The sequence below is a fragment of the Blennius ocellaris genome, assembly GCF_963422515.1.
Source record: "Blennius ocellaris genome assembly, chromosome: 21".
NCBI lineage: Eukaryota > Metazoa > Chordata > Actinopteri > Blenniiformes > Blenniidae > Blennius > Blennius ocellaris.
Window position 1 is genome coordinate 14,627,797 of NC_137670.1, and position 106,320 is coordinate 14,734,116.

Here is a 106,320-nt window from a genome sequence, read left to right on the forward strand (position 1 = left end):
TGTTGTCTCCAAAGACAAATTGGAAGAGCCAGGACCATGTCTAGCATTACATTATAGTTTCAATTATTCCCCTTCTTGTTGGAGGCAGAATCAGAAAATGGAAAATCACATTCAGCCGGGCAATTTTCACTGTCAGTGGTTGTAAGCTGACAGAACAATTAATCAATACGGGCATGTTGTGAAAGGATATTCTCATCAGGAAGTCATCAGTCGCCATCAGCGCTTCCATGCCAATGCATCAAACAACACAGGTATAACAGCAGATTTGTTTATTTTCTCTGCCTCCTTGCTTTCCTTTTTGTCAAGCTGTTGTGCAAAGGTTTGGTGCCATCTTGAGGCGAGACCAGTAAACATATAGTGCACTTGACTCAAAGGAAGGACCTTTGAATGATGCTGATTATCATACTTTTGTCAGTTTAAGGGTGAATTAGTACCAAGTAGATACTTAAGGGGAAAAACGGATCTGTTTTTAGTCCAGTTCTTTCAAGATTTCTGTCAGAGTTTTGGTAATTTGTAATTTTTAGTGCTCTCATGTCTGTTCGGTTTACAATTCATCCATCATTTTTCTTATGGAACTGAAAGTAGATGCTAAATTTAGGAAAAATGGACATGCTGGTTAGCTCATTAACTTTAGTACACATGAATAAAGTGCATCTCAAAAACATTCACTGACTGATGATAGCACAATTATTTTTCTTCTTCTAATAAATAAATAAATAAATACATGTCATTGTAACGTAACCCTGCACAAAATGCACAAGAAACAAACTGCTTTTAGTAGCATCACTCACCAAAAATGAGAAACAATGAATTATTTCTCTTCATTTAGCTTTATGGCATTCATTCATTCATTCATTCATTCATTCATTCATTCATTCATGCATGCATGAATTCATTCATTCAATCATTCATGCATTCATTCCAATAAAGGAATCTGTTAATTAAACTTCTTGTGTGACCGCTTCTGTCCACTGGGTGGCAGCACTCAAGTTTTCCTGACCCTTCTCGCCAACCAGTTTCTCTTTTTAACTCTTGTTGACCGTGGAACTGTGGGGCGTTCAAGGACCCTGCTTGACTTCCGTATGTCTACTACTCGTTACAGTGATTTTCGTTGTTACGATATCAGCCCCCGTAAATAAGACGTATTTATAAAACATTATAAACACTTTAAGAGTTATTGCACGTTATTTTTCACGTTTTCCAAAAGTCCCAAACGCTTATCAACATATTTTCCACAGGGACCATGAAGGCAGCGACGCTGAGGCTCACATTGCAATACATTGCGGCATGTCGCTCGCTGCTAGCAGCTCCACAACAGTGACAGCATGCTGGTTTCACGCAAAGCCTAGCAAGGTCGAATGGAGACAAAATATTAGTTAACAACCTCATATTGTTGTTTGTTTAGACGAAGGTGTCAAAATGGTGAAGGAGCAGTTCCGAGAGACGGATGTGGCGAAGAAAATGTGAGTAATGCAGAATGCTAGCTGGTTAGCTCGTGAGCTCGCTGCAGCCAATCAGCACTGGGAAGTTTGAGTGTGTTTGAAAGGAGCGTGTGGAGCTTTCCTGGGCTTAGATAACACATGCTATTCTCATTTGTGTATATTTCAACATCTCTATGTGTTGTCCTTTGAGTCCTAATAATGTAGCTCGTGTCATTTCGGCGCATTCGCTCCAGAATAAGTTGAATCAGGTCGATCGCTTTAAAATAGCAGGACATTCTTCACACAGCAAGAGTGCACTTGCCTTGGAAATGAGATGTTCTCTGGTTGTCCGTGTGTTTGCAGAAGCCACATCTGCTTTGGGATGAAATCTGCAGAGCAGATGCGTCAGCAGGCTCACATCCAGGTGGTCAGTAAGAATCTGTACAGCCAAGACACCAAACACTCCCCTCTGCCCTACGGAGTGTTGGACCACCGCATGGTACGACCTGGAGACCAAAGAGGCTCTTTTCACACACAATACAAAGCATGACAACATGGTCTGACCACATTTTCTCTTATTTACAACCATTGTGGATTGGCATCAGCTGTGTAGCAACTAATGGTAAAAAAAAATGGTCATATGTAAATTACCTTAACTTTCACGTTAAGGTAATAATTTACATGCAAGTTATTTGAACAGCATTTGGAGAAACTTGGAGTGAAATGTCCGTACGTAAAGGCTTTTTCTTTCCATTGCGCCCCCCCCCCTTTTTTTAATGAGTTAGAATAATCAATCCATCATTTATACCACTTTGGGCAAGGCAACTTTATTTGTGTTGCTCATTTCGGCAACAATACAGTATAGCTGCCGCAAACGAAAAGCTTAGTACAGATAAAAACAAGACTATATAACAAAATAAGCATATTTGAATAAAACTGAAAACATTTGATTTGAAAATGAGAAATCTTACAAGAGCTAAAAAGTACAGCAGTTAAATATACATTGCAACATAAGACGTACTTTATCCAAGAAAGTCTTCGTATCAGGGCGACATTGAAATTCACACGGCGAAACGCTGTCACATTCACACCAACAGGCAATTCAGCAGCACCGATTACCTCAAAGTTTTTGGACCGTGGATGCAAACTTCTACCGAGAGAAAAGATACGCACTCACAAGGATACCCTGCGAACTCGCTGTGATGCGAGAGTGCTAAACCACCACACCAACCTGTAAAGATATATGGATAAAGCAGCATGTTGCACCACCACCTGTGAGGCAGCGCTTATATTGTGCATTTAAAATGTAACAAACAGCCAATTCCAAGACAAAACAAAAGGGTATCGAGCATAAAAGAACAGCTTTTTAGAGTTCGGTCAATATGAGACGTACAGAAGCGTAATATGACTGTGAGCAATGAGTGTTTATTACATGAAAATCTCTTTAGTCAGCCACTGCTTTTTGTCTAATATTGATAATGATGGGAAACAGATTAGATCTTTTAAGTGCTATTACATACATTGACAAAGCTTTTCTATCAACAGTAATTATGAATATGACATTAAGTGACATGGTGAACTAAGTGCCTGTTAATTTTAGTCATAAAAACAGAGCAAGACATTGATATTTTGTTAATCTCGTAACATAATGAGCAGAATCATGAGCTGCCACAGTTGTAGCTTTGTATATGAATGACCAATCTATTGTTTCATGAAATAATTCTGTTAACACTTTACAATGTTTTATCCTTTTTTTAGTTTTAATGGAATAAACTGCCATGTCTTGAATTTGAGATGATCATAGTTGGTTGATTTCATGTTCTCTGCAGGGCACCAGTGAGAAAGACAGACCGTGTTTGACATGTGGGAAGAACCTGGCCGATTGCTTAGGACATTATGGATATCTGGATCTGGAGCTGCCGTGTTTCCATGTTGGCTACTTTAAAGCCATCATAGGCATCCTACAGGTAAGTTCACGGTGCCATTGTTAGGACTGTTTGCACACCATGTATTAGCATAAATGGAAAGGTGTATATATTTTTAAATAGGTTTAGAGTCAGATCTGCTCTGCAGCACATTGCTCATATCAAAATCAAAATCCTCTCATTGATGAAAGATTATTTTGTGAGGCTCGCACCATCTGGAAGCAGAACTATAACTATTCCTCTAGATGTCAGTAGAGTGTTGCAGTTCAAACAAGTAGACTGAAGCATAATCTTTGCATTATACCATAAAATGATAATGTGAAGTGAGTTTCTTCATTTTTACATCTTTGCTTCAGAAACAGTATTTCCATTTCCTACTGTAATGTGGTATTTTGTCCTGTTCACAGATGGTTTGTAAGACCTGCTCAAACATCATGCTGACCAAAGAAGAGAGACTGCAGTTCATGGATCACTTGAAACGTCCAAACCTGGCCTATCTCCAGAAACGCGGTCTGAAGAAGAAGATCTCTGATAAATGCCGCAAAAGGACAATCTGTCTAAACTGCGGCGCCTTTAATGGTGACAAGAGACATTTAAATGATAGATTTTTTAAATATATATATATATATATTTTGTCTTCAACTCTCACATTACGGTGTAATAAATTCTTCTTATTATTTTTTTTTAATTCCTAAATCATGTGTTGTTTTTACTCTGTAGGACCAGTGAAGAAATGCGGCCTTCTTAAGATCATTCATGAGAAGTATAAAACCACCAAGAAAGTGGTGGACCCCTTCGTGTCGGAGTTCATGCAGTCCTTCGATATCGCCATCGAACACAACAAACTTGTGGAGCCTCTGCTCACAAGAGCTCAGGTGATTTACCTTCAGTGTTTCACTCTGGTCCTGAATTTCACTTTGTAATTATTCAGTCTGACCATTGGTAATGAAATTAAAAGTTTTGCCTTGTCACGTTTCTCCTTGATCCCCCTTTCCTCTGCAGGAGAACCTGAACCCCCTGGTGGTGCTGAACCTTTTCAAGAGGATTCCTCTGGAGGACGTCCCCCTGCTGCTGATGAACCCCGAGGCGGGGAAACCCGCCGACCTCATCATCGCTCGTCTCCTCGTGCCCCCTCTGTGCATTCGACCCTCTGTCGTCAGCGACCTTAAATCAGGCACCAACGAGGACGACCTCACCATGAAGCTGACGGAGATCATCTTCCTCAACGACGTCATCAAAAAGGTTGGACCTGGGAAAGCACCCTGTGTTGCGAGAAGGGAAATCAGCTTTTAGCAAAATTTAACCGCAACTGCATCGAATCAGATTTGACTCGCACTTGTTTTCACAGTATTAGAGGATATCACTGTTCCAGACACTGTTAAAAACTTTAAACCTACTCCTGCGCATCCAGAAGACCCTTCGGAAAGCTTTCCATCAATTTAGACTAAACATCGATCATGAATTTTGTTCGGACCTTCACCCGATCATATGACGACACGAAGCCTTCAATGCAGGTATCAAATTCTTTATTTTACACACAGACTGAGTGAATCTTTGTGTTATTCAGCATCGAATGACTGGCGCCAAGACGCAGATGATCATGGAGGACTGGGACTTCCTCCAGCTGCAGTGTGCCCTTTATATCAACAGCGAACTGTCCGGCATCCCCCTCAACATGGCACCTAAGAAATGGACCAGAGGCTTTGTGCAGAGACTTAAGGGAAAGCAAGGTATCTAAAGAAATATGGAATATTCACTTTGAAATATTGAAAAGTATTACTTTTTGTTCATTTTTGCATTGAGGTATTCCCAGGGGGGGCTATTTGGATATTTAATCGGTTCAAATGTATATTGATGGTGATTTATATGATGCAATTGTGAAAAAAAAACACTTTTTTAGTCACTGCATAGCAACATTATAACACATTAATTAGACGGTGGATCTCAAAAATATAAAAATATGCAGTTCTTGTTATACAAAGTCTAAAATAAATGCATCCCAGTTAGGAAGAACTCACTTTTTAAATGATAAAATACGTATCATTTTGGTCAGTTTCGCTCCCTCCAACGGATTCCACTGTAGGTTGATGCCTTATAATCTTTCAACTGATTCTAAATAGATGCACAAGTTAAGTATAGCTCAGTATTAAATATATTTTGGTGGTAAAATACACTCTAGTGTTTCAATGACTTGTCCCAAAAAGTGTGAAGTGATTGTTCTGAATGTTTTCTTTGATCAGGTCGGTTCAGAGGAAACCTCTCTGGGAAAAGAGTGGACTTCTCTGGCAGAACTGTCATTTCTCCAGACCCAAACCTGAGAATCGACGAGGTGGCCGTCCCGGTGCATGTTGCCAAGATCCTCACATACCCCGAGAGGGCAAGTTCCACTTTATGACTGAAGCCAATTCGCTTTGAGCCTCTTACTGGAGTTGCGCTGTGCTGAATTTGCTGCTGCCTGCAGGTAAACAAAGCCAATCTGGAGCTCATGAGAAAACTCGTGCGCAACGGCCCAGATGTTCACCCCGGAGCCAATTTCATCCAGAACCGCTCCACACAGATCAAAAGGTTCGGCTGGAATGGAAAGCAGTGCTCAAAGTGACAGAGAAAAGCAATAATCAATCCACTTTTTTCTGCCCGTCAGGTTTTTGAAATACGGAAACCGTGAAAAGATCGCTCAGGAGCTGAGGTTCGGCGACTTGGTGGAAAGGCACCTGATAGACGGGGACATTGTCCTCTTCAATCGACAGCCGTCTTTGCACAAACTCAGCATCATGGCTCACATTGTAAGGTTCTACCAAAACCATTATTTGTTCAAGTTTGATAGCGACATTGACTTCAGCAGCTCAGTGATTATTTTAATACAATGGCAATTCTGTCAAGATAATGTCATTATCAACTTTAATGAACCCATTGCAGCTGCAGGTTTCTGTTTTTCTTCAGCTTCTTCAGCATTTATTCAATCGTGTGTATTTATCTCAACCCGCCAGGCCCAAGTCAAACCTCACAGGACGTTTCGATTCAACGAGTGTGTGTGCACGCCATACAATGCTGACTTTGATGGGGACGAAATGAATCTTCATCTACCACAAACTGAAGAAGCCAAAGCTGAAGCTTTGGTCCTGATGGGGGTACGTGTCCTCAGAGACACACACACACACACACACACACACACACACACACACACACACACACACACACACACACACACACACACACACACACACACACACACACACACACACACACCTGCCAGTCACTGTTGACATTCAAGAGCGGCTGTTTCTTGGAGCTTCACTGCTGTGAAATTGCGGTTTGACACAATTGATAATCTTTTCCTTCCTTCCAGACGAAAGCAAATCTCGTCACCCCGAGAAACGGCGAACCTTTGATTGCCGCTATTCAGGACTTTTTGACAGGTCAGTGCGGTGACGTGCGGCACAAATATCTCAGTTCTCAGTTTTTATGTCATACGATGTTCCTGGATTACAGGCCTCTGCCTGTTAAATCTGTGATGTATGACTACTGAGATGACGCCGATATTTCAGCATGAAAATGTGTCTCAAAATGTGAATAATTTGTCAAAGAGATTTAAAATAGTCGTTTTCAAGGTGTTGGGCGAGGCTCCTCTGTGGACTGCAGTGAGCTGGTGGTTCAAACTGTAATTATTTTTATTAAAATACATATTTTTAGAGCTGATTTTAGTGGGAAGGAGGTGAATTGAAATGATGGCGCAACTCCAGCAATAATATGGAATGTGAGAAACAACCTAAGAATTAGTATTTGGCTCATCCTGTCATTTATTTAAAACTGAATGATAAAACTACGTGACGCGTAGGTATTTGCCTGAACCGAGTGCACTAGATCAATATTTGAAATGCAGCAACATTTAAGTTGCACTGACTTGCATGCCTATATCTGCCACCCAGGTGCCTACCTCTTGACCTTGAAGGACACCTTCTTTGACCGATCGAAAGCCTGTCAGATTGTGGCGTCGATCCTTGTGGGCAAAGATGAAAAGGTCCGGATCGATCTGCCTCACCCGGCTATTGTGAAGGTACGCCACTAAAATGAACTTGTCATATGAAATGTGCCTGCGACCAATGATTAACAGTGTAATTTGTATCCACCAGCCCATGGCTCTGTGGACAGGTAAACAGATCTTCAGCATGATCCTCAAGCCCAGTAAGGAGTGTCCAGTCAACGCAAACCTGCGGACCAAAGGCAAACAGTACTGTGGGAAAGGAGAAGATCTCTGTTACAATGACTCATGTGAGTGTCTTTAATGTCGACGTTGACCAAGCAAACCTCTGTTCTGGTTGTCATTTGTTATAAAATTAACAAATGACCTCCTCATGGCCGCTGACTTCTCACCATCGTCATCCTGTTGGGCCAGAGTGCTGCCTTGGACACCATCTCACACATCCTCCCCCATAGGCTCTCCTTTATTGGCATCACCCTTCAAATCATCACATTCAAAGCGGCCATAGAGATGTGCTTTAAATCAAATCTCTCAGGGCGCAACAATTCATCGAAACCCACTCCCTTAAGTCCCAGCCAGCCCCCGTCACTTCAGGTGTTCCACAAGGTTCTGTACTGGGTCCTCTCCTCTTCACAATCTACTTTCGCCCTCCTCGGCAGTATCTTTACGAAATATAACATCCAGTTGGATGACACCGATGCTCCACCTCGCCACGACACCCTCCTCCAGCCTCCTCCCATTTCCCTCCGTGAATGCTCGCAGGAAATAAATACCTGGCTCTCACATTTCACTCAAATGAAACTGTGGCCCTCCTCATCCGTATTAAATCCAATCTTTCAAAAAACAATGGCCTCAACCATCAAAATTGAAAGCTCCGTCATCTCTCCCACCTCCAGGTTAAGAGACTGGGCGTCATCCTCGACAGCTACTTATCATTTCAGTCTCACTTCAGTGACATCACCCGCTCAGCTGTCTTCCACGCGTGACACACCCACCGCCTCTGTCTGTCGCTCACAGCCGACAGCAGCGCCATCCTGGGGTCATCGCCACTCGATTTTCCTGTGGCCTTCCACTAAAAACCCTCCATAAACTCCAACTCAACCAAAACCCGGCTGCCCAGATCCTCCTCCATCTCTCAAACTTCCTCCCAGTTCACCAATGCATAGGTTTCAAGATTCTGGTCCTCGTATTCAAGATAATCCACAACCTGTTCCCCCGTATCTCGATCTCCTGTACATTGACCCCCCCATCTGTCCACCTCTTTGTACCGCCAGGCAATCTATCCACTACGGGGGGTAAAGCCTTCAGTAGCTTTGCCCCCCCGACCTTTGGAGCTCCCCAAATAAGAAGTGTGTTCTTATTTATTATGACTTGCGTCAATGTCATGGATGTTTGGGGGGCGGACTTGCAGATTTTTGGAGACCGCCACATGTTCTCCAAATTCTCTAATTAGCCCCTTGATATGTTCTGAAAAGTATCAGTGCATGTTTTTTTTCCGCTCCAGCTTGTTTTCATTTCTATTCATGACCTAATGATTGTCTTTTTCTCTTGGCACTCTTCAGTCGTGGTGATTCACAACAGCGAGCTTATGTGTGGCAGCTTGGATAAAGGTACCTTGGGATCTGGCTCCAAGAACAACATTTTCTACATCCTGCTGAGAGACTGGGGACAGCTTGAGGCTGCCAACGCCATGTCTCGCTTGGCAAGACTTGCTCCAGTGTATCTATGTAGGTGACAGACATTTTTCCCAAAGTGTCTGATAATACTCTAGTAGTTTGATATGAATTTATCACACAATGATTATTATGTTATTCTGAATTGATGTTGTTTGAACTTTCAGCCAACAGAGGTTTCTCTATTGGAATTGGTGACGTGACACCTGGCCAGGGTCTGCTCAAGGCCAAACACGACCTGCTGGATGACGGTTACAAAAAATGTGACGAATACATTGAGGCTCTGGCGACGGGCAAGTTACAGCAGCAGCCGGGCTGCACGGCCGAGGAGACTCTGGAGGTACAGCGCATCTCGTTCCTCCACTTTCTTTTTCGTTGTGCCCTGTGAAAGCAACACCTTGCTACCAAAGTGACTCATCCTTCGAAAGACTGATTTTTCTAGGAACGCTCCCCAGACAAAACACTGATGCTGTTATTAGTACTAGAAGCGATTCTGCCACTGTATTTAGTGATACAGACACAGTCTGTGCAGCTTGGAGGAAGAAACTAGGACAGTGTTGGAGCTTTACAAGGAGAAAAAAAATGCTAACTAAAGCACAAAGAACATTTGTTTTGTCATTGATAAAAAATGTATTGACATCTGCAATTGCTCTACAGTCCATCACTGGTATGATTCTAAATCCATTGTCCACATGGCTCCTGAGCTTCATCTCTAAACATCTCATCTGTCACTCTGGTCAGGCAAAAGTTCTTATTCCAGCTGATATGTGGACAAAAGTAAACCTACCATAATTTTTCTAATAATTATATATTGGAAGCAAACCTGGCAAGCAATTGACTTTAGCAGTTTCTAATAAATCTCTTAAATCTCTGCCTCAAATATATTTTCATTTCAATTCATCTTCCTGTCCTGTCTGACCGTCTGTATTCTGTGAGGAAAAGCTTCAGAGTGATCGTGCTTATATATTTCATTCGTTTGATGTTTTTATGAAATGTTCGGACGAACACTAATAAGTGAGTCACAGCAACTAGAATCCGATCAAAGTCTTCGTCACGAGTACTTTCAGACGGCCGACATAAAACCAAATACCACTATTTGGTTTGTCAAAGGAGCTATTGGCCGCAGTTGTATTTCCATTCTGTCGTCTCAGTGAAAGTGCTTTCAATTCTACTGCCACAACACATAAAACATTCACCTTGAAAAAACAAAATCAAAGAGAATTGTGTCTGCATTAGTTTGTACTTCTTAGTCTTTGCCTCATTTCCATTTGTTATGAGTGGATTGTATTGTGATGGGAAACCTTGTGCAGGGAGGTAGATGACATTCATGTCTTTCAGGTACTAATGTTTTCTGTCGGATGCGTTTGTCAATAGGCCCTCATCTTGAAAGAGCTGTCCGTCATCAGAGACCGAGCTGGGAGCGCTTGCCTCAGAGAGCTTGACAAGAGCAACAGCCCTCTAATTATGGCGCTTTGTGGCTCCAAAGGTAAGCTCCATGGAAATAACGTGGAACTGTTCAAGAAATCTCAATTAGCGGCTCAGCTTTAACTTTTCTTGAATACAAGGCTCATGAATAATAGTAGACAAAGAAAGGCAGTTGATATGGGTTGTGTAAATTGATTTATGGGATGTGACGTCTGTAAAGTGACCTTGCTGTAACATAAGCAGGCATTTGCTTTTATACACAGTCTGATCCAGAAATAAACAACAATGACTGAAAGCATTACAGAAGTAGGTGTCTAGTTTTTATTGAATTAAAGTAAAATGTGTTTGTGAGAGAAGATTACTCTCTGTTGTCAACCAATGTTTACAAATCAACACCTCAATGAAGAGTTAATTATAAATAGTCAATTTGAATGACGCAAAATGTAACACTCAGTACATGCTGACTAATAAAACTGCAATTTACTTTTGATATTTGCTGATATGTCCTTTGGTAATCAAAGCAGTAATTACAGATTGGATATTTTGTTGCACAGCAAGGAAACTACTAGTTTACTCAAGTGTGATTCAACCAAAGAGAGCAGCGTGTTTGAATTTACTGTAGGGAGAATTTATATGCGCATCGATCAGATGAGCCGGGGCGCTTGTGTTTATATAGTGTTTATATTGTATATCTCAAGAAGATCAGGTCAGCTTTTGTGATCGAACCACTTCCAGATGGGGAGTTCTTTTTTTTTTTTTTTCTATTTCCATTTTAAATTTTGTACACAATTTCTCATCTGTATCTTGTCTGTGTACATACAGGATCGTTCATTAATATCTCTCAGATGATTGCCTGTGTGGGCCAGCAGGCTATAAGTGGCTCTCGAGTACCTGATGGATTTGAGAATCGCTCTCTGCCTCACTTTGAAAAACACTCAAAAGTAAGCACTGATGTATTTATGCATTGTTTTCATTGTTCTTCCACAAAGGGATAATACACAGTGTAGGGCTGCAACTAACGATTATTTTAATAATCGATTAATCAGTCGATTATTTTTTCGATTAATCAATGAATTGGTTAAAAAAAATCCATTTCAAATTATAGGACCAGTTGATATTAAACGAACCAAACATCAAATATGTTGCGATTATTTAAAAGCACTGAACCGATACAAGATGTGTACAATATAAATACATATATACACATAAGATGTGTACAAGATAATGATTAAATAAGATTTAATGTACTTCAGGGACCACATCCAGCCCAGGTTCATCCTGAGTGACCAGACTGGTAAAATATTGCTATAAATGACCTTTAAATTTACACTTCAAAGTGTTTCTTTGTTGTGGTCACATTGTATGGAATGAAATTGTCTATATTTTTGCGAGATCAAACAGCGGTACGGAGCAGTAAGGTAAAGCAGAGCCAAATCTGGTGCGTTTCCTCCAGAACGTAGGTTAAAAAGTAGGCGGGGCTTAGAGCTCCACAGATGTGACGTTACAACGATAACCTCAGCCGGGGCCTTAAGAATCCTCTGTTGTTGTTTACATCGTCCGCTTTGCACTAGTTCTTGTTTTGTTTTGTCTCCCCGCATCCGAGCGTACTCCAGCGGCTAGCCGGCGAGCTCGACTGCCGCGCCGCAACTTCCGTTTTGTTTCCTGGAGAACGAACGCCGGCCGAGTGACACACAAATCACACAACGAATCGATAATGAAATTCGTTACACTTTGAATAATCACATTTAATCGATTTTCTCGATTCGTTGTTGCAGTCCGAGCACAGTGTTTCCTGATTGCTTATTAGGTCAAAGATAAAGATCTGTAAATGGATGGCGCTTGCTAAATTGTTTTAAATGTCAGCATTCTCATGTTTCTGAGAAAGCAGACATGAAAATCAATGTTTGATTGGAACCGTGATGTGTCACATTCAGTTCTTAACCGGAGCTCTCTTGGCCTTTGAAATGGATTTATTTAGGCATCTGTTTGTGCAGAATCACAACAAACACAACAAACAAAACCCTATGATAGACAGCACTGGGCCTCGATGACATAAAAGTGCATGTGTGTCATGTTTCCAGAGTATCCAGACACTCAATTAATGTCTCAGTGATGTTTTCCCCTCAGCTGCCGGCTGCTAAAGGCTTTGTGGCTGACAGCTTCTATTCCGGTTTGACACCCACCGAGTTCTTTTTCCACACCATGGCTGGTCGAGAGGGTCTGGTGGACACCGCTGTGAAAACTGCAGAGACTGGATACATGCAGGTAATTGTGTGCTGCTGCCTTTATTTTTTTCTTCCCCCTCCGTGTAATGTTGTCATGCCGTTGACAAATGGCAGAATGAGAGCATATGCTTTCCTGCAGAGTCTTTATCGGTCTCTGCTGTTTGTCCAGTGGACTGTTTTGGAAGTTACAGTGTGTTTAAGTGTTAATACATCCCTTACTTGCGTAGATCTATTAATTTTATTTCCATCTTTATCCAGTTCGGGCCTCCCAGCTGAATATTGAAGCCACAGCCGAACACTGTCACATTCAACATTTACTCTAAAATGCATGGTTTTGGACTGAACAAAACCCCAAATCCCACATACGAGGACATGCAAAGTCCACAAAGAGAAGCCCCGAAGCTCTGTCAGAACCCAAATTGTTATTAAAAACAAAATGTAATAAAACCCAAAATGTCCATAATGTAATAAATATGTTGAGCCCGGAATGTTATAAAATGAATCTGGTCAATAATGTAGCAAGATGCCTCGCTCAAAACGTAAAAACGTTTTGCTGTTACACTGTGGGGCATTACCGTATTTTCCGCCCTATAAGGCGCACCTAAATACCTCAAATTTGCTCAAAAGCTGCCAGTGCGCCTTATAGCCCAGTGCGCCTTATATATGGACGATTGTTCTACTCAAGACTGCTATTTGACAGCTGAACAACCAGAAGCTTTTATTTTGACAACTCTAACTTCGCAACCGGATCTTCAGAGCGGACGACACTCCACACAACACCTTAATCACTCATGGTTGCACACCAACATTCTAACAAACCAAAATAAACTAGATGAAATAATTACTCCCTAAACTGGGGAACAAAAACACAACATAAACACAATCAACACCAAGCCCAACAACGAGCCACAATAACCTCCAACAACACAAAACATGAATTTGTCACTGCAAGGCATGATGGGACATCATGCCTTGCAGCGACAAATTCAACCTGAGCTCCTCAGTGCAGCCGATAGAAACTCCCATAATTCATTGCAGCTGTTTGTGGTGTTTTAAATGCAATTATTGGGGGTTATATTTGGTTTGTGGTGTCGGTAATAATTGTGTTGTGTTGTGTTTTTGTTGCTTAGTTCATGTAGTTTAGTTTATTATTATTATTATTATTATTACCGGTAGTTGTAAGTTGTCAACCAGTAGTGAAGAAGGTTTTGTGTGTAGTGTCGTCCTGGCATAGGCTGCAGGTAGACTATTAAAATAAAGTGTGTGCACCTCTCTGGGTGTTAGAATCAGTGGAAAATGTAACCTAATGGCTTTGAGCTATAAATGTTGCCGACCACTGGTCTATTCCATGCGCCTTATAGGGCGGTGCGCCTTATATATGAAGGAAGTTGTAAATTATGTCAATCAATGTAGGTGCGCCTTATAACCCGGTGCGCCTTATAGGGCAGAAAATACGGTACACTATTAGGGGGAAAAAATTACTAGTCAAACGACGAGCACAAACCTGAAAAGTCTACTTGAGTTTGCCACTTTTGATTTTGTGTACTCTTCAGTTTTTAAGTCACCACTACAAAACACTCAACATAAGACTAACAATTACATAGTCATATTTTTCAGAAGGCAATACATGGCCATGAGAAGTATTTTCAAATAGTTGTGCATGGAACAACTGCAAGTAGGATAATATTATGAAAAAACATTCTCCCGTGTAATTGACCATCTTGAATGAATACTTTGCAAACAGCTGTGCGAAAGCAAAATAAAGAATTGTTTGGACATTAGCACCTAAATATTTTTGTGATTGTTATTTTTTATTTATTTTTTCCCTTTTCAGAGGCGTCTGGTGAAGTCTTTGGAGGATTTGTGCTCGCAGTACGACCTGACCGTGCGCAGCTCCACTGGGGACATCATCCAGTTCATCTATGGAGGCGACGGCCTGGATCCTGCTGCGATGGAGGGAAAGGATGAACCGCTGGAATTCAAGAGAGTGCTCGACAACATTCGAGTGAGTCGGATTTAGGACCATGGAACATGGAACGCACACGTTGATTTTGACGATCACTGCAGAGTTCGGTTTTTTGGGGTTTCTTTTATGTGCAATCCTTTAACTTTGCATTTATTTGGGGGGGAAAGTTATGGAATCAAAAGATGCGTTATTGAAAGCAGAAGGCTTCTGTTTTATTTCCAGTAGGAATTCATTTACAATGAAGATGCCCTTTCTTCTGTTTACGGTCTTATCTATCGCTGGAAAGAAAGTTCTTGGAAGTTGGCTCTTATCATGATTCTCCTGTTTATTTATTTTATCCACAACTATGTTGTGTATGAGGCTGTAACTGTTTTCTTTTACGACTCTCAAGGACTTTATTGTCAACTCATTTCCTTATATATAATGAACACACACACACACAACATAGTATATTCATTTGTAGATTTTCCTCTTTAATGTTTCAGACCCTGTTTGGTGTTTCTGAAGATAAACACTACTGACACTAAAAACAAACCACAGTGTAGATACTTTTCCAATGCAAGTATCAGTGGCAGCTCTCTATATAAATATATAACCTGCAACTGAGTGGCCAACATTACTTTGTGATACAGTTTAAGCATTTCAGGATTGTATGTCACTTGAAGGCATTTCAATTTTCTCTGTTGGACAGTTTGCAGTAATTGGTTGGTTTTTTATTTTTGCGATATTAAGGTGTTAAAGTGCATTTACTCAGTTTTAAATGTGATGTCATTATGCACCGTGTGTTTCTCCACAAGCACAAACTGTCACCCAGTTAAAAACACTCAAATTAAAAGTCGCTCGGATCATTCAGGATGGCTTCATATTTGTAAATCCAGGAGCAACGATGTTTAGACAAATGGGAAGTAATTAATCCAGCTTCACATAAGTTGTATTAAAAAAAGACCCATTTTTAATTACAGGCACAGAGACCCTGTATGTGAACAGCACTCTCTCTATAGGGATATTCTCCTCCGGACACAGCGCCGGTTCGGTCCACTGGTGACTCTGATTTGACTCCATTATCATACCAGCATGCAAAGTGAATAGTCGATAATGGAGTACTAAGATGATAAAAAAAAAAAAAGATTCATGTCAGCAATATTCTTCACTTCAGTGGGGTGGTTGTTTGAAAATGAACATGACCTTGAACTACTGGAAAAGAACTGGGATCCGTATGATCATAATTCCACTTCACCTTCAAGTAGATTCAGCTGCAAGTAGGATCGTCCATTGCAAGCTCTTATCTCCTCAAGCTGCCCAGCACTGATGTCCTTCAAAATAAATGCTCAACTTTTTTCTTTTTTTCTCTTTTTGTCCCCTGGCCACAGGCGGTGTACACGTGTCGAGACGAGCCGGCGCTCAGTCAGAACGAGCTCGTCCTCACGGCTGAAGCCATCATGAAGAGAGCCGACTTCTTGTGCTGCAGAGACAGCTTCTTGGAGGTATTCTCCTCGCATCTCGCCTCTGCTTATCAAAATTATACGTACGCGATTCTTCCCCAAAGACTTTTACTTGGTTCAGCACAAGGTCACAGCAAAGAGCAGTTTCAAATACTTTTATTTTTTGTTGTTGTTGAATATTTTATATACAGACTAGAAAATAATGTGAACAGACTAAAAGAAATATTGAAAATAGTTCAGAGCTTTAATCTGTGTAGTGGAATGAAATTCCAAATAATATCTACATAAGCATATTCAAAGATTTAATAGTTGGATTTCAAAGAATTTGAATACATTTCTGGACAATAATTCATCCTGTCAAAGTACAATAAGCTCAATCTTCATCAGTATTTTCTTCCAAGTGCTTTTAGGTATTTTCATAAACCATCTGAACACAAGTCTTAAAAAATAGTCATTGACATGTTTTTTTTCTTTCAAGAAATATGAACTCATTTGTTTTATGTAGTTTAAGGTTATGAGTGCATCACTGTAGGCTCTTGTGTCTAGTACAACCAAAAAAAACCACATTTGGCTACAGTTTTTTTTTTTGTGTCGGTCTATCTTTTTTTCTTTCTTTCAGACGTGTCACTTTCTTGATTACAACGTATTCTCATCCAAGTTGTGAGAAAGCCTCACAACACATTCACACATTGATGCACATTTAACAGTAGACTGCATTTCTTGAAGGAAGTAATTGTCGTCCTGTTTCCAATGTTAACAGTGCAGCACTAAAGCGTCCTTATTAGAGACAGAAAGAGAAAGAACGGACATCCTTTGACTTGCAGTTAGCAGAAAGGTTGTTTCGAATTCTACAGACCAATACCGCCATTGCCTGTTACACTCAGTTGAACGCGCTAGTAAATAATACATGTGAATTTTTTTCCACCCTGATGTAAAGGAATTAACTGACACTGGCTCAGAGAAGTACCTGGAGGTACAGTGACCGAGCATGTGGAGTGACGTTTACTGAAAAGAGAATGCTGTTTATTCTAGACAATTAAAACAAATATGGTCTTGAAAAAAAATCTGTTGACGTTATAATACAATAACTCCAGCCTTGCTGTTGTGCTCACACCGACATTTGACGTGGGATTGTCGATGGCCTTTACAAAGATTAATACATGAGTTTAAATACTTCCTATCTTTAACATTGCAACTCTTTATTGTATCTAACAAAAGATTTAATTGATTTCATATCGGCCACCACAGTTCACCATAGTCATTATTGTTACTATTTAGGTGCAGCCAAGAGGATAGCTTAAACCTGAGCAGGGCGAGTTCTGAACATGTGGAGGAATTTGCTTTAACTTGAACACTTACTAGTTAAAAAATCCTACTGAGAATTGCAATTTGTAGTTTTAATCTGTGACATCAATTTTTAGTAATTTTTGAGGATTGTTTTCTCTTTAGCTTACATACAATACACTAATGCAGTGAAATAATAGTGATATAAGAAGACATTTTTAATATATTTTATATGTGTATATATATATATATTTATGATCATTTTGGCATTTTGCAGCACTCTAACAACAGCATGATGACTTTTTGAACCAAAGTCTCTGGTTTGTGGTTTGAATGAAAACCTGCAATTGACGTCACTTGACACTTTCCCCAATTATAGGAGATAAAGAAATTCATAAAGAGTACGTCGGAGAGGATCAAGAAGACCAGAGATAAATACGGGATCAACGACAACGGCACGAGTGAGGTAGGTAGTCGCCGGACATTCAAAGTTTGGCCCGTTCAGCTTTCGATAGCAACTTTTTCTGTCTTGCAGCCCAAAGTCCTCTATCAGCTGGACCGCATCACGCCCACGCAGCTGGAAAAGTTTCTCGAGACTTGCAGAGACAAATATATGAGGTACCCGGCTCATTATTTTTATTTTGTCGACCGTTCGAGGCAAAACTGCGACTTCTAGATGGAACTATACTTTAGTTGGATTATGCATCTTGAAACCATTTGTAGCCACGAGAGAATTACTACTGCAGTCGAAGAGGAAAAAGATTTAACAATGAGAATGTGCAAAGAAACAAAAAAGGCAAGAAATGAAGTGGGTGCTTGTGATTCAAAAACCTGTAAAGCCGTGGAAGCATTTCTGCAGCATCGGATAAGGTAAAGAAAACTACAGTAACTTTTCATCCAGAAGTCGGCTTGATCCATTTGAAACAGAAATCCCAGAACGCTAGATTTTATTGCAATTCTTAATCGGAGTGTGTTGAAGCTGGAAACAGCCTTCAAAATGTAAGACTTTGGAGCATTTTAGCTTTTCACTTCACTCATAGTTTATTCAACGCTGGTGGAATATATAAACCGTGTCTGACGGCGAGTTTGCTTGTGCAGAGCCCAGATGGAGCCCGGCTCGGCCGTCGGAGCCCTGTGCGCCCAGAGTATCGGCGAGCCGGGGACTCAGATGACACTGAAGACCTTTCACTTTGCCGGCGTGGCGTCCATGAACATCACCTTGGGCGTCCCTCGCATCAAAGAAATAATCAACGCCTCCAAGAACATCAGGTAGGATCCGCCATTCGCGAAGGAGGCTCATGATGTTTCCTAATTGAAAGAAGAGGTTTTATCGTCAAAGGTTTCTGAAAATCCCCCCGAAATTCATTCTGCCAGGCGGTGTGTGAAGTCTTTGATAGCGACTACCTTTTGAAATGAACGGGTGTAATATTTGTGTTGAATATTGTTATTGTTGGAAGCTGTGAAGGGTCAAAGCCGCCGTTCTGATTCCTGGGCTCAGGCAGGGTGGGAGTATTTGACAGATTGAACTCTGCCGTGCCACAGAACTACGGTCTGTGTGTAACACCGACAAATATGCTGCTTTCATTAAAAGTTCTCTGTGTGTCCCTCAGCACTCCCATTATCACGGCCCACTTGGACATAGAAGACGATGCAGACTTTGCCCGGCTGGTGAAAGGAAGGATTGAAAAGACTCTCCTGGGCGAGGTACATCTGCCTTTCTTCTCTAAATGAGAATGTTTGAAGGACGTTGGTCTTTCAACATGGGATTGTGTGATCAACAATTGTACCGAAGTGCAAGACAAAGTTCTTTTTTTTTTCTCCCCCTTCTCCTTTTCAGATTTCCGAGTACATTGAAGAGGTTTTTCTCCCAGATGACTGCTTCATCCTTGTAAAACTGTCACTTGAGAGAATCAGGCTGCTGAGACTCGAGGTTGAAAACAATTTCTTACATTGACTCAGATCCTGTGTTCACATCACGTCTCCACTTTCACTCCAGAATGATTGATTCCATTTGAACGACATTTTCTTTGTTTATAAATTTTGAAGAGCTCGTGTCAATAGCAGATACATTTTCCAAGCTTTTTTCCATCTTGTTTTCAGGATTGATTTTTTTTTCAAACATGTTAATGAAGAGCAAAAAATAATAAAAGGCATCGGACAGAAAAAAGAGGCAGTGAAACCAAAAGAAAACATTATATATTCACTGCATGTCGCAAGAGGAACAGTAAGATGTGCAACTCAATAAATCCCACAACTTTATCAAAGTATTTTCCTCCACGTTTTTATAAATCATAACGATAATATCCAGTCGTCATTCAATGGTTTTAATCTGCCTAGCATTAATACATAAAAGACTCTTCCCTTTATTAACAGCGATGACAGAGGAATCTTTTCCTCTTTCATTTTGGAGGTTTTTTGTTCAAACAAAAAAAAAGAAGACTCTTTACCTTCGTATTGTCTTCAAACTTCCAGGTCAACGCAGAAACGGTGCGTTACTCCATCTGCATGTCCAAACTGCGAGTTAAACCCGGAGACATCGCTGTGCACGGCGAGGCGGTGGTTTGCGTGTCTCCGCGAGAGAACAACAAAAGCTCAATGTACTACGTGCTGCAGTCGTTAAAAGAGGAACTTCCCAAGGTGAGAAATGCACCGCCGCCCAGTGATCTGCTGACTCCTGCAAAAAGTTCAACTTTTAGAATATAGCGCCAATGCCAGACGGGGACTTTCCTCTCATTCCCGAGAAGCTTTGTGTGTCTGCAGCGATAATGTCGGTCGTGTGCAACAAGTTTGTTTCGCTGAATAACAAGTCTGCTGCCTTCTACCTGTAGCATCCTATTTATTTATTTTTTTGGAAACATGAGTTTTATTGTAATTTAATGAGCTTTCAAACTGGAGTCTGCACACAGAAAGTGCTTGTGCCGACTATCAAACACTGCTGAGGCAAGTCTATTCTTAGCAATGGCTGACTATGTCTGATTGAAATGTTCTTCACGGTTAAACGTGGTCGATTTAAAGAAGCGTGGCTAAATTTCGACTTGGACCGCATCGATTCATCGAGCGCTGTATTTAACCGTCAAATCTTCTCAACGCGGCAGGTGGTGGTCCAGGGAATACCCGAGGTCGCCCGAGCCGTCATCCACATTGATGAGCAGAGCGGCAAGAACAAATACAAACTCCTGGTGGAGGGCGACAACCTGAGAGCTGTCATGGCAACGCACGGAGTGAATGGAAGCAGGACCACTTCCAACAATACGTACGAGGTATGAGACATGGGAGATTTGAAGCCACTAAGCCGTGGCGCACCTGTTCTTTTTCGTTCGCAATCTGTTACGTCGAGTGAGAGGGAGGCGAACATAACTTTTATTATGTGGAGTTAAAGCCACTTTTCGTTGTTTTGAAAGCCATTGAAGGTGAAATTAAAAGATCACGTTGCTTTGATCTTATAAAATCAGAACAAGGATTGTTGTCACTGCTGCTGTCCTTGATCTTTTGCCAGTTACCAGGAAATGTGTCTTTATCATATTATAAATGTCCTCCAAAACTTTAATTTCAAACACCAGCATTGTTTTATAACTTGCATCAGGTAGGATGTTAGCTGTTTGTCTGTGGCTGTTTCACAAGTTTCTTTTGATTTGGTTTCTCGGGTAAAATCATTGAAGGTAATGAATTTATGCTGAGTCATTAACCTGCTAATCCACGTAGAGCTGCACAGATTCCTTTATTAATGGGTAGGATTGTAATTGGCAGCTAAATATAGTTTCTTGTTTCTGACATAAATATGAATGTTAAGTTTTTCAGTTCATCCTGATTGATGATCCAATGACATTTTGGTAGTTTTTAATTAGGCATTTTTAGGAAATCATCTTTGGTTTTGGAAAACACTGGTCAACGTTCTTCACTTTTCATTTAAACCACCAGTCAAGACTTTAATAGCGCCATTCAGTGAGTGACTCTCAGATCATTATAGATGGGGGTTTTTGTGACCCAAAACCACTTGACAGCTTCATCCTGTCTGCGTCAAGGCCTTACTGAAAGAGAAGGAAATATCTTCATGGGAAATGGGGCCATCACAAAGTCGATGCTGCTGCAATGATTTTCCAGCCTTCTCTGGAAATGCAGGACTCAAAATACATAAATCTTGGGATCTTGGATCATATTCAGTTCTGTAAAATTAAAATCTAAAATGTTTGAAATAGTCAACATAATTGCTTCGGTCGAATGAAACTGATTTCTGTTACTGCAGAGCCTTTTTCTTCAGGTTCTGATGCTTTTTTGATCCGGCTCTCTGTGTGTTCAGGTAGAGAAGACGCTGGGTATCGAGGCAGCCAGATCGACCATCATCAATGAAATCCAGTACACGATGGTGAACCACGGCATGAGTATCGACCGGCGTCACGTCATGCTTCTCGCTGATCTCATGTCCTATAAGGTACTAAAACATCTCCCGTCTCCATTTGTTGTGAGGTGGACAAGAACCAGATTCCTTCCTTTCTTCATTTTAGTTGATTTGATTTGTCTGCAGTGGACTTATCACACCACTGAACCATAATAAGAAAGATGGCTGGGGCCTCACGTGGTCCTCAGCACTCACTGCAAGACTAACCCCCGTTGTTGCCTGGAGGTTTTTGCGTTTGCACAACAGAATATGTTCCCTGAATCTGTGCCGTCTTGGTTCTTTAAAGGGGGAGATTTTAGGAATCACCAGGTTCGGTTTGGCCAAAATGAAAGAGAGCGTCCTCATGCTGGCCTCCTTCGAGAAAACCGCCGATCATCTCTTTGATGCCGCGTATTTCGGACAGAAGGACTCCGTTTGTGGTAAATGACTCCGTCTTCTACGGGAAAACATTCACTTTACCTCTCCGTGGCTTTGCGGGGTGTGGGGTGTCAATCGTATGTGTTCTTCATTTCAGGGGTGTCTGAATGCATCATTATGGGGATTCCGATGAATATCGGAACAGGTCTGTTTAAGCTCCTCCACAAAGCGGACAGGAATCCGTCTCCTGCCAAAAGGCCTCTTCTCTTCGACAGTACAGACTTCCACATACCGCTGGTCACATAGCATCTGGGAAGCAAACACACAGGCTGTTTTCTCAAGTGTTTTGTTTACAGACATTAGGACCGTCTCCAAAAGTGCCTGCCAGTGTCATTCGATTCCATACTGAAGCATTGATTGCCTTTTTTTTTTCCAACCAAGTTTATTTACACATAAGTTAATGAAATCTCATCTCAAATTGGAGTAAATAATTAAAGTTTTAACATTGGCTCCAGATGTTTGGTTTTTTTTGTTTGTTTTGGCTTTATCCATGTTTCTTTCAAGGTGTGTTGACGCTACATAGTGTGATGAAGAATTCACGAATAATGCTCTCATCGATAAAAACAAAGTGCTGCAGACTCCAGGATGACATCGTGATCATGGAGCAGAATGGAAAACCTCTGCTTCCACTTATATTCACGCTGCAGAACTTATTCTACTTCTGAAGTTTAGTTTGTTTCTCCTGAAAAGTGTGTGGGTTGTGTTTTCATACCAGATATCTTTTATATCAAAGGCGCTTATTGATTTACTTCTAAGGATTTGTATATAATGTCATGAATAAACTATTCAATAAGAACCAAGGAAAGAAAGCAGTGTTTTTTTTTTATATGAGCAATAATTCAAGAATCAAACAATATAATAGAAGCTTCCGCTTTTGCAGAGGCGAAGTCTAGTTGCCTTCTAAGATGCAAATCGGGGATCGAGCTGGAATTTCTTCAGATGTACCTCAGACTTTGATTCCCAGAGTTTACTGTGGCTTCATGTTCATTCCAGGGTGTGAAGGATGTGACACAAATCTGATTCTGAAGGTAAAACTATTATTCGTCCACTCGCAATCAATTAAACGTTCTGGAAATGAAGATATTCATTTGAACAGCGTGTATAACCTGGAGAGAATTTAAGTTACATGGATTATTATTTGATAGGTTTTCACTTGTTTTTTTCTAGAAACCAGCTATGAGTCACTGTTGCCAATCAAGTCGTTCTCCTCATTGTAGAAAAACTCTCACAAGGTAAAGAGTTGGAGACCTGCGGTATGAAGACATGGATCCTTCAAAGTAAAAAGCGTTGCAATGTATTCAGCTTCTTTTCATACCTTCAGCGGAATGCAGTCTCCTTTTATTTGATGCGAAATGAAATAACACCAGGAATGTCAAGAATGTCGACACTGATTCAATCAATAGGCAATACTTGTGTAGCAAGCACCAGAGAATATGAAAACAAAAAACCAACTAAGGACTGTAATTCCACTTGAACTTTAATCAAAATAACATTTATTATTTAGACAGCAACATAACAAAAATATCCCACAGTACCATAATGCAAAGCAGTTTTTATTTTACATTAAAAGCTGTTCATGGTCTGTGTCGAATGTCTGAGATCAATGCGTCCTTCAAAGTTCAGACCTGCAAATGACTTTGGTGCTTATATTCAAGTTCTGAAACTTAGTTTTTCCATTTAGTCATAGTGAGAAAGTGTAAAAATACTTTATTCACATTGTCGTAATTCTATCGAAGTCCCTCGGTTACATTCATGGTTCAACACTGAGTTTACTTTTTAAAAACAGACAAGGTGTGCGTTTATTGTCGTAGACCAGTACTTGTAAGAGGTCACTGATTGTAAAAGTTCAAATGCAAAAGACATCTTAGATGCTTGACAGCAAAATAGATCATGTATTGACTGAATTACCCTGCAATGGTCATTTTTAAATACTTTATATTCACATCTGTGGAAAGTTTCCATCCCTCACTGCTGAAGCGTTGCTATGTAAAGACCTTTTTAACATTTCTCACCCATTCAAATTCTTTAAATAAGCTCGAGCTCCTTTACAGTGACTGAAAGTGCATTTTTTTTTTTTTTTTTTTAAACATCCTGAGGGCCAAAAAAACTGCACAGAGCCTGAATGTCTTGGCAGTAGAGATTTGGGCGACTGTGCTCCCTGTTCTCCTCACTAATAGCAACACCGCGTCTTTATAATGTTTGTGTTTTTGCAGCTGTACACCAGACGAGAAACGCACGCTGTAGTTCTTGACACTGCACAGACAAGCTGCCACACTATTAAAGAGGTTGGAGTGCGTGAATCGCAACTGTGCGACCTGACATCTTCGGGTTCGACGTTTGTCTTCAAGCCTCTCTCTTGACGTGGGACGAGCTGTTTGCGGGGAGCTCCGTCTGGATGGTGAAGATCTTCTCGCCGACCACCTCCAGCGAGCTCTCCCCGTGCGACGAGCTGGAGGAGGCGCCCTTCTCCGGCGACGGCTGCTCCAGGCGGTTCCCCTCGTCGGGCTTCAGGATGTCCTCTCTGCTCTGGGGCTTGACGAACTGCACGCTCAGCCTGGGCGCCGCCATGGCGCCGACCTGCTGGTTGTGTTTCCGGATGCAGTGGGAGAGCGTGGAGACGCAGCTCTTCTTGAAGTTCTCGTTCATGAAGGCGTACACGATGGGGTTGTTGAAGCTGTTGAAGAAGCCGATGGCCTGGACGACGGCCAAGATCATGTTGAGCGTGACGCCGTCGTATTTCTTCTCCAGCTCATCTGGGGAGAGAAACAAGAGCACAGCATCTTCGAAATGAAGCACGACACCGAGACCTCACAATTCCTATTTGTCGTCTTTTAATGCAGTTGGGTTTATTTATTTAGTTTGTTCCTGAAGCAAAACAAATACCCTAAATGTAATTCTCTTACCCTCACATCTGACTGCTGTTACAGAACAGACCCAACATACACAAACGTCTTTAAATGTTCATAATTTAGGTTCACAAACGAGGAAAAATATGCTTCAGTGATATTCACATTCTAGTCGGCTTTTATCTTGTCTAATGATTTAAAGCCCAGCATGACAATCTGTGGTAGCTGATGTTTATCCACCTAAATCATCATCACCCCTGCTCTGTAGGGTATTTTTATCTATGACTATCAGAAAGGCCATTTATACATTTATTACTACTATAAGTGAATTCTTGGCGTAAATCAAAACAAACTTGCACCATCCTACGAAGTAAAAAGAGTATGCGAGGGTTAATTTGTGCTTTAATACACCTGGCAATACTTACAATACTCAAAGAGCATATGGACTGTGTGGAATGGGGCCCAGCAAATGGTAAACAGCAGGACGATGGTCACCATCATTTTAACCGCTCTTTTCTTTTTCCTATGAGAGGAAGAAAAACATCACAAATGTGAACAAAAATATAGATGAAGGTATTTTGTGTCACAGCAAGTAGAAAATATTCATTTCATTCAATTGAATTCTGCCTGCTGTTTCACCTTTTTTTTTTTTTTTTTTGAAGATGCTGAAATAAAACAGCAGTGCAAGACTAATGGGACAAAATGTGGAAAAAATGTACGTTTTCTGGTTTAGTTTCGCTCATTGAGCGTGCAGGAATAACTCCCCTACCGTGTCAGACGGGGCGGGGGAAAAAAATCGTTTCAATTTTTTTGAACAGGTTGGAACGCCGTTCTCATGTTAAAAAGATAGGAGTCATATCTTATTCAAATCTAAGCCCCCATAATCGTGGAAGGTTTTTGTCACGGCATAATTATTGTTTTGTAATATCACATTTTAAAAATAAAAGTTTTATATAAACCCGACAGTGATTACACATAATTTGAGACAATTAATTTGAATTAATACATTTGAAGCTCTGTAAAGTGGCAGGTGGTGTCATTTAAGAAGTTCAACAGCACTTGACAAAACTTTGAAAAGTTAAAAAAAATTAAAATAAATGCCTTGAAAGATTTTCTGAATACAAAAGCAAAGAATATTTTAATGTCGTCAAAAAGTGGACAATTAACGTCAAGATATCGCCTTGAAGTACTTTTCAAGTTGATTGAACTCTGAATCTAATGAATAACAAACAGCTGCTTCATGTCAAGCGTTTTGTTTTGTCTTTTTAAAGAAAAAACTTAAATCTCAACTCATAATAACTCCAATGTGAAAAATGTGAAAGGAATGATGATTTATAATTCTAATAAACCCTATTTTTGTTCACAATGGAACACTGACAAGGGATACATTTTTTAAATCAAGACATTTTTGCAATTAATTAACAAAATAAGCTTTCATGAGTTTCATGACTCAATGATATACAACAGTATAGATGGATTCTTACACATTTCCAAAACTGTTGGCACAAGACTGATTACTTGTGCAGCCAACCATCTTCTTGTTTAGAAAGTCTGTAAATATCTGGCAAAGCAGGGTTTGTTTTTTCTTTGTTTTTTTTTCTACCAATTTTTCTGCCTCGTTTTGTTCGAGTCCTGAGTTTTCTTTCTGGGGTTTCCATTTCCGACGCACCGGAAGCTTTCAGACAGCACACCAGGGAGTTCAGCAGCCAGACTCTCCTTCTCTAACGTCATGCTGTTGTCACGGACAAGAGGTGGTCTGACATGAATGAAATATCCAAGGTCTTCCTTGACAGAGATGCCTGGGTGGTGTGTGCCCTTTACTTTCACAGTCATGCTCCGGATGCGCCACGGTGCAAGAAATGTTCCCTATTGAAGCGTGAGCTGGTTCCAAGCTCGCTCACAAATCAGTTTTCCATTCCACCAAGAACAGTTGGTGCTGTTTCTGAACTGGTGACTTGTCCTGATTGTCTTTAAAAGCCGTCTTTAAAGGCTTTACAATCTTATGTTGAAGAACTTTTTCTTTTCTTATCTTCAATCATCTCATATGTTTCGTATGATCTGGTTAATGAGATTCAAGAATATGTTGGGGTTTTTTTTTCAAACTGTCAAACTGTTTTTTTCTGTTGTTTTTCCTCCTGCATTCCTGTCACCGCCACATCTGCATAACCAACTCTATCCCCTCCGCGATCCTTCCTTATTCGGCAAGATGACCCCGATGTTTCAGTGGAAATCTTCCTCTTTCTCCTCCCTGCCTGTTTTAATCCAGAAGCACCAGCAAAAAGACCCTGGAGGATTCTTCACATTTCACATCTTCACTGACCTTTGTGCTTAATAAAGGACCTTTAGATCAATGGATTGTAATCGCAAAGTCTCTATTGTCAACCTCAGTTAAAGATCTTGTCAATTGATCCGAGTTTAATTTGCTTTACCTGTTGCCTGTAGAAAACCAACAGCCAAGCGGCCAGGCGAAGAGAGTCAACATGCTTCTTCTGCTTCTTCGATCGGGTAAGATTTCATCCAACACAGGTCTTGCAATGACTTCTTTTTTTTTTTTTCTTCCAAAATCGATGTCATTCACCTAGATATGTGAAGACCAATTACCAAAAGAGACGCAAATATACGCCGAGAGAAATTCTAAGTGTTTTATGTTCCCTCAGATCATCATCAGTGACCGGGAGGAATTACGATTCCATTAAGCTCCAGCCGCCCTGGACGTTCAGCGTACCTGGAAATCTTGCTGATCTCCCTGTGGTTCATGGTGTTGAGGACCGAGGCGTCACCCACTCTCTTGCGGATCCACAGCTCGATGCCAATGCGCGTGTAGAGGAACAGCATGGCTGCCAGGGGGAGCACGAACAGAGCCACCATGATGAAGGTGGTGTAGACCTGCCGGTGGGCCTGAGACCGCCAGCTCTCCTGACAGCACACGTGGGAGTGGTCGTACAGGAAATCGTACTTCACCTGAGGAAACACGATGCAGGACAGGCTCAAGTTCCCCGACCAACACTTAAAGTTCCTACGGCAGCAAGTGATGTAGTGCATCTGTATAGAATCTGTAGGTATTCGAGATATAAAAGCACAACATAACAGACACTGAGCACACGTATGCGAGGGGCGTCCACTTAACCTTACCTCCAGTCAAGTACTGCTGTACATGTGCTCCACTGTGAATAGTGATGTCTTTTGTGTTTATGTTTGTATCAAGGTTTCATTCAGCGAGTGCATTCTTTATCTCGGCTGCCAGACAATTGAGCAAACACCTCATTGTATTTTCCGTTATTCAAACGGTCTGTTTCCACTCCCATCAAAATGGGGGTTGCATTTCTTTTGCTTGCGTTACACTGGAGTCGCAACTTGGAAACAGGTTGTCCACAATTGCTCATTTATTAACTCAGGAGGAAGTGCATATCAATATAAGTACACATTCTTCTAAATATGTTGACACTTCCTCTTCGATGTGTTTTTTTTTTTTTTCTCCCAGGATGAAGTCACTCTCACTGTCGGTGTGTTCTGATTGGCTGCTCTGTGTTATCCATTCTAAGTGATGGGATCGACTCGCCCACCCCGCTGTGGATAAATGGAATCGAAGATGTGTTTGATATTTCAGAAAGAGACGTGACGTTTCCGATAGAGTGTTCTTGTTGTTTTACACTCAGCATTTGTTGAATAGTTTAAACGTGTTGAGGAATACGATGTTCAATAGAACAATGTATCTAGAGGTTTGAGAAGCGAACGTGGGAATGGAAGATCCCAGGTTTGATCCCCCGCAGCGCACAGGTCACCACTATGGGTCCCTGAGCCTGACCTTTGACCCCCACTGTAATGTGGCTACTGACTTATTTAATTCTGCAATTTGTTTCGATGATTTGTACCCCCCCCCACGTTTCACTCTTGTTATCCCTGTGACCTCATCATATGAATGCACACTGGTTAACAAGCCATATTATTATTATTGTAAATATTATCAATATTATTGTTATTAATATTATATCAGTACAGCTGACTTGTTACTGCAGGATCTTGACATAATTTTTTCTCTTCATTGGGCTTTTGTATTGCCTCTTATGGTTGACCTGGCGGGTGAATTCAGCAGGCTCTCAAAGTTAAAGGCTGTGCTGTTAATGCATTTCACGCCTTTATTTTGAAGATGGACAAACTGTCTGTTACAGGACACTTTGTAAAGTCCTTACCTCCACCTGCTGCACAAACAGCATCGGTGATCCCACTATCACTGAAGCAATCCACACGAGCCCTGCAGGGTTCAGCAGATAAAACAGAAAGGTTTTTTTTTTTTTTCACAGACGTGTACATTCTGCAGCGTCTCCGTGAGCCAGTAGACACAGTTGTTGCCATAGCGCTTCAAAGACAGCTGCGTTCATGTGCGTATCATCAATCAGCAGACACAGCAGCTGCATAATTAATTATTCTCTTGTGTAATTAACAGGCTTTCAACCCTGTGGAGTTTCAACACGCTCCCGCCATAGTTCATTCTACTTCCACAGTGAAGAAAGCGACGTATGCAGAGTGCATGCTGGAGGATCCAATGTCGACGTCATTAGATATCACTTCTGATTCGGTCATTTTTTTTTGGGTCACTGAAATATCCACATTTTGCGTCTTCATTGCATTCGAAGCACAATTAAAAAAATTTTTTTTCATTTCTTAATTTCTTTCTGTACATTTGATCTTTTTTTTCAGTTGAATTACATTCAATTAGTTTCAATGAAACACATGCCTGGGCTCATCTGGAAGTTGAACATCTCACCTGGAGCAAATATTACATAATACTTTCAGACACTGTCAAGTCAATCCACTGGGAGGAAAACTGCGACCAAAGCACCTCGTGATAAAAACAATGCAAATGGTACATTTAGCTGGGAACAATATAAACAGCTGAATATGTTGAGGCTCTGACAACATGAGGAGTGTAAAGATGCCGAAACTCTAATTAATTTACATTTATGAGTTGTAGAAAGGACAAAAGAATGACAAATGTCATCCTGCAGGCATGACTCATGTATATTTCCATTAATGCAGGATAAGGTTTCATCCACCACTATACATCTCCACACATGAACCGTGTATCTTTACTACACAATACTTGCATTCACTTAATTCTAATCATCCATACTTTATTCCAGTATGTGAATATGGACAAATTCACGAGAGTTAAAATACTGCTTCGGTACATGTTGGACATCAGTGTATTTAATTAATCCTGAACACAGAGGTTTGCACTGTTAAAAGCACAGTGACCTATGCATGTGAACACATATTACCTAGCATTTTATATGCTCTTCTGGACGAGTACTGCCTCCTCATCTTCAGCGGGAAGACAATTCCCTGGTAGCGCTCGATGGCAATGCAGGTCATTGTGAGGATACCCGTCACGATGGCTGTCGTTTGCACAAAGGGAACAGTCTTGCAAACAACAACTCCTGCAAGAAAATGTATTTAAAAAAAACAAAAAATAGAGGAATTTAACAGCAGATCAAATGAGGTACCTGCTGATGTTCCTCATCATGAAATGACATAACAACCAAGAGTGACTACACAATAGCAACCACACATGTTTCACAGATAATCAGGTGCAGACTGGGTACCCACACGTTAAAGTGCCCCTCCCGAGCTAATTGTGAGCTCACTGCAGAGGAGGCAAATGCTTTGAGGCAGAGGAAATCTTGCCATGGAGCAGGCAGTTTGTCTCATTCACTGGTCACACTGCTGAGAGCTGCTGTGGAAACGCCACTCTAACGTTTGTCTAAAATCAGCTGGAGGCTTCAACGGTTAATAGAACATTCACTCAAATCTTGGCGGATTGACGAAATTAACTGTAAAGTGTCGATATGAAGACACACTATTGCATGCTAATTATTCAAACCAAACTATTCCATTAAAATGACACAAATTATTTCATCATTTCCAGTGAAAAATAGAATTGAGCCCCTCTAAAAAGATTACCTAAACATTATTAAATACTTCTGCCCTCCGATACAATGTGTAATTTTCAAAATGACACTACATCTGGAGACTGCATCATGCACACTGATTTACTGTATTAACACTGTAAGAATAAAAAAAAAGGCTTCAAAATCTACATAATTTACTGGTTAAAAAAAATAAAACCCTCCTGTTCTGTGTTTTTTCCCCCCACTGTTGCATAATCATGCATACTTCCATAATCACATTTTGGAAAGAAAGAAATATGACTTGAGCATCACAAACTTGTATGAACTCACAGAGAACAAACAACCTGTGAAAATCCAAAGTGAAAACACGTGAAGAAAGATCTTTTAGTGTCACACATTCTGCTTTCCATCACTTCTGTGTGTGCGTGTGTGTGTGTGTGTGTGTGTGGGGGGGGGGGGGGGCAATTCTTCCGGTAATTCTGCATCAAATAATTGATTTTTCTTCTTCCTCTGTCAGAGACATTATCCATCACTTGCAGGCATCTGCTCCAGCTGTGCTTCCACTTTTCCACTGGAGTCCATGGTTTCTGAAACTAATTGCTCCGCTTGTGCGCTTGCACGTGTAAAATAAGTCAGCTCTATTAACCGCCATGCATCATTGAAGCATGTTGCGTGTTTCATTTTCAATAATAAGTTACTGACTTTTTTTTTTCTTTTCTTTTTTTTTTGCAGGCTGCGCTGCATCATTAACTCTCACGCGAGTGAAATTAATTCACAAGTCAACATATGTGCGTGCTTTTCTTCCATGCACATGGTTTAAAACGTAAAAAAAAAAAAAAAGAGAGAGAGAGAAGGGGGGGGGGGGGGGGGAGTGAGACCCACCTCCGAACCACTCCGAGGAGATGTTCTGCAGCAGGGTGAAGGGGATGCAGAAGAAAGTGATGAGCAGGTCGCTCACCGCCAGCGAGCAGATGAAGATGTCCGTCGCCGTCTGGACCGCGCGCTTCTTCACCACGATGTAGATGACCAGACTGTTGCCGGCCAGGGCCAGCACGAAGATCACCACGTACAGGATCACGAAGGTGGCCTTGGCGCTGTACGGCAACTCGGGGATGTAGACGAGCGGCTTGATGTTGTAGATCTTGACGAACTCCTGGCGGCTCAGGTTGTAGAAGTGGAGCATCTCCTGCAGCTCCTCCGGGGTGATTTTGGAGGCGCCCTGGCCGGAGTGCGTGGAGGCGGCCGCCATCCCGGTCCCAAAGCCCCCGAGAGGTCCACTGTGAGAGGGCTCAGAGCTGGAAGCTGCTGCTCTCCATCCTGCAGGTGCATGTGTGGACAGTGGCACCGCCAGAATTCAATGTCATAGTGAGCACCACCACGCCCCCCCCCCCCCCCCCCGCCCCTTCTCACTCTCTCCGGCTGCAGCTGCATTAAAAAGCGGCGGCTGCTATTACGGCAACTTCTGGGCCAACTTCTTTGCCAAACCAAGGGCTGGAACAGTCCTGGGCTTTTTTGCACTATGTCAGTAAAGGTTGTTTTAATTGCAGATGTTTTAGCTTAAAGCTGCCCATTATTACTATTATTATTGTTGTGATCATCATTATTATTATGAGTAGTAGTAGTCAAGGTAGTTGTAGTAATAATTTAAGCCTGGGGTTTTCAACACTTGATGGTCGCATAAAAAAACACTCTTGAAAACAAATTAAGTGTTAAACCAAAAAAGGAAGAGCAAAACCAAATATCAAATTATTTACACACTGAGGAAGAAAAAATACAGGAAGCGCTTTACAGTTTTTTGTTTTTTTACTTTTTAAATACCACAATTGTTGTTTCAATGCTGCAATGCATTTTTTCCTCACAAATTGGACTTGATTTCACGTTGAATTGCAGCTCATGGGTCAGCACGGGCCAGACAGGTGGCTCCCACGGGCCGCCAGTTGAAGACTCCTGCTCTGTAGGGCTCAGAAGGGGAGAATAAGGTGGCAGAAAATCAGATCCTGCAGTGTATCTGCTCAGGTTGTGTGTCACTCTTTGTCCTGCTTCTTTCATTGTCATTCCATGAATCATCACATTATCAATGACATCCATTCTGAACAGCTACAGTAATGCAGTTTCGCAGCAGGTTTTATAGTGTGCAGTTCATTGGAAAAAGTGTTTTCAGCTTTGACCTGTTGTGTCTTACTGTAATTGAGACCAATGTGTTGGACCAGAGTCCGAATTCTGCCTCCAAGTGTTCACTTTTTGAAAAATGTGTACTCTGATTGAAAGTGTGTTTAAATGAGCAAAATATTTGTCCCATATTTTGCAAAAAGAAAAAAAAAATGCTTTATTTTATTAAGAAAAGGCTGGAATACAGTGATTCACAGTAAATTTGCTGCAATGAAAACAGTCATTATCTGTGAAACCAACGGCTTATAGTAGTTGGAAATCAGCTGGTGGCCCTCGAGGTATGAGGAGTGCGTTTGGCCCGGCTGGACCTTCTGACGCAAGCGTGGAACAGAATTATCCCTGGCTTAAATGAGATTATAGTGAAAGGCACTGCTATCCACTCGAATCACCATCGCTGTGAGCCCATGTGCAGGGCGACCGAACCCAAACATTCAGAAACATTTAGCTTTCTCATCATCACTCGGGTGGTGCCCACTATTCCTTCTTGTCGGAATAGATGCACAAGAAGACAAATTATAGCTTAATATATTGTAAATAAAGGCAGGCTCTCTTTTTCTTTTCTTTCCAACAGAATGAATGTGTCTCTCAATGGATTGTAAGAGTGAATGAAACTGTGTGTGTATGTCCATCAATCAGTGTTGCTCTGTGTTGAAATGGTGACTTGACTCAATCGTTTACTCAGTGCAAACTAAGAGCTGCTCCACCCCCCACTCTTAACTAAAATTTAGACAAATACGTCTTGGAAATACGGCTGTCTTTAAAAACAGTTACTCCACAGAAATCATATTTCTTTTGCACAAAGTTCCCCACCTGGAGAAAAGATTCAATATCAATCAATTTCTCTGGTTTTAGTGTGCGACAGAAGCATTTTCAGTAGGTCCTTGAAGATGAACTGTTAAATGTTCCTTCCACTTATCACTCAACCACAGCAACTTATTCAACAATTCTAAAAGAAATAGAGAACAAAATATTGATCCTCCCTCTTTCGTCCCACTTTCAGCAAACTATAATCTTCAAAGTCCTGTTGTGAACAAATGTGAATGTACAAGTTTTGATGCTATAACATTATAATGTCCCAACGTTTTTGGTATTGGACCTTAATGTCTGTTGAGTTTGCGCTGAACTTTTCTTTCTTTCTGCCTGTTTTCAGGTTCCGAGAGTTTCTAAAAGTTGCGATGAGACGCATAGGTTTCATCAGGCTCCACTCAAGTGGAACCAGTTCCCACTTTCATTACATTGGGCAAACACAGTCTCTATATTAAAAATCTGTATTAAACCTGTCCTGTTTGATAAAGCTTAGAGTTCTGTCTGGTTCAGGTCTTATTTTCCTCTTATCACCAGTTTCTGCTCTCTCTCCTGCCCTCCTCTCTGAACCTGGAATCTGCACCATAACCATCACTTTGCTATCTGCTGTCTGTTGTTCTCTGTGATATCCTTTCTTCTCTCTATATCCTCTAATCACAATCAGTAATCAGAAAGCCACAACCTATGTCGGGATCTGATTGAGGTTTCTTACTGGTGAGAAACAGGTGTCATGAAATTGACATGACATAGCTCTGTTCTATCAGGCACTGATTAAACAAACAATATTGAACTGAAAAATCACATGGAAATCAGAAATTCCTCTGTTGGAATGAGGAAGGAGGAACATTTTTATGTTCTTCATATATGTTGAATCCTCTCAAGATTCTAATTTCCAGTCCAATTTACTTTATCCTTCAGCTATAGTTCTGAATATTAGTCTTTTACTTTTTTTTTTTTAAATAGTTCTAAAAAGTTTTCCCTTTCATAGCGAATGTGGGGAAACATGTTGCATGTAAACGTTCTAAGCCTAAAATCCTGAGGATTTCCAAACTGATATGGAGGAGTTCTAATAAAATACACAGTAAATGTACCCATGTAAAGACTGATGGGGTAAAGGAGATCCTCATGGTTGAAGCATCCTGCTTTGCAATATTTCTTTCTTGGCTCATGTTTTCCAAAAAATGAAAATAAATTAACATTATCACAACTGTAATGAAGTGCAACCTTGCCTTACCTTGCTGCTGAGCTTGACCCTGGGTTTTGGAATATACAAACGTGCATTATTCATTTCAAGTATTATAATGTTGGAAAATGCACCTTACAGCTGTGTGGGAGTTTTCCCATGGTGCAATATTTCTTGGTCATTTCTGATAGAATTAATTATTGAATAATTGTGTTTTGAATAACCTTGTTGCTTGTCTGTGGTTGGTGATAGTCTTTATTCTTTATTATAAACATGTGTTGTTTTTTTATGAAACAGATTTGATGGCTTTTAGCACATCACACTGACTTATTGACTGGAATATTTCTGGACTTACTTGTTTTGGTTGCTATGTATGTATGTATTTGGGGTAAATCTATGTGGTTTTAATTACTCCTTCGTGTCTTTTAGGTTTAAAAGTTATACCTCCATTTGAATTATCTTCAAGATGAAACAAATACTTCCAGATGGGTATCCAGATGCTAGTGTGTCTGCAAAATGACCAATATCTTGCTCAACTATGGTCCAGGACAACAGCAATCTAGTTCTTCTTTAATTATTTTTGTAATTTATTCACCCTGATAAGCCACTTTACATGCAATTTTGTAAAAGTGCATACTTGATCCTTGTTACTAGATGCGTCATCAAAGGGGTTAAAAAGACGGCACTCATATCAGTGATGTGGCAGGAGCTGATGGCAGGCAAGTTTTCCACTGGGAGCAGACTAAAGGCTAAAGGCTGTGATCTGCTCTCAAGGAGGGACGATCACGCAGAAGAAAAAACGTGATGCTGAATGACGTGAGGCGTATGCTGATGCATACAAAGTAAGACCAGATCTACAATTGGTGTATCCAAGAACATGAAGCAGCGAACATCACATAACCCAAACGGACAATCTGATAATAGAGAGAGAAAGAGAGAGAACTTTGACTAAAATGTGAACGTCACACTCAATGCTTTTAAGGCGTTGAATGAATCATCCGGTGGTAATGTCAGCAGGGTATTTTAACAGCTTTGTTATCATTATATACAAAAGAAATAACAAGCTCACAGAAGCATGAATTAAATTTTTTTTCATAATAATCACAGACATTATGTGATGTGATGCACTGACTCAACTTGCTATTTTCTCCTGGCAAAGCTCTCCACTTTCTTCAAAGCTACAGGTCAGTTTATTATGTACCTGTTCTTCCTTTACTTTTAGCCCCCCCCCCCCCCCCCCCTTTTTTTTTTTTAACAAACATAACTTTATCCAGCTGTATTTAAACAGCCAAAACGATTCAGATATTCATCCTTCATGTGGAAGTTGTTACCGGAGGTCAATATCATTCAAAACAAATGACAATTGAGTGTAGCTACAGGACATTTCAGTTGTTGTTGGTTTTTTTTTCTGTGATTCACTTTCTGCGATCACTGAACACATGTTGACCTTTTTCACCAATGGTTAAAAAAAAAAATGCCAGCAATATAATATAGTATTCTGAACAATGTGCTCAGCAGCTCAAGCATCAAAGTTGTTTGAGTGTGTTTGGCCTTGGAGATTGACTCCCAGGCTACACGAGACTAACCTACTTATTGTCTGTGAAGTTGCTTTAAAGCAAGGAAAGTTTCAGTATACTCCCGCTCTAGCTAAAGATGTTCTTTTGAAGCTAATGTAGCTAAATAAATGAATCTTTTATCTGGGAAATAAAAGGAAAAAAGCTATTCTTGCAGCCAACAACTTGTAGAAACTGATGTAATACTGGCAAATAATCACTAATGAGTTTTCATATCTGATACTTGTCATAATGACTAGATGTAAAGTTGACCTGATAAAGCGTTTGTCTTAAATTCATCCTTCTGTCATCATAAAGACGTGTTTTTTATAAACTGTCAACATCACTTTACAGCCAAAGTTGATAAGCTCGCAAGGCTACATAACACACCACTGATGCTAATGTTTGTGTCTACAATTTCAGGTGGACGCATGTCTGGAATCCTACTACTGGTGAAGGTCAGGGAGAAATACCAGCAGACCGCTTTTTAGGATTGTAACTATCAACCCAGACTGTTTTCTTTTTCACAATAACACCAGTTGAAGACAACATACAGCATTTGATGGTCAGGTGTCGGTTGCCTTACTCTCCTTTCACCCACCGACTTATTAAGAGTTCAAATGATTAGGTAATATTAGAGGAACTAACTTCAAGCTGCTTTGTTGAAAGAGAGGGGGGGAAAAAAAAAGAAAAAATGCTGTCCTTCGTGTGCCAGCACACAACATGCCATTGTTTAGATCCTGTTTCTTAGCAACAAAAGCAACACAGAGCATCGAGTACCAAAGGAGTTTAGCTGCAGCCTGTTTTCACAGGTAAGTCTTCATGTTTATTTATTATTCTATATATCTACAATTGTTTTCTCTTTTTTTTTGTACATTTTGTCTCCACCTAGAAAAACAAAAAAAACATCCATTTGTTGAGAAAGTTTCTCTTATGCTTCTTTGTGGCGTGCACTCACAACTTTTACACCCAAACTGTTTAATATTAAGGCTATTTGCGTCACATCACATTATTGGGAGATCATGCTCGACAGGTTTTCGTTACTTCCCCCAGATTGGAGCCGAGCGACCCAGCTGCCGTTCAGATATGTTAACAGCACAGAGCCCAGGCTCCCGGGGTTCCACCGGGGTGAGGAGCCACAGTCACGTTGATCCGGTGCCGCTCACTGCCGACTTCAACAAAATGCTGTCAAAAAGCAGCGCCCGCTTTGGTGCCCTGAGTCACCACTCGTTCTTCTCCCGCCACAACCCTCATCCAAACAGGGTGAGGCACATTCAAGGTACGTCAACCTGGAGGCTCATGCTGATCCAGATACTTCAGTTATTGCTAATATCACTCCAAAATTTAAACCTTTTTTTTTTTTTTGTTGTTCTAATGGCTTTTTCTCTTTATATTTTTATATTTTAGAGATGCTTTTAGCTGCAGCGGTCCTGCGTCACACACACGTACTAGATACTGAACATGTAAAATGCAAAATAATACAGATAAAACAGTAACAAAATGTCAAGTTCTCTTCATAAATATAGGTCTTGGAATATTGTGTTCCCAGAATAACAACAGCTCAAGTGATCTATTCATACATCTAATATCAAGCTTTAACCAGCTCTGTGAGCTTGGAAGAGTCTGACAAAGAAAAAAAACCCAAAATTCAATACGTTTGAAAAAATAAAAGAATGGGAGTTTACTCCTCAGAGACGAAGCACTGCTGCTGCAGGGCTGTTTGCGTTGAGGATCCCTAAAAATACAATGTTCAGCTTCATAATCACGCATTCCAAACAATCACAATATTAAACACTTCATTTGCACAAAATGCTGTGAATTTTAAACTGTTCCATTTTGGTGTAAACATCACCAACAATGATGACAGTAAACGGTTACTTTTGTTTTTGTCATTTTAATTTCCGTCTCATCTTCAGCTGGTTTCCTTCTTAAGTGGATTCTTAATCCACTCTTCTGTTTGTCTGACTGATCACACTTATATTACCTTTTAAATGCTCATATGTCTGTTCTTCTCTTGCGATTTACATTTTATTTTCCTTCCCTTTTGTGTCTTGTTGTCACTAACAACAATCTTAGTGTGAAGTGTGAACAGTCTTGTATAAGTGAAGCGTCACTGATTGATTTATGACCATCACTACATTGATATATGCCTACTGATAGCACGTGTCTCTGCAAAGTACAACGTTCCGAAACTTTGGATGTTTATAAACAGGTTGCAGCGACTGCAAGTGATACAGCGGAGTTGCGTTGGCTTTCACCCCTGTGTCACACGTTTGACACTGGTGCCCTACAGTGCTAGCAATCTCTTCACACGCAATTATCTTTGTCTTTTCCCTGCTACAATCACAAGTCGCCACAGGAGATTATCTGCCACCGTCTCATCCTTTCTCCTACCTCCTCTGTTGCTCAACCAATCTCTGTGTCGTCCCTCGCTACATCCATGAATGTTCTCTGGGGTCTTCCTCATCTCCCAGTCATTTCCTGCCTCTTTCTGATGCTTATTCCACAATTAATTCGCTTACAACCGATTCGTATTATTCTCCTGTACAATTTCCCTTTGAACCAACAAGTTAGCATCACTTGTTAAGTCATACGCGTGTTGGATTTGCTTTATAACTGGACCAACTACTAAAATCTCAAAAATCTGCTTATTTGCTCTAAAGCTTCACACATTTCTTTGTAACACAAGACAAGCTTGTTGATATGCAGCTGGAAATGCAACAGACACATGATGTCAAGTTCCTCCAGAGTTTTGAAACATTGATGAGATATATAGCGTGTCACATGAAAGATATGACTGCATCATTGGGATAAAAGTAGGTTTCATCCCTGAGGTTGTTGCCTTTAGTCTCAGCGGGAACTCTGCCAGCTTTATTTCCTCAGGTACAGCTTTGATTGTCCGACACTTCCGGAACACTCAACCATGCATGTGCGCAGAGTGAATACGGTTTCTTTTCTCTTTCCCACAGGACTAAATGGAAGGCCAATTTGCACGGTGAGAGACGATTGGTTTGTCAGCTCGTCGCTGTTTCCTCATCCATTTCTTAAAAGCCACCTTCTAAGGAAGGCGGCGGAGCCAGCTTTTGCTTTTCCTCACATTCAAACTCTACATGGAGTGAGCGGAAACAAGAACAAATCAGGCATGGTCATGCAAGGCACACAAACGTCTCATTCCTTCGCTAAGCATGTTCAAATAGTCCAATTTGAATTTTAAGCAAAATCTATTGTTCTTTTGTCTTGTTCTCCAGCACTGTTTTCAGAAGCTTGGAGGGATGAACTCAAGGAGCTGGTTGCAAAAGTCAATCTGTCTTCCGAGGCACAAAAAGACAAAAAGGTAAGCATATTTTAGTTTCAACTACATTTTGAATGCTGTGAATGTTAAGTTGGAATAATGGCATACGCCTCATGCTTGAGTACGCTTTTACCTGCAGCTAAATGGAACCTTTGAAGACAAGAATTTGCATATGATAGAAAGCACAGACACCTGAAGTTGAATATAAATGCACTGAATCGAGAATCGTGCCTCATTTCTTGCATTTACTAAATGCAACGAAATGCGTCAATGTTTTTCAGGCAACGCAACAGGATGGACTTGTCCGTCGACAGACACAATATTCGACCGAATCTGGGAGGATTATTCCTCCATCCTCCAGGTCTTACCACCGCAAATCCTACTCGCAGCACCTGAAGTATCCTCAACCTTTCCAGGATCAGGAGCTGACGGTGGTGCACTCTTTCTTCTGTATTCTCACTGTATTCCGTATCATGGCGTTTGTGGAACATCAACACAGAAGTGCTATAGTGTATAAGTTTCCACCTAAGGACGCTCTACTTGTGATTTGTTACTGTGAAAATAATCTCTCTGGAGCACAACTGTGGTTCCCCACTAAAGCTGTGTTGATCTTCTGTTATCTCCTCAGGTTTTGGAGGTACTTTGTCAGATCCTGCAAACAGACTCCCTGTCCACGGTCCAGCAGTGGCTTCTGCTTGCAGGACAGAGAGGTACATTTTTTCCTTTCACATGGACAGTAAACATTTTTATTAATTTAAATTGTCATGCAACTACTTCCTCAGCAGGTGTAGAAAGTGAAAAGTGGATATTGATTACAAAAACAAGCTGTAGTAGCACAAAAAATGCATTTCTTAGCTGTTTGCCACATTCATTTCTTTGAGTTATTCTACAAATCTTTCAAAACATTTCATTGTAGAATATTTTAGGAAAAAGATAAAAACCTTCAGTGTGGAGCTTTTGAGTGTGACACACTCTCAGAAGTGTGACAATGAGAGTGACAATAAAACACTCGTAAAAGTGAAGTGGTATCGCTGAAATTCATTGTGCCTTACAAGAATTTTCTTTTTGGTCTTTTCTGGAAAGTTGAGAGTATTTAGTGCAATTAAGTACTGGCAGAGAGCTGAAATACAATCTCAACTGACAAGGCCAGAAAGTTTTGAGTCATTTTCTTTGCTAATAAAGCAAGTTCAGTATCTATATTCCCAATAGCCTCGAGGAATTATGGATCCACTATATGTAGGTGTCATGAAACTCATTCATCACCTTTTAAATGAGCAATAAAGGAATTAAAAAAAAAAAAAAAAAGTTGTGAAGGTCTTGAATGACTTGAGTTATTTTCAACCACTTGAAGCATTCATTTAATGGGCACAATTTTCTCATTAAAGTGAATCAACTCAATTAACCATTGAGCTGGTATAATTACTGTAACGACTCTATAGCTGAAATTATGTGATGTGACAGAGAAAGATCTGGTGATGGGGATGATCAGACAAGCTCTGGGCGGCGTCGATGTCTCGGGTCGTAACCTGCAGCAGTTCCAGCCTTATCATGCCGGCGCATCTCCGCCGACATGCCGTTCATCCTTTCAGCATCCGTGGAGAAAAACAAGGAAAACAAGGTCAGGATGAACTCATACATATTTAATGTCTTTTTTTGTCTCCTGCTTGGAAATGCTTCAAGCTTAATGTGTGTGTTCACCTTACAGTTCACATAATGTGGACCAACCATTCTGCCATGACAAACCAGGTAAGTTCCTGTTTGTTTTATCAAATCATGTTGCTATTTACCCTTATCAGAAGGTTTATCCCACAATAAATCTGTGCCCTATTATTTGTTTTTTAGAGTTTGTTAATGGAAATGTCTTCTCTTTGCCTTGATAAATTGCCAAACTACCTTCAGCCTTGTCCTTGGTTGAAGTGACACATATTCTGGTTTGTGCCAAAAAAAAACTTTTTCATTTGGTGCAACGTTTGCTGTTGATACAGCTGGGGGCCCTGACAGTTATTGAAATTCTTCATTTACTCTTCTAAATTCATATTTTTACTCCAATGAATTCCTCTTAATGTTTACCCACTTTCTGACATTTCCCCAAAGCTGCAGAATAATAGGCTATTTGCATCATCATCATCTTCATATATTGTGAAGAAAAACTCAAATCCCTTTTTTTTTTAAATGCTATGCACTAATTTCTTAGGTTTCCTGACCATTTCTTGTCTTACTAATGCTGAACAGTTTATGAATGTGTTGGAAGTGATCAAATGGGTTTTGGTTTTATTAAAGAATGAATTGCTTGTTACATATTCATTTTGTTTTAATATATTCGGAAAAGGACAGCTGGGTTAGACGTTGCTCTCTTTTTGTCTGAAGCTGACATGACTGCTCTTTGCAGAGAGGATTGGAGATGCAGAAGTCCTTGAAATCCAAGCAGTGTCTCCGGATCCTCTTCAACACGCTCACGCCGACCATGCATAGAGTCCATGCATTGAAAGTCACCATGGTGATGCTTGTATGACTGTTTGGTCGTTAATGACATACATAATGTGTCTCGTGGAATATCTTATCATTGCTTAGCATATAATTGTTAGAAGAGTTCGTTAGACTAGTTTTCATTTACAGTTTTTACTTAATTAACACAGTGTGACATTCTGTCAAGATAAAGGATTATCACACTTGGATTATTGCCTGTGTGACATATGTTAGTCGAATAAACATGTGTTTGGAAATGCATCCTTTTTAATTTCTAATAAATTGGTGTAGTTGGTGTTGGTGTTTCTCTTATAACCAAGGCAGACTCCCACTGTCACCAAGATACAAAAGCAAGAGCCTTCATTACAAAAGCAATTGACTGCTTCCCGAGTCTGCTCTCGATTCCAGAAATTATCTTATCGGCATTCAGGCGACATAAAAGAATAAAAAAAAGGAAATGCATTTAAAAGTCTAAATATATTCAACACACAAAGCTGCTCCTGGGTGTTATAATAAACTAGTGTTGCAACAAGACCAAGAAATATAGACTTATTTGCTTCACAAACCCTCCCAAAAAACAACATTATTATACAAAATAAATAAAAGTAATAAAGGACATGATTCTTGTGGTTTTGCAGTTTATAGAGCACGGAAAAGGCTAAGAAACAGCAACTGCACCAAACTCATTATTCGTGTGCATGCTTTCGCACTTTTACAATTTCAGTGGGATTTGAGTAAATGTGTGGATTCAACTGCTCTGTTACTATTTCATTAAGCTCTTTTTTACTGGAGGTATTCCTGCAAGTTAACACTGGGTTCACAAATGGTCTTGCCATCAGTATCACTGCTTTGGATTAGTTAAGTAAACAATCTTTCTTCTTTATTAATATTCTCACCAGAATATGGTGACTTGGCTGTAGTATCAAATTCAGCACATGACTAATTGGACTGCACTGCATCCTCGATTCCATCAATCACCATCATTGTTAATGTTTCTTTCTTTCAAGCCCAGTCGTGTATTGAAAATTGGGCCACACTGTCTGCAGCATCGACCGAGGACATGTCTGCCCATCTGAATGCATCCTTCAGCTTTTTCCTGACCCACGTATGACTCCCACAACTAGTCAGCCAGCTTTCTGGGCCAACGCCAGCCACAGAGGAGACTTCAAAAAGAGACTCAAAGCAGGAATTGATAGCAATAGAGGATTTGCACACGGCCGTACATCCTACAGTTCTTCCTCCACACTTCAGCACGCTCCTCTACGACTGAAGAGCTCGTTCACTGGAGTCATGAGAACTACCGAGGTGTCTCTGGGTGACTCTTGGTGTCTCATTAATTCAGGGCAGAACAGATGGAAACTATAGATACGTCACTGCAAACAGCAGTGAATGATCCATTTTATTTTAATTTTAATTTTAAAGTGCCTCTCTCAGTGATCTCTCAAAATCACTATCAAAAACATCTCCAGTGCAGGGAAGCTATAAAAATATAGATATTTTGAATTTGAATTTGAGATATATGAATATATCATTTACAGTGGTTGTTTGAGCAAAGTGGAGTCTATTAAAAAAAAAATGCTGCTTTTAAAATGTCAAAACATTCACACAATGAATGACAAGCTATTTCTTTAAATAAAAATGAAAAAAAAAATTTTTAATTGCTAATTCATGTCACAAGCAAGTATTGAGAGTTTGCATATCAGAGTGAATGACGATGCACCTTTTTATTTTGTTGTTGTTTTGATGACCTCTTTCATCTTGTCTATTTTCTTTTAAATTGCTGAAAATGTTTGTGATTGTGATGTTGAAATGGGATGGAGTGTAGCATGTGTGTCTGACAGTGATAAAGCACCACCAAAATAAAAAAAAAAATAAAAAAAATTCTATGTTGGGAAGATTTTGTTTAAAGAAAGCAAACAGTTCGGGGTTGTCAAACATGTGGCCCGTGGGTCAAATCAAAACCACAAGAGGAAATTAATTAGAAGACCACAGAATCGACCACACCTACAGGAAATTGAGGGTCATCAATTAACCCTGAGCTCATATTTTTGGACTAAAATCTACTCATGCACAGGAAGAACATGCAAACACTACAAACCACTACAACACTGTGCAGAAATCAGTATCAAGGTGTAGCTGCCACAAAATGAAAAAAGAAATATTAGCTATTATGAAATTAATCTATCCATTTGTGGTTTTATTTTCTTGACTTTTCGTCTTTTTTCCCCACGTTTTGTCATAATTAACATTTGAACGGCGGATAATGTTCCACATGTGCACGGTATGATGGTGGATGACACCTCTCACAGCCAAGGAAACGCTTTATTTTCAACAATACAGAGTAATTAGTATTGTTATTATAGAGAATCTATTTTTGCGACCTCTGACGAGCTCATTGTAGACAAAATGCATTCCAATGACAATTTCAAAATAAAGCAGACAAATTGCATGTGATTGCAAATTGCTGAGTGTTTATACAGGCATCAGAGGTCATCCCCGCGGTTCACAGGCGCTGAAGGCTTTTCCCTGATCGTGCGACCACAGCCGGAGGGCCGTCGCCCGGCTCAGCAGGTGAAGTTCAGCATTAACGTCACGAATCCTTCTTCCAAGGACGCCTCTTGCCTCCGAGTGATAAGAGGCAGCTGCTTCCTGCTGCTCTATCAGCCACAGCTCCGTGAGACAGCATTGAGAGGAGGAGAAGGCGCTGGGGCCTAGGCCAAATATTTCACAGACATGACACCCCCCCCCCCCCCCCCCACACACACACACACACACACACACACACACACACACACACACACACACACACACACACGCGCGCACACACACACGCAGGCTTCACTGCTGTAGTCATATCGTACAGAGAGAGACAGAGGGAGCTGTTCCAAAATGAGAATTTTTCCTCACGCAAGACACAATAAGGCTGTTGAATATTGAGATGGTTACATGAAAACATTTTTGTATAAATTGACATGCAGAGTACATTGAAACGTACCTATAATGTATTGTGCTTTACTGTTTCTAAGGTTGCAACTTGTCAGGATTGTGGTAAGAGTGATATTGAGGTGGTTGAGGCAGCCGACAGGGAAGAGGTCCTGAAGTTGACAGCCTGGCGTCAAACTAACAATCTGAACACCTCAAATACCAAAGAGATCACTGTGGGCTTCAGGAAGCAGAGATCTGACATTCACACCTCGATATGTCTCAGCAGAGCAGTAAACAAAAGCAAAAACAACTCACACTCAGGCTTTCATCTGCTTGATCTGTTGCTCTCCGGCAGGTGCAACAGGTACGTCAAAATGAAAATAAACACTTGGAAACAGTTTCTTTGCCAGAGCCGTAACCACCCTAAATTCACACATTCATTGATTTACACATTGCACTATTCTTTATTTTATTGCACAATTGTTTGTTGTATTATATTGCACTACTTTTGTATATTTGTTAATGAAATATGTGTTGCATTATTATTATTATTATTATTATTATTATTATTATTATTATTATTATTATTATTATTATTATTATTATTATTATTATTATTATACCACATTTTTGTTCGTTTGCACTGTGAGAGGAGCAGCTCTCCAATTTTGTTATACATTGCATAATGATTCTATTCTATTCTATTCTATTCTGTTGTTTTTATTATAATTACAGTTGTCGAGTTCTTTTTGAAAGTTTGTCACTGTGGAAACTAAAACTGCTGGGAACAATCAGGCGCGCACATAAATCACAGCACTTTGTTCTCGACTTAAAACATGAGTTTGCACAGAAAATAAATTACTTTTCAAGTACTGTATGAACGACACTTTGTCCTCGGCCAACTTCCTATTGCTTCTTATTTTCCATCATAAATGCTGCAGCCTCTGGGCTTCTATTATCTCACTCTGACATCTAATTTCCATTTTCCGACTCAGTGTGCTCGTGTAGTGAGTGATGCAATTTAATACTGAATCATGTACAGCCCCTAATTACTACAGAGAAGACGATGTTCATGTTATCAATATTGGTCTGTGAAACTACATGAACAATATACAAACTTATTTTGACATACAATGGTATATTATGACTATATATGTTGTGTAGCTGATGATATTGTGGTAAATATTTATTGATAACATTATTATATTATGTAAATATGCTACTAGATCTGTATCATTCTATCTCATTCACTGATCTGCATATGTCCTCAAAATACAACTCTGTTGTCTTTCAGGGTCACATTACTGGGATGGACCCAAACAAACTTCAGTTTTTTGTTTTTTTTTTCTTCCCAATTTCCTCTGATCCCTGACACCTCGCAACCTCTCACACATCCCGTGGCTGTGAGTTCTGCCAAGTTGTGTAAAGGGAAGTGAGGCAGACGCATAATCTCAGAAAGACAACTGCTTTTATTCTATTTTTGGCTTCAGAGAGCCCTTGTCTCATAAAGGAGACGAAAAGTAATTCATGTGCATAATGTACCTTAAACAAACATCTAGAATTAATTATTTTTAAACTGATTTAGATTCATGCATGAAGTTCTGTATTTCGATCATTCGGATTCAAATGAAGTCGAGGACGGACAAATGCAATTAAAATAAATTAATGTAATCATAGTGTACAAAGTCAGCTCTGCAAAATGCAGTTTTCATTGAAAACATTATATCTTTGCTCATATTATTAGGTTTTTAGGTATAATAATTAAAAGTACATGGGGTAACTTTTGTGACAAATTGCCTTCTCTGTGTCGATCCAAGTGAAATATCTCCGATTAAGAGAACAGATTCTCATTTGCATGAATCCTGAAAACATTCTTTGTGTTGGTTGACGTTGGCCAGAAGCCCACCAGTACTGAAGATGTCATTTGTTTGGTTTTTGTTTGGTTTTTTAAACTGCAACATCAAAGAAATATTGTTTTCAATCAATGTCTGATGTCTGTTCAATATCTGTCTCAGGAAAATCTGATAACACATCATTTGCATGCACTTTGTGCTTTGTAGCCGCCATTTTTTTCAGAACAGTGTGAAGCGTCATGCTGTGACTTCACATCATCAGATACAATCTAATCAGATGGAGGTGTTTACAACTGTGTTTAATTAGGGGTCAATTACCCATTTTAAGAACAGCATCCTGCCTTCCTTGTTGCCCAGAGATTGAAAACACAGTCATAAAGTAGGAATTCACTTGCCGATTTACAATGCCAATAAATAAACAAACAAACAAAAACAACACCATACAGTTGCCTCAAAGAAAGTTAATCCAGAATGTTTCTTTTCTAAATGGACTTTGCATTTCTGCACTTTGCCTTCATGGGTGAAGAAGTTGGAGACTCAGCTAATTAAAACTTTCGCAATTTTTCTCAGGCAGTATATTGTCTTAAATCCATATTGATCCAAACGATGATGTTAGCGCTTAAAGAAAGAACATTACTGAGTCGAGTCTGGGTTTCAGACCTTTTGTGGAGTTTGCATGATCTCTCTGGGATTGCTTGGGTGTTCGCCACGTGTTAGACATTCATTGGTGACTTCTTTTTAATACAAAGTCGACAAAAAAAAACTATGTTGACCTTTGCTGCCATGCCAGTAATGATAATTCCTCTCGCGCACAAAATTACATTGAAAGCTTCATATATGATAAATACGAAGAAGACATGAATGAAGATGCTCTTGATAACATCAAGCCGCTTTTGTCCTCATAATTAAATTTCAAAAGAATACCTCGAGCAGCAACATTCAAGCAGCCTGAAAAGTATAATACATAATGTGCAATTGAAATATCACATAATAGGCCTTTTCTATGCATCCCCATGCAATCAATGACAATCTTGTGACATTTAAGTATTTTATTAATCCTGAAATACTAGACTTAATTATTGCATTCTAGCAATCCTTATATCATTATGATTATTATTGATTATCCTCTGGAGTTGTTCAAGGACTCAAATAATTGTTTCAACTGCGCAGGTTAAACGTGGCATGGTAATGCCATGAAAGTGAAACTTCTGAAAATCTACTCTTGATGGTCTGAAATTACACAAATGTGCATCAGAATCAACTTTTACTGCCAGACTTGTCTCTCTGTATCCGATCCTCTGTTTTAGTTAATGAAGCACTTGTCAAGTGTGGCCTTCAGGACCGAACCCGGAGCAGGTGCTATCTTCCTCTCCGGCTCTTATCTCATTGAAGTGTCCTTCAGTGGCCATATAAAGAGCAGAGAATCAGTCCACTCACTTTGCTGTCACTGCCGAAGACAGACGACATGCTGCCTGCTGTTGTAAAGCTCTGCTGTGGAATCTCCTACCCACATCTGAGGAGTATGGCAGGTAAATGTTGGACACGTCTTTTCTTTTGAAATTATTTTTATGCAAATGCTGCCATCTGAATAAGCGACCTTAACAACCTTTTTTTTTCTTTTCTTTTCTTTTTTTTTATTAATTCAACCATGCAGGACTTCAACGCACAGCTGTGGCAGTGATAGGCCAAGAGATCACACACCTGCAGCGATGGGCACGAATCCAACAACATACGAAGCAACAAGCTGACTTAAGTTTTAATGGTAAATTGCAATCCTTTCATTTCTGTTCAATTTTGAAAATGCTATATGTTATAGAAAACCCACCAAAACCACTCTTTTGCAGAGACCAAGGCAGAAAGTATAAAAGCAATTCCAGTGAAAGAAAAGCACCTGTATGTGCAACAAGGTCAGGAAGCTATGAGGAGTGCACGCAGCATCCTGGAAGACAAAGACGGATGGAAGGTGGAGATCACCCAGGTAACGTCTTCTTGATTAAAGTGCCACCCGGTTCCATTACAGCGCCTTCATCAGGTGTGTTCAAGTGCCACACTCTGATAACAAGCTGAGCTTAAAGTGCTGCTTCTTTTCTTTCCTCCAGAGCAACGGCGACATCATTTGGAGCAAAGTCATGCCCGGAGGCAGGAAGGTCTTCAGGCTGGAGGCGGTGCTGGAGGCCAGTGTGGAGAAGCTCTACGATGTCCTGTTTGTCAGAGTCGAAGAGATGCACCAGTGGAACCCGAGCATACAGCAGATTAAAGTGAGCACAACTAATACTCTAATACGAATCATACAAATCATAGTCGTTTTGTAATTACAATAGCGCACAAAAGAAATGTGAGATACACTAGGAATATGTGAGAAAGCGAGTTATAGGTTTAAAGCAGTTCTGGTGGGGTTCGCGTTGGGGAGGGATTGTAATGTGTTCAGGCTCATGTCGCCTCTAATGCTTTTGAGGAAAAGAGAACAGGCTGTTATCAGATGGGATAGGAGCTGACGTTTGCCCCATTTCTCTCGGTTTCTACCCTGAACTCTGTGTATGTGAAGCTTGAAAAGCCAGAAAAGCTTTTGGTTCTGCTAAACTCGAAGAGCTAAATTGTTGTTTGCTGGTTTTGTTGATCAGTTTTCTCCATTTGACCGTAAAACTGAAATTTGCATATTGATGTGTTTCAGTCTGTTTTGAGATGTTTTTCATTGAAAACGAAATCCTGTACTAGAACTGAAAGGTTTGAGATTGTTGTTCCCACTCTGAATAAATTACACTTTGAGTTTTGGTGCTTGTTTCTTGTAATATGAGAGGAAAATACAGTAATTATTGGTGATGGAGGAGAGTCTGTACTGGATGCATTGGGGACATTCTGGAGCCAAAGTTGTTTGACAAGAGATGCAGCTGAACTTCACATATAGTGAGGGTCATTGAGGTGTTCAGTTAGAGATGTTTGGTTTGCAATCTCACAGCAACAACATAACCAGTTAGAGTCTGATTGGGGCTGTGCGGGTTTTCTTACAGTACATACTGGAGTTCCCTCTCACAGTCCAGAAACTCGCATTTCAGTTTAATTGGTGACTCTAAATTGCCTGCCTTCACTCATACTCCACTGGGACTGGATCCAACAGTCCGCAGCCCTGACATGGATAAAGCAGTGTTGGAGATCGATGAACAGTTAAGCAAGTAATGATTCTGGTTCTGGTGGTCGGAGAGGCAAACTCAAAAGGAGTTCAGGTGGCGAGTTGTTTAATGTGGAGTTCAATGAGCTATTGGAGCAAACATTATAGTGTTCGGATGACTCAAAATGAAAATATTTGAATGATCCATTCACTACAAAATCAGGTTGCATTGCATCACACACAAGAAGAGTTTGACCAACATCTCTTCAAGTTACTTTCCAACCACATATTGACTTCCTTTTCTCCGCCTCATCAAGTGCATTTGCTCATTTAAATCAATGAATTCATCTTACAATTATTATTGTGGTATGTTATCTTTGCATTTAGGTCTTACAGGTTCTGTCACTTGTTTCTTTGCTTGTAGGTTTTGAAACATGTCGGACCAGAAACAATTGTAACTCATGAGGTATCGGCAGAGACAACGGGGAATCTGATTGGCCAGAGGGACTTCCTGAGTGTTCGACACAGCTGCAAACAGAAGTCGGACATTTATCTTGGAGGAGCGGCCATTGAATTGGAGTCTTTCCCACCTCAGGCAGGCTTTGTGAGGTACAGGATCCTCTGCAGCACTTTAGAGATCACCATGTTACAGTATATATCCAGTAACCCCACTAACCTCACTTGTATGAGATAGAGCGTTTGAATGAGGCTGATTCCAATCCTTCAGATACTAAGCAGCCAGAATGAAAACAACGACAGTAAAGACTGAAGATTGTTTTGATTTCAGCTGACATTTTAATCTGACCTGACAGCATCCTTTAATGTCAGTGGCCTTAAATGTCTGCTTTCTTATCGCATGTCTGCGAGATAAAAATGGTTTATTAGGCAAATGTCAGAGGGTTTTGAGGAAAATGAAAACACAAGTAATATAGCACAAGATTAAAAGAAATTATATTGACTGACACTGGCCTAGATATTTAATGCTATCAATATCAACCAGTTTCATCATCTGACATATTCACTGTTTATTTTAATGTGTGAGTGAGCTTCGTTGTTCTTTTTAAATCAGCAGGAAACACTCCAAACGACTCAACAAATTACATTTTTAAAATTTTGTCCTCGAGTCACCAAAGTATTTATATTTTATATTGTTGAGTTACGACTCATTGTCTCTCCATTTGTTGACACAATACAAATGGACAAAAAAAAAAGCCGATTTGCACTTCTTGGGCTATTTGGAGCTTTCTTTACCAGCACAAGTCCACCAGGCAAAATTCATATTGAATTAGCTCAATACTAAAGACTAATGAGTTTGTGTGTTGCAGAGCCAAGGATGGACCAACCTGCATCATTTTACAAGCTCTTGATGAAAATGTAACAAAAACACACTTCACATGGCTCCTCAATATGGATGTCAAGGTAAATAAATATTTTTTTTCCAATATATGTTATCTATTTCTCTTCTTTAGAGTTTATTAATGTCATTGTCTTATAATTCAAAACATCTTATTTTTTTCTTCATAATTAATTTTGCTCAAAACGCTCAAAATGATTTTTACTGAACCAACACATCTAATTATGCCTATTCACATTTTTATTATCGTATGCTGTGAATGTTGAACTGGGAAGAACAACATTAAACCAAAATCTTTCATTTGGAATAAATTTGATTGTGGTTGGAGGCTTGCTAAATAAACAATTATTTTTCTAAATCATTTAAGTCCTTCATATATTTGATAGTTTTAGTTTTAGAGCATTATTAGTTGTAACTTTTGCAAAAACCAATAAAACTGTATAAAGACCAAGTGCATCAAGAAGAGATACACAAGATTTTAATGAAAGCTTTTTATTTAAAAGCTAATTAATGAGTAGGCAGACATAAAAAATAAGAAAAGCATTTTTCCAGGGCACTCATTAAGGTAACTGCAATTTGAAAATCCCTGCAATATCCTGTTGTTAAATGACACTTTAGTCAGTATAAATAAACACTATATCTACACCATTTACTGTATATTTCACAGCTTTCCCCCCCACTAGATTATTGTCACCAATTAACCTCACATGTGTGTTTTTGAACTGTGGGAGGAAACCGGAGTATTTGGAGGAAAACCACCAGGAGAACTCAACACAGAAAGGCCCAAGCCAGTATTTAAACTATTTAATTTATTTGGCTTATGTTAAATCATATGATGATTAAAAGTGAGTTGCAGAATTCGCATGTTGTCTCATACAAACATGTGTACCACGGCACATATTGAACCAATGGAGTGGTGCATTCTCACAATAGTATAAATCCCAGAGGTTTTACATAAACAACGGCTGCTCTATTGTTTAGCAGAGCTATTTTGTCATGCATTCAGTTCACCATCATCTTTCCATTATTAACATGGAAGAAAGACAGAAAGAAATGCAGAATCCTCCGTACTACAAACGGTTCGAATGGGTTTGTTTATATGGGGAGTCACATTTGCATATTATGAAACCTACATACAGTATCTCCTGTGCAGCAGCAGACCATATACCAAACTCCCTCTTTTATTTACTGCCGGCAAGGTACAATTCAGTTTTCTGACAAAGATAACTGTTTCTTTTCCCAGGGTTGGCTGCCAAAGTCCATTGTTAATCAGGCTTTACCACGAGCACAGCTGGATTTCACCAGACACCTCCGCAGACATCTGAGCCTGAGCTGACCGAAGCGGCGAGCAGCCCTCAAACTGCCGTAGCGCCCCGTCATCGCTCCCAGAGGAAGAATAGAAGGAGTCTGACAGCGTCAGCATGGCGCCGCCCTGCAAAGGGCTGAAGAAACGCCGGCCGGAAGAGACGCTCTGCTAATAGGTTCCTGCAGACCAGAGCTGGCAGCGACCGGTGCCAGCAGCCTGGCGCTCGCTTGGCAGAAAGAAGCAGCTTTTTCTCTATAGGAATTAACGTCACATTGCGCCACTCAAACCTCATTAAGTCTTCCTGATCAAAAGACATCACGGTGTCTGTTTATATGTGACCCCCTGCACATGCCTGCAAAGAATTTAATAAAGTGTGAGAACGCGGCTTTTTTTTTTTTTGTGTGTCTGGTTTGCTTTTGCTAATCGTCAAACATGTTGAACGACACGAAAAGAAGAGACACTGCAGGTCATCATGAATCAATGTGACTCAGGGAGATTTGAAAAGAGCAAGTACCAGAACACAGACGAACGTTTCATGACATGCTGAATATCTGGTTTGTAAGAGACATGATTTTTAAAAGCCGACCGATCTGTATTACGGAGCACTATCTTACATATGTTCTATGATGGAGTGGGTCTCATATCTCAATCTTGTCTCATGTTGTGAACATACAACCTCGACACTTTCTGTGTTGAGTTTCTCTCCATGTGTGCATGAAATTCCTCTAACAGTCCAAACAAATGCATTGAAGGATGATTGGTGACCTTAAACTGCCATTGCTAAGCCGATCGAAGAAAGGAAATGCAGACCGGCATTTTCGGACTGTTTATAATAACTCTGACACTGATTTCAATCCGAAAAGTGAGCTGAGAAAGAGAAAGGGGCAAGAACTTAAAGCCCAGTTGTCCCAACAGCAGTCGTTTTTCTCACAGTTGAGGACAAAAGCAAAAGCAGCCACAGAAGCATCATTCTGGGTGAGTCACTTAATCGCTAAGAACAAGAAGTCCTTCCAAGACGGAGAGATGGTGAAAGTGGCATTTAGTGAAGCAACTGACTCACTCCGAGACTTTAAAAAACAAAACAGCCATATTATCCGCAAATAAAGCCCTCCAACTGTCAAGATGTACAGATTTGAGAAAAAAAAAAAAACCCTCCAGAACCTCATGTCAGAGCTGGAGATGTAAGGGAAAGCGTGTGTGCTCCACAGAGCACATTGAGAACTGTCGATCAGAATTTGACAAGCTCTTTCAGGACTTTGCTATAGCGGAGCCAGTCTCCTCATTCATACGTATGCGAATGTGTGCGATTTTGTCTGGCCGTAATGTAAAGACAACCTGTGCAGGATGCAGCTTGCATTGACCTTTCATGATTAAAGTGTTATAGAAGATGGATGGAGATTTTACCTGCATCCGTCTGGTATAGACATCCCCAGTGTGCTTTCATCACTCTTGTGAGTGGAATTGTATAATAAATGTCAGTCATCTTCCAATCACAAGGTGGATTTGATTCCCGTCTTGTTTATGTGTTCCTGAGCACGAGATGGAACAATAAAGTCAGTGAGTCTGACACTATCTAAGCGTATTTACCTTTCACAACATGGTCTCTGTGAAGAACCTATACATAGAACATTAGAAGAAAACATCTGTGAAGATTACCTTATGTTACATAAATACACTATGATGATCAACACTGACTGTAGAATCAGAAACAACACCGTGTATGAAAAGGTTTTAGCTTGAAGGGAGATACATCCTGTAAAGCCATAGCTTTATTCTGATGGAAACAAAGAAATCTAAAGCTTATAAAACCTGAAGCTGCAATAGTACAGCACTGATATTGTACAACAGATCAAGTTTACTTATATGGCATATATGCAAAATACAATAAGTAAATGCATTTATTCAGCATCCTGGTGGGGGATCCTGGAAAGAGTGAATGAAGGAATAACACAAACAATCTCTATTCTTTCAAATGTGTTTTACTTTGTTCACCATACCACTTAAAAATTCAATAAATATTAACACTTAAAGCTTTCATTCACATACGTATATACAATAACTATACAATAAACATAATGCTGTTATAAACTGCAATGCATGAACGGTGTAACAGTATGACCAACCACAGTCTGTAGACTTACAGCATTGCATGTTTCGCAACTTTTCATAACTTGAAATTTACACTATATACATTATTATCTGGGGGGAAAATGTATCACTTCCACAAAATGTCATAATAAGTGTTTTTTTTTTTCTTTTCTTTTCTGGGAATCTTTTAGTTTTTGAAGCATCGCAGGACTGGCTCTCACAAAGACAAACAAAAAGGGCACGCTACGGCGGGGTTGGCTTGCAAACAGGTGAGTTTTTTGTTGTTGTTGTTGTTGTTATCAGTGAGGAAGATTACAGGTTTTTTGGATTTGACAACAAAAACAAAGAGCACCGGGAACAGAGAAGCTGGGAAGCTCTCTGCAAGGAGCAACGACTGGAAAGTCAAGAGCGTCCCACTGGGATAATTATACACCTGACAAGTGTTTTATTTTAATGGAGCTGATTAATGTATTTTAACAATGACTATACTGAATACATGGATTAAAGTCAAAACAGTTTATAGATGTTCACTAAATCACTGCTTTTGAAGGGTTTAAATGCATCTGCCCACAAAAGGTAGATCGTCTTTTGGTTCTTGGCAACAATTTCTTACACAGTTGGAAAAATTTTAATTTATTCTTGACTAATGCCAAACATCTTTCCTTTGCTGTTGATTTGTTCGTTGAATTGGATGGCTGGAGTCTGAAGAAAGAAGCTACAGGAGCAGTGTGTGAACAGGCTGTGTTTGTATAATGAACACATTATACCTCGCTTCAGCATCGAATCCTCCAAACACCAAACAGCACTCAATACCAATGAAAAGCTGTTTGCATTGGACAAAAAAAGATATAGCAATTTAAGGGTTCAATCCATAGGCTGCGAGCAGCTACTAAGAATCAGAATTAAAAAATGCCAGATATGATCAAACAACCAATTTGCATCTAAATTACTTTCACCATTAAAAACGATTAGGGTTTGTATATCTTCACACATGGTTTAACGTTTGATTGACTTTCAACAGGTTGATAATTATTCTGGTGGCACACTCAAAAACTAGGGACTTTGAGCTCTCCTCGCATTCACAATACAAGTTCAATAGTAGTTCTAATGCACTTGAGGAAAACAAAAAACAGTCTACGACAACTGTACACAGATAAAAATATGAACGTAGCAATGCAGTCATCACATTTTGAACACGTCTTGTAGTCGTTTTAGTTTACAGCACCTTTTTTTTTTTTTTTTTTTTCCTTCTCCCATTTCATATTTGAAGCACAGAGGGCAGAGCAGCGCTGCACGCAGATCACTCTGGAGTTTTTGATGAGGTAACCATGACTGGTCTGGTCTAAGTTCACTGGTATGAAAAAAAAAAAAATAAAAAAAAACCCCAAAACAAAACAAAACAATAGAGAAATTATCTGCAGCAACTTTTGGATACTACCAAGTGTGAGCTGGCGTTCAACGCTCACTGTTTCTGTGCTGACAGGGTCCTGTGACTCGAGTCCCTCTCAGATCCTACATCGTCCCTTCTTGACCTGGCAGCAACTGGGCCTAAAGTGCTGTTTGGACTGTGCTCTTTAGAGGCACCTCCACTGGAGTCTGCTGTGGGCCGTGGCGGCCCTGGAGGTAGAGGAGGCCCCGCGTCTGAATCCCTCTTCCCAGCAGAGAGGAAGGAGCTGCTGGTGGGACGCCGGGGCAGAGCAGCGTCTGCTGAGGGTGAAGCTTGAGCGGGGACGGCCGTCGTTGGCACCGGGGAAGTGAAGAGGGGCTGCCGACTGACGGCCTTAGTGGTTTGCGGTGGGATCGGAGTCGTGGCGAGAGGAGACGCCTTTGTTGAGGCAGGGTGAGACGCGGTAGAGGTCTCATGGTCAGCTAAAGGCTGCGGTGCGGAGACGTGGATGTCGGGAATGTCCTCGGTGAGACCTTTCTTGTTGCAGGATTCACAACACAGCTTGTAATATCCCGGGATGGAACAATAGCGGGCGAGAACCTCCATTTGACAGAAAATCGATTTGTCCCCAAGACAAGGCTCATCTAGAAATAACAAGAAAGGACGTCACTAGTAGCACAATTGAAAAAAAAACAACACATCTTTTGCAGACATTTTGTTTTCAATCACACCAGTGTGCCTGAAATGACAAATGAACTCACTTGATGAGATTTTCTGCACAGGGTTTTCAGGAACTCTTTGGAACACGGCTTCATCTTTCATTGTAGAATTTTCTGCTGGCTGTCCTGGAGGGCATGACATCAGAGAAAAGACAAGATTATAATGGAGAAATAAAGCACTCAACAGGAGCAACAAGACACGAGAGACACATCTAACAACCTCATTAAATAAAACCAGCAGGGAAGTGTAGCTTTATATTGGCGCATGTGTCACAACCAGGGCTTCGTAGTGATTTTCACGAAAAGATTTTCACAATACTAGACCAGTAACTGCAAGGACAGAGAGAAATGGAAGCGCTGACCACTTTAAAAAAATAGGCAGCATGTGGAAAACCTGCGGGAGATTATTAGTGCAGAGAAATGTTTCGACAGGGACGCTTTCTGCTCAACGACAGAGAGCAGTTCCAACACACTCTGAGAGCCGACACATGCGAGGACGGCTCTTCTTGTAATTGGCACGCAGGGATAATGAAATCTATCTCAGCATTTGATTACAGCATGTTGCACCAATGTGACAAATGAAGACCGTTTAACAATTAACCTGTAGACATCTTGTATCTAAATGCTAAATAGTCTTGTTCTGGTCAGATTCTGCTTGATGTGGCAGCTGATTAAAGCCGACTGCTTCTGAATCTTTTGATGGAGGGTTTTAAATATGCAGGATGCAGCACATTTACCACTCACAATGTTTAGCTTAAAAAAAAAAAAAAAAGTACATTCAGTTCTGAGTAAGTAAGACGAGCAACAAAAAGTGCTAGTGTGTGAACCACTGAGCAGTCGTGTGTTGATCTCACCTGGACAAGGACTTAACTTGCAGATGAGGACCGTCTCGGGCTTCTCGCCCTCGCACTCCCCTATCGTGTTGTCGCTGGCCTTGCAGACCACCTGCCGCTGCTGAATTCCTTCTCCACAAGTCACGGAGCACTGTCACGCACAAACAAATGCGCATCACATCAGCTGCCATTAGACTTTACTTATTAGAATGTGACTGGCTTTTACCTAAAGGTCAAAGTATTCACTTTTTCAACACCTCTTATTCAGGAAAAAAACAAAACAAGTAAGAATTAATCAATATTCACTGACATTTCCATTCCTCAAGAGGTTTTCTTTTTGTGACACTAATAAACTCGTTATGTCACGGTGCACAATGCACAAAGTAAAATTTTAATGCAAAGTCTTTGTATTTGTTGAAAATAAAATGAAATTGCACATTTACTGAATTTAATGTTTGTACAAGTTAAAACAACCACTTTAAAGGTCAGTTCTGTGGTAGACAACAATGTGGTGCAATAGTACATTTCATACCTCAGTCTAAACTCTGGATTCACTAAGTTTGTTTATTAAAAGTTTACCAATGGATCTTATATGTATTTCTTTTTTTTTTTAGTTGGTTCCTGATAGAACCTGCAATACCAGCACACAAAAACCTCTTTTCATTTAGTTGCAAAGAGAGTCGTGAAGGGCTGACTGAGTAGAGCTCTTGAAAAGTGTCAGTAAACAAAAAACAAAGTTACCACCCATTAAGCTCAGAAAGTAGTGAGTAGTTGTACAAATTTCATTATTAGTCACATATAGATCATAGTACAGTGAGTGGATTTCACCATTGAGCAATACGCAGGACTTGTGCAGTACCCTATAAGCATTAAGGGGGATGAAGGCCAACATCTTTCATAATATCTTGCCCCGTACATTAACAGAAGGAAGTTTTTTGCACCTGAGACCACGCTCCTGTCCTCCACTGGGCCGGGCACGACGTGTAGTTGCAGCCCCTTCTCATGTCTGGACGCTCCTCGGTGCAGTGTTTGCTGTGCACCGGCCTGTTGGTGCCGTTGTGGAGCATCTGCATGCACTGCACCACTCTGGTCTGGTAGCCCAGTTTCCCACAAGTCTTGCTGCATGGGGTCCAGTCCTCCACCACCCACCTGTCAGCACAGCAGGCACTTTGAAAAGGTTGTCCTTTAACACGGGTCTAAAATGGTATAATTCACGTCTGGATAGGCATATGGCGGCAAAGTCATTATTTCCACTCTGAGCATGGTCGACAAAGGCATTAATACCTGCTGCTAATGGATATCATTTTCAGTATCACTAAGGCTGTTGGAAGGTCACTCACGTGGGCTGGCTGCACTCCTGGGTGTTGCAGCGTTTGCGGATCGGTTTGGGCTTTTTGCTCATCTCACAAAAATTACGATGCACCAAACGGCTGTCGCTCTTCCTTCGGCATCCATATTTTGTGAATTGTATGCCTGAAAACACAGGGTTATTATCGTTAAGGGACTTAGAGATTGAAAACAACAGAAGCCAAAAGCAATATCTAACAATGTTTCTGCTTAATCATATTTAATTAAGCAGAAACATTGTTAGATATTACTTTGATTCCATTTGTACAGTAGCTTGCAAAAGTATCCCACCCATCTGTGAACAGCACTTTTCAAGTCATGTCAGAGATTTTCAGTTAGACGAAGGTCTGGACATTAACGCATTCATTCTAATACATGAATATAGTTTGATCGAAACCTTTCCATTTTAGCTCAGGCTGTATATTTTGGGTCAACGCTCTGCTGGAAGGTGAACCTCCGACCCCAGTCTCATGTCTTTGGCAGGAGATTTTCCTCCAAGATTGTCCTGTATTTGGCTCCATCCATCATCCCAGAAACTCTGAGCCACCTCCCTGTCCCTCCTGAACAAACACATCTCCACAGCATGATGCTGCCACCACCATGTTTTACAGTGGGGATGGCGTGTTTAGGGCGGTGTGCATTGCTAGTTTTCCTCCACAGAGTATAATATTTTTGCAATGTACTTTCACTTTTTTTTTTTTATTTGTAAAAAAAAAAAGTGAAAACCATGAATATTTTTCTTCCACTTCCACTAAAAAAGACAGTGTTTTGTTAAAAACCTTTCCACCTTGCAGGTGATTCATTACTAATGCTCAGTACTCTGCACACTGGAGCACACTGTATGACATTAGAACAGAGAAATGCGTATCCAAACACAAGTTTTACTGTGTAATATAATACTTGATTTACATGTTTCTTCAAGATAAATTGGGGGATCTATAAATTTATGTGAGATATATAATTTGTAAAATGATGATAATGCAAAGCATTGCAGCTCGCACTTGTCCTAAAAGAGTTGTAGTATCCCAATTTACTTTAATGTTTTTTTCTTTCTTTCTATCATAGGACCTTACTACTCAAAAGTGTATAAGCAATGATTCAGAATTCCAAGTTCACGCTTTTAGTGAAAATGGTGAACTATGTCTGATTTTCCAGTTTATTTTATAATCATGTTGATTTACACTGACTTTAAGTCACAAAAGTAACTTTCTCTTCAAATTTTATTCTTCAACAACACTTCTTTAAAAGACAATTCCCAAATATTCCAGTTTATGGCATGCTGGAAAGACAGTGGTAACATTTCCTCGCTTCTCTGGAGTTTCTCTGTGTATTTTATTTGTATTATATTATGTTCTCTCTCTTTCTTTCCTCTCTCACTATTCTAAGGCAAGTTTTGTGAGGTGAAGTGGCGGCTTCAAGCTGGCTAAATGTCACCTTCAACTTGGCCTGAATAAAAGGTGGATGGAAGAAAATTATAAACTCCTCATGTGTCCAGATAAAGTGGCCTGGGCTGTAAGCTTGTTTTCTCACTTTAGCACACAGAAATGTAATATTTGAGGAACAAAGACAGACTTAATAAAAAAAAAAAAAGGTCTCTATATTGAACTGTGTATAATGAAATCATGAGAAATGTGAAAACACATTTATATGCAACGTTTTGACTTTTTTGAGTATTTTTTTTTGGGCCACACATACGTTGTCTTACATACCTCCCCCACAAGGTTTGGAGCACTGAGACCAGCTTTTCAGTGCCCACTCATAGGTGTCCAGTTCAGCCAGGAGTACGTTGTTATTTGTAATGAGGGGCAGCAGGTCCTCGTGTATGATATACTTATACGTCAGGCTGATCTTTGCATCATCTTCCTGCGGAATGACCTGCAGCGACGTCAACAAAGTACGTCAGTAAAAAAAACCATAACAGATGATTGGCAAAGCTCATGAAACCCGTCTGACTCCACCCACCAGAACTACGATTCCTTCATGCAGCGGGCCACTGGTTTTCAACGTCTCCTTCTCCCCATCAATGGCGTACTCCCACTGCAAACCATTCTCGATGAACGTCTTCGATTCCGCGTCTTCACTTTTTGCATTCAGTATGAAGTTTCCAGTCACTTGGTTCTTCACAGCTGTCGATGATGAGCAAAGGAATATTTTAAATACGTGCATACACAGTGTTTTCATTGATATATGTTAAAAAAAAAAAAAGTCTAAGAAAACCCTCCTTTTCCAAATAAGACTTTCCTTGAAGTAGAGAGTGTGTCAGTATGAATTTAGAGATGTCGATCATTGTGGTTAGCCAACACTAATTCCTCCAAGTTGTGTGCCATCTCTCATTCCCCCCAGAGTTAATAAAAGCCAGAGAGAAGCCGAGAGGAGGAGGAAAAGGTTGATGTGATCCCAACTCAGTGGCACAAAGAGCCACTGTGAGCTTACAGATACAAGTCTGTCACTGCTTGTCATGCAAGAGGAGAGCTCCAGGCTCCGAATTTAATGCTTTTCTTATGAATTGTAAGTTAAACCATCGCCCTGAGATTCATCTAATTACCTCAATTAAGCCCCAACAAAAGGTTAGAAGTGCTGTGGTGAAGCGAACACAAAAATACTTCTTCTTTCCAAAGCAGAAAAATGGAAACGTGATGTGATCGGTTGTGTGATTTTGGATCAGAAATAGGATTGGATCAGAAAAACTGATTTTGTTTGACATTGTAGAGTACTTTATTCTTTATTTTCAACTAGTGAAGCTTGAGCATCAAGCAAACAAAGGTGTTCATATGTATTATAAGGTGTTTATTCTCTTCATTGTGACCGAGCAGAACCGACAATCAATAACCCACAAAGAATACGAGACAAATACAGGAAAGACAAAGGTGGATGCAGAATACAAAGTTTGGAACTAGATTTGATTAACATTTAGAGAACAAACAGTTTTCATTCATGGATTACACTCAGAATCATCTTGTGAAAACCATGTAACGTACTTTTCTATCACACTGTATGAAACAAAGTAACCCCATTGTCAAACTGTATTGCCTGTCCTTGACCTAGCAATGTCCTGTCAATCGTGAGAACCACACAGAAAAGATTCCCCACACCATGACAGGAGCATTACCAGCATGGACTGTTGTAAGGATGGACGGTTCGAAGCTTTTCATGTCGATTACACGCATTCTGACCGTGTGTCTACAATCTTTCTGGTTTATGTATTGATTTTGGAGAGCCTGAGCAGAACGTAGCCGTTGCTTCTTGTTCTCACTTGAGTGGAGTAGATTACTCTGTTGTCCTCTGCCACAGTTGCTCATCTGCTTCAAAATTCACAGGCTGTGTAATCACAAATGATCCTCTACGTGTAGCCAGTGGTTACTGTTGCCTTTTTTGTTTTTTAATTGGCCTCGCCATTCTTCTCTGGTCTCCGTCATTGTAAGAAGGCCATTTCCAGAGAAAACCTCAAGATGGTTTTATGTGAATATTTAATGAAAACAACAAACCAAGCATTCAAAATCAGAATAGCTCACCTATGTGACGTATTTTCCTAATTTTAAAGCTCAATTTGAACAACCGGTTCTCTAATCATTTTTGCTGAAACATTTTTTTTTTTGGAATGAAGGTTTTGGTATTGAAATGCATTGCACTTTGGAGCCAGGTATCCCATTAATATTTTAAATATCTTCAAATGTGTAAAAATGGAGGTACACACATAAAATATTACACACCAACTCAAAAGTATTATGATATCAAAATAGATTTTAAAGTACCCTCCACAGTTTTACATATCTCATGCAAAACCCACAACGACTATGAATCTTGAATAGAATCCAGGCATGCCCCAAACACCTTGTCCTTTGGCTTTAGCCTTCACGGGACCCGTCCTCCGAGGACTGACAGAGGTGCAATAATTGAAAGATGAGTGGAGACACATCCTGTATTTGTCAGGAAGCATTTTTCTATTTATACATCTGAGGGATCGTGAAAAACACCTTTGATAAGCTGATGTTGTGAAACGCCACTGATTGGCTGAGACAGATATCTTCACCTTGTCAGGAATATTGTTGAAGACCACACAGAGGAAATAGATGCAAAAACTGTATTTTCCTCAGTACATTTTGGGCCAAACTATCCTTTTAAAATCAACAAACCTGATGACTGTGCATTTTTTCTGGTGCCAATAATGAGTCATTTTGAAAAGAAAAAAAAAACACAAAACATGCAAACCAATAACCCTGGTTTTGATCAACTGAGATCTACAATTTTCATTTCAGAAGACTCTACGTTGGAAGTGTTTTCATAGATGGGGGGGAAAAGAAGGGGGTGTGAGACAGACTCACCAATTATATGAGGGGAGGTCTCGTTCTCTTCAATAACTATGTGGCGGGCTCCAATTGGGATGTCGAACATTTTCAGCATTCCTAACGAGACAAAGAGAGAAAGCATGGTACGGTGGGGAGGGGGGGTCTGAGGCAGCCAGTTATCCCCAAATCAGAAAGAATTACATTGAGACAGAAAGTCTGGCCATGTGTTTGATGATGAAGTGTGGCACACGGGCTGCGGTCAAATACAGAAGCTCCAGTCGGGCCGGCGTGGCTGTAATTACCGTTCTTTTTGGGGCTCTTGGTGAGCGTCAGCTTCACGGTGCGGCAGTGGGAGTTGTCTCCCTCGCAGACGCCACATTTGTCCTCCTGCTTGTAGGAACCGACCTCCTTGTCGCAGCCCACATGCTGAGATGAAACAAAGGGCAGAGACAGTCAATCAGGCGAGGGAATCTGACGTTCGTACCAAACTGAGATTGCTCTGGTGGGAAAATGGTGCGGTGGGAGACCACAGCACACATCTGGGTTTAGGGATGATGCATACTGGAAACACACTCAGACATAATAGGATTGTAGCCAAAACACAGAGAGCTTCTCCTGCAACAATGAACTTTCGCTGTCCAAGGGGAATGCTGAGACCAAACGTTAAACAGTATTTAACTAAGAGGAAAGTGCAGACAGAGCCAGGGTTGCATTCAGTGATTATTCATATTAGATACTTGCAGTTTTTGTTATGGGCTTTGTTCTCATCACAATGGTTTCAGCTTAAAGTCAAAGCAGCAGTGGGGAGCTCTGACATGCTTGTTCAAGTCACATTTAGTGTCCACTTTTATATCAGCTAAAGAAAAATGCTACTTTCTGCAATAAAACTGGCACAGATATGTATTCTCTTCTTTGAAGCTTGTAGATTTTCAAAGATTGAATTTCCTTCTGGTAAATATATGACCTTGCCTGGCGATCATAAGAACTCATTTTCTGAGATGATCTTGCCTAATGTGATAACGACATTGGCAAATCATACATTACTGCCGCTTTCCACACAGAAGCGTGCTTTATATGAATGTTTGACCTCAGTATTAAAGAGAGACATAATACAGCTCAACTGGTAAAGTATGTATTCACAGTCATCTTTTCATGGAAAAACCTTTCATGGTGAAAATGCCCCAGCCAACATTACTCTAAGTTTATGGAAAGTGTCAAACAAGCTGCAGTTTGAGAGTAGAATGTTCAGACTTACGAGACACTCTCCGCGAGCACATATGCTGAAGGGATCCGAGTAGCTGCATCGTGTCCCATCATGCATCACCTGGTTCATGAACACCACCTCCCCCGTTTCCTTTGACTTACAGCTGAGCTCACACTTACGGCCCTCTGGAAACACAACAGCACACACTCAGACAGGACTGCACAGCACGACAGTACTCCTATTAATGGATCAAGACAAGCAAGGTGACTGAACTGGAGAACATCACTCTACAGCTTTTTACACAGAAGGAAAACTGGCCTGTTTTTCTTCATTACTAATTGTAAAATAAGTCAGATACAGATTATTGAGATTCAAGGAATGTTGGAGTTGGATGGTGATCACAAGCATTGTTGAGGGGGGTTTCTATTTTTTTGTATTTTTTTTTTTTTTTTAATTTTGAGGAAGGCTAAAGGAACACACCTCCATTCCTTCAAATGTCATGAGAATCTGGTAAAAAAAAAAAAAAAAAAAAAATCTGCAGGTCCCAGAAGACTGATAAGACCTTCTTGAGATTAGATGTGCAAATAGTTATTCCTGCAAATGTCATCTGTTGTCTTGCTGCTTTTGGTGGAATGTTCAAGCCCACCTTCGAAACAAAGCCAGCCATGCTTTCTTTCACTCTGCTCAGACGTACCATCGGGATGCTCGTACGGTAGCCAGGTGTGCTTGATGTTTTTGTGGTATTTGTTGCTTCTCTTGATGCACTGTTGAGCACGGAAGTCCTCATAAGGGCCAGCACACTCCTCTGTATTGCACATCTGGTAGTCGAACGCGGAGCCGGGACAATCTCGACCACCATAGGCAGGCCTGATGAAAACCACACACAACACAATTTGCTTTAGTTTCTTCTCATCATAATGTTCAATATATGGCGTGCATTTATACATTGATCAAGATCAATGGCTTGGTTTGTTCAAGGCTAAAAAAAAAAAACCCAAAAAACTGTATCACAATGTAATGAGATTCAATGAGGTACATCATTTGTGCCTCTGAGCAAATATCAGATTATGCATGAAAATAACTCCTGATAAAAGCTTGCATGGCTCTGAGCAAGAATTTACATGTGAGTGCAGTTCCGGTCACGTATTTACATCAAAGGTGGAAATCTGATTTCGCATTCTAAAATGAAAATCAGGGTAGATTTGTACCATATTCAAAACAAAATGGGTTATTTTTCTCTTATGGTTCTTTTTTACAGCCACATAGGGTTTACTGGGTGGATAAACCAGCAAATCAGGGAAAAAGCTTGAAATGTGATGAAAAATTTAAAAAAGAAGATATTAAGCAAAAAAAATCATTTTGAAATGTGTATAAATGTTTTGGCAATGACATAAAATGTTCAGGGAATAAAACTAAATACAGCAGGCAATGTGAAGAACTGTCAGTTTTTGCACACATGATATTCCAGATGATGAATGTTTTGCATTTATCTTTGCAAGCAAAAAAAAAAGAAGAAGAAAAGAAAAGAAAAGCTCTCGGTACCACATTAACCTATTAATCTATATAAACATCAGAGCTCTCAGGCACTGTGAGGAGACTTTTGAGTGTTAAATCGAGAATTTCCAGCCAGACTAGGTGTGAGGATTGTTTGCATAGCACTCGCTTGTATCCATTCACCTGTTTCTATTTAACAACTCAGACTCAGTCATCTTTCTCTTTAGCCTGCGTTCCACCATTTTTTTCTCTCCCTTATTACACTTTTAATGTAAAAGGATGAACTTAGTGGTTTTGTGACAAAAATAAATTAAATGATGACATTAACCTATTTTGAAATAGGTTAATGAACCTTAAAACCAAGATGGCTTTGCGTTTTTACACTCTGAATGGGTCACCAGTCCATCACAGGGCAATCACACACACTCACATTAATACCTCTGGGGCACCTATTTTTTTAATGAATGCCAGTAAGTTTATAGAAGCATAATTAGTTGTACATGTCGTCACTAATATTTATGTGGATAAATCCCTCTGTATTGTGCCAGGCCAATGAACTGTGCTATAGAAAAGAAGCTTTACTTCAGCATTTGACTATCAGGTATCTTGACTTTCATCAACACCCTGACATCGCTGCCCTATCTAGATAACATTTGTATGCAAATACTGAGCTGAGAACATCACCAAAGGGATTTGGAGAAATTAGTTTCTGTTATGAAAGATTTAATTGCCACAGGTCAGAGTTGCTGACGTTGGAGGGATGGCGTTAATTTATTTCTTTAAATGGGGCAATTGGTGTAATATATTCTATCAATTCAATTAGATGGAAGCACACAATTTTACCACGGGACCACAACACAATGCAATCTGTGTTCATAGCATATTTATGTTTTATGAGGAAGATTAAATTACGCAAGAACACAAGCGGACGATGTTGCACTGCCAAATTGGTATTTTCTAATAATAGAAATACTGCACAGGAACGATGACATTTCTTGTTTTTTTAGTGCTGGAGAAGATAACTCACACCGTAGTAAGAATTTCCAAAGAAATCACACACCTCTTATTTCGGAAAAATCACACGATGATTGTCAAACACAATAACAAAAACAAAATGAACAGTGGGGCTGCAGTAACACATGCCTGATGTCATATTTCCAATCATTAATTCATCTAATTTACCCCTTCATCCAGCCTGCATGGCAAAACAGGGTAAGACATCCACTCCTATGGCAAATTTAAGTGTTTCTAATGAACCTGAAATGCTTCTCCAAATACTAAACAATTATCAATTGATCCATCTTCTATACCATGCATACCACTACACCACCAGGCAGACCTACTAAACTGATCAAGAATATAAATTCAACCTAGTTAAACACCCTGTTACTTTCTGACAAGAGTTACCTGAAAATGTCATCAAGTTAAAGCTCAAAATTAAAAGCAGATTTTTAAGGCGGGACTTGATAGATTATTGGATCTGCTTTCCAGCTCTATGTTCTCCCGAGCATAGAGCTGGAAGGCTATAACAGTTTAACAGTGTATTTTTTTATTTAAATTTTATCATCTCCCAGACCGGGACAGTTTTCACAGGACTCACGGGGGGTTGTTGCATTGTCTGTTGCGGGATCGAACTCCACCTCCACACGTTCTGGAGCAAGAACCAAACTTTGACCAGGAACCCCAACTCCCATCGTGACCTTGAGGCTCCTGGCTGGATCTCCAGATGCAGTGGCCTTTGAAGCACCACTGACAACACGACAAAGAAATGAAAAGGAGGGTGAGGGTCACTCCTTCGCAACAAATTGAAAGGGTCTCGATTTAATCTTCTTGACTTCAGAGAGTCTGTCTTTATTACTGAACTTCAAGAAAAGCCATTGAGTTGAGTCTGAGGTATTTCTCACCTTTCCCGGTGCACACTCTGTACCGTCTACTGGAGGACCTTTCTTGGTCTTACAAAAATACTGGTTATCAGGGTGGCTGCACCACAGCTGCTTGCATGGGTCATAGGTACGAAACTAAAGGAGGGAACAGTGAAATCCAGTTATTCCTTTCACATATGTAAAATAAAGTAAGTACACACATTCACTCAGAGTCTCCCTCCCCGTGTGGGCGTGGGTTTCCTCCCCCAAAAACATGCATTTGACGTTAATCGCTGCTCGGTGTGAGCGTCAGTGTATGTAGTCGTGTGTGTACTTGACCTGTGATGTCACCTATAGCAAGCTGCGATTGGCTCCAACACCCTGTGACCCTGCACGGGATTAATTGGTATAGAAGATGGAGGATGGATGAATCCCCATGGAATAATTGCTTGACCACAAAGTCACCCTTTGTGTACGTTCTGCAATTTACAATGATCACAGTTGCCCATATTTCTTTTTTCAAGACTTTTTCAAGGCTGGAAAAAAAAAAAAAGCATATCCTGACATTTACACAATCCCCACTGGAAACACACTGCTGACCAGATTAATGACCCGGTCAGTGTCGTGCGGTGAGATTCATGTCAGACACAATCTTTTCAGATTGTGTGCTCGGCACTGCCCCCTAAAAAATCGACACTCATTGCTTCACACCTCTTATCCATACAGTTTCATGTCAGATCAGCAAGTGTAGCTATTTAATAAACAAACATTTCTTTTTCTAAGGAAAGTGAGGGCTACAATAAATGCGTCCAGAGACATTACAACACAACTACAACAACTACATTGGTGATAAGAGTGGGAAAAGCTTCTCAATGCAAACTGAATTAAACAGGAAATGTTTAATTGACTCGATTCAGTTTGCATTGAGAGGCTTCCTACCTGGAATAAATGAGAATATGCATTGACAACAGTGGAAAAGCAAAACATAAGATTCATTTATAAACTATACCCAAATTGTATGAGATTGCTCCATCTGGAGTGAGGCTCAGCTCCAGCTGCCTCAACTCATAATGGATCTGCTGTTTGAACAGAACATCGCAGATTTGGCAATTTTGATGATGAGATTATTGGAATTATTGATTCTAGGCAATATTTTGTGTTTATATTCAGCATTTAATCTATTTGACTTTGTCTTTTAATTAAATGTTTTATGTTAAACACGCTTGACAAAGATTTGAGTTGGACAAACCTTCATAGGCCTGTGAAGTACTTACGGCTGTGCACATTTTATAACCGACGCCAAAGTCAAAGCGGCACTGCTCGTCCATCGAATAATTTATCCCAGGGAGTTCGGGAAGCTTGGGCCACTTATGTTCAAAAGGATCATCCAGCAGGCAGTCGTAAGAGCTGCAGAAATAGACGAGAGCACATGAGAGCATTACAGAGGGAAGCATCGATAACCCGTTGCTTCACTCAATAGCTGTGCAGCAATCAACCCTCATCCGACAAGGAGAAATGAGAAACGGCGTGTGGCCAAGGAGAAGTGGAACTCACTGTATGTATCGGTTCAGCTCCTGCTTGCTGCAACGTGACCAGTGGTAGCGGTGGAAAGCTGCTTGGACGAGTGGCGCCATGATGCTGCCCATGCTGGTCTCGTCTGCACAGCGATTCCCCTGGCCGTCGTGCTCCATTCCCAACCTGATGAGCAGAAAGACCACATGAAACATGCAGCTCAGACAGCGTGACACTGGTGAGCATCAAAATCCACTGAGATTGGCTTTTCTTCTTCTCTGTGATAACCAGTTGTGATAAATGTTGCTTTGTTTGCCCGACTGGTAGAGAAAACATTTGGGTTCATTTTTCTGAATCAACATTTGTGTTAACGCAATATTCAAAATTCAAATGTTTTGTAATTACTTTTTATTACTTTTTTTTATTAATTATGCAGATGACTTAAAACATTAAATCCTTTGTAAACTGAGGTTTTCCTGGGTGTTTTTAAACACCTTTTGGCTTATTATGTTTTATATACTGACAGCCGTTGTTTTTCTGTAGCTGGACAAATTAGCGCCATAAACAGTTCCCTCCTGCAGGTGGAAATAACCTCGAGTGATCACAATGGCAGCACGGGGGGTTTGGAAGCGAGCAACACTCTCATGTTTTCTGTGGTTTTAATATTGAAAGAACTTTCCTATTCGTACTGCGAGCTGCATTAAGGCCGCTTCACTTTGCACTGTGAGACTGGTTCAAGGACGGCCGTTGTCATGGTCTTGAGACCAAAGAGAACCTGCAATAAAGTTATGACATTTCGGGTGATCGTGTCACAGTGTGACTAAATAGCTAATTAATAGAAATGCAGTAAAAAATGACACACTGATCAGCTTGACACCGGAGCTACACTAAAATAGATGCTTTGTGGCTATAATGACAAAATGCACCACAAAAAGTATGTTGTGACCACTAGGAGGTGTTTTAGTACACAGGGATGTGTATCTTTTTATTTTCATCTTCTTTTTTTTTTTTTATCGTGAGTAGGTCAGTGTGAATGAATATGAGGGGGAGGGAGGAGTGTATGGATAATATTGGAATATTGGAATATGTGATAAGGCAGCTAACTTTAGCACTTCAGGGATAGATGTAGTAATGCTTTTTAAAAATGCTGTACTCTCTGTTTTCTAATGTGGTATGCTTCCTCATGCGTTATGTCATATAAGTATTTTAGTGTGGTGTATTCTTTAGTGTGTTGCATGTTTTGCATGTATTATATTATATTATATTATATTATATTATATTATATTATATTATATTATATTATATTATATTATATTATATTATATTATATTATATTATATTATATTATATTGTATTATTATAGAAGTTTGTATTTGGTGGTATGTTTTTACCCCATGGGATTGCACATAGAAATGAGCTCTGAGCTAAATCTGGCATATTTACAGTACTGTGTGTCTGGGGTATTGAGCGCACCCGATTATAAACCGCACCCACCAAATTTTAAAAAATAAATAAAAAGAAAGGTCAGAATTACATAATGCACCTGAATCATCATTCATGCATTGGGGGCATGAATCTTGTTAACCATAAAAATACAGAAAATAGCCGCTTCATTGTTTAAGCGGCAGGGTTCAAAGTGTGTCTGGCTTATAATCCGGAAGTTACTCTTGCGCTTTCACATTAACTCACGTACATCGTAGGGTGCAATTGAGCTTGTATTCAGTTTTGATTGTGCAGTCGACACACAGTAAACTTCACGTTGTGCCCAAAGTTATTACACCGATGTTGTACAGGCGAGCCAGCTGTGAACTTTTAACTGTGTTAAAACTGCACAGTTTGCAGCCAGCCTTAGGCTCAGCAGGTATAAATAGAAGGCTGATTATTGGTACATTAAGTCAATAATTATTGAATGTTTTACAGAGGATTTGCACAATACTGTCACTGCAGGCCATTAGTGTTTGTTGGGACTTTCTGAGTAAAATGTGCTAAAAGCCTTTGGCTATTCATGGGTGTAGCCTTAAATAATTAATCATTTTTCCAACTTCAGCTCTTTGTTAACCCCCTATGGGGACTGACAAGGCTTTTCAAGCCGATGGTAAAAATTTTAGCGCACAGTCACAGCAGCGAGAAAATAGTTTTGTTGTTTTGATGGCCACCTGTCCCTCTCAAACAAACCAAACCCTTGCCTGCACAGGCAGAACATGCAAACCCCATATAAAAATGTTATGAATCCCCAAATCAAAGCAATATACTTTAATGTAGAAGTTAATATGCAACTTTCAAGCTATGAATAGCTACAAAAAAACTTGTCCTGGAAAAGAGATTCAAGGTCTGACTGATGAACTGATGTACAAGGGGAAAGTCAAGTCTCTCATATAAAGATGACATATGGAATGACTGGATTGGACAATTCACACAAACGTATGCTCGGATGAGGCGGCTGCTGCATCCAATCAAGTCAAAAGAGCCTTAGATTTCACAGGGGATTTATTTTACTGCTGCCGGTCGGTGCAAATTAAGGTAACGGCTGCATGTAAATTGACACCTGTCAAAGCTGCTTGCAGTAAATCCTCCCATTTCTTCGGCTGACTGACAACCCTTCAACAATTCCACTTTAATTATTTGCCTCAGACCTGACCACTTCCACTCGGCTTATGGAGGAGGGAAAAAGCTGGAGGCGGCACTTTAAATAACTGTCAACAGGTGCTTATTTACTCGAATGAAAGCATCATGTTTTATCTTTCAGGAACAGTCAGATACGTTGAAGTACAGAATGGACATGAATACCCTCACTGAAGAATTGCATTTTATTATACAATATGCAATGACTAGATATTGTCTATAAGTTTGCTTGACAAAGGAATGACAATAATAATGTTTATTATTTAATCAGTGTTCTTGAGTCTTCTGTGCTCAATAAAGTACATTTGATTTGAAAGCTTAATTACTCCTTGTAATGATATACTATATCATTACAAGAAATTAAACTTGAATTGTGAGGAACAGCAGTAAGCATGGCGTCAGATTGATTATCATTAGTCAGAATGACACATCAACCTTTAATAAGTGGCTTTTATTTGCTTTGTAAAAGGAAACGTGTCACGTACATGCAGTGGATCGCTGACTTTTGTTGCATTCACTTGTAATTGTTTTCCAATTCCTTTTTGCAAATGCAGTATTCCCCACAGTTTAACTAAAGGGTTTAAGCATCTGGGTGATTTTTCTCTCTCCTCAAAACAGAAGGTTTCAATTTAATTTCTTGATTGTTGAGTATTAAATTATAATACACATTTAACTCCACTAAGCTTTTCTTCTTAATCAAATCAGTCTGTAGAGAAGTTTTAGTCAGTGCGCTATAAATGTTTATCAATAAAGTCAACACAACCTGCAGGAAGAGAGGCATAAACAGTTCAATTAAAAAAAACTTGCAATCAATAACACCAAGTGCATAAATGCCTCTGTTGAGTTTATCATATCCGTTTTGTGGGAAGTGGAACATTGAGTCACTTAGCGGGTTGTCAAAGCATGGACTTTGTCTTTTCTGTCCTGTATTCTTTTGTTTAACGTGACAGTCTATGACGGTAGCTGAATCAGGCTGCAGATTCAGGGAGTTGACAGAGGGGGAACACTGACTACAAACAACCCTTCAATTTGATCAAGTCGTGCTGATCAGTGGAAAATTATATTATGATCCCCATTCCTGCAAAAAAATAAAGAAAAAATAGTTTGGAGATTCCCAAATATATAAAACCTGGGACTACAGATGCAAATTAGCTTAAAGCTACAATCTGGTATAGTGCATCAAATGGCAACATTTATGTTTTAACTGTACATTGTCCCTTTTAAATAAATTAAAATTGAAAATTGAATGCACGTTCTCTGTACTTTTTCATTCTTTATCCTTACACAAAGATACTACTTCAACAATAGTTCCATGTGTTTATATCTTTAAAGTACAGAAAATGTACGTGCATGAGTTACAGCCCAATGCTATTATTCTTCCTTATGTCACAGTGGTTCTCAACTCCACTTCAGTGGAAAGTGACAGATTTATAACAGTAGTATCCAAGTTTCTAAAATCCACATGGTGCAGTGTCGCAGCAATAAACTGATCAGATTACTCAAATTAAGCAGTCTCAAGTTCAATTCATGTAAGGCACATGAATTGAATCTTTAAAAAAACTGCGTTGCCAATATTTGTATCCCCTTCATGCATCTGTCCTCTCCCAACAGCTTAGTAACTGAAACATTCCCCTTCGTGTCTCTGCCGTCTCTCGAGTTCTCTGAAAGTTTGGTCATATAGCACCATGAAAAGACTAATGGCTTAATTGGACGACTTAAGATCCCGTGGAGACTCTTTCAACGTCATGACGCCATTTACTCACACATGGCCGGTTTCATGGGCGACCACAAAGGCAGAGGAGAAACCGTCCTCATGGTTCAGAGTGCAGCTCCTCAGTGGGTGGCACATCCCCGTCACTGGAGCATAACCTGGACATGGGAGGGGAAAAAGAAAAAAAAAAAAGACCACACAGTCCTAATAATCAGGCACCAGAATGAAAGTGGAGATATACTCATGCAGTGCAATAAGGTGGAAAATGATCTCTTTGTGGAATATGATTGAATTTCTGTGAAACGGCTGAATACATGGTTATTGCCATTACTCAGCTTTCAGGTTTGTTCTGTAGATATTGTATGCACTGACCAAACAAATGTCTTTCACTGAAAAATAAACTTATTCATGTATATATTTACTCTTGGCTGTGATGCAATAGGTTGTTGCATTAAAGCAGTAGCACTCCTAACCAGTCAAGATGAATTTAAATCAGTAAAAATGCTTCTGACTCACTAAAATATGGAAACACCTGCGCATAATGGTCGTTAAAGTACAAAAGATGTCACTCGTGTTCTGCTTTCAGAAATGGCAGCAAGTGAACACTGAAGCAGTACATCTATTGCTAATCACTGGCATGCAAAATTACAAAATATCAAAACTTTTTTTTTTGGTGCAAATGAACTCCAACTGTCTGTGTGTGTGTTTCCCCCACTATCCACAGAGAAACGTGCTGAGCAGGTTCAGCAGCTTGTCATCACTGATACCCAGCGAAACACCCACCTGGCATCACAACACATCGGGACAAACTTTTAAGCAAAGCACAGACATCAAACATGACTCGATCAAGAGGTGTGCAGCGATTCAGCTTAGCGCATTTGGTTTGGTTCAGAAGCACGCTCACTGCAGCCTTCTGCAGGCGGCTTTTAGTCAAATTTCATGCTTTCTGACCGTGAGAAGAATTTTTTTTTTTTTTTTTTGGCATGCAGGTAAAAAGCAGAGAATGCAGCAGGCAGACAGCTGGTGATAGACCCTTGAAAAGGTATATGTGTCAGGTTATTCTGGTGATGCTAAAAAAAAAAAAAAAAAGTGATATCTGCAGCAAGTTATTTCAGTCATAGCAGGATTGGGTTTTGCTACTTGATGATATGATGCATGTTTTGTTTTTTTTAACTGATGGTTCATGAATGACAAAATGTACACAGCAACGCTGCAAACGAAGTAGCGGAACATGAAAGCAGCTGTGGAGCATGACCCTTTATCCGAAAGGCAGATAAAGGGATTCCAGGAGAATGCAGATTACATTCCCATGAAGAGGCCATTTGGAGCTTTGCACATTGAAGCAAAAAGGTGCAGCAGCAGCTACAGTTAAAAAAAAAAAAAGTGTTTCTTTATGAGTGATCTCAACAGTGTAGAGAGATGTGGTCTCTGTCATGTGGTTGATAAACTCAAACACTGAACATCCTGCATTGGGAGACCATTCAATGGTGAAAAGATTGGATTAAAAAAAACCCAACAAAAAACATCTTAAATCAATCACAGGTTTCACAGATGTGTTTATGACATCACTTGATAATATAGCACATGGACGGCATCTTCATTTGGCCCATTTGTACTGTATTTACCCAAAAAGTTCAATCTATCTGTGTTTGGATATAGAATCTGTCATCTCACAGCTAAACTTTGACAACAAAGTGTGAGGTCTGCTCGTGACCCTGGGACACAAAGCAGGGTCCAGGCCAACACGGCGCAAGGTGCCATAGAAACTGAGCTTGTTATGAACACAAACATAACTGGAGCTATGGCAACATCCGGAGGTGTGACAAGCAAACCAGGTAGCCTCGCGCTGTCCTCTAAACATGACACGTGTGCTTTAAAAGTTAAAAATATACACAGGTCAGTGCTAGATACTGAGCGCAAGCACAGAGGATGTTTGTTCATTCAGGGCCCAGTTTCACTGCAGGTTTGGCTGCTCACTTCAAATTTTGTTTTGAAGGGCTGAAAAGAAGAAATACAAGGTGAGACACAGCCTAAACTGATGGCATGTATAGCAGAAAACATCTAATGACTGCATACATGGACGGTGTTGGTTAGGTTATGAGAAACTTTATACCATAAACATTACGTAGGAAAAAAAACAAACAATTAGTTTGGATACATAACACTTCTGTTTTTTTCTCTACATGCCAAAAACATTCTTCAACATCAATAATCAAAATTTTTCAATTTTACAGGGTGGCATCAATGTCGAGTCAGCAAGGTTCTGGAGAGATCCTCAGTAATTCATTTTCTCTCAGGTCTCCGTAGGCAGAATTGAGTTGGTGAACTCCGTTGCAGCCCCCACTTTGTTTGTTTGTTGTTTTTTTTTTAAGGTTTCCACTGACCTTACCTGGGCAAGACTTGAAGCCAACCCCTTTTGTGAATGGAAGCAGATATCAGCACTCAGTCTGCACAGTCCTCGATCGAGAAAAATACAGTACCTTGCATACCTGCAGGACCAAAATCTTGCCTTGTGAGGAAGATGGCATGGTCGTGGTACTCGGCATGGTCGGGGTCGCGGCGCTGCTGCGTGTTGGCCCATCGGCAGACCTGCTCGAGGCTGCGAGATGGGTTACCACGTTCAATCAGGCTAATCGACTGTGGAATGACAAGCACCAAGAAAAGTATGTCATTAAACTGTGAATAGAGACATACTTAAACACCTTACCGCTAAAGGAAATTGCGCTTTTTCAAGTGACAGAATAGGAAACTTCATCAATAGACCATCAGCTTCGTGAATCATAAAAGGCGATAGCTTTTAGATTGCTTTCCCTTACAAAACTGAGAGAGAATGCCAGGGGAGCGATATAAGCCTGTCTGACACGTGTGAACGATGAAACTGAAATCCATACATAAGAATCATTAAACTCATGAAGACATTTTTCTGACTGACATTCAGGAGTGTGACTAAAGATCTGATCAAATTAAACCTGCTGCAGAGGGAGTGTCTTTGTTATCCAAAGATTAGATTTACCGATCTAAAAAAAAAAAGGGGGGGGGGGGTTTTAGGTCATATGATATTTATCAGTTTTTGTTTTACATTTAAAAGGTGTCCTCAGTTTTGAAACATGTCCTCCACAAAAGCTGCACTGTGACAATTGAGATGCATATCAAACTTTCCTGGACGTATTATTTCAATTGATGAAAAACCTGAAACGCATATCTCGAAGATGGGGGAAGTGAAAGAGCAGTTGAGGTGCAGATGGATGTGAACGAAACGGGGCAAAAATATTTAGCGCAAACAGGAGCGACGGCGACGGAGCTGGCAAAAACACGTCTTTTAGTATGTAAAGCTGCAGGCAGGGGCCAGTGACACATTCAGCATGTGTGAGCTCATCTAAGTGGTGTTGTGTAAACAGAATACCAAACAGAGAAAAAGGAATGATGTTCATCCTGTGACGTTTCAAACATCGTAGATCTGGCACGTCTAAAGTCGGTCCCAAGTCTCTCGAAGTCAATCAAGGAACGACAGATTTCACATGGTCACATCAGCCCTGCACCGTTATAGATTTTGCCACTTTGCACAAATAAAATGAACAAATCCAACACGTTCTGTGCCTGACTTGTCATGCAACTGTTGCTTTGATTAGGAAAAGGGACGAGTCATGTGAAGACATCATGAGCTACGAAGTGACTTTGTTTATCCCAGTGAAGCTTTTATGAAAGGTGAGTCTCCTAAAGACGGTGTAATTTGTCCCTAGTTTATTAACCGCTGTCTGTCTCAAAACACTGAAGAACTGAAGAGCTCTCATCCGTTATTAATAGATATTTCTTTCCAATTTGAAATGAATTCTGAAACTGTTGTTTGGGCCACGCTTCGACCTCCGTCCCCCACCTTTCCTTTTTTTTTCTCTGTTGAGAACTGCCATCCAAATCAAGCCTGAAGAGAATCTTTGCTTATGGTACTTATGTTGGCCGGCTTATTATGACAAGCACCATCTACTTCTGAATCTTCAATTGTGAAAATGAAAGCCAGATAATATCAAGTGTGTCTGTCACTGCATGTTTTTGTCAATCAAGCACAATCGAAAAAAAGCTTTTGTTGATATCAGACATTCGACATCAACACATTTGTGATTGTTCAATTCAGCCTACAAACTGTTGAGACAGCAAAAGCACTCATCAACCTCTGTATGCCGATGGGTGTGTTGGTGGTAAAAAGTCATGTGATCAATGCTATTTAATGTTGCTATTAAAGGTTGTAGTGAGCCCAGCGAGAAAATGTCTCACGCCACAATACCAGCAGCATGTCTGCTGAAAGGCTCAGTGGATTTGCAGTACAGGTTTAAAAAAAAAAAAGAAAAGAAAAGAAAAGAAAAGAAAAGAAAAGAAAAGAAATCCAATCAATAACAATGCAAATGAGTTCAAACGCAAATCATAGTCATTGTTGTACATTCATCTGCCAGCATCAACTCCTCCCAGTTGTTTACACAATCTTCAGCACGGGCCATTAATATTACATATTCCTGAAGTCAAACACTCAAAATCAATGTTGCATGTTATTGTGCGGGTCCGTCAGTCCTCAATGTACCCCATTATAGATCATAGTCCACAAGTGTTTGCACAAAAATGTCATGTTTGCGCCTGTTAATAAACCTTCAGCAGACCATCAGATTTCCTATAACATCATCAGCTTCACTTTGAATCAGGACTTTTGGGTGTTTTGTCGAGGTCTTCATTCCAACTTATAGCTTATATAGCTGCAGCTTCATACAGCAGAAGGATCTAGAGGCAAACCTCCAACAGTTCTCTGCCTTAATGCATTTAGCACAACTATATCACAATCACAGTGGCTGTGAAGTCGTGTCTATTCTGTGCTAAACACTGAGCTCTATTACAGTTGTCACATTAACTCTGTACACAAGTAAAGTCTATTTCCTCTTCATCAAAGACTGCTTCCAGGCAAATGTACCCTGTTGACAAAGGTATGCTGAATTACACAAGCACGCAACTGGTAAATTGGAGTTGCCACTTTCATACATGCAATTAGCGCTATTAAACAGAGCTGCACACGAGCCCTTTTGATCCACTGTTCAAACAGGAAAAGGGAACTTGAGCAGAAACATACTGCTGGGAAGCACATTGGTAGCACTGTGGAAAGTGTAGTCAGAGCTTTGAAATGAGGCTTTGTGACTGGAGCACTGAGACTGAGACATAATTATATTCCGCTAATGGCCACGAACCCCCCAAGAGTTCACTAAAAGCACTGAAGATTTCAACACTTTTTAAGATTCCGCTGCCGTAATTCGATTTCCTTTATGTCTGTGTCAGTGAAATGGGCTGGCAGCCTGTCCAGAGTGTGCCCTGCCTTTCACTCAGTGATGGTTTTTAACACGCTTTTGTTGTATTCTGGACAAATCAGGTACATTGAATGGAGGGATTATTTTTGTGATGGGATTATGGTCTATACAGGAATTTACAGCCAATATAGTAAATTCTGTACTCTGTGCAGCTTCATTCATTGGAGATCTGAAAAGGTGAAAACTAACTTTACAAAGTGAAACTTGACCAATGTTAAGTTTCTGGACATTTTAATGACATCTTTGCCAAGTTATATTTTTGTATAAGAAAAAGCAGGTCTAGAAACTTGTGTCTGTCAAAGGCTTCAATGTTAAGACAAACCATTGACAAGTGAAGATGCTGACTATAGTTGCATGTAATGCGTGGAAATACTTTACTGGGTTTACAATGGATCCTGAACAAAGGGGACAAAACATGATCTCAGCTTCGTCTTCAGCTCAATAACCATATGAGGTAGATTTTGTGTTTTGTGAAAATTGACATTGACTGAGGCGTTTGACACATTAAGCAGACCTTTTCTTGCTTGGACAGCGATTATATGATCTGCAGTCCTACTTCTCTTTTCAGCGTTAGTATTTATTCAAAACAAAATTGACTCCAGTTAAAAAACAAAAATGTAATAACAGTGTTTTGCTTTCTACATTCACACAGCAAACAAAAGTCTGCTTTCAAACCGCAATGTTATCTTTGGTTTAAAGGTAGTTGTTGAGAAAATAATAAATAATGCACTTTCACGAGAGAAGAAGAACGGAGAGTAACAATGCTCACCTGCCGATATCCGACCATAATCATCCGCACTAACACAATGTTGATGTTGGTCCCCAGAGATTCGTCGTGATATATTTCATCAACCTGAAAGGAAATGAAAGGCATCCATCAATGATCTGGAAAGTAAAAGTATATGTTGTATGAATGGGACTCCCACAATACGTTATAGTGAACTGAACACCCACAGGCTGGCAACACAATCAAGACTGCCTTGAAGATGAAATGTTAATATAAAGCATATTGCAGTGTATATGAAGAAAGCACACTTGTTCAGTGAAGTCAGCCAATATAAAGAGCTTTGAATAAAACATTAACATTAAGTATAGGCTTCTGGTTTTAATCCAAGCTCAGGCATATCCAAGGCATTAGGTAACTTATTCATAGATACATATGGAGTGTCAACTTAAAAAAAAAATAAGAATGTGAATAAGCAAAATGATATTGCTTGATATCTAATACAAGTCAGGCTGTAGCTGATTTCCAGTCGACTGAGGAATAGTTTTTTTTTTGTGTATCTTGTGTCTGTTGAATTTTGGGCAACGAGGAGGCATCATGCTTTATCAGTTGCGAAACATCAGGTCGGTCTGTTTTATTTCTCATCTGCTAAAGCTCCAAAAACAAACAAAGCAATAAAAAAAAAATTAAAACACACCAAAAAAACATTTGTTGGAGAAAAGCCTGATAGAAATCAGCACAGAAACCCAATCTCACTAAAGTAATATTGCCTCAGCACACTTTATTTCTCGTGTGCAGCAGCCCAGCAGGAAGCCCTCGAATCACGGGGGAGTTGGAATTATGATGAAAAATGCTGTTAAGACACTGGCAACCATCCAATGAAATCAGCGTTATGCAATGGCGTAAAAGCCTGACCTATAAATGTGTCTGCTGCTATTTGGCTTCATAAGAATGCTGAGGTATGTCGATGCATAACCTCGGGCCAAGCTGGAGTCTCATTCAAATCCCAAGACCAATTTCCTCTCCAGTGTGTAATATTTTCATCAAACGCTCACCGCATGTCGACACTCATTCAGGGCTCAAAGTAGTCAATCAACTGCTCCACTGTGCAGGTGATGACATTCAGGGGAGAATTGTTGTTGTTTTTTTCCTATAGCGGCTGCTTAGCTTGTACCTGTACTTATATATAAATATATAGATAGTTTCCCAATGCAAATTCCTGAAGTTGGTGTTGATTTACAACGGATCATTCGAGACAACCAATATCAAAATTTACATAATCTGTCAATCAATTCATTTTCTGAACAGATATTTTTGATCCCAGCTGACTACAGATGAATGCAGGAGTGTATATATATATGCAGAACAGAAGAATGTCAAGGTAGAATATCTGTAATTCAGCATTAACCTTTATTATTATTAGGAGCTGCAGTGCTGATTCAGTCAATGAGCATGGAAGCAGCTTTTTCACCCTTTCACTGGGAGTTGGACAATCTGGCCTCCATGTGTTTAGCGGATTTTGTTTCTTGGTTTTCTCTTAACAACTGCTGATGTGAGGAAGGATCGTCAAATTAGAAGCAGATTCAGGCAGGAGGCTGCAGTCACTGGACTGATCTGTTAGTGAAGTGAATATTGAGCTGAGCTGTCACGTGAAGGTCTCTTGTTTACCGTTCGGTCGAGATTCCCTCTCTCACCGAGGGTCATAAACCAAACAGACAGACTCAAAGTGGAGCCTCAAGTCCTCCACAAGAAGAAGAACCAGTTGAAGCCATTTGGGGATGTGATTAGGACGGCATGCCCCAGAAGAGGTGGAGGACGCCTCATGGTGTCTACATGGTGGAAGGTGGACGGATGGATATCAAAAGTAACAGAACTCGTTGTTGCTATGTTGCCTGTAAGTAACCTTATCACAACAGACATTTTAGATTTATTCTTTTCGTTGAACAGTCTGTTCATTGAGTTGCTGACTTCTCGTAATGCATTTGACATTTTACTGAAATTTAATAAAACTGCTTTGTAAATTCATCCAGTTCATCAAGACTTCGTGATAGGATTTAAAAGTACTTTGTTAAAGAGATTAAAAGGAGTGAACCCACGTCTTCAATTAATTATTTAATTTGGACTTATCTATTGGTCTCGTTCCCGCCTTAACTTTCTCACTTTCATACTCTTTAAGAAGTTTTCAATCCACTGTTATTTTTATTATTCTGAGCATAAATGACACTCAGGGTCAGTTCTTATACAGCCCCTGCATTCATTACAGCAATATGACAGCCTGTGTTTTCACTCCATTGTAATATGTGACTTTAAGTGCAGAACATGTTAATGCTAACTTGTACTGGAGGAAGTGTGACTATTACATACTTTGCTGAAGAAAACACATAAGATAACATAAAATGTCACTATAGCGAAGGCAGCAATTGACAGGCTTTGAGTGTAAAACGCATGACTAAATCTTAAGCCACACGCATGCCGCACCCATTTCACCTCTCACCAGATAGCAAATTCTGGTAGAATATCATCTATAGCTATAATAAATCTCTGCAACTAACTCAGAAATAGAATGTATTATTCTTACACTGTCTTATGCTGCATTACTATCATATAAATCAAGGTTTGTGATTTAAAACAATGACATATATTCATTAAAAAAATTGTCCTTTATCTTCCCACTTATTAACGACTAAATCCCAAATATTCATAGGAAAAAGTAAACTTTTGAAATAGCAATTTTACTTCTTTCAAAAGTTGCTAATTGGATCTTTACTGTCATCCATAAATTATAATTTTATGAAACAATACCAATCAATAGCAAACAAGTTCAATTAATAATGAAACATTTGAACAGTAAACAAGGATAATTGCTTGACTTGATCAGAGGCCAAACTGCTGTCACGTTTACCCCCAAAACTCTGTTTTACTAGTGCCTCATGTATTTCTGCTAATATCGTGAGCTAACAATGCTTTCTGCTCCACCACCTTTCCTGAGTCGCTACACCTGCTCTCTGCTTTGGCTCCCTGCCAGAATTCATTTATTCGGACTGACATCGCAGTCTGCCGTGCTGCCTGCATGTTTCTTCATTGAATCACACTGTTCCCTGCATGTGTATTTTTTTGAGCATTTTTCTTTTCTGTACGGACAAAAGAAAATTTTAAATGACAACCATTAACCCAAACACTATTTCAATACCACGGACTACATATGAGTCGCAAAGACTTTTGAAAAAAATGCTGTTGGAGCTGATGTCAAGCAAACTTGAGTACAAAAATCACCATGACAACTCTGGAAATCAACAAGCAAGTCTTTATGATCGGCAAGTACTTATTGAGCATTTAGCACATGTCATTCATTACCATTGTCATTATGTTGCCTCGGGCTGTTAGGGGTGATAAACACATTACCCTCCATTCTTTTGAGATGATATTAAAAGCTGAAGTGAAGCTCAGAAGACAGTGGTGAAATCTGCGCAGGAAAGCATGTTAATGCATTTTCCCCCAGAGACATTAAAAAGGAATCACTCTTGACTTGTGAAATGTGGGTTCTTTTAACACCAGCAGAGTTCTGGACGTCATAATGGTTTTGATGTTTTTTGTGGCGTCTGGGTTTACAAAATCCAGTTCAGTGTTTTTACAAAAATGTAAATCACTGTCAGATAAGCGTAATCATCATAGAAGTGAATGCCGACGTGCCTGTGTTCCTTCGCTCGATGTGCATTGTTCTCATGGGGAGTCTGTCCTTTTCCTACAATCACAGGAGCCTTTGCCTTTAACAGATGCCTCATATTGATTTGGCGTTATTGTCAACATCTTGACATCTCTATTTTTTCTGAACCTCAGTAAATAGCACTGTATGCTCCACATCGATCTCTTCCTATTGAGGCAGTCAGACCACTGACCCACACCGAGTACATAGACATCTTTTCATGTTTTCATCTCCCAATCTGCCTCAATCCAGCAGCCTCACAGTTGGACTTTGCCTCAGGTGATATTCAGCTTTATAAACCCACAGTTATGTATTTGTTGAAGAATCTAAATGAGGTTGGTGCCTCAAAAAAAACAAATGTCTGTTATTACAACCTGGACAGGATCTTATCTTGTTGAAACAATGACCTTTTCTCAACAGTATTACAACATTCTCCATATTTATAAAGTATTTTCAGAGAGATTCTGTGAAAATTAAAGTTCATTACATTCCAAACTCATAAGATATCTGCAAATTGCTGCAAATGGAGAAATCAATGACTGTGGTTGTGTGGATGTCGCTGCTAAATTTGTCTCTGCTGCTCAGTGTTACTTAATTATGTGCCAAGTGTCAACTACCAAAGGTCAAGTTTCTGAACATTACAGAAGCATTGAGAAGAGAGTATTCTAATTATTGCTGAAGTAGACCATCAGTGTTAAAATGGCATGCAAACATAACAGTATTAAAAGCATATATGGCTACAGAAATCTACAGCATAATCCTGCAATTTCTCAAGATGTTACATAAAAAACAAAGCTTTCCAAATCCTTAGTAGAAGAATTCTAAGTAAAAAAAATAAATGTAGATTCCATTTCAAAGTGTTACCTTATGGAATATGAATAACTCATGCCAATATTGTAAAAAAAAAAAAAAACTTTGAATGTCTGCATGCATAGTCCCTGCAAAAAACTTATGACTGTGCAGAACAAAAGTTCTGTCACTGAAAAAGGCAAACCTTGGCTTCAGGCCAACTTTACTCAGGGTTACACCCAAGGCATTTAAAAAAAAAAAAATCCATTCACAGAAGCCTATTCAGGTCAATAAATGCAGCAAAGAACCCTTGAGTGACCCCAAATTCTCCCAGATTTGTTACATTCTCAAATTCCTCGACTCGTCTATGCTGACCTATATAGACGTGTGTACATTGGACCGAGATGCAGAAGCTGTTGAAAAATGAGGGCTGCATCAACAAATAGCATCATTAATGTTCCATGATGACATTTGTTGACACTCAGGTTGCAATTTCTTCTTGAAGGTTGGGATTTTTTTTTTTTGCATCTTCAAAAATTTTCCAGTAAGTCTCACTGAGGGATGTGCCAAGTCCACGTTCAGTCCGATAATTACAAAGCCAGGAGGAGCACACCGAGGACTAAAATGGGACTCTTGTGGATGAAAATGGGAGTAACAGCTGTGGGTTCTAGGCGCTAGGTGTCCCTGGCTTGTGTACAGCATCATACTGACATGGACAAAACCTGGTCCGTGGTCAAACAACACGGCCATTGTGATGCAGGCACCTCGGCAGTCACCTGGGCTTTGTGCAGACAGGATGTTCAGTAATCAATCCTTCAGGGGGAGTTTCTCCAGGTGGTACTACACACTCTGCAGCTACGGGGCAGGGATTCAGAAGGATTTGAGTGGGCAGAGCACATTCAGACACAGCAAGCCTGTGGCTTACGAGTGGAACTAAACAGTTTTGACCCTTGTTTGTTTGAACTGCACTTTTCTTGGTCAAACTTGCTTTCATCGCAATTTCCTTGGCAAGAAGCGGAATGAATGATACTGAGGTGGATCAGTGGGATTTGCCTCGCTCTCCTTATCAAACGGTTATCAGCGAGCACTAAACTCACTGACAGTTATAGGGTGTGCCGTCACATCCTCTCCACTGTCCAATCAACCAAGATACTGAAAGGCCAGATATTCCTCTTTGGTAAGACTTTTATGTATGAGATGTGGAAATAGATTTCTCATTAAACACACACATCACTCACTGTACGCAGAGCTTGTCAGTGCAAGCGGACTTTTGGCTCTGGTTTCCATGATTGCCCTGCACTGCTCCCAGTCAACTTTCTAATTGGTCTAGTGCAGCTAATCAGACCACCATGCATGGTCCAAATGGTAACTGTTACAGAGTGAAACCAGCACCCTGTGAAAATCTGACTTGGAGGATTTGGGTCCAGTAAGAAGATTATGGTGGTAGGAGCTGGTGGAACCCATAATGAATGAGCTGAGAGTTTCTTTTTTTTCTCTCTCTCGCTCTCTTTCTCTCGCTCTCATTGGTAATCCAACAACAGCAAGAGAGGGTGGGGGTCTGGGGACAAGTGTGGCAAGGTCTGATGTCAAAGAGGACAAATCAGGAAAGAAATCTACACAGGTAGACGAAATGTACACATGACCACAGATCCAGGATTACACAAGCAATCATTCAATCATTACTTATATTTTATTGCTGTTCCTAGCCTAACAGTTAAAGTCGATCCAGATCCAGAACAAAAAAAAATCTCAAGACGTCGTCATCGAATTGAGAAAAAAAGACTTTTGCGAAACTTTGCCGGCCAGATAATCCCTCCATGTACAACAGCTGAAGCAGAAACAGCTGAAAAGACTTTGATGAGCTCTTTGTGCGAGAATAGACTTACTATGTTCATGAGCGTGAGAACATAATTCTGCACATGCTCCTTGCCATGGAAGCGCACCACCGAGTCATCCACTGCCAGCAGCACCTCGATGTTGTAGTCGTCCTTCTTCGCATGTCTCCTTTTGCGGTCAGACTCCGAGAGCTTGTGCTCGACAAGATCGAGAGCAGCTGGGAGGTCTGCGATCCCAATGTCTGCCACTGAAAAACATGACAAAGGTGCATAAAGTCAGAGAGCTATGAATGAAGGATGAAATTATATATTTCAGTTACTCATTTCAGCTTCAGGGAAATAATATATGGCTCTGTCAAACCTAACACCGGACAAATTTCTGTCTTGGAGTCTAAAGAGGAGAAATCCTTGTTTCCACATAATCAGAGGTGATTTAGTTTCCATGCAGTCTCACTCATGGTATTAATCCCAGTAGAATCACATCACGTTGAAACAACATTCAACCATGAAGTCCTTCAGCTGCTGTGCGGCACTTGTGATATGTATGTGCTGCATCTAGGGATTTGTCAGGACTGCAAACAAGCACTGAAGCCGAAAATGAAGTGACTTTTGATTTTCACAGCCCTTTGACAAAATGAGGTATGATGTCTGATGGAAGAATCACAACATGAGATGGAGTGACAAACGTGTGGATCATACACCCCAATAGAGACGTCAATCAATAACAGAAAGCGTGGCCCACATAATATGGGACCATGAAGAAGAAGATTATTAAAATTATGAAAGCAGAGCCTAATATTTTGCACAATATCAAATAAAATGCTTTTTTTTTAGTCCCCTTGATGTAAAATTATAAGAACACGGCAGCAATATTTGTTCAACTCTGCAGAGAAATAAAGTATGTATTTCCTAAAGGTTTTTACGAGGACCGTCATAATTTCACTTTTAAGAACAGAATGATGCAAGCCTGCCATATAATCATGCATATGCAAGAAAACCCATGAGCTGAAGTGTTTCCAGAAGTACTACACAGAAAATGAGAAAATAAATGCAAGGCTCTGTGGATGTCATTCACACATCCGTGTCTCGGCAAATCTCCCGAGAAACAATAAATTCCGTATAAATACCAGACAAAAAGATAAATGCATAACAGATGAAAATGTATCTGTTCCAGTTGTGGCAGAATAAATGAAGGGGAACATGTTTGAATATTGAATTTTAAATGTAGTAAACAAAATAACAGTTTCAAATGCTGCATCTATAATTGACACCATGCCCACTTATGTTGCATGGATTAATGAATATTTAGCGACACAGAATGAAACTGGAAGTGATTCTTATCTATAATTATTGCAAAGTCCATGAGCACATACCAAACCTTGCACAGCATTGCCTTTTACAAGGATCTAGACTGTATTAAAATGTTGTAGAAGATGTATGTGCCAGGTATAGCACTTAAGGAAAAGCTCGACGAGAGTTTAAAGCGGGTTTGAAGAGAAAATGGGAGAATTGTGCATCTGGTGTGTCACCAGATGCACATGCTATTGTTGCAGCAATGAAATGGAATAGAGAAGGAATTCATGATGGAGTCAGCTTGTTTGCCTGTGAAGGAAAGGTCACCCCCACCTTCCTGGAAGCCCCCACACTCCCCAGTTCCCAATACTGCCACAGGAGCCCGGCATTCCTCATTTTACCAGCTGCTTTTCGTGAACGCTACCTCTGCTGCCGAGGCTAATAAAAATATCCAGAGCAGTAATAGGGGTGAGATGCTGCACAGTCCGAGGATCATAGCAAAGGTCCACACAAGTCTTCCATTCGTAACTGCAAATAATGTACTTTTTTGTTTTTAATGAGGGGAAAAAAAATGTAATCATAATTAGCATTAAGTCGGCAGTAATTCTGGTTAATGTTCTGTTACTGCTGTGTTGGGCAAGGGTTTAACATTAATCGGTTTATTAATCAAAACATTTTCGGAGGAGAATTTGGCTTTAGTCATGGACAGCACGCTTTGATAGCAAAACCTCTGTTGCTGACTACTGTTAACTTCTCAACCGATTTGAATTGCTATAGTAAAATGTGTAAAGTTTTCTCATATCTGGAATGCTAGCTATGCAACGATTGTGTGTCTTTTTTTTTTGCATTAATATTTAGGAACAAATACCAAATCTGAATTGTGTTGTGCGATGCTCATGCATCAATCGATTACTGCTTATGCAGTCTTTTTCTACCTGCAGGGACCTTCTTCTCTTTTGAGGAGATCTGGTTTAGTTGTGGCAATTGTCTGAAAACTGATTGGAAAAACGCCTTGAGCAATAATAAAAGATGTCAGCCCTTACAGGTTGGCTTTGAGTATATTTTTTTTCCAATTTGGAGCATTTTGTTCGTGTTTATAAAATTTTAAATCAAAGAAAAGGGCTTTGTCATAGTCCCTGGGTGAGTATTTTCAATCTTTGTGGTGTTACCATGTTAGATTTGGGCCTTTACTGTCTCGTGACTAGATGAATCCATCAATCTATATTTTATACCAATCAACCATCAGTCCAAATTTGTGGTTTTCCTTAATGTTTCTATATAGTCAACATTGAATCCCTAAAAGTGCCTGATTTCTTTACAACCGATGATTGTAAAACCAAAACAAGGAGCTAAAAGAGGCTACAATGGTACATTGATTCAATTACAAACACACAAAACAGTCTTCATATTCATATTCACAGAATGAATATATTGTATTATATCATACAGTTTATATGAAATCCAATTCAACCACTTCTTTGTGTTGTCTTTGTAACGTCCCTGTTATCTTCTAACAACCTGCAGATAATGTTGCATTATTCAAAGGAAGAGAATGGTCCTGCGCTCTAGTCTGCAGAATGAAAAGGCTGTCTTGTATGAATGACAAGGGTTATACAGAAGGACAAGCAAGTTGATTTATATCACACTTCTAAAGATCCAAAGCATCATTTGCCTAATGTTATACAAGTTTGAAATCCTGCCTCCCAAAGCTCAAATGACACTTATGATCTGAAAACTGAGAGCAGTGGTGTAGTTTTCCCTCCGTGAACGTCTGGAGTTTGAACACACTGCGGTGTAGGATAACATATGTTTGTGTTTAGAGAAGAAGACTAGCATGTGCTGTTCCTCTCTCCTTCTCTGACTCATGTGAAGCCGTCTGGCTCAGCATGGCCATCTGCTCTGCCAGGGATGTTACTGTTTTATGCAAGACTTAATTGGCTGCGTCAAAATCTCAAACACAAACAGGAGGCGGCATGAGGAATTTATTGAGCCGAGATGCAAACTGAAGCAACAGGAAAGAGGTTCATGCAGTTCGATAAACAGCACAGGAAGACAATATAGTATGAATTAAATATGAGTCAACATTTAAATGGATATGAACCACTGATATTTGTCTGATATTAAGCTTCTATTCACACAACTCTGCAAATGTTATCTCTTTTGTTGGTTGTGCACCAGTGACTGTTTTGATGGGCAGCAGTGTTGCTGCATTGTGAACAATGAGAACCACGACAAACCAAAAAGCGCTCTCGCTCCCTCTTTTCACACGAAGTCACAACACTGCAGGCCACACAGCACCTTCTCTTTCCACTGACGTCACTTTCCTCCTCCTTAGCCTACCTTCGTTGTGAAGGTCGTCCCTCCGCTGGCCCGTCTCGCGCTTGATGGCTGATCTGCGGTAGACCACGTGGACACGCCCCTTTACTTCCACATCCTGTTGGCCCTTTTCAAGGGGTTCAATGAAAAACTCCCCATTATCAGTCCGGATCAGGCCTGCCTGGAAAAAGAAGACTTAAAATTAGTGTGCTACTCCCGCTTCAAAGGACGGTAATTCCACTGGAGCCGGTAATTATAGTGTTGCTGATCAATTGGGAGATTCAGTTTGGAGCTGGATGTGTGGTATGACGCAGGTAGGCACAATCTGGCGCGTTCAAGCCTTTCACAAGGATTCATCTACTGTCAAAACAACTTTGCAATGTAGAAGATGATGAGCAACATCTCCTTTCCTGCATACTGTATGTTTCCATCATACATCATACGGCAGTATAGAAGCTTTATTCTCTTGCTAGACTTCTTTTTTAACCACTCTCAAAGACTTGAAAATCTGTTCCTGTTTCCATTGAAAAGTGAGAACACACAAACAGGAACCGAATTATATAAACAACATGTTTATGTGTAGAGAGGCAGAACTTCGAATTATGTAACAAATGATCAACATAAGGCGAGCAGACAGTGTACTTTAAAGGAATGATGTACATACAATTTACAACAATATATTTTTAAAAAAGGAGGACAATTTGAAATAAGAGCAAATCAATACATGTTAAAATATTAGTGATATGATACACATATCTGATGTTAACAATGAGAGATGACCAAGTTGGCAGCTCCGCTTTACTTGGATTTTAAAATGTAATTATTTGACATGTCTTGTGCAGTGTGCTGGTGAAGGAACTTTAATTAAAATCAATTGTGAGAGAGAGATATAATTTAGCCCTTGTCAAGATAAAACCAAAAGCAAAACAGGGGAATGGTTGAGCAGAGATATTTAAACTTAGCAACTATCACAAAAAACAGAAGATCAGGAGATCCATCACTTTTAACGTTGACACGGTGGCACACTTCAAGGACAACAGAAACAACTGTACACACTCCACCAACAGTTCTTCATTTTAAAGTGTGTTTCAGAGTTATATTCATATCACTGCACGGATCTGTCTCCAGCCACCGAAGATACACTCTTTTATAAAGTACCGGCTATTTTTGTCTGTCTGCATTTTTGTGATAAGCCGGTGTAATGACAGCCAAACAAACTTCAGCCCAAAAAAGAAGCGTGCCACAGCTGAGGAACGGAAACAAATTCATGACTTCAGTGTTAAAATTAGTTCGTAAGTGCCAAGCAATGCCCCTCGTCACGTTGCACATCATGGATCGAGACCCCTCTCTGGCAGCTTGAGCGCACCGTCGCAACAGCAGAGAGACGTACGTATGTCTCAGGGCTGTGAGAAAGAGATTCAACAGACAGGCAAGATGAAAGGGAGACATAAGGGAAAGAATCCCACCCCTTTTCACATGTTGAAACATAGTTATTTGACAACTTCGTGCTGAAGTAGTGTGACAATGCAACTTACCTAAATCCTTTTTAAGGAACACATTTTGCTCATTTCCCTTCGTGTTTTTTTTTTTTTTCTTCTTCTGTGAAGTGTTTCCAATCAAGTCATAAGATATACAAAAAAGAAAAAGAAAAATGCATCCAGAGGTGAAGGAAATCCAATGTGTCCTAAATGGAGATGACATGCTGATGCGTCTGGCAAAAAGAAAGAAAAACTGAACATTTTTGATGGCATCTTGCTTTATTAAGTCTGATGAGCTCAAGCTGTGCTCGGCAGTACACTACATTTCACACACACACCCACTCCTTACTAACAGAGTAAAATCTGTCCAACCTGTCATTATCTTCATGAATACAGCACACCAACAAACCTTTGGCAGCATTGTGTGTATTTACAGCTGCAAACAGAAATCTAAATACGGTGCAGCAAATGGAACAGTGTGCCTTAAAAAAATTTTTTTAATCTCTCTCCAAAATACCCGGCATGCTGTCACTAACAATACAGTACTATGGACTTCACTGTGGACATGTGACAGTAAGGACTACAAGGAGTGAAAGAATCTCCCCAGCCCTTGACCAGGAAATGCCAAGTAAGACATGCTCCAATACTTCCTCTGTGGTCTCTTATTTCAGCAGTGGGTGGAAAGCGAAATTGGGCCTGTGAGAAGAAAGCAGCAGCATCTGGAAGGGCCTACAGATAACATAAACATATTTAAATCTGACCATAAGTCCAGACCAGGCAAGGTTAGGAGTCACAAAATGATGTGTTCAATTCTGGATGAATATTAACAAATATAAAATATGATAAACTGAAAAAAAGAAAAAAAAAACATGTGCAGCTCTAACTTACGTCTATGTGTCAGCTCTAAATTAATGTATTTTGGTTGTAACGTTTAACATTAATTTGGGTAAAACCAATTTCACTCCGATAATTTTAAAGCATCTTACAGATAAAACAATGTACTGATTAATTAGCAAAGATCGATATTGAAAGCTGTGCTGTGTCTATGAGCCATGCTGCCGAAAAGGTGGGTGCCACTCCATGTTGTTCCCAGTAATAGCAGCACAGTAATTAATTTCTACAAAGGATTTAAAAAGTCATATTGCCAAAGCAACATACCACGCTGCATTACAACTACTCCAATGATTCTCTCTGTATTACTCACAGTTTCAGCGACCTTGTGCAACACCATGGCAGCATCGACAAGGAGCACGTCAGCATTTGTCGCCTCGTTTTTAACATCGGGTGTAACGAGGACACGATGGACACAACAATCCTCTTCACAGTTTTACTCCACTAGGTCACAAGAATTCCCCAAGAATCCGTGGCAAAACGAATCGTCGTCAAAATGTGTAATAATTTTGAGAGTTTTTGAAACTGTACATCAATCAGAGGACATTTTTTTGAACATACCACAAACTACACACTCTACCATTGAAATCCGGGCTTCTCTGTGTTTTGCCAATAAAGTTTTCCCTCACAACCACAATAGAATGTCAAACAGTGTCTGTCAGAGAATGCTTGTAAAATGTGCCAAAATGTGGATGAAATCAAGCTTTCTCTCTCATTATATTTGTTTGTTTTACATCGCTGGATTCATCTACGAGTGTGTCTACCCAAGAGTTCACTGACCGATGATTGTTATGTGCAACAAAAAAAAAAGTAGAGTCTGTGCCTTAAAAGCTACTTTAGGCTGAAGATTGATTTTCTAAAAATAATGCAAGACAAGCAAACAACACTTTCCAGCACGGCTGCTGTGAAGTCAGAGGCCTCTTTTTAATGAAAGCTGATCAAAAACCAGGTTCAAGTAGTTCAAAAATGTGAACATAATCTTCTAGTTTTGAATGCCAGTGCTGTAAATAACCAGTGAGTCCTGAGGTTCTGCCGCGAATACACGGGAGGAGGAAAAAAAAAAAAAAGCTCTAGAGTTTAGGTGACGAGGCATCCAGCTGTGACACTGACACTTTCAAAAAAGACAAATATAGCTTATCCCGAAGCTCACCGGAGCACTAAATTCCACACATCAGTAAGAGCAACTTTGAAGGTGGACATTTACTGTAGGTAATTTCAGAGTGACGCTTTTTCTGCGCCGTGAAAGCGGCAGGAGTCTGCCACCTGCTCGGCACGCTGAAGGTAGGAACAAACGCACTGAGAAGTGGCGAAATCGCTTCCCTGTCATAGATTCAGCTTACAAAAAACAATACTATCCTCTCTTATCTATATCTGACAGATACTATACAATCAAAGGTTGCGTACCAGTACTGATGATAGAAATTCAAAGTAAAAAAAATGTGGATGCTCTTCCAAATCGATTAATTATGAAACTCCAGATCGAGCACAAGAAGAAGGGCCTTTCCTAACACTGTGGTGTATGATCCTGTTCATAAGGATGGATAAAGATGACAGTATTGCAATGAATTATGCAAAAATTCATTTATTGAATATTTAATGAATGCCATGTTTGACTCTTCTGAGAGGTGAGCCATTCAAACCCCCTTTTTCTTTTTTTCCTGTTTGATTTATCAAATTATAATTAAAGTATTGACCTAAAAAGATTTAAAAAATGCAAATAAACAATGTTTTTCTTTCTTTTTGTCCTTGATGCAGACTTTAATGTCTGCACCAAGGACAAAAAGAAAGAATATGCCACGTACATGCAGCATGCTGGTTGTTTTTACATCATCTACTCAAATAATCTGATGGCGACATCCCTTATGGTGGATGACAAACAAGCACCATCTAAAAATGAAACAAAAGTGCTGCAGGCTATGGATGCTTGAGCTGCAACAAGCAAGAAAATCAAAGTCCGGCCGTCATTCCTGGAGCTCAACCTGTAATTTGTGGCAGATTGCTCAGAAACATGTAATTTCAGTTCCTTGGTTGAGACAGCGACACAGACGTAAGAAGGTAATCCACTGTCAGTCGCTGAGATCAAGGTATGCACTTTTATTTTCATGAGGTCGCAGAGTTTATTGTATTAACTTAAGGACACATGATCCATAATCCAATCACTGTCAGTGGGAACAAGAAATGAGACTTCAATACTGGTGACGTACTGGCGGCGTGCAACGTGCCGGTGACACCGGATAAAAGCTTCTCTGGCAAAACCAGGAAGATCAATAGAACAGGAAGTTAATCATGCCTCGATGGTGCTGGACCCAGCAGACCCATGGGTTTGAAATAATTGTACGAGGCAGGTCATGGCAGTGGGGGATTACGATTTGAATCGGCCTTATCAGCCTTCATATCTCTCCGTGCAGGGGCCACAAAGGGCACGCATTGCTGGTGATCAAGATGAGGACTATGAGGAGAAAATGAGGGCTCATAATCACTGACAATCATCTCCATCCATCCATAATTACTTAGTCATAGTGCTGACAGCAAAGGAAGTCATAGCAGTTTTTTTTGGGGGGTGGGGTTTTGTGTAAAGCCAAAACTTTTTCGTAAGAGTTGAACAATAAGTAAAGGGAAGATGTAACTGCGAGGAAAAAGATTGGTGAAATTTAATGTAGAAGTGAACGTTTTAGGTCTAAGTGATCTATTCTTAGTGACCTCAGGTCTTCAAAAGATATAAAATAGGCCTTGAAGACCCGGGGTGTGACAAGATAAAACTTTAAGCGATAAATTCATTGATGATCAAGTGAAAGTTACCTACCATTGCAGCTGCTTATCTAAAACGGAGTAAAATCTATTATGGTAAAGGAAAAGGTACAGCGAAACTATGAAAAGATCTTGCCACGAATCCAATTAGCTTTTTATCAAGCTGACTAAGGCAAAACTGTCTTCCAGGTCTGTCGACAAAAACATATTATCTTTCGAAAAGAAGTATGTAGAAGTGTGTTCCAAGAGGTTTAGTTGTCATATGAAGAAAACTACTTGCAGAAGCAGCAGCATTCATTTGGGTCTGTCTGTATGACTGAGCACCTGTTTAGCGGCGCTCACTGTAGCCCCGGAGCTGCTCCAAATAAAGATGGAAATAAATCACGTTATTGGCCGAGTTGTAGTCTCACTGACGGAGTTCCTAATTTAGTCACCGTCGCTCTGTGCCAACACAGTACTGGAAATACTGGACTGGAACCAGCTCGGTGCAGAATTCCTCAAAACATTAATGAATAGAACAATTTACGCAGGCATTTTCCATCTCCAGTGATTGGAAAACAACCCACACCACTTCACCTCCTAAAAAAAAGTCTCAACTGTTGCTAGGTGGCTCTCTCTCTCTTTTTAACCAGTGGACACAGAAATAGGCTCTTCCTTGTCGTAGTTCTCTTGCACTCGTGTTTCCATCACATATGTAATTCAATCAGCCCCATCGTCTGTGTTAATTCCCGACACATGAGCGGCACCAGTATAATCATGGTCATCACTCATTGCTCCGCAACAATAGCTCGCCGGGCGTACACAGCTCTTCCCATCCAGGTCGTACAAACTCAATTACTCATAAATTAAACTTCTCATTCAAGTTCGATTTTTGAGCATCATGTCATTTTGCATGATGTGGCGGCGTCGAGTGAGGCCAGCATGAATGCAACTTTAGAGTGCCATTGTTTTCCTGTCGCAAGCTGCTATGAGTACAAGGCTTCGGGACAATGAGCGGGACACAGAGTTAGCGTATTCTGTCAATGTGTGAGCACCTTCACTGCAGACAAAATAATGACAAAGCTGAATGAATGAAGTCATTTTAACAGATAGACACAAGACACATATTCACCCATCATAGTCTCTCTCTCTCTCTCTCTCTCTCTCTCTCTCTCTCTCTCTCAGCACCACTGACACATGAAGATAATACAGGGCATCTCAAAGATCTCGCCCGCATCGAGTGACCTGAGTGCTTCAGTCACACGGCATGCTTTCAAACTCGGTTCTTTCATCAGACAAAATCTCCTCTTCGTCCTTCCACATCAAGCACACATGTCAGACTAAATAATTTGTCTGCAAGCCGCCTGTGCAACTTCAACCCCCCCCCCCTGCATGCACAGACAGGTCCATGTTTATGTTGGCTTTGATGCAAGAAAACGCATGGACAATATTCTGAGGAGCCCCTCTGCAGCCCGTAAGGGGTACGTTCACCCGAAAAGCAAATAAAACATCTTTTACCACATTCACTGATGTGTATTTAGTCAAATGGATAGCTTTGGTTCTGTGTATATCGCCCCCGGCCTCTTCTGCTATCGCAGTACAAATTTTAGAACTTCAAATTATGGAGTGTAAAATCTGACATTTGAAAATATAAACAGGATGATGTCCGAGACATACGTCCCGGGAACATATAAGGGAATAAAGATCTTAATAGCAACAGGTTCTCTTTGAAAAATCTGCTTCATGCAAGGCTGCAAAGTAATGTTTGTTTTTCTGTGATTTGGTTGAGCAGACCACGTCTTCATGAGAAACATTAAAGCTCTAAATTTGAAGACTGTACATCATGAATACCATACGAGACTGTAAACCTCCAGAAAAATCTGGCTTTGTTCGTAGCGGAAGAACGCACTCGGGTCTTATCTCAAGTTGTTTAGAGAATGATCTGAGATGCGGAGTCTCTGTTTGATTATGAACCGTTAGAAAATCTTCATCTTCTTTTTGTGTGATTTACATTCAGAAGGAAGTTGTTTTGGAAAACACAGATTTCAGTTGCTTTCAGAGGATGAGTTGCTTACTCACGAGTTGCTTACTCGCTGAATGACCCCAACATAGTCATGTCCAGTGTCTGAGTAGACGCAAACATAGTGAAATTAATCAGTGCCAGAAATTTCCACTGTCTTTAAAAGCCCATGGGCAACAATGACACACCTATGAATTTATAACTGTGTATAATTCTTGAAGATCCTGTCAGAGTGAAACTTCACAGTTCAAAATCATTGCTGGAGCTGCGACCTGACTGATATTGGAACCACAGATTCAAGAAGAACAAAAGCTTAATGAATGAAAAGATGAAGACAGATGGGCACACAAAGCCCTGCAGGACAAAAAAAAACAACAGCTCTTGGAGCTTATCTAGTATTTAACAGGTTTTATTTTGATTTATTTTACATTTTCGAAGAGTGAGTACTGAAATCTTTCACTTTTGTGAGTTTTATCATCACACCTGATTGAATGACTCTTGAACTGTCCTTCTATACTGCTTTTTCCACCTCGGGTTTGTGGGACGCTGGAGCTGATCTCTGCTGTGCATGCTGGAAACGATACCAGTCCATCACGGAGAGGGACAAAATCGGAGAGAGACACACTCAGATTGACACCTACAGGCCATCTCGAGTGACCAATGAGCTTGAAATGCACATTTTTAATCAACCTGACGTCACAATTTCAACGATATCATGCACACAAGTTGTGTTTTGACAAAAATGCATGCGACAAGATCTTTTGAGAAAATATCCAAGTGGACACAACAAATACACTTGTAAATACTAAATAAGAGAAGCAGTTTTCCAACACTTGTCGCCGCCTATATTCCCATCTATGTATGAGTATTGTCCGTTTCTACTGTCGGAGATTCTCTCTATTGCAGAATATGTTGTCACATATTGCAAAAACAGTGATGATCTGTGACAAATACAAACACTGAAATAGATCTTTTTTTTTTTTTTATTTCTTTCCTACAGCACTTTGCGGTTCCCACCAGCACTTGCTTTCGTACATTGATGTCACAACATTTTGCACAGCCCTACTCTCTCCATGCATCGTTTCAAGCGGTTCCACGCACGCCGATCCGACAAGAGGCAGAAGACTTGCTACTGTTGTGTACAATGTGGGGCCACCTTGGTTGCGCTATCACGAGGAAGCAATTGTGCAGCCGAGACACTGGACCTATTAGTGGTTGGGGCTTCGTCGCGCTGCAGGGACGACTCTCATGCCATCGTGGTTGTTGTTCGCATCCCAACATTGCCAAGCCAGCCACTGTGCATGATGTCATGCTTTTTTTTTTTTTGCCTTTTCTGTTGGATCTGTTCACATTTTCCATCCTAATTAAATAATTGTTACAGCACAATCTTCTAATGGTATTTTTCACATTCTGAATAAAAAAAAACCAACAAAATACTTAGAGGCTTAAAGCTCATAATTAACTAGCACAAACTGCAATAAAGGCAGACTGAACCGAAGAAAAATGGCACAGAATAATACGTCTGGTAGCTCCCAATGGCCATGCTTTCATGTCTGCCATCTCTCATGGGTTCTGGTTTGTGTTAAATCACCTTTCTTTCCTATTGTTTCCCTGGATGAATACGACATTGTGCCGCACAGGGGCCGTTCGTCATTTGTAGCCTTGAGTCACTGTGGGCGCCTTCATTGAACTCACACAGCACGTCATTGTTCAGTAACCACTTATGTCCAAATGATAAGAAACAGGACACATCGTTATCTTTTGTGATTTGGTCCATTATTACGGTCGGGTTATTGGGGGTTTTGGGGAAAATGCAGTGTTGAGGACAAAGTGTCATGAGGTTGGCACTTTGAGTCATGGAAATAAATATTTCCCGATAAAGCCGACAGACAAAAATAGGATTCAGACCTTATTGGCAGTCAACTGCAGACTCCAATCGGTGAATAGGGTGTCAGGCTGTGGGATCATTCAGGACGTGAGTGAACAAAAAAAAAATCAATGTATCTGTCACATGGGGGAAGCGTTGGGATCAGAGGGTTATCTTCACTCTCCCACTCCATGTTATTCCTGTCACAACATCCCAGAGAGGAGCTTCGGCACAGTCCCGGAGCAAACCTGCCAATTCAAACGTCACGTGGCTGTTTGGAAATTCATTCTAATTTGCCCAAAATGCAAACATTCATTAGTGGCTGAGCTCCCATTGCTCTGCTCTGAGACAGCACAGCTCGGATCTAGAGGCCATGGTGACACTGGAAATGCTGTGTTGCAGCAGAAAACACTCATCTGAACTTGTATAACGTCAGCCAAAGGTCAACACTGAGGGTGAAGTTAGTGTCAGTGTTCCTGTTCCTCTTTTAACTGCACTTCAAAGTGCAAAAACTCACATGTTCCAAACTCATATGTTGGATAAATTCTGCATTTCTCTTGAGGCCTAAAAAACTGTTTCCATTTTGGATCCAAGGTCAACCAAGTCTCTTCTGAAATTATTTTTTTTAATCTCTCTGAAGTCGTTTAATGGTCAAAGAATAAAACACTCAAGCAACAGGCTTCAGAGCTTCACCCACTACCAGCTGCTTCTATTTTTCCATAACTAGAATCATGGACGTGGTAGAAGAAAAAATATGAAAAAGAATTGATTAAAAAAAAAATGCACAAAATGTTCTTCTATACCAACTAATAAAGTAGCAAAACAAAGAATTCCAGTTTTCCTCAGCTCTATCAGGCACAGCAAGTTTAAGTAATGGAATTTTAACATTGCCTATCAATATGTTATAGTATCGTCTGAATTGTTGATCAATAGACAACAAGCTTTATTTATCAACTTAAATAGCTGAACAATCATCCTTTATCCTTTCTGTTTTTTTCTTAAACCTTTAACCACTTGCATGCTGTGTCACTGGGCAGATCTATTCTTGCCCAATCATGAGCTGCCTAATGAGCTTGTGACCAGTAGTGGAGCCGCATGCAAACACTCCAACATCTGCAAACGGTTGGGCTGTGTTTGGCAAACATTATAATTGAGGATAGAAATTATGTTGGGAGAAGTGGCTTAATAAGTACTTGAATACAGACAAAAAACCAAACAAAATCCTGGTCATTAAAACTGACATGACAACAGCCATTTAACAAAAAGATTGAAGTGCATTAAACGTTGAGCCAGATTCTCGATGTTGTTGTGGAAATTTCAAAAAAATAATGGCAATCCTGAGGGAATACGAATCAATATGTGACCATCACTGGACCCTGTGCCAAACAATGCCATATTTCTCTCCTGCTATTTGTTTGAAATGAGTGACTTACCAATCCATCACAGTTGCTGATCGCCACAGAGGCCTCCGGCATGTCACTCACATCCCCAGTGAAAACACAGTCCCCGTGGATCTGCTCTTTGGCCTTTTCCTTGAAGTCCTCTTGCCATTCAACAACGGCCCCTGGGGCCACCAGTCTCCTGTTGGCCCTCAGACGGAGGTGCAGCTCCTTCCCAAACACAGTGACATTGAAGAACAAGTGCTGGGAGGCCGAGGCCGAGGTGACCGGGGGCATCTCGGGGGCACTGCGGGCCACCCTTCTTCTGCTGCCAGCAGCTGAGGAGGCGTCAGTGGCAGGAGCGCCTTTACTTCCACCTCCAGCAGACACCACGTGAGAAATGTAGCGGCCATGGGAGTCGGTGCTGAATGGCACGATAAGACCATATTCACTTAACTTTCCAGAGAGTTTTTCTGATGGGACAGACAGTGTCAAGTGAGAATCACATTCACAGATGTGAGAAAGAAAAAAAGAAAAGAAAAGAAAAAAAAAAAGAAAGACAATGAAGCAATGCAACACGGATGATTACAAGGGCATGCACCATAAGAGAAACGATCAAATGGACACAAATATTAATTCAGAAAAGCACACAGAGGTTTTATGTTTTCTTTATGAACTAAATCCATAAGCAGAGTGGAAATCCAGCAACACCCGGTATTGATTCGCTTCACCCAGAACAATGAAGCTGCTGGAGTTATAACAGTAACCAATCAATATTAAACACACTCGTCTGTACATATCACTATTCGTTTATTCTAAAACTTCACAGAACTTTTATTTCCGCATTGTGCATTTAAAAAAAGAGAATTAAAAGGACTGCTCACCATGTGTTTCTGCAGCGAAAATATGCTCCAAAAATAGTTGAGTGAGTGAAAAGCACATCAATAAATACATACAATCCATTGCGAGAGCGAAAGCGAGAGAGCTGCCACTTCAGCGCAAAGTTTTCCTTTCTCTTGTAAACTTTGTGCTTCCTCCTGAAATGAGAAAAAAAAAAAAAAACAGGAGAAGAAGGAGCAAATGCAGGAGAAAAGTCCTCAGAGTTGCGCTCCAGCGAGGCAACGGGGCATTTCTGAGAGTTTCCCTCTAGACGCCAAACTGACGGATACTCGCAAGTTGTTTCCAATCTTTTGGCCTGCGCTGAACTGCAAAGACCGAGACTGGTCCATCCATTTAGGGAGCTGAGGGGGGGAATCTGGGGTGCTGATGACGACAACTCCCCGGTACAAACCGGGACGCTTTGGAAGAAGTAGCCCACTTTTTTTTTTTTATCGTCTTATCCTTCCTTAGATAACTTTTTCCCCTTTTCCTTTCTTTCTTTTTTCTTTTTTTTTTTTTTAAAGTACCGGTCCAAGTTAACGCACGCCTCCGCGCAGGGGAAAAAGAAAAAAGGAAAAGGAAAAGAGCTCGGGAGGGTTCAGATAAAGTGTGCAGAGACAGAGTGTCCCGGGTGGTGAAACATCTGCCGTCCAGTCGTGCACCATTACGCACCAATGGGTCCGCTGCGGCGCTCGCCACTGCACCACTTCCATCCACTTCCACTGTGGGAGCGCCCGCGTGCAACTTCCACAAAAAAAACAAAAAACTGCTCTTACTGTTTAAAAAAAAGAAGAGAAGAGTCAATGCTCACAGCTGATCTCTTGGAACTCTCAAAGCAATAACTCAAAGATTTATTTACATAAGTCCACCAACACATGTTCGTCATATGTATCCAAGAAGGGGTTGAACCCCTACAGAAAATAAGAATAAGAATAAGAACAAGAATTAGAATAGTAAAATACGTTAAAATTGTAGAAAACTAAAAAAACAAAAACAAATGAAGAAAATACCAACAAAGTTATAAAGGATATAGGATATAATCGTGTACTTTGAGCCTTATGTTTTCATTCAGTGTTTGATTGTTGCAAACACTACATTCTTAATTTCTTACAAGAAAAGAAAAATGTAATAGGTAATCCACCGCAGATGTGTCACACATATGGTCTGCGGGCCAAAACTGGCCGGTCAGAGAGCCCAATCCGGCCAAAAGTCCTAATCACTCCACTGGTAATCACACTGTTGTTGTAAGATGACCAAGCATTAAATATAGAAAGTGATAGAGCAGAAGAAGCTAGAAACCTTGTTGCTTGTGAAGTCGCCTCCAAGCCTTGACGTAATGATGGATTTGTGCAAACAAGCCTGCGTTCTCAGAGGGATTCCACCAACCTGAAGAGAAACACTTTACACATTTCAGCTTATCCAACAGAATTTCTTTAATTATCACCTCACATTTACAGATGATACAAATGTGTTTAACTGAGGAATTAATACAGCTTTTCTTTATTGCATTGGAAAAACAATGACATTGTGTTCAACTTACCGGTATGTCTACTTCTCTTGAGATTTTTCAAAGAGTAGTATTTTTCAGCATGTGCCGGTACTTCTCTACAGTACTTTACATTATTTAAAAACTTAAATGCAATAATTTTACTGGTGTGGTCTTAAGACGTGTAAATTCAACTATATGTGTCCCTTGAACTAGACTAAGTTTGACACCCCTATTGCACAGCTGAGGGGAGCTGAAGAGCATCCCGACCTCCACAAATCTCAATCCAGGTACCATTTTCTTGTCTGAGTTCCAAGTATTTTTCCCATTACAAGACATAAGGTTAAGTCTTGACCTGGGGCCTCTGGATTCGAACGCAGTTCTGGCAAGGAAAACATTCTGACAACACTTAGTGAGCAGCTCAACAGACAGTATTTCTAGCAGCAGGTGGGATTCATATAGGCGGTCATAAAACATAAATCTACTCGAGCTTACCTTGCATTGGAGCTTATTTTATGACTTTTATAAATCTCCATTACATACACACGCAGACAGAAAAATGTCAGTTCTAGAAATATGTTTAATGAATTAATATATAGATTCACTCACCATTTATTTATTTGTATCATGATTTCTTCTCAAGAATGGATTGACGAAATGATGGAGAAAGGTATATGGCGGCCTTACCTGCTTTGAAAGCCACTGTTGTAGAGTCTATTGGTAGTACCTTTATTCTTTATGTTCCTGTATGTCAGCACAGCATGAACCGCCTGTGGATCAAAACATAAATAACATGTCAAAGCAGTTTGGTTTTTTTAATACTGCTTGAATCAGCATTTTCTTTGTATACAGAGTGAAAGTGCATATACAGTAGAGGGAAGGTTAAACCCGTCGCTACCGTCAGGAATAATGCCTGATTTGATCATTTCTGAGTCTGCTGAACTGTCTTCTAGCGTCAACAAAGTACACATTGCATTATCTGATTTAATGACCTCACGCTGTTTGAATCTAAACTTTCATAATCTGGGCTAATCCTGCAGATGTCACTGTGAGCATATGTTCCATTTCCAAAAAGGGAACAGGTCCAACGCCATCATTAGAGGCTTAGGACGTGTGAAAACCATACAGGAGATTTCATCAGTGGAATGACAGCCTGCTAAAACTTTGGATGACTGCTCAGACAATCTTTCTGGCTGCGGCTCACCCTGCTGGAGTCCAGACTTAGTTAGACATGACCACGCTGAGACTGAACCAACAACTCTGGAATCCTTCTCGAAGGAGGAAAAGGGGGTTTGGCTGAAGTGAGTTTTGACTTTCAGGTACTTGTGGAGAAAAAAGGTGTCTAGACTGGATTTTCTTTTCCTTCCACAGTTCCCCGGCTGTGTCTGGGCTTTGTTGGTCTGGGCCCCAGATAAGAACGTATGCCTCCCCTCATTCTGTGCCTAATTAACTCACTGATCCCAGGATAGTCAATGTAGAGCAGGTGTGGGTACGGAGCAGTCATCCCCCCAGAGGAGTAATGAGAAGACTGGATGGTGATCCAGAGGTTTGCATTAATAAGCAATGGAAACTAACCACAGCATTAAGAGATGGAAACCATTAACTGCCTTTGTGAGAAGTTTTATGCACTCTTTCCATCCATAGTGTTTGGAGTGTTGTTTTTTTTTACTCATGTGCGTCCAAAAACCAGGATGAAATTCCACAATATAGCATAGTATTCAATTAAAAGCCTTGTTTTTCCCCTTCAGAGATGAATAGCTCCTCTCACAGCCTGTGGTTAAGTCCACACACCAGAACGATTTTCTACTACAGAACAGTCTGTCCCTCACAACATGAGTGTAAGAGGGCTTCAGTGCAATCTCACTAAATATAACCAAACTCTCAGTTTTATCTGACTAAGGACAGATGAGAAAAGAAATAAAGGTTTTCCTCTCATACTTAGCAGAAATCAGATTCGAAGTCGGCAATGTTCTCAAATTGTGACTCACTCAGACACATTTACTCAGCTGAATAGTTCCTGGGCCAGTTTGTGCGGGTGGAGCCGCCTCTTCCCCCTGTGTTTCCAGCGGCGGGGGGAAGTTACAGTGCACAGTGTGGAACTGTGGATGCCTCAGCACATGTTGTAATGTGGTCTGGCCATGCCAGCGTGCTGAGAAAATATGTGACTTTTCATCTCTGGGATGCAGCGAGATGCAAAGCAGCTGCTCGTCTGCCCGGCAGCTTGAGGGGAGAGGAGCGTCTGCAGCGTGTGGATGGAGGGATCTGGGACCGAAAGGCTCAGAATGAGCACATGAAGCAGATGAGTCTCACTTGACCTTTGTTAAGAGAATGTGATTAGTCTGGGAGTCTCCATTAGGCATCTGTACCTATATCTGTCCACACTGATTTTAGTTTCATCTGGTTTGAAGACATTTAAAGTTCCTTATTCTCCTCTTTACTTGCCGAGTTCTCATTGCGGGCAAATAGGTCTTCCAAAAACAAAATGTAATTTTTTCTTAGGTCTTTTAAATACAACTGAAAAGCACCTTAAAACCCTTGACAGCCCTTGAAAAAGTCCAACATCTGTAATTCATGAGATTATCTTCCTGAGAAAATCTGCTTTTCCTCCCAATAATCCATTTAATAAACACAGTGTCCTCCCCTTGTAGCTCTCACAGTGGTTTGGTCCACAGCCATCTTTCAGCCAGTAAAACACTCAGTACTAAAGAATGAGCGATCTCCAAAGGATTGTCTTCATATCTGACACGCGATTAGGTAGCAACAGCAAATTACTACTTGAAAACATGTTAATGTGTTGAACATGAACAGGGCGACATACTGAAACTAAAGGGATAAATGACAAAGTACAAACAAACCGTCTACATTTGGTTATGTTGAGAGAAGCAGGGTAGAGGGATTATCATGATGTGAGGCTGCTTGCTGACTCAATGCCTTTTCATGAATAACTGTCATGACACTCTGCAGGATAATGCCAGGGGGCTGTCCTCCACCACAAGTATAGTGACTTATGCAGCAGCAGTATATTAACATTTATCAAGACCGTAATGAAAACCAAGCGTGAATCAAGAAGATGCTGTGAAATGTGCTGAAGGGATCTAATAATAGCAAGAAACCAATATGGCTGAGCCGGAGCAGTTTTCTAGTGGATTGATTCAGAAAAGCTCCGAGACTCAATTATGAAGTCTTGGGTTATCAAACTGTTTAACAGCAGAGATGTGAACATTGAATAGCTGAGTTCAATGGAGACATTGCACATCCTGCAAAATCAATCTCTGTCGTTCTTTTTGTTTTGTTTTTTTTAAATGAGGGCAATGCATGAATATGCATATATGACTACAATAACATTACTTTTATGGACAGTTGAGCAACTATATCCTCTTTATAATATCAATAGTTTGTGTCCAACTCAAGTGACAAGATAAAACATTGATACTTTGAAGTAAGACTTCAATTATCTGTCAACATGAAATATCCTAAGAGATAAAACTGACTGGAGAAGAAAACCCCTTTTGAAAGTTCAGTGAGTAAGTTTTTCAGCTGTGCAGATTTAAATTCACTTCTTGAAATATCTTATAGTTCTGGCCATGGCTTGATGTTCTTACGAGACCAG

General features: G+C 40.2%; 5 protein-coding genes across 6 annotated transcripts; 3 read left to right on the forward strand and 2 right to left on the reverse strand.

The window, feature by feature from the left end:
* The first annotated feature begins 1,047 nt into the window (after window positions 1-1,047).
* polr3a (polymerase (RNA) III (DNA directed) polypeptide A) lies at window positions 1,048-22,917 on the forward strand. 2 transcript variants are annotated; one of them, XM_080517846.1, is made up of 33 exons: window positions 1,048-1,080; window positions 1,406-1,463; window positions 1,785-1,920; window positions 3,251-3,388; window positions 3,754-3,925; window positions 4,067-4,221; window positions 4,349-4,588; window positions 4,914-5,076; window positions 5,587-5,723; window positions 5,808-5,911; window positions 5,988-6,129; window positions 6,334-6,474; window positions 6,693-6,762; window positions 7,273-7,400; window positions 7,477-7,615; window positions 8,888-9,052; window positions 9,166-9,338; window positions 10,373-10,484; window positions 11,246-11,364; window positions 12,551-12,688; window positions 14,483-14,653; window positions 15,985-16,098; window positions 16,994-17,029; window positions 17,720-17,806; window positions 17,876-17,958; window positions 18,439-18,609; window positions 18,951-19,044; window positions 19,178-19,270; window positions 19,813-19,977; window positions 20,436-20,600; window positions 21,638-21,769; window positions 22,023-22,155; window positions 22,251-22,917. In XM_080517846.1, exons 2-33 carry the CDS (start codon window positions 1,420-1,422, stop codon window positions 22,397-22,399), a joined length of 4,209 nt encoding a protein of 1,402 aa, XP_080373972.1. In that variant the 5' UTR covers window positions 1,048-1,080; window positions 1,406-1,419; the 3' UTR covers window positions 22,400-22,917. The 2 variants fall into 2 exon arrangements, with proteins under 2 accessions (XP_080373972.1, XP_080373973.1); XM_080517847.1 differs by lacking the exons at window positions 1,048-1,080; window positions 16,994-17,029 and having other exon boundaries at window positions 1,195-1,463.
* A 1,579-nt stretch (window positions 22,918-24,496) lies between these two features.
* qrfprb (pyroglutamylated RFamide peptide receptor b) lies at window positions 24,497-32,157 on the reverse strand (the record flags this gene model as incomplete). Its single annotated transcript, XM_080517471.1, has 6 exons — window positions 24,497-24,906; window positions 25,425-25,522; window positions 27,725-27,960; window positions 29,190-29,251; window positions 30,279-30,437; window positions 31,791-32,157. The coding sequence occupies 6 exons, from the start codon at window positions 32,155-32,157 to the stop codon at window positions 24,497-24,499; spliced, it is 1,332 nt and encodes a 443-aa protein (XP_080373597.1).
* A 5,546-nt stretch (window positions 32,158-37,703) lies between these two features.
* On the forward strand, window positions 37,704-45,090 carry tbata (thymus, brain and testes associated; the record flags this gene model as incomplete). The annotated part of the gene is made up of 8 exons (XM_080517472.1): window positions 37,704-37,896; window positions 39,587-39,757; window positions 39,866-39,951; window positions 40,191-40,340; window positions 40,538-40,619; window positions 41,371-41,527; window positions 43,500-43,690; window positions 44,885-45,090. 8 exons carry the CDS (start codon window positions 37,704-37,706, stop codon window positions 45,088-45,090), a joined length of 1,236 nt encoding a protein of 411 aa, XP_080373598.1.
* A 3,528-nt stretch (window positions 45,091-48,618) lies between these two features.
* Window positions 48,619-52,949, forward strand: star2 (steroidogenic acute regulatory protein 2; the record flags this gene model as incomplete). The annotated part of the gene is made up of 7 exons (XM_080516749.1): window positions 48,619-48,682; window positions 48,808-48,915; window positions 48,998-49,131; window positions 49,253-49,411; window positions 50,684-50,868; window positions 51,585-51,678; window positions 52,857-52,949. The coding sequence occupies 7 exons, from the start codon at window positions 48,619-48,621 to the stop codon at window positions 52,947-52,949; spliced, it is 837 nt and encodes a 278-aa protein (XP_080372875.1).
* Window positions 52,950-54,882: 1,933 nt separating this feature from the next.
* Window positions 54,883-101,895, reverse strand: adamts14 (ADAM metallopeptidase with thrombospondin type 1 motif, 14). Its single transcript, XM_080517188.1, has 22 exons — window positions 101,230-101,895; window positions 100,400-100,818; window positions 90,008-90,164; window positions 86,426-86,622; window positions 80,093-80,176; window positions 76,465-76,621; window positions 74,037-74,142; window positions 69,694-69,837; window positions 69,414-69,546; window positions 68,182-68,295; window positions 67,878-68,026; window positions 65,478-65,650; window positions 64,835-64,968; window positions 63,882-64,005; window positions 63,616-63,696; window positions 61,256-61,419; window positions 61,003-61,168; window positions 59,287-59,419; window positions 58,888-59,095; window positions 57,968-58,097; window positions 57,156-57,239; window positions 54,883-57,038 (listed from the first exon to the last, which is right to left on the reverse strand). The coding sequence occupies exons 1-22, from the start codon at window positions 101,306-101,308 to the stop codon at window positions 56,470-56,472; spliced, it is 3,705 nt and encodes a 1,234-aa protein (XP_080373314.1). The 5' UTR covers window positions 101,309-101,895; the 3' UTR covers window positions 54,883-56,469.
* Between the last annotated feature and the right edge of the window lie 4,425 nt (window positions 101,896-106,320).

Coding starts and splice junctions, on each gene's coding strand:
- adamts14 (XM_080517188.1), bottom strand. CDS start 101,308: ATGGATTGTATGTATTTATTGATGTGCTTTTCACTCACTCAACTATTT. Junction 64,006..64,834: donor GTGCTCGCGGAGAGTGTCTC/GTAAGTCTGAAC, acceptor GTTTCATCTCAG/CATGTGGGCTGCGACAAGGA. Junction 63,697..63,881: donor CAAGAGCCCCAAAAAGAACG/GTAATTACAGCC, acceptor TTGTCTCGTTAG/GAATGCTGAAAATGTTCGAC.
- polr3a (XM_080517846.1), top strand. CDS start 1,420: ATGGTGAAGGAGCAGTTCCGAGAGACGGATGTGGCGAAGAAAAT. Junction 3,926..4,066: donor AAACTGCGGCGCCTTTAATG/GTGACAAGAGAC, acceptor TTTACTCTGTAG/GACCAGTGAAGAAATGCGGC. Junction 4,589..4,913: donor TCAACGACGTCATCAAAAAG/GTTGGACCTGGG, acceptor TGTGTTATTCAG/CATCGAATGACTGGCGCCAA.